Source organism: Triturus cristatus, chromosome 7, assembly GCF_964204655.1.
Source record: "Triturus cristatus chromosome 7, aTriCri1.1, whole genome shotgun sequence".
Classification (NCBI taxonomy): Eukaryota; Metazoa; Chordata; class Amphibia; order Caudata; family Salamandridae; genus Triturus; species Triturus cristatus.
This window is the reverse complement of record NC_140590.1, coordinates 1872291489-1872419214: the sequence shown is the minus strand read 5'-3', so window position 1 is coordinate 1872419214 and position 127726 is coordinate 1872291489. Positions and strand designations below refer to the sequence as shown.

The window sequence follows — 127726 nt, the reverse complement described above, 5'->3', positions numbered from 1 at the left end:
AACAGGAGAGCTGTTACATAACTCAAGGAAAACACGCCCTATAAAGGGAGGAACCGGGAGGCACAACGCTGTCGGATATTGTGTTTACACCGACGTACCTGCTTCGTGAAGAGCAGTGTTCCGGAGTGGTGCTCCAGTAAGGCAAGAACGGAGGTAGGTCGAGTCATTACTCCCTGGGCCGTGTCTTGCCCCATCGTCACCTGTGAAGGACCCGGAAGCTCTACCGGTCAACCATTGAGCTTCGCTTTTTGACTCGGCTGAGTCCAAGCGCAGTGGCACTTTTGCTGGTTGGAGTCGTAACTCCCAGCCCGACCAGAGACACAGGGACTGCCAGCTGTAACGCACACCAGGAGGTGTTTGCCGCGTTACAGACTCGGAAGTCCACAGGATCGATCGAGCGGCTGCTCTCGGTTCAGTCTTCTTGCTTTTGATTGGGGTATCGGTGACGCATCACCAGGAGGTGACTCCGCGTCCCGGTGCAGTCAGAGGAAGAGGTTGAGCGGCTGCTCCCTTCAGGTAGAGACCCCGGCTGGGTGTTTCCCTGACTCCTCGATTCTCCCCAACACTCTTCGTGCCCCTCACAGCCTACCGATTGGCATTGTCGGCCATTTCATTTCTGCCCTCTGTTGGCATACGCCGGGATCGGCGTATATGCAGAGGACGGTTAGGACCATCCGTGCTGTGGGCTGGTAACGTACTTAGCCTGGAGGATTCCAGTGACTATAACTTTTGTTTATTCCTTGTATTATATTTGCCTTCATTAAAATAACTAACCCTTCACAAGTGGTTGCGTCCTCATTGTCGTGTCTGTTAAACGATCCTGAGACGTTCAGGGCGTTACACCTGGGGAAACCACAGAAGGACCTAATAAAAATCGGCAGTGTCTAATGAGCAGCCCCCTATATCTCAACAGAAAAACCCTGCCACATGTGTTGCTGACAGTTCATTTCTTGCGAGAGGAGGAGAAAATGATGTCCAGAACACAAGGGGGCACAACTTCAGGCTTTTCAAGACCTGTCCTCAGTTACCCCAGCAAAACACAGAGTTAAAGCCAATCACACACTTTCTAAGAAGTGAAAATGAGAAGGGCTCCTGGGGGTCACTCCTGTTCTCTGCAGTCTCAAAGGGAGGGCCTACAGTTTGGGACTGCATCCCTGGAAAAGGCTTGGGTTCGACTGTACCTTTCCATGGACGGAACTAGTGGCTGCCCCTCCCCCTCAGACAGGTGGCCTCTGACTCCTGCCATGAACAATGTCACAAGGCCATGAGAAGTCACGGTGAAGGCACCCAGACGCAGCAGAGATTTGGTCTAGTACAGAAGGGGCGTTTCAAGACTCGAGGAGATCCAGCCAGCCGCAAGACATAGAACCACAGGGCACACAGTGAATACAGGAGCAGGAGGGCTGTGGGAGGCGCGAGAGGGGTGTTGACTTGGAGTGGGATTAGTTCCTCAGGAGGGACCAGGTTGTGGGATGGAAAAGACCCATACATGGCGACGGATGTCCTCCCCTGCCTTGAGTGTCCCAGCTATTTGTATATCTGGACCCCTTTTCATCATTTTGGCCATGGATGTACACGGATCATGCATGTGCACTGTGACCTAGACCAGTCTCATGGCGATATGCTCTTCTTAGAGCGGTATATGTGCACCAGTCGCTACCCTCTAAGAGCATTACAGGGCTACTGCCCTTAACTGGAGTTCAGTGACACAAGCCCGGTGGTGGCAGCATACCTGTTTTGTGTTTAGTAGATATCAGTAATGTGAGTATGCCTTTTTATCGGTCAGTGGAGTGGCGCATGCCGGTCCTTTCTCGTAAAGTTCAGTGGGTTTGAACTTAACTCATCCTTCGCCTACATGGATTGTGTGTTGAACAGCATGAGAATGCTTTGATGTATGTGTCTGATATAGTACATAACATGTATGTCTGAGAATCCATTTTGAAAGCTCAGGACCTGTAAAGGCTAGTCGGAGGTGAGAACTGCTACCCCCCCCCCCCCCCCACCTCTCCAGACGAGAGATGTGGATTGCTGGCATTCCTGAGGGCTGGGAACACACTCACTGCAGGAAGGGAAGCAGAGCATCCTCCATGTGCATCAAAGGCCTGTTTGATCCCAGGAAGAATTACTGGTCAGTGCTCATTGGCAGTCAGACCGTGGGACTGATAAGGTCAACACTGTGGACCAGGGGATCTTGATAGAGAGGAAGGCTTAGGCCTTGTAACCTTTGAGACATATTTCAAGGGAGGATGATAGCCAGGTGTGATCCCTGGTTACTCCCTTCCCCTGTGTTGTCCGTCAATAGGAATCGGAGCCACTCCTGTTGTGGTAGACTGTCCCTTTGTTATGTTATATGTACTTGGTATCACAAACGACTCAATCCCAAAGGAGTATGTCGGCGCTTGCACTGATCGGGCAGGTAATACTGTCTAAAACAACCATGTTTTCAGCATCATCCAGAAATTCATAAAATTGAGGCAGGTGCGAATATGGAGAGGACGGTTGTTTCAATGATGAGGAGCCAGATATGAGAACGCTCTACTGGTAAATTTGGCAGTACGAATATGTAAAACCTACAGAAAGGTTTTATCCAAAGATCTTAACTGTCTGGAAGGCAAGTAATAACTCAGTTGTGAACAGAGATACACAGGCTTAGACCGATAAAGGGCCTTATGAGTCAAGCAACAGAGCTTGAAGAGTGCCCCATTTTTATGGGCACCCAAAGTAATTTTTGTTAATGTAAGAGCCGAAGATGACTGAGCGGGTAAATTGCAAATCAATTGGGCAGCAGTGGTCTGAACGACCTGTAGTTTATCCAGCAAAGTGCCATTTGCTACAACTAACAATGCATCTCCATAGTCCAGGCGACTAATTATAAGTGCCTGGACCAGGGTTTTCCTAGAGGTGGAAGGTAACCAGGGAAATACTTTTTTTATTAGCCTCATCGTGGCATAACAAGTGCCACATGTGGCGTTATACTGGTCTCTGAAGGATAGTGTCCGAAAAACTTTCAATCCTAAATTTCTCACCACTTGTTTGGTAGTGGGAACTGGTCCAAGATCCGATCGCCACCAGTCACCCAACCAGAACTCATGCGCTTTGCCAAACAACACTATCTCTGATTTCTCACTGTTTATTTGGACAAAGTTATTTACCATCCAGTCAGCGATCTCCCGCATACAGTGCACAAATAGTTTTTTAACCATATCTGGGTCAGGCCCAAAAGAGATAAGAATTGTGTCACCCGCATATGACACAATCTCCACACCACAGGATCTCACTATATCTGCCAGAGGTGTAACATAGATGTTAAATAAAGTTAGGCTCAGGCACGAATCTGACCCAAAGTAGTGCTCGACCACAGAAACCTACTTCATGTAGTCTGCGACAGTCTTCGACAAAGGACAGGGCATCGGAGACAGCGCTTCAAAGGAGTCAAAACCCACAACCCAAATTTCAAAGGACTGTAAAGTGGGGGGGGGGGGGCTGAGCCTCACAGTTTCTTGTACAGCACCATCTCATCAGGGGAGGGAAGATTGCCAGGATGTCTTTCTGCAGGAATCAGGCCTGGAGATCAAGGTCGTCCAGACTCCCATCTGGGTGAGGGTCCATTATCCAGGAAGCCAAGAACACTTGCCCTGTTCCTGGAGCACCAAGCTTCTGCCTGCCGAGATCAGTGTGCCCTGTGAGGAGGAGAGAGCCTGGAGGGAACGAAGTCCAGAGGGGATCCTGGCGAACGGAGGGTGCTGCGCACGGTCCAGTTGGAACCAGTGTTGGCAAAGAGCTGTCTGCCTCCCTTGCAGAAGTCAGTAACCTCGCAGGGGCTGCTGAGAAGTTGTGGGTTGTCACCCGGTGTCACTGATCTTCCCTGTGTCGGTGACTCCCATATACCAGAAATTAGGATACTGAGACTGTTATGGCCATCAACTGGTACATCCAACCTGGTAGCGCTGTTGCCCATGACTCCCAGATGCCAGGAGGGAGCCACTAGGAGCTTTGGGGCCATTGCAGTGTTGGAAGAGTCTCTGTGGCCAGCCGAGGGCTTGGGAACAAAATCAAAAGCCACATTTCTCTGACACCTTACCGGCAGCAACCATGAAGAAGAAGCTGCTGCACTTGGAGGTAGTCGCCACCTGCCTCGGAGGTAGTCGCTGTAGGAAGGTGGATATCTGACTATGGTTACCCCCAACTGTTTGCCTAGTGTCTAGCTGGTTTTTCGACTTAGTTGGCCTGAGATCCTGCCATTCAGGGTCTCAGGCTGTCTGCTCTCTCCTTAAAATGGACTCCATGTACCCTAGGTACATAACCAATTGGTAAGGATCACCTTATTGGACCCTGTACAGTGTACCCTAGGTACCCAGGGCATAGGTGTACCCTAGGCCTCCCAGGGGCTGCAGCATGTATTATGCCACCCCTGGTCTGGCCTTCCAATCAGACACAACTGGCTGATCACTCAGCTGGGGCAAGGTCGTGTAATCACCCCTTGCTTAGGTGTAGTATTCCTATACCTACCTTATATATAGACACATGTGTACCTATCAGTCACTCCTATGGCAGGCCTTAACAATCCTGGAGGCAGAGTGCTTGGTAACATGTGAGATGGTGCTCTAGCATGAGCTGAGCCTGTCTGCAGCTTTCGGAACCATGTCCTTATAGCTGTTCTATGATATAGCCTACCATATACTCTTAAAGTGCCTTATAATCTTAAACGGTTATGGTAACTATGGTTTGGCTTTATCAAAACATGTCGTGTAAGGTGTCTAACACTCGGGAATAATACCCCCATGCCATTTCTGGACATGAGAATATTATTCCCCCCTTCTAGAGGGAAAGACATGTTAAAATCATACTTCAACTGTTAGCCTCTGACCAAAGCCTCAGCATCACAAAATGGATGCTGCTGCCACGACACAAGTCTGACCTCCTGCAGCTGGGAGTGATCCCAGCCAGGGAGGCCTGGACAATAGGTTTCCTGCTTGGGGAGGTGCTAGCACCTCCCCAGACAGCCTTTAGTGTATTGGGGCAGGGTGGGCTGAAAGGAATGAGACATGCCTGGGGCACACAAGGTGTTCCTTGCATAGTCCAGTTCAAACCGGCGCTGGGGCACTCCAGCCCCAGCTCTGGCGCGAAACTGGACAAAGGGAAGTGGGTGTAACCACCCCCTCCCAGGTCCCACCCATAAGGCGTGACCTAGCAGGTATCCCAGCCCCCCAGATTAGTATAAGAGTGGGAGTTGGGCCTCAAGACTTTAGATTATCCTGAACCTGCAAAACTGAACAGAAACTCTGGACCTTCGACATTCGACGAAAGAAGAAGACTGAAGAATCTCCCTTGTAGCCAAGGAGTGGCTACCCTGTGCAAACAGGCACCATCAAGAGACTACCCTTTGCTTTGTGAAACGTTCGACGAGGAACCGACTGCAGAGCCCGACCAGAGCCTTGATTTCCAGACTTCTCCGACCCTCATCCACATCTGCAGCAGAGCTGAGATCCGTGGAGGCGACGAGCGACGTGGGACCGGCTACCTGGGAAAAGTGGCTAGTAACTTACAGCGCAGCTTCTGAGGTACCCTCGAAGTTGTGCACCGGGGATTGAGAAGCCCCAACCCCAAGCACCATCTGCACCGAAGACCAGCCCCCCACACTCCACGAGTCCTGCGTGGGGCCCTTCAGCATTTTCCTGCTTGCCGCGTCTGTCCGGTTGCTTGCCCGCTGGCTAGTGGCCTTTGTGACGACGCTCCCTGAAATCTTCTGCGCTGGTTTGGCTCCTCCAGACTGGCTCCCGCTTCCCTGCAAAGAAGAAGCACCCCAGACCTTCCTGGTCTGCACCAGAAGCAAGTCCTTTGTTCTTCGTGGGTTCCGCTTGCCAAGGCTTGGTGAGTCCTAGTCCAACTTCGACGCCGCCGACAGCAAGAGCCTTCGTGGGACAGCTCGCCTCCTGGTCCTGGTCGTCCTCGACGCTTCCTGGTCCTCCTGGCTGCAGCGACAAGCTTCACCTTCACCTGCAACCCTTCACGACATCGCCTGGTTCCTTCCTGGTTCCACGTGGTCACTGGCTAGTGACCTTGACTCTGTCCCTTCTGCTTGCAGGTTTCTTCTCTTCTTGATCCCAGCCTTGGGATCCACCGGACACTCTCCCCTGACTGCCTGTCAGCATCTTTCTTCAGGCATCCATAGGAGTCGACGACGAAAACGACGCATCTTCACCCCTATGCACCCGCAGCCTGTGGGCTAGGTAACTTGGGTACTCCGGTGCTCATCAGGATAGTGACTATCCTAGTGTCTAGTTTTCAAGTCTCAACTTCCTAGCTACTCCGGAAGTGTCCTAAATCTATCTGTTTCTAAACTGTAACATTGCTATTGACTTTTACGCATTACGCGTGAGTGTTTCCACTCTGCACACGAATCCCGTGGGCCTCCCACTCCCTAACTAACGCTAGTGTAGTGTAGCCCCAGCGATTCCCTAGGCCTAGGCCTATTCTATTTCCGTGACAGTGGTTCTTATACCACTTATTTAGTATATGGTTTGCGTGGCCCCTAGGGCCTAACTGTATTACTTACCTGTGTGACTTACTGTATGCATTAATAAGACTGTGTTGTACTTACCTCTAAACTCATAAAGAGTGCTGAGGGTTTGCTTAGAATAAATACACTTTATTTTATATATATATCTGTTGTGGTGTCCTTTCATTTGGTATTCAAGGGATTATATATGGTATCACAGCTGGCTTCACATGCCATTCAGAGTTTAGCCTAAGACTGCTCTTGTCCATGCTACCACTAGGATAGCTGGTCTATAAGGTTGACTTTACAACCAATCACCATAAGGGTATTTGGACTGATATAAGGTGTACACTATAACTAGTGACATCATACATCAGGCCAACTTCTCACATTGGTGAGCAGCGGTTGGGATCTGAGCTTGCTGTTGTAATACCATTGTAATCTTGAGATACTAAATTGAAAGATCACACAGATACTGTCTAGGTACATATAACATAGTTTATAATACTTAAGTCCTACTGGACTTAGTAGTTGTAGGTTGAAGGGAGTAACACACCCTGACTACAACTACTAGAGAGGTTTAGTAGAAACAACTAGTGTAGGTAGGTGCACACACCACACCCTCACTAGATCATGCCTCTGGGAGGAGATCAAGTAGATGCTCTCTCAGGAGGGTCAGGTCTGCAGAAGACCCCCTCTAGGTATGATACCTTAACATTCCAGGAGATGAGACAATTGTGTACCTCCAGAGGAATAAAACAGGGTGCAAACCCTACCCTTAGACAGCTAGTGGAGCTTCTGGAGGCCTATGATGCTGAAAGAGCTGCCAGGGATGGTGCCATAGCTGTAGATAGGGGTCTACCCACCACAGATGAGTCAGATGGGACTTCAGAGGAAGAGGTAGACAGCCAGGGCCAAGTAGAAAGACTTAGCCAGGCTAACCTAAGCTTACATGGGAGTTTGCATGGGGTCCCCCCATACAGACCCCCAAGTAGGCTTTCACAGAGAAGCAGGAGGGACAGATCCCCTTCAAGGGAATCCATCCACTCCCATGTCTCTAGCATCTCTAATGCTTCCTCTCACAGGGGAATGACTTCACCTGAGAGAAAGGAGCATAAAGCCAGAATGAGGGAAGCTAATCTGAGGATTCAGAGGGAAGAAATTGCCCTTGCCAAAGAGAAGCTTGCTCTGGCTAGAGAGCAAAAATTGTGTGGGTCAGAACCCACTGGTGGCAGCAGCATTCCTAGAGATAGGGATAGGTCTTATGACCATAGAAACCTAAGCAAGATAGTCCCCCCATATCAGAATGGGGATGACATCCACAAATGGATGACTGCTTTGGAGAGGGCCTGCAAAGTACAGCAGGTACCCCAAAGTCAGTGGGCAGCTATCTTGTGGCTCTCCTTTTCTGACAAGGGTAGAGACAAGCTCCTCACAGTCAGTGATGAGGATGCAAACAATTACAAAGTCCTGAAGAGTGCTCTGATAGATGGGTTTGGCTTAACCACTGAGCAATATAGGTTGTTGTTCAGAGACACCCAGAAGACACAGACACAGGACTGGTCTGATTTTGTGGATTGTGCCACTAAGGCTTTGGAAGGTTGGTTAAATGGCAGCAAGGTGCAGGACTATACAGGATTGTACAACTTGATTATGAGGGAGCAGATCCTTAGTAATTGTCAGAACCAGCTTCTCCATCAACACCTGGTAGACTCTGATTTGACCTCTCCCCAAGAATTGGGAAAGAGGGCAGATAAATGGGTCAGGACCAGGATTAGGCCTAAAAATCTGGGTGGTGACCAAAAGAAAGATACCACCAAGCCTCAAGAGAAGGGTGGGGATAAAGCAAAAGAGAAATCTTCCTCAGGGCCCCAAAACTCCACACAGGGTGGTGGGTCCCAAGCTCCCTCCTCTACCACAGTTAAAAAGCCTTACTGCCATGTGTGTAAAACACCTGGGCATTGGAAAACTGACAGCAGTTGTCCACAGGCTAAAAACAAAACTGTTCCTCCAACTACTCCTGTCACACCACCTATTACTGTCAGCAGTAATCCCCCAGATGGTGGGAGTGCCCCCAAAAATTTGGTTGGGTTTTCTTGGGGAACACAGGGGGATCCTGGCTTAGCCAATTCCCCTGCAGCAGCTACTCTTGTCTGTGATGGTGGCATGGGGTTTGCCAACTTCACTGCCTGTCCCAACACTTTGGGTAGGTACAGACAGGAACCCTACATCAATGGTAGAAAAGCTGAGGCCTACAGAGACACTGGAGCTAGCATCACTATGGTGGCCCATAGGCTAGTTCCCTCTGAGCAGCTTTTGCCTGGTTTCTCATACCAGGTAACTAACATTGATGGCAAACAAAACAGTCATCCCATGGCAGAGGTATGTCTCAGCTGGGGAGGTGTCACTGGCCCTAAAAGGGTGGCAGTGTCTCCAACCTTGCCTGTGGACTGCTTACTGGGGAATGACTTAGAACTCTCAGCTTGGGCTGGAGTTGAACAAGACACCCATTCCAAAATGGTAGGCCTTTCCAAAAAGGGTAGTGGGGTTGTGCCAGTCACAACCCCTGTCCAAGTAGCTTTCCTCCCTGAAAAGGTTGGAAGGGCAGTGGTAGCCACAGCCCAGGCACAGACAGACTTCCCTGTAGAAATTGGCAGAGCTGTGACAATCACAGCTCAAACACAAACTGAGTGCCTTCCTGAAAAGGTTGGCAAGGCTGTAATGGTCTCAGCCCACACTCAGACTGATATAGGTGTAGTGAAGCCTGAAACTATGGATCACTCCACACAAACAGAGAGTAGTGGGGAGGAAGAAAAGTCTCCCTCTCCCCAGACATTAGGAAAAGGTCAGCCTCCTCAGGGATCTGACCTCACCCCTTGTGAAGGAACTGCCCCAGAGGTAGCCAGGCCTGGCCTGGCAGAGCCTCTGATGTCAGTGGCCCCTTCCAAGGTGGGACCCAGTCTGGTGCAGGTAGCCTGCCTCTCTCTACCCTGCCTCAGTCAGCCCAGGGCTGCAGAGGTCAGGGAGGCCAGTGGACCCCAAGAGGGCCCCTGTCCACAAGAACCCCCCCTTCAAAAGAATGAGGATTGCCTGGTTAGTTGCCCTAGCCAGGTGATGGGTAAAAACATTCCTGAGGGATCCCCTTCACAGGTAGTTAGGGACCTCCCCCAGAGGGATTCTGTTGGGCACAGGCAAACATGGGACCTTAGGGCCCCAAACCTGACCTGTCCCTCCAGTAAGCCCACAAAAGGGACCCAGCCTCCAGCTTTAGGTAGCCAGAGGCTGACCCTGAGAGCACAGTGCAACTCAGTTAGAGAAAGAAAGGCATCCATGGTGGAGGATGATTGGAGGAAGCTGAGGCCTCACTTTGAGGACACTCACTTCAGTACTCCATCTCAACACCAGCCTTTTACTTTGCAAAGACACACCAAAGGTAGAGATTCCCTATGGTGGAGACCCTATGATATCTTTAGGATGAGGGATTGCTTAGTGGACCATGAGACAGGGGGTAACCATGCCAGTGCTGGTTCTTCCTTATATGGCCACTCAGGCAATAGAGGCTTACCTTGTCAAGGCCAGCCTTATCTCCTTTCGTTTGGGGGGGGGGGTTGTGTAGGAAGGTGGATATCTGACTATGGTTACCCCCAACTTTTTGCCTAGTGTCTAGCTGGTTTTTCGACTTAGTTGGCCTGAGATCCTGCCATTCAGGGTCTCAGGCTGTCTGCTCTCTCCTTAAAATGGACTCCATGTACCCTAGGTACATAACCAATTGGTAAGGATCACCTTATTGGACCCTGTACAGTGTACCCTAGGTACCCAGGGCATAGGTGTACCCTAGGCCTCCCAGGGGCTGCAGCATGTATTATGCCACCCCTGGTCTGGCCTTCCAATCAGACACAACTGGCTGATCACTCAGCTGGGGCAAGGTCGTGTAATCACCCCTTGCTTAGGTGTAGTATTCCTATACCTACCTTATATATAGACACATGTGTACCTATCAGTCACTCCTATGGCAGGCCTTAACAATCCTGGAGGCAGAGTGCTTGGTAACACGTGAGATGGTGCTCTAGCATGAGCTGAGCCTGTCTGCAGCTTTCGGAACCATGTCCTTATAGCTGTTCTATGATATAGCCTACCATATACTCTTAAAGTGCCTTATAATCTTAAACGGTTATGGTAACTATGGTTTGGCTTTATCAAAACATGTCGTGTAAGGTGTCTAACACTCGGGAATAATACCCCCATGCCATTTCTGGACATGAGAATATTATTCCCCCCTTCTAGAGGGAAAGACATGTTAAAATCATACTTCAACTGTTAGCCTCTGACCAAAGCCTCAGCATCACAAAATGGATGCTGCTGCCACGACACAAGTCTGACCTCCTGCAGCTGGGAGTGATCCCAGCCAGGGAGGCCTGGACAATAGGTTTCCTGCTTGGGGAGGTGCTAGCACCTCCCCAGACAGCCTTTAGTGTATTGGGGCAGGGTGGGCTGAAAGGAATGAGACATGCCTGGGGCACACAAGGTGTTCCTTGCATAGTCCAGTTCAAACCGGCGCTGGGGCACTCCAGCCCCAGCTCTGGCGCGAAACTGGACAAAGGGAAGTGGGTGTAACCACCCCCTCCCAGGTCCCACCCATAAGGCGTGACCTAGCAGGTATCCCAGCCCCCCAGATTAGTATAAGAGTGGGAGTTGGGCCTCAAGACTTTAGATTATCCTGAACCTGCAAAACTGAACAGAAACTCTGGACCTTCGACATTCGACGAAAGAAGAAGACTGAAGAATCTCCCTTGTAGCCAAGGAGTGGCTACCCTGTGCAAACAGGCACCATCAAGAGACTACCCTTTGCTTTGTGAAACGTTCGACGAGGAACCGACTGCAGAGCCCGACCAGAGCCTTGATTTCCAGACTTCTCCGACCCTCATCCACATCTGCAGCAGAGCTGAGATCCGTGGAGGCGATGAGCGACGTGGGACCGGCTACCTGGGAAAAGTGGCTAGTAACTTACAGCGCAGCTTCTGAGGTACCCTCGAAGTTGTGCACCGGGGATTGAGAAGCCCCAACCCCAAGCACCATCTGCACCGAAGACCAGCCCCCCACACTCCACGAGTCCTGCGTGGGGCCCTTCAGCATTTTCCTGCTTGCCGCGTCTGTCCGGTTGCTTGCCCGCTGGCTAGTGGCCTTTGTGACGACGCTCCCTGAAATCTTCTGCGCTGGTTTGGCTCCTCCAGACTGGCTCCCGCTTCCCTGCAAAGAAGAAGCACCCCAGACCTTCCTGGTCTGCACCAGAAGCAAGTCCTTTGTTCTTCGTGGGTTCCGCTTGCCAAGGCTTGGTGAGTCCTAGTCCAACTTCGACGCCGCCGACAGCAAGAGCCTTCGTGGGACAGCTCGCCTCCTGGTCCTGGTCGTCCTCGACGCTTCCTGGTCCTCCTGGCTGCAGCGACAAGCTTCACCTTCACCTGCAACCCTTCACGACATCGCCTGGTTCCTTCCTGGTTCCACGTGGTCACTGGCTAGTGACCTTGACTCTGTCCCTTCTGCTTGCAGGTTTCTTCTCTTCTTGATCCCAGCCTTGGGATCCACCGGACACTCTCCCCTGACTGCCTGTCAGCATCTTTCTTCAGGCATCCATAGGAGTCGACGACGAAAACGACGCATCTTCACCCCTATGCACCCGCAGCCTGTGGGCTAGGTAACTTGGGTACTCCGGTGCTCATCAGGATAGTGACTATCCTAGTGTCTAGTTTTCAAGTCTCAACTTCCTAGCTACTCCGGAAGTGTCCTAAATCTATCTGTTTCTAAACTGTAACATTGCTATTGACTTTTACGCATTACGCGTGAGTGTTTCCACTCTGCACACGAATCCCGTGGGCCTCCCACTCCCTAACTAACGCTAGTGTAGTGTAGCCCCAGCGATTCCCTAGGCCTAGGCCTATTCTATTTCCGTGACAGTGGTTCTTATACCACTTATTTAGTATATGGTTTGCGTGGCCCCTAGGGCCTAACTGTATTACTTACCTGTGTGACTTACTGTATGCATTAATAAGACTGTGTTGTACTTACCTCTAAACTCATAAAGAGTGCTGAGGGTTTGCTTAGAATAAATACACTTTATTTTATATATATATCTGTTGTGGTGTCCTTTCATTTGGTATTCAAGGGATTATATATGGTATCACAGCTGGCTTCACATGCCATTCAGAGTTTAGCCTAAGACTGCTCTTGTCCATGCTACCACTAGGATAGCTGGTCTATAAGGTTGACTTTACAACCAATCACCATAAGGGTATTTGGACTGATATAAGGTGTACACTATAACTAGTGACATCATACATCAGGCCAACTTCTCACAGTCGCCACCTGCCACCACTTCAGTGCGCAGCCTCACCCACCACAAAAGAACGTTGTGTGAGCTGATAATAGCATGATTGCAGGATGATGCACCCTGGCTCCCAGACACTTCTGAAGGTCGCAGTTGGGTAAGACTGGAGGAGGGTCGCAGGTCCTTCTGAGACTTGCATGAGCTTGGCATATTAATGGCGGAAGAGAAAAAATGTCAAGGTCAAAGCCAGACTTTGATGTACACTCTAGTGCAGGCGGCACCTGTGGGCTGGCCACCCCAAATCCAGCAGGGACACGTGTTTATTGCGGAGGTGGAAAGGGGGGCGGGATCCCTGTGGTAGGAGAATAACCCCGACCAGTGCCAGGGAACTAGTCTTGAGAGACTGTGAACTGTTTGGTGTGCTGTATTTTCTGTGTATATTAAATACAGCTTCTTACCAAAAGTAGGTATTGGCTGCACAATCATATTAAGGGGCTCACTGTGGGTATTTTGAGCCTACACCTTCCTCCCCCTGAACACAGAGAGTCATTTGTTGAAGGGATGGTGCTTGGCCAGTTAGTCATGGCCCACAGTGAGTCGGGCACTGGGATAGCAAAGGTTTAGGCCTTAGCCCTCCACAGTTGGGACCTGCAGCCCCCTGGAGGAGGTTCTGACCCCAAGAGTAGGTGAATCACGTAGACCGGTCCCTGTAAACTCACTCTTCATTTACAGCTAGAGCCGAGCCAGCTGGAATCATTGTTGGGGTCTTAGTTCTAACACAGATTCCAGGAGGGTCTGTTCTTGTTTGACGAGGTTGATGGTTTTTGAATTTTTTGAGGTGTGGGGAGAGGGCAGGCGGGAGCTTTTACCATCCGAGTGGTTCAGTAAAATAAGCAATGGGAAATTTGTTCTGTTAACAAAACTGAGTGGGGGAAGGGGACAAGGGGTGAAGGGACACAGTGGGTCGTAAAATGACTCAAGGAGGTGGTCCTCAAGGGATGTGAATATTATTTTTTTTTAAACCTGACAAAATGTGGAGGCCCAAAGGTTCACAAAATGTTACTTGTAATGTCAGGGGCTTAAATAACCCTGTCAATAGGCCAAACGTTTGCCAGGTTCTTGAGGTAGGAGGGAATGATGAATGGTGAGGAGGTCCAGAGAGGCTAGATTCCTTAGCCTTTCATTATTGATTTTTCTCCTTTGCACAGAAGAAGTTCTCTGGTTTGGGGATCCTTCTTAAGGTCCCTAGGTCATTTGTTGAAAGGGGTGCAAAGGAAGACAGTAAGAGTCGCTGGATATTCGTCAATGGGCTTTGGGGTGGGCACCCGTTTATGATGGCTTTTAATAATGCACTCAGAGGCAGGAGCCATTTCTAGATAGAGCTATTTAAGACGTTCTAGTGTTTGTAAAGACACCTGTGATAACGGGCAGGGACTTGAACCTGATTATGAACCCAAAAGGAGACCAATCCCGGCAGAGGCATAGGGGGCAGCATCTCTTTCGACTGACAGCAAACAGTGGCTCCGCTACATGGGGCATCAGCACTCCATGTTGACTTTTACATTACCCTGCATTGCCTCAGATCTATGCTATGATAAACTATTGCTGGAGACCCGTCTGGTGTCTGAACTAGAGGGGGTGACGCAGGGAACCCTAACACATTGGGCCCAGGACGATTACGGGGGTCTTCCAGTGGTCACCCTCAGAGGGGAGAGAGGGAGGATGGATCCTGAATTTTCTATCTACATCATTTATAGAGCGCATGGCGACCCAAAGGCATCCAAGCGCTGAGTAAGACATAGCATCCCAACCGAGTTGACTGAGCCCCTCAAGGATTGAGCTATTTATAGAGCCAGGTTTTGATCGGTTTCCGGAAGCGTAGGTCGTTTTCTCTCATACAAATAGTTGGTGGTAAAGTGTTCCAAAGCTCTGCTACATTAAAGCTGAAGGAGCGACCACCTGTTCTCATTTTTTTGACAGTTGGGACGGAAGTCAGATGTAAATTTGCAAGCCGGATTGATCTATTTGGAGTATAGGGAGTGATCAGTTGTTGAAGCATACGCGGACCATGGCCTTGCAGAGCCCGGTGCACAATTATTTTATTTCCCATCTTTGGGTAAGGGGAAGCCAATGAGGGTCTCTGAGGCCCTGCCTTACTGACTGTGATCTAGGGATTCTAAGCAGTGTGCGTGCAGCCGTATTCTGCACCACCTGCAATTTCCTGATAGCTCCTTTTGGGGCCCGAAATATAAGGAGTTACCATTGTCCAAACGAGACAGTACCAAGGCTTGAATCACCACTCGGCTCATAGATGGTGGAGCAAGTGTATGATCTTGTTTTTGTGGCCTGGGCTTCCATGGTCAATGTATCTTCAATGAAGGTACAAAGGGTATGCAGTTCCTGTGGGGAAAGAAGGGGAAGGAGGGAGCAATGAAGGTACAAAGAGTATGCAGTTCCTGTGGGGAAAGAAGAGGAAGGGAGAGGGGATGGTGGGATCTAGGTGTATACAGCAGGGGGGTGCTCCTTTAGAAGCAAGGGTCCTCACACACCCCAGGGGGTGTCATGCTTCATCATCAGGCAGCTCCTCGTTGGGCCGGCACTGCAATGCCCAACGGGCCCCGCAGGGGGGCTCTTTGCTGGAGGTCTTCTCTTTTTGCCGATGTGAGTTGAGTGGAGCGGTGGGGCGTGTGGTAACAAACAGTCTGAATAGTAGTGGAGGGTGTGTGAAAGATTCTTTATTCACTGGGTTCTTATGGTATGGTTAAAAAACTAGAAAGTCACGGCGAAGGCAGGTTATGATGGAACTCTCAGACCCTAGTTAGTGCGTGTTAAAGAAGGAGTCAATCAATCAAACAACATTTGTAGAGCGCACTACAGATCCGTGAGGGTCTCAAGGTGCTGGGGGGCGCTATTGATCGAACAGCCAGGTCTTGAGTAGCCTCCTGAAGGTTAGCAGGTCATGGGTCTGTCGTAGGTTAAGTGGGAGGGTGTTCCAGGTCTTGGCGGCAAGGTGGGAGAAGGATCTCCCGCCGGTGGTTGTTCTTCGGACGCGCGGGGTGGTGGAGAGTGCGAGGTCGGCGGAGCGGAGCTGGCGGTTGGGAGTGTAGAAGGAAAGTCATTTGTTGAGGTAGGCTGGGCCGGTCTTGTGGAGTGTCTTGTGTGCGTGGGTGAGGAGCTTGAAGGTGATCCTCTTGTTGACGGGCAGCCAGTGCAGGTTTCTCAGGTGGGGGTGATGTGGCTGTGGCGTGGTACGTTGAGGATCAGTCGCGCCGAGGCGTTTTGGATGCGTTGTAGTCGTTTGACGTGTGCGAGCGGGGCCATGTAAATGTTGAACAGTGCCTATTACAGTCCAAAGGATCACGCCATTTTATCAGGACTGGGGGAGCCTTATCTACTCATATAGGGATGGTAGATGAGTGTAATAATATACCCTAGAACACTGCGATTTACAGTATAGTATACCTTCAGGGTAGACAACGGTTAGAGCTAATGGCCCCAGTCATTTAGGCCAGGACGGTCGCTCAGTGGCGTACCGGAGAACAATAGGCGGAGCTCCGTGTTCTTGCCGACCTACCCCTCATCCTGCCATAATGTATCTTTAAGCCACATCCCTAAGCTTTTTATGACAGATTTAGGGGTTGGCAGGGGACCAAGGCCGATTGACCAGCCAAGACCCTGTTGCATGTTGGAATTATTCGCAAGGATCATTAATTCGCTTTTTCATCCATTGAGTTTCAGGCAGGACTTGTTCATCCAGCTGGCCATCTGCTCCTGCCAGGGTCCAAGATTAGATATTAAAGTAGCCAAGTCTGGGGCAAGAGAAAGAACCAGCTGGGTGTCATATGCATATGAGACTATAGAGATTCCAAAGGTGGCTACAATATCTGTCAAAGCCGGAGGGTATATATTAAACTGCATGGGGCTAAGTGTGGACACTTTTGAGACCCCACATGCCACCGACAAGATGTCCGAGAAACAGTCTCTGTCAAAAGCCTGGAATGTTCGTTCCTATAGAAAGGAACCCACCCACTCTGGGGCTTTCTCTGTGATACCGGCACGATCCACTCTATCTAAAAGTATGTAGTGATCAACAGTATTAAAGGCCGTGCTGAGATCCAGGAGCACAATAGCCACTATTGCCCCCTGATCCAGTCCCTTTTTTGCCTCTTTGCCTCTTCCATGACTGCCAGAAGAGCGGTCTCTGTACTATGCTTGGAACAAAAGCCTGTTTGTGTCTGATGTGAGATTGAGTTATCTTCGAGAAACTTCAACAGACATCTATTCACAGACTTTTCCACCACTTTGCTTAAATCTGGAAGCAGGGATATAGGACGTAAATTATCCAGGCAGGACGGATCAAGATTGGTTTATTTAGGTCAGCTCTGACCATCACATATTTCCATGGTAGCGGCACTATGCCTGTTTCCAGGGAGATATCTACCGATTCTAACAAAATAGGGAAAATAAGTTCTGGCTCTAACGTGAGAATTCTCATCAGCAATGGGTCAAAAGGGTCCCAAAAAGGACCGTAAACTTCTCTAAAGAAAGAGGAGGGAATGGAGAAAGGCTGGACAAGAATCCATTCTCACTAATTTTGACTGGAGTGGAGTTCTTACTTTCACCTTCCTTTTGAAATGATTGGTAGATGTTTAAGATGTTAGAATTGAAATGCTCAGCCAAAGCATTACACCTATCAGTGGATGGTTCAGTTACATAGGCAACCCTAGTAGCCCCAACAAGGACTTAGCAATTTCTGAACAGTTCTCTTGGGGAATTCACTGCATTGTTGATTTCAGTTTCAAAGAAGGAAGCCTGTGCTTGCCGAATTTCAGTGTGGTAGTTCCTTACTTTTTCCCGGTACAATAAATGTTTATTTTCATCAAAATCCTTCTTCCATGCCCTTTCTACAATTTTGCACCCTTTTCTGCAGTGTTCAAGGTGCGGAGAGTTCCATGGAGCTCCTTTTCTGCAATGTTCGAGGTGCGGAGAGTTCCATGGAGCCTTTTCTGCAGTGTTCAAGGAGCGGAGAGTTCCATGGAGCTCCTTTTCTGCAGTGTTCGAGGTGCGGAGAGTTCCATGGAGCCTTTTCTGCAGTGTTCGAGGTGCGGAGAATACTATGGAGCCTTTTCTGCAGTGTTCAAGGAGCGGAGAGTTCCATGGAGCTCCTTTTCTGCAGTGTTCGAGGTGCAGAGAGTTCCATGGAGCCTTTTCTGCAGTGTTCGAGGTGCGGAGACTTCATTGGAGCCTTTTCTGCAGTGTTCGAGGTGCAGAGAGTTTCATGGAGCTCCTTTTCTGCAGTGTTCGAGGTGTGGAGAGTTCCATGGAGCTCCTTTTCTGCAGTGTTCGAGGTGCGGAGAGTTCCATGGAGCCTTTTCTGCAGTGTTCGAGGTGCGGAGAATACTGTGGAGCCTTTTCTGCAGTGTTCGAGGTGCGGAGAGTTCCATGGAGCCTTTTCTGCAGTGTTCGAGGTGCGGAGAATACTGTGGAGCCTTTTCTGCAGTGTTCGAGGTGCGGAGAGTTCCATGGAGCTCCGTTTCTGCAGTATTCGAGGTGCGGAGAATACTGTGGAGCTGATTTATTTTTAAAGTTTGGGGTTTTGATCTTCTTGGGTATAGTTTTAGCTAAAGATTCATTCAACCATTCCATAATCATATTATTCACATTTTGAGGATCTGAATTTAAACAAGGTGAGAATAAACTTAGAATGCTTCTCCAGCTATCCCAGTTTAACTTAGACCATAGCCGGTCCTTAACTCCTTTCCATCATTGAGGAGGGATAGGTCCAGGTACCTCAAGAATAATAGGGATAAGACAAAGATCTGTCCAAGAGAGTTGCACCGGGTCCAGACCTGTAATAGGCGATTGTTGGTAAATACAGGGTCCAAAAGATGGCCTCCTATATGCTTCGTGCCCTGCACCCTTTGCTCCAATTGGATCGCTGCTAAGTCACGCTTATTGCTTGGGCATCACTCGCTTCCTCTAAATGCAGGTTTAAATTCCCCAACATCGTCAAATGGCTATATTTAGTTGCCAGATTCCGGGAAAGAGTGAATGATTTGACCAGAAGGTCCTGGGGGCCGATAAACTAATATTCCTGTAAACGTAGATGTAAGAGACATTGAAAAAAGCAAACTCAAGACATTCACACACAGGGATTGCAGAAGATTCGGTTCAACATATAAAACTAGCCTTGAAAATGATGGCCTGACTGCCACCTTTTAATTTTCTCTATCCTTACGTATTATATAATAATTTTGGGGAGGGTTTGAACAATATCGGGCTTGATTTCCCCATGAAGCCAGGTCTCTGTACAGAAAAGTACATCTAGTTTAGCATCCTCCAAAAAAAACATATATCCAGCTTATGATATAGGAGAGACCTGCAATTTAGCAGATACAACTTCTTTCCAATTTAAATAAAGATTTACTGGCGGCACTTTAACAGAATTGGGCCAGATGTACAACAGTTTTTAGCAGTGATAAGTGGAAAATCAGTCCGTTTGTGACCGCTAAAAAGGGTTGCGGTATGGACAAACCCTATTTTGCAAGTCGGTGACTCGCATAATAGGGGTTGTGAGTCATTATTTGGAAGCGGCGTGCCAAGGGCGTCCCATCCTAATAGCGAGTCACACTGGTATTTAAGATTGTTTTGCAATTGCATTTGTGGTTGCAAAACACTCGCAGTTTACTATTTAGTTCAAGTAGGTTGTAAGCCACTCGCAAACAGGTAGGGTTCCCCAGGGGATCCATTCCCCTTTGTGAAAGTGTGCGAAAATATTTTTTAAGAGCAGGCAGTGGTACCTGTGTTTGTAGTCCATTCCAATAGGTCGCAAATTGCAACCTACAGGAAATTTGCAACCCCATTGGGTCTAACACACATTAGTGAACTTAGTTTTGAAAGTCGCAAAAATCCGCAATTTGCGACTCTCAAAACTGAATGGTCGTACAGCTGGCCTAAAAGGTAATCACAGTACTTCCATATGTTGTCCCCCTCAGACAAATCAATTACGTGACTACAGCCTTCTCTGGGGCTCCTCTTAACTTCATCAAAGAATCTCTGAAATATACTCTTATATTGGGCGCGGATGAGGCAGGGTCCCTGACCCCTGGTCCCGTTCGGGCGTTGACCAGGGGCCTTAAGGGCGAATAACTCTTGCTTTGAGACCCTGCAGTGATGGCCACAATTCATCTGCAAATCAAGAAACACATAGACCTCAATTACACAAGGGGAGTTATTTAACGTGTGTTCTGGGAGGCACTTCTTGAGGAGCACCTTTATCAAAGAGGTGGTCTGCTGGAAGGCGATGAGGGATGCTCTCTTGAGAACACTGCACAACAAATTGAGACCCTTCGAGGCTAAGCATAAAGAGACCTCGGCCAGGACAACAGGGCACACATTGACACGTACTTTAGAAAATGATGAAGCTCATAATCTAGCCCGTTTTGGGATGAAATACCAAAGATGGTAAAGTGTTAGCGAATAAGCTTAGAACCAGACAGACGTGTGTGTATATAGTGGAGGTGAACATGAAGCTGGAGTCACGATACGAATCTTAGGAGGCAAAGCTAATGGTCTTGCAATCATTTTATCAAGAGTTGTATAGGGCCTTCCAGACAGGTCCTCGAGCATGTTATGTGTCCTAAACTAAACAAAGCCACTGAAGAGTGGCCAAAGGGGTCAATTGTGAAGGGAGAGCACCTTGAAACAAGCAATAAGACCTTTAAGATAGAGGATATGACTGGGCGCTGATGGCTACAAGGCTGGCTCTGACAGGCTCCTTACCTCACTGTTCTCCTGTTAACAGAGGTTTTTCAGATCTTCATAAAAACTGAGGAACTTACCCTGGCCATGGCGTAGGTGATATAAGTGATTCAGATGACTGGTACGGAGACAGGACGTTAACTGCCACTATCGTTCAATATCCCAGTTAAAGCTATAGGTTAAGCTGTTTACTAAGGTTCTGGCTCACAGAATGGAGGATTCTTGGAACCAGCACTTTCAGGCTGGCTGAAGAGATGCCCCCCAGCCAGGCAGAAACTCTACCGCTCTCATCAAGGGCGGGTGATTACACTCGCTGTGTAACCTGTGCTCACCCTTAGCTATCGACACTGAGCAGTCAGGCTTTTCACAGAGGTAATGTGTAACGCTAAGACCCGGCAGTCACTCACGATAAATACACTGAGCGTAAAAAAACAACTTCACACAGGATGCATGTAAATAACGTTTGTATTCGCCACACGTGTACTTTTGGGCATAAAACACATTTGGAAATATTACTAGCTGTACTAGGCCCACAAGTATCGTTGTGATATCAACAGTATGCACACTGTGGACAATTTCAAATCAAACCCCCTCCCACCACCCACCTGAATGAGCACCCACCACCCATCTGAATGGGCCTGGGGTGGACATGCTGTCCACTCCAGGCCCACCCTAGCAATCCTGATAATACAACCCTAAACAGTTATAGGGTACACCCCCGGTCACAACGATATCAAAGATATGTACATACACGAAATTTGAATACTTTTTAGCAGTACCATGGGCCAGAGTCACGTGGGTAAACCTAGTGTCAAAAGTATTCTCCTCCTGGCATGAAATCAACGTACTGCACTGCTGGCAATCGCAGGCAGTCCGCATACTATCACTCCCACTCACACACACACACTCTGCTACATGGTGTGACAGGTATCAGCCCAGTCTGTACGAAACGCTCTTGCACACATACACACTCAGCACCCTAATGTGTGCCACTAGTACCCAGCAGGTCAATGGATAACACTTTCCAGACTCCATGGCCCCAGCCTCCCTCCATTCTCTAGTTCACCTCGATTGTCCTGTACCCCCGAATGGAAGATAACCAGCCTCATCCCCCCACCCCCGGATACTTGGCCGCACGCGACCTAAGTCGTACTTAGTCTGGGCCCTCAGGATGCAGGTGAGGATATGTAGCAGGTTTTAATTAGGAGGTAGATGTAAACAAGGGGATTTTAGCAGTCACTCACAAAGCTCACCCACAGCTCTCAAAACACAATTGAGTCACGCGGTCTCTTGACTGGCTTCCGAACTGTCTCGGAAGTGTTCCTTCAACTCAGTCAATCTCTCTCACTACTGCCTGGCGCCAATATGTCTTCAGGAGGGGCCAGGTGTGGAGAGGGCAGTTGGTCCACCGCAATGAGGGTCAAAGGGGAACAACCGATGAATGGGGAGTAACACAGGGGAGTGTCTCGGTAGGAGGAGGCACCCCAACTGGTACACAGTTATCGGGGTCGTGTCCAGGCATTCCGGGCACAGCATCTGGTGCACATTAGTAGGGGTCGCACAAGTCTTAAATCTGAAGAATTGCAAATTCCGTACCTCCCTGGAAATGAGGCACAATGACCGGTGCACCTTTATATTGGTTGCACCAGGCAATTCCGGTCACATACAGCAAAGAGTTGCAAATTCAGTACCTCCCTGGAAATGAGGCACCCCGTCCGATGCACAATGACACAAGTTGCATGGACCATTCCAGTCACATACACAAGCGCAAGTTCAGTAGAGCCACATGAGGTAGAAAGGGTGTACTATTACGTGTACACCCCCACATCCGAGCGCCGCACCCTGTGAATCGGACACTGCCCGCAATGAGCATGCGGTCAGCATGATGCACAAGAGAGATGCAGCATGATCGTCGAAATGGGCCACGCAGGGTCCTACATCCGGTGAATCTGCTCACCACTAACAAGACGCTTATGAGTGTGAGGGCCCCTACGGTACAAGAACCACTCCGCACTAGGCATTCTCCTCCATCTTGTGAGTTGCAGCCTACCTGTGCCCCAGATTGCAGTGAGCAGAGTCCAGGAAGTGGTAAAGAGGCAGACTAGTGCTGTCTCTTTCCTAAAAAAGTTAAAAAACGATTTTCCCTAGCTGTGATTACTGTCTTTGCCTGTGGTTGTTACAGTTTAAAATTGTGGTTTTAACCTGCCCGTGACTGCATATTTAATTACCTGTTTTGTGTTCAAACTTGTGGTTTTTCCTGCCTGTGATTGTTTCCAATTAACGTGTTGAATTGTGGGATTTGCAGTCCTAAATCTCTGTAGCTTTTCCCTCTCATTCCCGGTGACTATCAGTTTTCCCTCCAAATTTCCCCTTGTCTCTGTGCGAAGACCTGTATGTTAAGCAGGGCACCCCCAGCCACCATTTTGTGTTAACAAGTCAGTGAAACCAACCGCTCCCCTCCCCCCCCCCCCCCAACAGGGTTATCCTACATCAGAGTGTGCTCTGAGGCAGCAGTGATCTTCTGTGTGCCGTTTAACCCGTTGTATGCTCATGACGAGCCCAGCTCGTCATGAGGCACAGTGGAGCTGTGCTCATGACTAGCTGGGCTCGTTATAACGGTCGCGCCACTCCCACGCGTAATTGATTCCCCGCCTGTGCGGGAGAATCAATTAGTGGGCGGAGTCGTGACGTGCCCAGCTCGTCATGAGCACAGCTCCACTGTGCAGCATGACGAGCTGGGCTATTCACGAGCACAGCGCCGCCGCCGCTCTCCCCCCCGCACCGCTGGGGAATTACTCCCGCAGCGAAGGGGTTAAACTGTGTTTAATAGGGACTGTGCACTTCGTTTTTTGGCCAGGAGAGGGAGTAAAGTTTTATACAAACACTATTGTCAGTTGACAAGTTAGGCCCTTACCTGCAGAAGTCCAAAGTGTGGATTGAGCCTGTCTGTCTCCTAGGAGATTCTGAACAAGAGAAGCAGCTCCCAACTCCCTGGCCAGCAAACCTAGTCCGAGGTCGCTGGGACCTTATCTATAGTCTGCTAGGGGTTGGTACATGTATACACGGATTGGTGGTTGTATCTGATGTTTCTATTGGATTAGGGTTAGTGTCCTCATTGGTTGGGTATTTGAGGGTTCTGATTGGTTTCTGGTTCTGTGATTCAATCAATGTAGGGTTAGGACTAGGGCTAGGGTTTGGATTTCTAATGGAAGTAGGGACTAGAGCTTCCTGTGTTATTGGTTGTTGGGACTAGGGTGGGACTAGAGCTAGGGTTAGGCCTTTAACTGGAAGTAGCAATTAGGGCTTCTGGTGTGATTGGTTGCTGGACTAGGTGTGGTACTAAGAGTAGGGTTTGGCTTTCTATTGGAAGTAGGGATTAAGGCTTCCTGTGCCATTGGTTGCTTGGACTTGGGTTGGGACTACTGGTAGGCCTAGGGCCTCTATGGGACGTAGAGATCAGGGTTTTTGAAAGTTATTGGGTGCTTGGACTGGGGCTGAGATTGGTTGTAAGGTCCTGGTCTCGTACTGGTTCTAGATTTTAGGGCTTGTGTTGTGATTGGATAGGGTCAGGTTTAGGGTTCCCAATGGCTGAAGGGGTCACCTGATTACTAGGGCTATTAAAGGCCGAGGCTTAGGGCGTCTCAGCCTGGGCGTCGAGGCTAAGGTTGGAGAGGACACAGGCAATTACCTGTTTGAGCCTGTTCAAGACTGGTGGGGACTATGGCCATAAATGCTGCCCATGTTCACATTCAGTAACTGCAACCCCACACCATCCACAAACATAGTAACACATTCACACCAATTGTACACCACACACAACCTACTATACAACCAAATCCACTGCATGAAACAAATACACCAGCACCCCTTTTCACTACTCTTCAAAAACAAAACATATCACACACACCAGCACAACAAGATCTTCAAAGTGCAACACGTCAAAATACTTAACATCACAAAATACAAACATACACCCACCTTTCAAACCACACAAAGGAACAAACTCCAAGGCCAAGCTTCTTCTCTTCCACCACACCTAACACAGATACAGCAACACAGCAACTCTCTTCTAACCGCCTCTCACCCATTGGACAATTTAGAACCTTACTACATGACCCACATGCTGCACCACCACCTCGGACTCATACACCCTACGCCATAAACACACGCAAACAACATAAGCGACGTGCCACACCTCACAACTTTGCTTCCCCATGTCTACTGCACAACAGTGTTACACCACGAAAACAACACAGCACACCAACTCATTCTTAAACACCATCTCCACCACATACACACGCAGACCCATCAAAATGCCTTCTTAGGAACATGATACAGAACAGCTACACAATTGCTATCCTAATACAGCTAATGCCAGCACTAAAAACACACCTTCTACAAACACACACACTACTGTTCACTCTACTACAAAACAAAGTCTCACTATCGCCAAAGGCCATTCTCTAAACTGTCTACTAATAAATGCTTGATCCCTCTCTAAAAACAAACAGCACATCTACAACCTTCTCACAGATGCAAAACCAGACATACTATTCATAACTGAATCATGGTTGGGAGAGGATATGGCTCCAGTCCTGCATAAAGCCACCCTTCAAGGCTATCAAATGATCACCAAGAATTGTATAGGCAAAAAAGGAGGTGGTCTAGCTGTTGTGTTCAGGCAAACATTACATATCACCAAAGTTGACGACATCGCCATAAAGAATTGTGAGGCTCTTCTAACAAGATGCAATACTATACCGTCTTCATCCTGTAACTTCCTGATCCTTTACAGACCTCCACCTAGCAAAGCGACATTCTCAGACGCACTTCTAGACACAGTTTCAAAGCTGATAACAATGCACTCGAACTTATGCATTCTGGGTGACCTCAACATTTGGTTTGACAAACCCAATATGACCCTTCCAAAAACAATAATCACTGGCCTAGAGGCACTGCACCTGCATCAGATTGTCCACAAACCCACACACATCGCTGGACGTATCCTAGATGTCATTTTTGCTAACACTGAACTAGTTACCTTTCAAACTATAACTCAAGTCACATGGTCAGACCACTACTTGCTGGCTTTCCAACATAAAACAACACTAAGGGACTCACCTAAAACTAGCCTACATCTATCCACCTATCGGCCGTGGAACAAACTCAATTTGGAACACTTGGAAACACAACTAACATCAAGTACAAATCTGGAAACAACAACTTTGGTTCAAAATCTATATGAGTGGCTACAGGAAGCTTTTGACATCCTGATACCACTCAAAACCAACAACAGCACAAAAGAAAAAAAGCGCCTTGGAGAAACTTAGAAATAAAAGACATAAAACAACAAATTAGAAACCTGCAATGTACCTGGCTCAAAACAAACGCCAAACAAGACAAACTTCACCTACAGAAAATTAACAGATTATACAAGTCAGCTATCAAAAAACTAAGCAAAGGTACTATTCAGACAGAATTCAAAATGCTAAATGTGCAAATAAAGAATTCTATAAAATACTTCGCAAACCAAATTACCTAGAAGGAACTCATCCTGTTACTCACGATTTCACAGACAAACTGGCAAATCATTACACAGATAAAGCAGACACACTGGAATCATACTCCAAACAGAAACAAAGCACCAGCTCTAACCCCTGTACAAAACAACAATCCAAGAATACTCTAACCCATTTGGGATTTCCACACAAGGTCCATCTCTCTTGTTCCGTCCAAACTCGATTACGCCAATAGCCACTACCCCAGATCACCTTTAACGACCATGAAAAGACTACAACGGATTCAGAACTCGGCTGCCAGACTACTCTTGCATATCAAACCTCGAGACCACATTTCACCTGTCTTGAAAGTCCTGCATTGGTTACTGGTTGCCAGAAGATCCGTGTTCAAGCTGCTTTGTATCACCCACAAAGCGATAGATGGAATGGGACCGCTCTTCATCAGGAATAAAATCACCAAACACATTCAACAAAGGAACCTACGCTCTAAAGGGGCATCTCGCCTCAAAATCCCAAGATACAAAAAAAAACATGGGTGGCACATCCTTCTCTGTTCAAACAGCCAAACTATGGAAGTCTTTACCCCCCAACATAAGGTCCACCGACAACCACCTTATCTTCAGAAAACTACTCAAGAGTTGGCTCTTCCTTACATAAGCCCCATACGCAAACATACATTTACAGCATATTCCTCTGTATATAAGCATTTATTTTTACTATAGATAGGTACGTATCTTTGTATAAACATGTAAAATAATTATTTTTTTGTAAATAAATAAGTAAAAATCATCTTTGGTCTATATGTACTTACTTCCATTGTGCATCTATGTACCTCCATGTACTTGGATCTGTGTGTCTGTTACCTTTCTCCTGAAAAAGCATATCCGATGCACTACCCTATTTCTCATCCTGTGCCTCCATCAATATCTTTAATCTATATATACTTACCTCCTTGATGCATCTATATACTTTAAATGTACTTATGGATCTATATATTTATCACTTTCTTCTAATTTAGCATTTCAAATCCACTACCCTAATTTCTCAGCCTATACTTCTCTCAATATATCCTCTGGCCCAACTTTCTGACTCATCTCAAACTTCTTTCTACTACTCTTTCCAATGCACAACCCTATCTCTCACCCTATACATCTATCAATATATCCTCTACATCCACTCTCTCATTTATCCCAAACCCCATACCACTACTATGATCTCCAAAATAACCCTTTCTGGACTCTCTCCTACTCTACCCCTCCTTGCATCATCATCTGACACCTCTTTTTTACTATACCGATCCCCCAAAACAAACTCTCCCCTCTGACTCTTCCGTTCAAAAACCCCTTTTTACTCGTCCAAAAGCCTCTTGCTATGAACTCAAAGAAAGAATATCTCCCTCTTCTGTCCCTCCACTATCCTTTTCAATCAAAATAACAAACTAACATGTTCACTTCTCAATTTCCATATTCCACTATACTAATTCACCACTAATCCTTTATAGGTTCCAGAGTAGCGTGCTACTCGTCAATGAAGCGTTTCAACACCTCATCAGGGTTACCACTGCTATATAAATGCAAAACTTTTTCCCTTTTCTACCCCTCCCCAACCCTCCTCAATCCAAATAACTGACTAATATTCACCTCTCAAATTGCTTTCATGTTTCGCCATACTAATTCAACAGTAATCCTTATGGGTTCCAGAGTAGCATGCTGCTTGTCAATAAAGAGCTTCAAAACCCCATCAAGGGGTAGCAAGCCCTCTTCTATTTCGCAATCTACCCTTTTCTATCCAAATAACTGAATAACATATCCACCACTCAAATTACTTCATACTTCACTATACTAATTTTCAACACTAATCCTTTATGGGTACCGGAGTAGCGTCCTTCTCTCCAGAAAAGCGCTTCAACACCCATCAGGGGTAATAGGTGCTACATGAATGCAAACCTTTCTTCCCTTTTATCCCTCCGGTACCCTTCTCACTCCAAATAACTGACTAATATCCACCACTCAAATTACTTTTATATTTCACCATACTAATTCAGCACTAATCCTTTATGGGTTTACGGAGTAGCGTGCTTCAACACCCCATCAGGGGTAACACACGCTATATAAATACAAACCTTTTTTTTCCCTCTTCTATCCTTCCGCTATCCTTCCGAATCCAAATAATTGACTAACCTATCCACCACTTTAATTACTTTCATATTTTACTATACTAATTCAACACTAATCCTCTATGGGTACCGGAGTAGCGTGCTACTCGTCAAAAAGGCACTTTGACGCCTCGTCAGGGGTAGTAAGCACCATATAAATGCAATTACAATACAATACAGTACTCCAGGCACAAGTCTTAGTTCCACTCTCACACCGCGCTTCCCGTTGGGATTCAGTAGCCAGTGTGGGCACTTGAGAGGGCACCGCTCTCCAGATGTCACAGGTAGATTGTGTAGGTTCCTTGCTAGAGATCTTTCACACAGGTTTAAATAACACTGGTGTTCAGTGTGCACGCACAGAGTACAGGCCTGCGATGGCAGGCTGCACACGCAATCACAGGCAACATAGATGCATGGTTGCCCCCACCTTTTGCTGAATTGCTGATGTGCTTTGACTAAGTGTGCCCTGGGCACCTGCTAATCAGGTACCCAGGGCCTATGTTCTTTTTCCTAAAAAGTGCATTAATGCCTGTGAGAAGGTGGCCTGATATATGCGGTCCACTAGTTCTAGTGGGCACCTTGTATCAGTCTAAACAACCCTTTATGGTGATAGGTTAAAGACAACCTTTATTGAAAGCTATCCTAGTGGTAGCTATGGAGAGCAGCCTTCAGGCTAAGTCTTGAAGGAATGTAAAGCAGCCTGTTTTACCAGTCTATAATCTCTTGAATGATCAAATGAAAGGACAACCACACCAGGTATATATTTAAAATATATGTATTTAGGATAACACACACCCCTCTAGTCTCTTTATGAGACTGGAGTTCGAAGTGCTTAAGTTACAAGATAGCAATCATCAGTAAAAGCACAAATACACGTTTGGGCCCTAGGGGCATACCAAACCATATACCAAAAAAGTGGTATAAGAACCACGACTGGAACAGGCACTAGGCCTATTGCCTCTAGAATCGCTGGGACCCCAAGTAACCACCCAAGGTAGTGACACAGGGGACCCACGGGGACTGTATGCAGAGTGTAAACACAACCGCGGGTTCCTATTATCTTCTATGGGAAATGTCGCAGTTGGAAATTTAAAGATTAGGGACACTTCTAATCAAGTCTGGACCAAACCCTTTTGGACTTAAGAAGTTCTAGGGCTAGCACCCACAAGAGCACTGGAGTACACGAGTTACCTCATCCAGGGAAGCCGGGTGCATAGGTGTCTTTTGGTGTTAGGTCGCGTCGTCGATTTCAATGGAAGCCTGCAAAGAACTGCTGCTGCCATGAAGAGGAGAAGTGTCCGAAGAGATCCAAGCCTGGATCTAGGATGTAAGGAACCTGAAAGTAGAGGGGACAGAGTCTGGGTCACTAGCCAGTGACCGAGGGCAGGATGGACCAATGCCCACAGATGTCGGGTGCTTCAGGTGAGTTGATGGGTGTCTTGACTCTTCAGCCACGAGGTCCAGGAGGCTTCGACGAAGTCCACGAGCGGGATTCGAGCTGTCCCACAAAGTCTGTTGAGTGCTGCGGTGTCGGTGACCAGAATGGACCCAACAAGCCTTGACAATGGCAAGTCACTGGAATTCAGAGAAAGGACTGCGGTGCAGACCAGCAAGGTCTGAGGGACTCACCTAGCGAGGGGAAGTCGGGGCACGTCTGGAGCAACCAGGTAAGCCCAATCAGAAAAGGAGTCGCCTTCGTGGGGACCTGCTAGCCTCGAGCGGTCGCACTTGTAGCTGGCCCACGGGTCACTCGTAGAGTGGGAGCCAACAATCTTCGGTGCAGGAGGTGCTCAAGGCTGGGGCTACTCGGAGCCCAAAGCACAACTTCGAGGAGGACCAGGAAGATAGTGTTGCTGCAAAAGTTCACGGTGTCCAGGGGTCACGGTTCCATGTCACCCACGATAGCCACGGGCCTCTGCTTTGCTGTGGACTCAGGGTAGCCTCGGGGAAGTCTGGAAGTCCACCTTTGGGGATGCAGAGACTTCGGCGTCTGGCGGGAGCTTCAGAATTGCAGACCGGTCAGTTGCTTCATTGTCACTCCTTGACCCCAAGGGAGATTTCTTCAGTCTTCTAGTCAGGCTAGAATGTCGAAGGTCCAGGATATATGTAGTAGAGTTTCGTCCAGGGTTATCTAAAGTCCTAGGGACTGAATTCATATACTTATAGTAAGTTTAGGGGATGGACTAACTCTAAGGCCCCACCTATGGGTGGGCCAGGAAAGAGGGGTGGTTACACCCATTTCCTTTGTCCAGTTTCGCGCCAGAGCAGGGGCAGGTAGCCCCTGCAACCGGTTTGAACTGGAGTATGCACAGGGACACCAAGTGTGCCCCCAGTGCAGGACTTCAAAGCACCAGAGAGTGCTCCCACCCAGCCCCAATACACATCAGCCTGTCTGGGGAGGCGGGGACACCTCCCCTTGACAGGAAACCTATTGTCCAGGCCTCCCCTGCCGGAGTTTCGGTCAGCAGTAGGAGGCCTGACCCGTGTCTGCGGCAGAGGCATCCATTTTGTGATGCCAGGGCTCAGGAAAGTCCTACCAGGTTTAGCCAGTGTGAACATGTCTCTCCCCCTAGAAGGGTGGAATGCTACCCCTGCCGCCAGAATTGGAGGGGGGGGGGGGTAGTATTACAAAGCGTTTAACACCAAACACGACATGTTTTGATGCAGCCATCCCAAAGTTAGCATTTACCGCAAGGTTATAATGCACTTAATAGTATATGGTATGGCTGTATCACAGAACAGCCATAAGGAAGCATTTCCGAAAGCTGTAAAATGTACCCCGTTAATGGAATCTCATAAAAACAAAAAATGCCTTGCATCTCTCCATAAAATCACCACGTGGTATGGGGCACTAGTCAACTCGTGAGTGAACTATGGGTGCACTTTCCTGGCCTACTAGTATACCAAGTAATTTACTAGGGAGGTTGCAAGTGCCAGTAGCAGCACCAGTGGCCAGTGGAAAACAAAACACTCGTGAAAAACCCCCCAAAAAAAACACACACACTAGAAAGCCCTGTTGTCTGCTTAAAATATATTTCTCAGCACAAGCTCCAAGTTGGGGCTAGTGCTGAAAAATATATTTTAAGCAGACTTGCTGACCCCAACCTTTGTTCCAGTTACAGCCCCCAAGAGTCAAGCAGCACAGCACAGCGCCACCAAAGGGAGCACACGAGTCACAACATGTATCCTGCCTGCTGTCTCGGAATACAGCTATCTGAATTCAACACACAATTATTACCCATAATATTTGTTTCCAACGGGCTTGGATTGAATTTGAGTTAAACCCAGCTTCCATAGCCCAAGCATTGGTGGGCATCACAGATGTTGCTTTAACATTGCCCTTGCAAATTCAGGTTGTAAATTGTCTCTCCCGGTAGAGGACAGTTATCAGTGAAATCCTTTGGTATGCTACATTTGTTTACTTTTCCCTCGACTTGCAATTCTGTTTAGTAATTGACTTACAAAAGAGACCTTGCTAGTATATCTGTCTGCATCAACTTTCGTAATTTTTAAAACCGTTTCTCAGTTTACAACTCACTAACAGGCAAGATCGAAGGAAATTGATGCAAAAAAACTGCTTGGTATGCAGTGAAATGAAGCATACATCTGTTCCCATGGTCTCAGGTGTCTGGAACAGATCCAATATGTATGAACCTATTTCTCTGGGAAATAAAATGTTCACTTTATCAAAATGAACGTTATAGGACAGAACAATGCACGCAGTTGCCCATATGTCGTGTTCACAGAGCTCAGGTTTGTGTATGTAAGTTACGTAACAGAGCAAAAGGAGAATCCAGATCAGACTCTGATCTGGATTCTCCTTTTGCTCTGTTACGTAACTTACATACACAAAGCTGAGCTCGGTGAACACGACAATCAGAGAATACCAGGTCGATCCCTACTCGTTGACCCCACGCTCCTACTGCTGTGCATTATCTGATTGAAAATGCATTTAGCAAAAATGCAAAAACAACACTCGCCTGGCGGCGGGCGGCACTGGCAGACAGTCTGCAGCAGCCAGGGACACTGGGATAGGCAGGGGCTAGGGGGGGGCTATAAATAATTAAATTATGGGGTGGTGAGAGAGGGCCTCTCGTCGTCTCGTCAAGGTCTCAGTCTCAGCTGGGTTCTGGAACCTGGGGGGTCACACACACTTTTTATTGCGCGAGCCCCAATGCGCATGTGTCACCTCACCACCAACAGCCGCGCACGCCCCACCCCCCTAAGGTGGGTGAACTGCGAGTCTGCGACTAAGAGCAGGCCAAGCATACGTGGCGGTGGAGACTTCAGCGCGCCGCACTATTTATCCAGCACTGACCTGCAGTCAGAAGATTAAATAAATTCATAAATTGTGTTCATAAATTGTGCTTTTTTCCACACCGAGCGAGGGAGACGCAGTCACGCAGCAGATGCACAGAGCAAACAGTAAGTGAGTGTACAAAAAAAAAAAATCGGCCCCCGACCCATCCAGCAACAAAACCGTCCCCCGGCCAAAAAACCGCCCCCACCCCTGGCAGCCTACCGGGGGATTGCCCGGTGCCCGCCATTGCCAGTCCGGCCCTGCCTCAGAGCCATGTTTCCTATGGGCACTGAGTCATTGGAAGTCAAAAATGGATCAGAGCCTGCAGTCTTCACTTGGATAAAAATCAAAAACGTTGTGACTGCAGACAGGGAGAAACCACTGGGATGGGGAGCACGTTCTCCTGCATCAAGCAAGGGGCGTGTCCGGTTTACATAACCTCCAGTTTCATTACACACAGTCACTTTCATTTTTTGGGAGGAACACAGGTACGGGGAAATTAAGTGATTTGCACAGAATCACAGGATGTTGAGCTACAGCTGAGACTCAGACCTTGTTGATGTACCAGTGCCTTCAACCTTGACCGCCGATCGTCCCGTCCCGGACCAAAATATTTGCATGCGGAAGCCAAACCCCTCTGCTCTCAGAGGTAAAATACCTGTCACAATCAAGTCAGACGACCAGGTTACGACCATCATCCACATCATAGATCGTGAAGCAGACACCCTACTCAGCAGTCACACGGCAGAAGACCTGGGCCTGGTGTCTTTTGCTAGGAGTGTCCAAGCACATCAAGTTGAAGAGATACTCAACCAATTCCAAGAACTCTTCCAAGAACTTGGGTGCATTCAATATGACCCTATCAGGCTACACATCGACAAGTCCGTCACCCCCATCATGCTGTAACACCAGCGAGTCCCATTTCACCTGAGGCTTCTGGTGGAAAAGGAACTGGACGACCTTGAAAAACTAGGTGTAATTGAAAAGGTTTTGGGACCAACGCCCTGGGTATCCCCGATGGTCATCGCAGAAAAGTCCAAGCAGCCAGGGGCCACCCTACTCTGCATTGATAAATGGTTGCCCAACACGGCCATCAAAAGAGCGTCACATTACACAAACTATGAATGACATAATTGCGGATGTCAACGGGTCGAGATGGTTTTCAAAAATCGACCTGAACGCGAGGTACCACCAGCTTCCTTTAGCGGAAGGAAGCCGTTACATTACAACATTTAGCACCCACCTGGGGCTGCGTAGGTATAAACGACAACTTTGGAATATCTTCAGCTGTGGAGATATTCCAGAACATTATCCGTGAGATGCTATCCGGGCTGCAAAGAGTAATAAACGTCAGTGATGACATTTTGATCCACTCCGCCACCGCCGCTGACCATCACAGACACCTGAGGAGCAAAGTGTGCCGCCTCAGTGAACATGGCGCAGCACTTCACCGCGAGAAGTGTCTTTTCTTTCAACCTTCTCTAGAATTTTTCGGCTGCATGTTCAGCCAGGGAGGCATTCAAGTGAATCCGAAGAAATCACAAGCCATACGAAGAGCTCCAGCTCCAACCAAAGTGAGAAGTTTCCTTGGCATGACCACTTATTGCGGGAGGTTTATCCCTGATCTCGCAACCTGTGCTGAGCCGCTGAGGGCCCTAACGAAAACCGAAGTCAAATGGCAATGGGGAATGCGGGAAGAGGAAGCTTTTCAGAGCATCAAGGATGCACTACTGGGGGAATCCACTCTCGCCTACTTCAACCCGGCGAAGTGAACAGAAATTCTGGTAGACGCCAGTCCGGTGGGGCTGGGAGCGGTGCTTGCCCAAGAACAGGAGCCAGGTCAATGGGCAGCCTTATCGTTCGCCAGCAATTCGCTGACCCCCACTGAAGCAAGGTATGCCCAAATTGAGCGAGAGGCGCTTGCCATAAAGTAGGCATGTAACCACTTTCACCTGTACCTGACGGGCCAACCATTCACTGTAGTGACCGACCACCAACTTCTGGTTACCCTCTTTCAATGGGTCAGCCCCTCATCCACCTCCCCGGATTGAGCGATGGGCTGTGTAACTTCAGCCATATCAGGTGAACGTAGTGTATAGACCTGGGGCGAAAAACCCCGTTGATTTCTCGTCCCGACACCCAGCACCGAAGGCAGAGATGGATGATCTCGAAGGGTCAGAACAGTACATAAACATAATCTCAACCGTGGCGTGCCCTCAGGCGATGACACTCAAGGAAATCAAGGAAGGTGCCGGTCAAGACACCATATACACCCGGACTCTCCTAACGGTCCAAGAAGGGTCGTGGAGGTACTACCTTCAACAAACCAACACATGGGCACCGAAAGATCGAGAAGAGTTGACAAAGATATGGAGGGTGAGAAGCAAGCTAAGTGCCACGGCAGATGGAATACTCCTGAGAGGCTCGAGGCTGGTGATACCGCAAGCCCATGGTCTCTTATGCTCAAGGACCCATGGAGAGACCTGATCCCTACGTGTCTAGGGTGGACACCGTCGCCTCTAGATGTCCAAGAAACCCAAGCAAGGCGAGAACAACAGGTCAAATGTGTGACGTCATGCTGCACCCCTTTCACTCCGACCGGGTGCTACAGTCTTACTCAAAGACCGCCGGCTCGAGGGTAAGTTCCGAACCATGCATGAACCAGGCACCTGGACGGTCGTCACAAGCAATGGAACCATGGTGACCGCCAGAAAAGGGAGCATGAGAATATTGCGTAACATCTCTTGGTTCAAAGAAGTCCCGACAGAACCTTTGGAGTCTGACCCTCGCCCCCTGCTAAGCCTGAGCCGAAACATCCAGAGTCAAGAAGAAGATCAGGACAATTCATCGAAACTTGCCCCTCAAGGTGCATCGCCTTCCGATTCATCTCCAAGCCAGCCACTACGAAGTGAACCGCCACTACGAAGTTAACAACAGCGTTACAGTCTGCGGCCAAATCCTTGCCCCAGCCGACACCTCCAGGATTTTGCGCGTTAAGAATGTTGTAACTAGTTTGTCAGATTGTGTGTAGGGTCGCAGGAATTTTACGAAGTTTTGTTTTCAAGAATTGCGTTGGAAAGGGATGTAATAGTTGGCATTTCTGTGTTTCTGGGCAAACGGCAGGAAACTGTGTCCACGTCATCCGCAGGCCAGGCGTGGCCTGTGGGGTTAAATAAAAGGGGAGGGCCCGCATGTGGGCTATCTCCCGGCACTAGTAAATCAATGTGTGTGTGTCCCCTTCATCTCTCGTAGGCCCTACATAAAATATAATTAGACCTTACCCCAACAGTGTATCTTCTAAGAGGACTACGGGTGATATAAAGGAGTCAACTTGATATTTGTAGAAAACTTCAGTTTCATTACAGCAAAAGGAGCCCAGGCCCCGGGGCCTCTGGAGCTGGCAGCCTATGAGAAGGAGCCCAGGCCCCGCGGCCTCTGGAGCTGGCAGCCTATGAGAAGGAGCTCAGGCCCCGCGGCCTCTGGAGCTGGCAGCCTATGAGAAGGAGCCCAGGCCCCAGCGGCCTCTGGAGCTGGCAGTGCTGGAGCAGAGTTTTCTGTTGAAAATTTATTGAGTTTTAAGCTCCAGTTTTGTTTATATGTTATGATTAAAATTACTAATTAATAATCACTAATTATTGGTTTTGTTAAAAGTCTTGATTAACCAACATTACTAATGAGAGAAACTACACGTGGGAATGCATATATGTTGCTTAATAATATGTGCAATTTAATTAAATGAGTGTCGCAAAAGTGCTATTTGTTTTGAGTTTGCGCTTTTTAAATAACGTGTGCTAATGCTTCTTTGTGTTGCAGACGGCTAGGTAATTACATACACATAAGGGTATTAGTGGAGATTAACACTGTATAATCATTATGATGTGGTAACGTTGTTTTGTGTTTCTTTTAATTAAGATGGTCCGTTTTGGCCTAAACCAAGATGGCTGCTATTTACAGCCTGCGCTCGAGTGATTGAATTTTGACGAGAGGCCTTGCTGAACATGGTTGAAAGTCACCTGACCACAGCCTCTGTCTGATTTAAAACTTTCCGTGAGGACAGCAGCTCCGGGCATGCTTCCAATTGTCCTTGGAGAAGAATAAAGCCACAATGGACAAAGATAAACCTGCGGTGGCTCTGCTATGGTACCAAGGAAGAGCATTCATAAATGTATCGCTTGCAAACTCGAGTTTCCTTCTTCCGTGTATTTATTTTTGTGATTTTTCCTGAGCGGAGGTTTTCTAAATGTTACCAAGTGACATCCTTTCCTGCTCGCTCTGCTCAGCGGCTCAACGGACATTCAGAATTTGTTTGTTACTTTTATTTTGCTAGTTTTGTTATAAATATTACTAGACTAGAGAGGGTCTGTAGATTTTTGAGGTCACTTCTTCCTGAACCTATGTTCGTGAGGATCGATGCTGAAGTTGAGGACGGCAGCTCGGGAGACTTTACTGAGAGACCTGTCCTGACCCATTTAGCTAGAATAGGTAACTATGAGAATAATGATCGTGCTATTGATTGATTTTCATTTGAATTAATTTAGATAAACAACCATTTGTTTGAATTCCAGTGTCGGGTGGTTATTTCTTTGTCATTTATTGAGTTTCTAATGTTTCCTTATGTTTAAAATCATGACTCATGACAATATATTTATGGTCGCATTGACCTCGTTTTAGATGCAGATTGGTTTAGGTTTCTCTCATATATTCAATGTGGATAGAGTAATAGTATGAATTTCAGTGTGATGGGCCCTAGCGTATGATGAGTGTATGTGCGTGTGACTGTGGATTTACTCTGTCCGTGGAAGTAGGGAGAATTTATATGCGCCGATCTGCAGCAGCAGCCAATGAGAAGGAGCCCGGGCCCCGCGGCCTCTGGAGCTGGCAGCCAATGAGAAGGAGCCCAGGCCCTGCAGCTTCTGGAGCTGGCAGCCTATTTAAAGGAGCCCAGGCCCCGCGGCCTCTGGAGCTGGCAGCCTGAGAAGGAGCCCAGGCCCAGCGGCCTCTGGAGCTGGCAGCCTATGAGAAGGAGCCCAGGCCCCGCGGCCTCTGGAGCTGGCAGCCAATGAGAATAAGCCCAGGCCCCGCGGCCTCTGGAGCTGGCAGCCTATGAGAAGGAGCCCAGGCCCCGCGGCCTCTGGAGCTGGCAGCCAATGAGAATAAGCCCAGGCCCCGCGGCCTCTGGAGCTGGCAGCCTATGAGAAGGAGCCCAGGCCCCGCGGCCTCTGGAGCTGGCAGCCTATGAGAAGGAGCCCAGGCCCCGGCGGCCTCTGGAGCTGGCAGCCTATGAGAAGGAGCCCAGGCCCCGCGGCCTCTGGAGCTGGCAGCCAATGAGAATAAGCCCAGGCCCCGCGGCCTCTGGAGCTGGCAGCCTATGAGAAGGAGCAGAGAACCCGGGTGTAATTACAAACATAAATAGAGCGCGCATGCACGAGACGCAACAGTTAGAGACGCTCCTCCCAGCATCGCCTCATCGGCTCCCCCCACGGTTATAACTGGACCCGCCACCGCGAGCGTCTCAAGGCACGAACGGTTGCAATTTGTGACATTTAAATCTCTTCTTTGCTTCATTTTGCTCGCGAGAAAGTGTGGCGCAAAAGAACACTGAAACGATACAAGGTCTCTGCGAGGCCGAGCCGCGCCTGCTGTCCGCGCCGGGGCGCGGGTCAAACTGCGGCACATCCCGGATCCCCTGCTTCCGCGATGGCGCCTAGGCCTCGGCGCGCATGCGCAGCAATGCGCGTGCCTGTCGGAAAAGCAGAGCATGCGCAGAAATATCCACGGATTGCTCACTCAGACCATGCGCACAAGCCGGGACACTCGGGCTCTCTCCGCAGGTTGAGAGTTCTATCTGCTTTCTGCGCATGCGCTCAGTGCTCTCTTGAGCTCACACAAAACAAAGAGAGAGAGCTACCAGAAAGCTGTGTGTCTGCAGTGCACCTGGCTGTGTGTCTGTGCAGTGCACCTGGCTGTGTGTCTGTGCAGTGCACCGTGCTCTGTATCTCCAGTGCACCTGCCTGTGTGTCTCTGCAGTACACCTTGCTGTGTGTGTCTGTGCAGTACACTTGTCTGTGTGTCTGTGCAGTGCACCAGGCTGTGTGTGTCTGTGCATTGCACCAGGCTGTGTGTGTCTGTGCAGTACACCTGGCTGTGTGTCTGTGCAGTACACCTGGCTGTGTGTCTCTGCAGTGCATCTGCCTGTGTGTCTGTGCAGTACACCTGGCTGTGTGTCTGTGCAGTACACCCGGCTTTGTGTCTGTGCAGTGCACCAGGCTGTGTCTCTGCAGTGCATCTGCCTGTGTGTCTGTGCAGTGCATCTGCCTGTGTGTCTGTGCAGTACATCTGGCTGTGTGTCTGTGCAGTGCACCAGGCTGTGTGTCTGTGCAGTACACCAGGCTGTGTGTCTGTGCAGTGCACCTGTCTGTGTGCTGTATCTGTGCACCTGCTGCGATCGACCATGTCCAGGCAGGGACCTAGTCAGGTAAGTTATGTGCTGTACTGGAGGCTGCTGTGTGCACGAGAACTGCTGATTTATGCGGATGCCTATACAAAAGAAGGCTAACATTGCCCCTTCAAGCCTTACCATCTCATTGCTTCCACTTTTAGACAAACTGCTGGAAGGTCAAATAAACAAACAACTTACAGCCTACTTAGAGGACAACAAGATCCTGGACCCATGGCAATCATGGTTCAGATGCTCTCACAGCACGGACACTGCATTCGTTGTGGCCAGTGATTGTACAGGACTCTCTCTTGATGCCAGATTGCCATCCATGCTTGCCCTGCTGGATCTATCCGCAGCGTTTGACACTGTCCCATTCCAGTCTGCCCAAAATGCTGTATGAGGTTTAATTATCCAGGACAGCTCTACAGTGGTGCAGAGACTTTTAAAGAGACAGAACTCAAACTATTTCTTTGGGTGCTTTCAAGGCCAGTACCATGTTGATCGACTAGGGGTCCCTCATAATCCCTACTCTATTTAACGTATATGTGGCCCCCCCTAACTAAGATCGCCAAATACTTTAGATTTGATATTCTGTCCTATGCCGATGACACGTAGTTGGTCATCTCCTTTGACAAAGACCTGATCAAAGCTAAGGAACTGTTCTCCAAAGGGATGAAAGCTATCGCAGCTTGGATGACCAATAAATGCTTACAGTCTAATGCAGAAAAAAACAGAGATTATCCTGTTTGCTAAGGGCCAACAGCTCTGGTCTTCTGACTGGTGGCCTCCAAAACTAGGTACTGCCCCACACCCAGGCAGGTAGTCAAGACTCTGGGTGTCAGATTGGACCAAGCCCTGTGAAAGAGCAGGTTCAATCTACTACTGTAACCTGTTTCCATATGATGCTTCTTTCCTCCCTCTCTCGGCCAGAAAAACCATAGTTCAGGCACTCATTATCAGCAGATTAGACTATGGCAACGCCTTGGTAGCTTCCGCTAATGAGACACTATTGTCTAAACTACAGGTTGTTCAAAACACTGCAGCTCATCTCATTTGCAACCTCCCTCCTGGTTCTGCGTCCACACCTCTGTTGAAAACCTTACACTGGCTGCCTGTCAGGAATAGAATGATCATTAAAATCTGGTGTCTTACACACAAACCTTTAATTGGGAAAGGTCCCAGCTTTCTAAAGCAGAAGCTCAGACACTATTGCCAAGTCAGGACCCTGAGATCCTCAGATGAAGCCTTACTCACCATCCCTCGTATTCGACGGTCAAGATGTGGAGGAAGGTCCGTCTCTTCCCTGGCTCTCTCCTACTGGAACCATTTGCCACCCAACATCCGAATGTGTACTGACCATATCAAATTTAGGAAACTGCTTAAGACTGTGCTGTTTTAAGTTTGTATTTAATTTCTGCCTGTGTTTTTGCTTCCTGTGCTGAGACACCCCTCCTGGGGTGATTTGTGTGCGGTATCATATTAAGATAACATAACCTCATGAAATAACTACAGCAAAGGACGAACCAGTGAGTCGCTTTCTCCTTAATGTGCATGTTCTTGACAAACAGAAAAAGCAGACGTGTTGTGTGAGGAGAACTCTGTTTCTAATTCTATCTCCACCTTATCTTGCTGTGTAAAAATACAAACAAGTTGGGGAAACTGAAATAACTTTCTGTGCAGAGTTTCAAAGCACAGAGGTGTGTTGCTCACTGCTCCTGAGGTGTTCACAGCTGACCTCAGAGTGTAAGGGCACGCTGCTCTGTGTGCAGTGTGTAAAAGTACAGAGGTATGTACTGTGCAGTGTTCTTGAGGTGTTTACAATTAGCTCAACAGTAATGGCACACTGCTCTTTCATATACAGTACAACAGTTCTGTTTTCCGGGTGCATGCGGGTCTGCCCCGCTGTGTACTTTGTGAAACTTGTGCTTCTCTTGTTGCGTTTGATCAATCTGATATTAATCTTGCTCTTGTAGGCTCTGCACGCATTCAGTGATGTTGCTGCCTATTTCTCCGAAGAGGAGTGGAAGCTTTTCTACCTCTGGCAGGAGGAGATGTACAACATTGTGATGAAGGGGATTCAAGAGGCTGTCAACTCCCTGGGTGAAGTGTCTCCTTTTTTAATGTTTGAATAACCGTGGCTGATCCCAGCTCGAGCATCATATAAAGTGATGGATTTTTATTGTAATGTGTAAGGGCAGTTGTTTCAAGGTACCGGTCGCTTTCAGAGAGCAGTCGGAGAGAGTGTGATAATAGGGGGTATATTTAAGAAGATTTTTCACTGTGTTTCCATCTCAAAAGTGACACAAAATCTTTTTTTCCCCTATTTACTTTCCAGCACAAAAACTTCTTTTATCCTGAAAAATCACTCGAAAGTACGCAAAGTGGCGCATAGCACTGCTTTGCTTAACTTAGCACCAAGGGGCGTTCCCATGCAACCACCCAAGGTTTTTGAAGCAAAACTGTAATTACTAAAAACAAGTAGACAGAGTTTTGAGTCAAAAATAGCACCTATTTCAAAAAGACTCTGTCACAGAAAAAAGTTTTTATTTCTCCTTTCTTTTCTGACTTGGTATGTGTGCTGCACAATACAGCACACATACAAAGTGGCAAAGTATTACAATTAGTCTAAGCATAGTATTTTGTACTGGAAGGGCATCTTTCTAGTACAAAACCTATGCTAGACTCAGGCAGACACTCTTGCACTATGGTGCAAAGGTGTGTGCGTGGCACACATCTGTGTGATTGTGCGCTGGCACTAGGGAGATGGGAGGAGAGTGCCTTATCTCTGTAGATATGGCACGCTCCTGTTTTTGGCTGCTGCGCTGCGTTGTGTGAGAATTTAGTAAATCCAGGCATTGGCTTCACTCTCATTTTGTTGAGGTGGGAGGGATGAGAGGCTGAGCAGGAAGACTAGACCTCACTAAGCTCAGAATAGACATAGGTTTCTGCAGCCGATGCAGGAATCTGCTCAGTCTTAATAATGATTGCGTTGGTTATTTTGCTCTGTTTAAGGTTTATATGAAACACTATGAACTTCAGGCTAGAAATAAGAATAACTCGTAATGCACACCACATGGTGACACCATGGACATCTGGGACATGTATTACAGACCACATCAAATAGATATCATAGGATAGTGTCATTGAATATAGCACCCATCAAACGCATGACAGGACACAGGGCACTGGACAGAACACGAGGCGTTGTGTCCCACACTTTCGGCCGCAGACAGTAGCCATGACATGCTTTCAATAAAAGCTGTTATTATTAGCCAGTGTATTGAAGATGGAAATGACAAGGGGCTTCACTTCTATTTTTAGTGTATACAGTTAGCAGAGAAAGAGTTTGACTTCCAGGTCTCGGTATAATTAAATCTAAATTACTCCACAGCTGGATGAAAATATAAAATATTGCCAGATCATATCTTTGTCTCTGAATTAGATATTCCAGTTCTTTTTTCAGGATGTATGTATTAGAGACACACATTTTGTTTCTATTTAAAAGTCTTAGGGCCTTATGTAGGTAGCCTAACATTTACCACTTCATAAATACCGAATTTTACCGATTCGGTATTTATGAAGTGGTAAATGCTATGTAGGTAATCAGTCGGTAAAAATTACCGAATCGGAATTGGTCGGTAATTTAGAATCGGTATTTACCGATTCGGTAATGGTAACTGGCTTCCCATGGATTCCTATGGGCCAGGAGGCCCATAGGAATCAATGGGAAGCCAGTTACCATTACCGAATCGGTAAATACCGATTCGGTAATGGGGGGAGCGAAATCAAGGGTGGCAGGGTGTCACAGTGACACCCTGTTGCACCCCTGATTCCTGCATGTGTCCACATGTGGCACACATACATGCCCTAAGGGCATGTATGTCTGCCACATTGCACACTTCTAAGTGCCAAAAAATGCTTTTTCTAAGCCATTCGTCATTTACCACCAACTTTTAGTTGGTGATAAATAACGAATCCACACAACACCCACACACTCCCCCTACATCTCATTTCAGGATTCGGTATTTACCGAATCGGTAATTTTACCGATTCGGTAAATTACCGAATCCTGAAATGTCCCCCCTACATACCAAAAGCCTGAATACCGGTCGGTAACGGGATTTTTACCGAAAATCGGCCGTTACCGACCGGTAACGGCCCTTAGTAATTTCCACTACCAATAAGAAGATAAGAACAAATTATTATTTAAGTTTAGGAGACGTTGAGTGTCTTGTCAGGCAGAAGCCATTTGTGGTGGGTAAAGCACTACATAAAACACTGACATCTGTGAGGAGAATAAATGACATCCCCAGCAGCTTTCTAATACGAGCACACTTAGGGGGTTGTCCTAAAGCGACTGTCTCGGACTGTGGCTATCACTGTGTAACACTTCTCAGTGACCTAATAGTGGTCTGTGGAAGTGTCAGGCCAGTCCCAACTCAAGAAGATCTGTTGTAGTTGAAAGGAATACCATGGTAAATGATGTATGGCTAAGTTCTGGCCAGCAACCCTTGAACCATGGCAGAGGTGAAAAAACTAAGGAATTCTGAAGCTGTTGGCCTGCAATTATAAATGTGGTCTTTTTACTGCATGTATTTCCTCAGATAAATACTTCAGGGGCAGGTTTACTTTTTCATTAGTGTGTGGCTAAGATATTATTTTGAAGAATAGCAACGTAGGTCCTCTTCAGCTGTCAAAGTGCATGACAAAAAGTAGAACTGTGATGCGGTGCCCAATGGAGGCAGGGTGAGTAAGCGTGGGGGCGGGGGTCAAAGATGTGTCTAAAATCTGGAATATTCTGTAACTTTTGTCCGTCTTTCACCTTCAGGTATATACATATAAAATAACGCACATCTTAAATGTAAAATAAACATAAGTTAAGTTAATCAGTGGGAAATGCACGGTCATACATTATGAAACATCTATCAGTTAATGCACTGCAGAGGTTTGTGTCTGTAACCAGACAGCCACAGAATTGAAAACTAGTTGGAGCCGTGTAGAATAGTTAGGGGCGTAACACAGGTTCCTGCGGCGTGGGGGCCTATGGTACGCCCCTTTAAAAAGCACACACTTCAAAGCTCAGCTGGTAACTCCTTTCCAATACCAGTCAGAAAGAATAAATCTGTGTCATCAGGAAGTGTCAAGTGATTCCATTCATTAAAGACAATACCGTCTTCGGAGGTCCATTTTTTATTTGCAGATTGACCTGTTGTGATTTACATTTCTTTCAGGCAGCCACAACCTGGCTAGACGCTTGGTTTAGCGGCCTGTCCCTCCCTAAGAGTCAAAGCAAAGGACACTCCCCGCCTGGCACTGCAGCCGAAGCATTTCATCTCTCGGGATTAACCATTCTAGGACAGTTATCTTTTCATAAGAAGTAGCGGAACTGTTTTCCTTAAATTTAAAAAGTATGGGCAAGTTGTGCCCCTCTGATCCCACCCACTTTGGCCACTGGTCCTCTCACAAATTCATATGTAAGTGTTGTGTGCCCCTAGTGTGACTATGTGCATTGTGTGTGTTGAGAGTGAGAAGGACATACATGCAGAGTTTGTGCACAGTTTTCAAACATGCACAGTGAGAAGGAAATCTTTCTTGTTCAGAAGCTCAAGGCCACAAAGTACTGCCAATTGTATGTAGTGCCACAGGTGTGGAGTTTTATATTGTTGTTATCTACCTTCTGCCTCTGCCTTGTTTTCCCGCTGTTTTATATGACCGCAGTGCACTGTGGGTTGACTGAAGCAGTAGTCTTTTGCCAGGATACGTCTGGGTTTCGGAGGCCTTTGTCAATGCATGTAGGTATTTATGGAATTGTATTATGTATTTCTGCGGCGCTCACCCAGCCAAAAGTCAGCAGAGCAGTGTACATGGTCACAGCACGCATAAAGTCGATGATTAATAGGACAGGGCAGTGGGCTGTGGATGGTTAATGCATGTGATGTAGTGTTCTTTAAAGAGGCGAGCCTTCAAATCTTTCCTACATTGAAGTAGTGTTGGAGTGGTCCTGATAGACACGGGGTGTTGTTTCAGATTCTGGGGGCAGAGATGGAACATGCCTGATTCCTGTTTTTCCTTTTTTGTACTTCTTAGTCTGCAGCCTGATGGTGTCCTGGCTGCAGATGAGCTGGGAACCACCAGAGATGGTCACTGTGTCGGCTTGATAAGCAAGAGAACTCGTCATGGTGGCTTTGTAAATGATGCAGCTAGCTTTGAAGATGGGAAAGGCTGGCAACGGAAGTCAATGGAGTTCCTTCAGGATGTGGGTGATGTGATCATTTTTCATCAGGCCCTGTATGAGATGCGCTTCAGCGTGTAGGATGCCCCTATGGGGTGCCGGAGCGGAGGCTGTGGAGTAAGGCATTATCCTCATCCAGATGCAAGAGCACAAGGGTTTGCACAGCAGTTCAGAGGTCACTTTCGGGATGACGCAGTTTAACTTTCTTTAGAAGAGGGAGCTGGTTCAGGCTGTCTTTGTTTTTCTAGCAGAGTGTTCCTTCAGGGTGAGGTTGGTGTCCAGAGTGAATCTAAGTGACTTGGTATTCAGTGAAAGGTGGGGTTTGTAACCTTCAAGGTTCTTGTCATTCACAGAGGTTTGTACTGTGTCTTGTTAGTTGTTCTTGGCAAATAACAGGAATTCTGTCTTGGTTGGGTGGCACTTCCGGTCGGCACTGGACAGCCAGGTCTGGAAGATGTGCAAGAAGTGTTTGAGGCAAAGGAGACTTTTAAGTCCTTAAATGTTAGTAGAGCAGCAAGTGGCCCCATGTAACGGCTGAAGATGACAGGAGACTGTATTGAACCCTGGTGGGCCCCACACGTGATAGAGATGTTTGGTGACCCGAGGTGCCCATGTGAACAAGGTGGTGTTAGTTGGGCAGGTACGAGGAGAGCCAGTGAAGGACATTGCCTGTGAATTGCATTTGAGACTCCTGTGTGCATATCAGGATGGGATGGTTGCGTGTATTGAATGCAGATGAGGTCCCGCAGTATCAGGAAGCAGGGTCATCTTCATCCGTGGTCTAGAGGTCTTCTCTACGATGTGGAAGGTAGCGGTCTCCATCCTGTAGCTCGATCTAAAGCGTGACTGGTAGTCGCGCTGGAGACTGGTAGCACTCATGTGATCCTGAAATTGAACATAAACTGCTTTTCAATGGTCTTGCGGATGAATGGTAGGTGAGCCATGGGCCAGTAGTCGACGAGAGTATAGTGTATGTTTCTTTAGGAGTGGACAGCAGACTTCCATCACTTCTGGCGTCACTGCACCACCTAGTGGCAGATTGCCAATTCCATATCAGCAGCAGGTGCTTCTCTCATCCTTTAAGCTGAGCTGTCGCCGTAGTAACTTGCTGTGATACTATTTGCTTCATTTTACAACGGTTGCTGTTTTTTTACCCTTCTACAGTGTCTTGATTTAATATTGTCTTTTTTATGACAGGTCCTGTGATTGCCACAGCAATGTTTTCATTAAGACCTAAAGAAGAAGCAGGTCTGTGCTCTGTGGACTTTCAGGGCTTGGAGATGAAGGACAGAATTCACACAGCTCCAGGTGAGAAACGCAGGAAGGATCTCTCAATCCAACAGAAGTAGTTACTACGATTTGTTGTGGTCCACAGTGCTTTGCGCACAAGAACTGTGTAGTTAGGTGAAAATCTGGTATCATTGTGTATGGGGACATCTTTGGCTGCAACATGGATGCTTCTTTACGTGTAAATCTTATGTATTGGACATTACACAGCATAGACACAGTAGCATCAGTCGGCCATTCAACAAAGTTAGGCTTCTCAACCATTGAAGAAACGGGTACCTCACTGGAGTGGTAGGTATTCCACTGGAGGCCAGCTCACCTGAGGCTTCTCCAGCACAGTGGCAGCGAGATGAGCAGACCTCAGTCCTTAGGCTCCGCACCAAGGTCCCCTCAGAAGAGCTCAGCGCTCTACAAGACGTCTGACATCCCCGCCCCCCCCTCAGGGGACCAGGCCCATTTAACAAGTCCCTGAATGGGAAGGAAATCTTCATCCTGTGACTGTCAGGTAGAGCCCACCCCCTCCCAGGGCTGTCATTAACTGACTCTGGCGAACGGTAGGGATTAGCTCCTGTCCTCTTTCCATGATAATGAAGGCAACAGAGCATATAGCAAGGGACATGAAAATAGCGAGGCAGCAGCATGGAAGCATGTCATACCTGCATTCTGCCAGCAACCCCCCTTCAGAGTTTCCCTTCTCCAAGGGGACACTCAAGCAGGGCTCGAAAAGTCATAAAAATGTTACTAGACCTGCAGGTCTAGTAGCTTGAATATTCTACTCAACCTAACTGTAATGTACTTGACCTGTCCGTGAACTGGTCTCCAATTGTGTGATCCCAGGCAAATATTTTGTCTTATGGAGCCGCCTTTTTCTTTATTGTTACATAAGGGAGCACATTCAAATATGCAAATTCACTATTTCTTCTGTACAAAAAAACTTTTATTTACTAGACTAAATGTTTGCTCCATGTATACAAGAATCAAGCCCATATATAGGGTACACATGATCCCTGCTTTGCCTCTTTGGGCCAGATGTACGACCATTTTTTGCAATCAGAAATAGGAAATTGGCCTGTTTGCGACCTCAAAAAAGCGTAGTAGTATGTACAAAGGCTATTTTGCGAGTAGGTGACTTGCCAAATAGTGTTTGCGAGTTGCCATTAGGAAGGGGCGTCCCTTGCGAATAGCGAGTCAGAATGCTATGTATGATTGTTTTGTGGCAGCATTTGTGATCGCAAAACACTTGAAGTTTACCACCTACTTCAAGTAGGTGGTAAGCCACTCGCAAATAGGAAGGAGTCCCCACGGGACCTCTTCCCCTTTGCGAATGGGTGCGAAAATAGTTTTAAGAAGAAGCAGTGGTCCAAGGGACAACTGCTTGCCCTTAAAAAAGTAAAAAATTCATTTCTTTTAAACGTAGGCTTTATTCCTTTAGGGAAAACGGGCTGCATTTGAAAACAAAAGTTGCTTTATTGAAAAATCAAACACAGACTTCGTGCATTGGTCTGTCGATAGCCCCAACCTCTGTGCACATTTTCTACAAAAGACTCCAGCCTCCTCGCACTCTGCCCTGCAAGCTGCTGTTCTGTGAAACTACCTGAGGGCCCCTCGTGACTCCTGTGGCTCCGGCCTGGGGGTCCCTGTGAGGGTCAACATTGCTTTTCTTGCTCTTCTTGGGCTTCCCTGGTTGCTCCAGGCTTGCCCTGACTCCCCTGCAAATGGTGAGTCCCTCGGTCATTGCTGGGCTGAACTCGGACCTTACTCGACCTTGTAAATGTAAATTGATACTTGTATAGCGCACTACTCACCCGCAAGGGTCTCAAGGCGCTTGTACGAATACCGCTGTGGAACCCATCCTGGCTTTCCCTGTGAGGCGTCCACTCCTGGTCACCCCCAAGGTGGAGGCCAGGCATCCTTAGCGTTGTGGGGGCCGTTGTGGAGATTAAGCAAGCTATTGCCCAGAGTTGCAGAGTGGGACTCCATGATTGGAATGGCACCGAGGCGAGAATTATCAGGTCCGTGGAATTTTGAGCCCAAGACCCGCCGAGGCGGGGGATTGAACCCTGGTCCCGGGCTAGACCTCTGCATCAGGGTCTGCTGCTCTAATCATTGAGCCAAACTTCTTCGTGGGTTGTCGCTGCCAAGGCTTGTTGGTGCTCCAGCTGGACACTGACCCCTCAGCATTCAACATCCTTCGTGAGGCAGCACGTACCCGGCACCTGGTCGTTGTCAATGCTTTCTGGTCCTCATGGCTGAAGAGTCATGGTCTCCATCTTCTCACCTGAAGCATCCAGCATCGGTGGGCATTCGTCTACCGAGCCCCTGGTCCCTCCCAGTGACCCAGACTCTGTCCCCTAAGCTTTCAGGTTCCTTCCATCAAGAATCCATCCTTGGGTTCCACCGGACACATTTTTCCTTCCCAGCAGTGACTGTTGATTGAAGAGTACCATTGAGATCGACGGCGGTTTCCGACGCCACTTCAGGCCTATGCACCCCTCTTCCCTGGGATAGGTAACTCGGGTACTTCGGTATCCACAGGTGGGGTGGCTCTCCAACCTCCTAACTTCCACTGGTTTTTTTCCTATTCCTTCAGGAAGAGTCCTTAAACTTTAAAAGTGCAACTGCGACTCTCCCATTGAATTGTACGGCGTACGCGGTCGTGTACTCACACTGCCCCCGTCCTCCGTGGTGTCCCTACGTACTCACCTTGGTTGGTTCCTTGGGGTTCCAGCAATTCTACACCTTCTAGACTTGGTCTTGACTCGAGGCTTGGTTCTTATACCACTATTTTAGTATATGGTTTGGTCCCACTCTGGGCCCACTTTGTATTATTGCTACTTACAACTGTTTCCGTGCTTAAGTATTGTGTGCTATGTGTTGCATCCTCGTGTAGAGGATATTAGAGAGTGTTATATTAATAAATACATATTTTTATAACTACAGTGGGGTTCTCCTTTCATTTAATTAATACTAATAATAATAATATTCTGGTAAAACGAGCTGCTTTACTTTCCTTCAAGATTAAGCCTGAAGGCTGCTCTCCACAGCTACCACTAGGATAGCTTTCAATAAGGTTATCTTTGACCTCATACATCATAAGGGTCGTTTGGACTGGTGCAAGGTGCCTACTTTAATTAGTGGACAGCATATACCAGGCCAACTTCTCACAGTACCCATGTCAGCAGGGGTTCAAGCTCCTATTCCCAGAAGCAATGCATAGTCTAAGTTGAACCTTATACCTCCCTCCATAATGCATCCTTTATGTCTGAGGGTGAAACTGAATCAAGAGGGCTCCTAGTGCAAACTGATTATTTGCAATACAACTCGCTGCATCTCCTACCGTGAGCTATCTGCTAGTTGTAATCATTGATTTAATCTCAGTTACCAGGCCACTTCTCACCTCTCCAGGTTAGAAAGACATTTCTAGAACTCCCAGGGATGCCCTGAGCCATAGCCAGAGGGCAGAGAAGGGACTGGCACTGGGGCAGCAGCTGGCACAGGCTCTATGGTGTATACTGATGTGGTACAGGCTTGCACGGGCACTGTTGTGTGTCCTGCTGCGGTACCAGCTGGCACCAGCTCTGTTGTGTGTACTGCTGTGGTACCAGCCAGCACAGCCTCTGTTGTGTGTCCTGTTGTGGCACCAGCTGGTACAGGCTCTGTTGTGTGTCCTGCTGTGGCACCAGCTGGCACAGGCTCTGTTGTGTGTCCTATTGTGGCAGCAGCTGGCACAGGCTCTGTTGTATGTCCTGCTGTGGCACCAGCTGGCACAGGCTCTGTTGTGTGTTCTGCTGTGGCACCAACTGGCACAGGCTCTCTTGTGTGTCCTATTGTGGCACCGGCTGGCATAGGCTCTGTTGTGTGTCCTGCTGCGGTACCATCCCAGAAGCCTCCTGAGCATGCTCTGGGTTGTGGATCACTGGTGGTGCAGTTCACAGGGGTACAGATGCTTTTTCCTGATGTATTGTCCAACCTTCTTCACCAGAATCTGACTCCGCTGCTCCGGATGACCCACAGCATGAGATCTGGTTCTTCTTTGGGAGAGCTCTTCAATCTGCTGCAGGTCATTGGCTGCTTATGTGAAAATTATATTGGAAACTCAGTCAGTTGTCCATCCAGCAGTAGATTGTTCCTGAAACTCTGATGTCTGGTCTCCTTGCAGAGACGCCATGGGTTTCGCCCAGGAAGAGGCAAGAATACCAGCGACCCCCAGTATTGTTTGTGCATTCGGTACCAGGCTCAGGAACTGTACCTTGTCTCCTGGCGTGAGTTCCTCTGCCCTCGCCCTTTGTTTATAGAAATTTATGTTCTGAGCTGCACTGCACGCTGTAGATTGACACCAGTTCCACGACGTGCTACAGCTTGACATCAGTCCCGCTGCGCTGTAGCTTGACATCCGTTCCACTGCACGCTGTAGCTTGACATCAGTTCCACTGCACGCTGTAGCTTGACATCCGTTCCACTGCGTGCTGTAGCTTGACATCAGTCCCGCTGCGCTGTAGCTTGATATCAGTCCCACTGCGTGTTGTACCTTGACATCAGTTCCACTGCTCCCTGTACCTTGACATCAGTCACACTGCGTGCTGTAGCTTGATACCAATTACGCTGTGCGCTGTAGCTTGACACCAGTTCCATGGCGCGCTGTAGCTTGACATCAGTCCCGCTGCGCTGTAGCTTGACATCAGTCCCACTGCGTGTTGTACCTTGACATCAGTTCCAGTGCTCCCTGTACATTGACATCAGTCACACTGCGTGCTGTAGCTTGATACCAATTACGCTGTGCGCTGTAGCTTGACACCAGTTCCATGGCGCGCTGTAGCTTGACATCAGTCCCGCTGCGCTGTAGCTTGACATCAGTTCCACTGCTCCCTGTACCTTGACATCAGTCACACTGCGTGCTGTAGCTTGAAATCAGTTCCACCACGTGTTGTAGCTTGACATCAGTTCCATGGCGCGCTGTAGCTTGACATCAGTCCCGCTGCGCTGTAGCTTGATATCAGTCCCACTGCGTGTTGTACCTTGACATCAGTTCCACTGCTCCCTGTACCTTGACATCAGTACCGCTGCATTCTGTAGCTTGACACCAGTCCCACTGCATGCTGTAGCTTGATACCAATTACCAATTTTTCTTTACCTGCCCTAAAAATTATAGTGATGGCCATGGTGCTTTCGCGCCTCGATTATGGGAACATCATCTATAATGGCGCTCCAGCCTACGCCACTCGCCGTTTGCAGCTAGTGCAGAATCAGGCTGCCCGCCTGATCCACGGCCTGCCCAAATACCATAGAGCTACTCCCTTACTGCAGGCCTTGCACTGGCTGCCGGTGAAAGAGCGTGCTCTGTTCAAGCTTGGCTGCACTACTTTCCAGGCCATAACAGGCACTGCCCCGGAATTTATTTGTTCTGCCATCACCCCCTACATACCTGGACGTGAGCTTAGGTCTACTCATCAGGCTTTGTTAACCATCCCCCGCTTCAGCAAGAAAAAGACTGGCGGTACGAAATTCGCAGTGCTTGCTCCCGCTTTTTGGAACTCTCTCCCCCCGGAACTCCGTATGTCATCTTCCTATATTGAGTTCCGGAAGGGTCTTAAAACTTTTCTCTTCTCCCGTGCTTACAATGCTTAAATTCCCCTTTGCTCCTGCTTGCTTCTCGCAATCCAACAGCGCCAAGAAACCGCTTGGTAAAAGTGCGCTATAGAAATGTTTTTAAATTCAAATTCAAATTCAATTACGCTGTGCGCTGTAGCTTGACACCAGTTCCACTGCGTGGTGTAGCTTGATACCAAGTACTCTTGGATGATGAGAAGGAGCTAGAGCAATGTATTCTGCTGGGGGTTGCGCCTGAGCAAGCCCTCATTAAGGTTGCCAGGGCAAAATTGCTAGCAGAAGAGAGTGAGGCAGGTAGGGCTGCTAAGTTATACTTGGCAAATAAAGAGAGTTGTCATGAGTTCAGTGAGAGAGTGGGACGCACACTTGCCATTCGTACTAGGCAGAAGGTGGCTACAGGGGAAGTTAGGGAAATCAGGGATAATATGGGCACGCTACAGATAGACACAGAGGAGATTCGCGAAGTATTTAGGCAGTTTTATGCGAACCTATATGATGAGCAATGTGGTAAAGAGGAGCAGGCAATTGATACATATCTACGGGAGATACCAGCAACAACATTAAGTGAGGATGATGCTGAGATGCTAGAGATACCCATAGACAAAGTAGAAATGGACGGACGGATCCCTCGACCCCTCACAGTCCGGCTTCCGAGCCAAACACAGCACCGAGACCGCCCTCATCGCCGCCACCGATGACATCCGAGCCCTGATGGACAATGGAGAAACAGCGGCCCTCATCCTCCTAGACCTCTCCGCGGCATTCGACACGGTCTGCCACCGCACCCTGGTACGGCGCCTCAGCAACATCGGAATCCAGGACAAGGCGCTGGAATGGATCATCTCCTTCCTCGACGGAAGAACACAGCGAGTCCGCCTACCACCGTACAAGTCAGAGGCCTCCGAAGTCATCTGCGGCGTCCCCCAAGGATCATCCCTGAGCCCCACCCTCTTCAACGTCTACATGAGCCCCCTCGCGGCCATCGTACGCAAACACCACCTCAGCATCATCTCCTACGCCGACGACACCCAGCTGATCCTCTCCCTGACCAACAACCCCGCCGCCGCCAGAGCCAACCTACACGAAGGGATGAAAGAGGTAGCCGAGTGGATGACGACCAGCCGCCTGAAACTGAACTCGGACAAGACGGAGGTCCTCATCCTGGGCTCCTCTCCCTCCGCCTGGGACGACTCCTGGTGGCCTCCCGCCCTGGGCACCGCACCCAAACCGACAGACCATGCACGAAACCTGGGCTTCATCTTGGACTCCTCCCTCTCCATGACCAGGCAAGTCAGCAGCGTCTCCTCGGCGTGCTTCAACATCCTACGCATGCTACGGAAGATCTTCTGGTGGATCCCCACTGAGACCAGGAAGACCGTCACCCAGGCCCTCGTCACCAGCCGACTGGACTACGGCAACGCCCTCTACGCCGGGACCACCGCCAAGCTCCAGAAGAGACTCCAGCGGATCCAAAACGCCTCAGCCAGACTCATCCTCGACATCCCACGATCCAGCCACATCTCCGGACATCTGAGAGACCTTCACTGGCTCCCCATCAACAAGAGAATCACCTTCCGCCTCCTCACCCACGCACACAAAGCCCTACACGACCAAGGCCCGAGCTACCTCAACAGCCGAGTCAACTTCTACGCTCCCAAACGCCACCTCCGATCAGCCAACCACGCCCTCGCCGCCGTCCCCCGCATCCGAAGAGCGACTACAGGAGGAAGGTCCTTCTCCTACCTGGCCGCCAAGACCTGGAACTGCCTCCCGTCCGACCTGCGCCTGACCCAAGACCACCTCTCCTTCAGGAAGAAGCTGAAGACCTGGCTGTTCGAGCAGTAGCGGCACCCCCCCCCCCCCCAGCGCCTTGAGACCCTATGGGTATGTAGCGCGCTTTATAAGTGTCACTGATTGATTGATTGATTGAAATTCCAATCGCTATTCAGAATTTACCCTCTGGCAAAGCAGCGGGTCCGGATCAAATACCGATCGAATTCTATAAGGTATTTTGGAATGAGATATCTAGAGATCTTCTGGTTACATTACAGCAGGCGCAGGCAGGAATTTCTATACCGGCGTCATGGGGAGGAGCGGATATTGTGATAATTTTAAAGAAAGGGAAACCACCTACCGAACCAGGCTCGTATAGGCCGATAACCTTAATGAATGGGGATACGAAGATATACTCAAAGGTATTAGCTACGAGATTCGCTAGTATAATACATACCCTTGTTAGTAATAATCAACACGGCTTTATACCCGGTAGGGGTACTACCCATCATACGCGGAAGGTTATTACACTATTTGATGTTGGAGAAGTCACAGGAGAACCGATTGCGGTAATGCTTTTAGATGCAGAGAAAGCCTTCGATCGGGTCTTCTGGGACTATCTGTGGTACACTCTAAAGAGAGCAGGGCTTAGGGAAGGATACGTTAGGGCACTGCAGGCTTTGTATATAGCTCCGGTAGCCTCTATTAGAGTAAATGCTGGCTCCACTATTCCAGTGAAAATAAAACGGGGAACACGACAGGGATGCCCCTGTTCACCGCTATTGTTTGCGATGTACATGGATCCGCTAATACGTAGGCTGGAGATGAACGAAAGAATAGATCCACTAATTACACGTTTGGGACAGTGCAAGATATTAGCATATGCCGATGACGTTGCGGTTCTAACACCAAACCCAACAGAGGCAATAGAACAGATTGAGATCGAGGCAATTAAATTTGGACGGATATCGGGGTATGCGCTGAATAGCTCCAAAACACAAATAATTAAGAACCAGTATGTGCACTGCCTGGATCACAGAGTGGTGGACTCAGGTGTTTATTTGGGTGTAACTATCACCTCTGCCTTAGAGACTCTGGTGGAAAAAAATATAGCCCCAATAATAGTTAAGGTGAGGAAAGATCTAGATAGGCTACATAATTTACATCTTTCTATTATGGGTCGTACAAATATCATTAAAATGATGGTCCTCCCGAAATGTTTATATATATTTAGGGCAATTCCCCTAATGTTTGAGGATAAGTGGTTTAAAACCTTAGAGAACGTGATAAACAGATTTATTTGGGCCAAGGGCAAGACGAGGAGGGCATTGAGACATAGGGGGGGATGGGCGCTACCCGACCTAAAACTTTATTATTGGGCAGCTGCCCTGCAGTATACGGCAGGCCTAATTGGGGGGGGCAGAAATTGAAGGACAAGGGGCTTTTAGTACAATTGCTATATATGGGCTAGCATTAGGAGCAGCAGCAGAAAATGTTTTTTTGAAGCAGATGGATTCGAGTTATTTTAAAAGGACCAGATTTAAGACAGTTACGGCAGCATATCTGGAAAGCTTTCACAAAGAAATTTGGCCTTGGGAGGTATAACTGGTATACAAGAATGGGAGAGAACCCCTCCTTACCTCAAGATATCTTCTCTGACTTTGTGTTTAAAGAATGGGGAAGGAAGGGAATAAATAAGATTGGTGATATTTTGGATGAGCAGGGGATAATGCAGTTTTCGGAGATCCAACGTAAATATGGACTGGACTCAAGACATTTTTTTAAGTATTTACAGGTTAGAAGCTTTATGGTAACTAAGAAGGGAGGGCAGGCAGGATTTAAGAAAAATCCAATTATGGAGATTATTCAGGGAGGAACCGATTGTACAATTAAAAGATTCTATTCGGAATTGATAGAATCTAAGCAGGATGATTTAGAAAAAGGAGCGGAAAACTGGGCACAAAAATTGGATGTAGGGAAAGAATTCTTTTTTCTTTCATTAGAAATGGGGCAGACTATATTATGTTCCGCGGCACTCCAGGCACAACATTATAAAACTCTGTATAGATTATATTACACCCCTGCTAGAATAGCGCAATGGGGAGGGACAGCAGGTACTAATTGCCCAAGATGCGGAAGCTTAGAGGCAGATATAGTCCACATCTTTGCTACGTGCCCGCATATGCAAACAATACAAAAAGACATTGAGGTCTTCTTTTCTAGATCACTAGGATTAGAGATTAAATTAACATCGGTGATTATATTGTTAGGAGTCAACAATTGCGATAGGCAACTCGAATATGATTGTTTTATTTTTATTGCTATGGCAGTATTGAGATTGTGTATTGCTGCGGAATGGCTTGCACCCCTACCCCCGACCTTTCACCGTTGGTTAGCTAGACTAACAAAGATTTATAATTTGGAGATGGCAATTTATGCAAGGAAGGGAAAAAAGGGGAGAAGATTAGGCAGACAAATCTGGGAGCCCATAACTAAGTGGAAAGAGTGTCGTTTGAGCTAATATATTTTGTTAGATTATAATTAATTGATAGTATATTCTGTATATAATATATGATTGTTTATGAACTATTTAAGGTTTAAGAAAATGACAGTAGTGAACAGTGTGTATAAATTGTTGTTGTTTATGTAATGTGTCGAGCCCTGTGCAAATTATATGGGAAAAAACTCTTAAATAAAATGAAAAAAAAAAGAAACCAATTACGCTGTGTGCTGTGGCTTGACACTAGTTCTGCTGCATGCTGTACCGTGAAACCAATTACGCTGTGCGTTGTAGCTTGACACCAGTTCCTCTGCGTGCTGTAGCTTGACACCGGTTCCCGCTTTGTGCTGTAGCCTGACATCAATTTTGCTGCTCAATGTATCTTGACACCAGTTCCATTGTGCGGCGTAGATTGAATCCAATTCCACTGTGCGCTGTAGCTTGTCACCAGTTCAGTTTCATGCTGTAGCTTGACACCAGTTGCACTGCGCGCTGTAGCTTGACATCAGTTCCGCTGCGCACTGTAGCTTGACATCAGTTCCACTGCATGCTGTAGCTTGATATCAGTTCCACTGCATGCTGTAGCTTGATATCAGTTCCACTGCATGCTGTAGCTTGATATCAGTTCAGTTGCGCGCTGTAGCTTGACATCAGTCCCACTACGTGCTGCTTGACATCAGTCTCACTGCGTGCTGTAGCTTGATACCAGTCCCACTGTGTGCTGTAACTTGACATCAGTTCCGCTTTGGGCTGTAGCTTGAAATCATTTCCACTGTGTGCTGCAACTTGATATCAGTTCCACTGCACGCTGTAGCTTGATATCATTCATGCTGTAGCTTGACACCAGTTCTGCTGAGCACTGTAGCTTGACATCAGTTCCGCTGTGAGCTGTAGCTTGATATCAGTTCTGTCGCACGCTGTAGCTTGACACTAGTTGTGCCGCGTGCTGTAGCTTGACATCAGTTCCACTGCATGTTGTAGCTTGATATCAGTTCCACTGCTCGCTGTAGCTTGACACCAGTTTTGCTGCGTGCTGTAGCTTGACACCAATTTTGGTGCGTGATGGAGCTTGGCACCAGTTGCACGGCGCGCTGTAGCTTGACACCAGTTCCACTGTGTGCTGTAGCTTGTCACCAGTTCCACTGCGTGCTGTAGTTTGACACCAGTTGCACTGCATGCTGTAGCCTGACTTCAGTCCCACTGCACGTTGAAGCTTGACACCAGTTTTGCTGCGTGCTGTAGCTTGACACCAATTTTGCTGCGCGATGGAGCTTGACACCAGTTCCAGTGCACGCTGTAGCATGACACCAGTTCCACTGCGCGCTGTAGCATGACACCAGTTCCGCTTCGTGCTGTAGCTTGATACCAATTACGCAGCGCGCCGTAGCTTGACAACAGTTCCATTGCGTGCTGTAGCTTGAAACCAATTACGCTGTGCGCTGTAGCTTGACACCAGTTCCTCTGCATGCTGTAGCTTGACACCAGTTCTGCTGCGTGCTATAGCTTGACACCAGTTCCACTGTGGCCTTAGATTGACCCCAATTCCACTGTGTGCTGTAGCTTGACACCAGCTCTGTTGCGTGCTGTAGCTTGACACCAGTTCCTCTGCGTGCTGTAGCTTGACACCAGTTCTGCTGCATGCTGTAGCTTGACACCAGTTCTGCTGCGTGCTGTAGCTTGAAACCAATTACGCCGTGCGCTGTAGCTTGACACCACTTCCTGCTGCGTGCTGTAGCTTGACACCAGTCCCGCTGTTTGCTGTAGCTTGACACCAGTTGCCTCTGCGTGCTGTAGCTTGACACCAGTCCCGCTGTGCACTGTAGATTTACACCAGTTCCCGCTGCCTGCTGTAGCTTGACAACAGTTCCACTGTGGCCTTAGATTGACCCCAATTCCACAGTGTGCTGTAGCTTGACACCAGTTCTGCTGCGTGATGGAGCTTGACACCAGATGCACTGCGTGCTGTAGCTTGACACCAGTACCACTGCATGCTGTAGCTTGATACCAGTTCAGCTGTGTGCTGTATCTTGACACCAGTCCCACTGTTCGATGTAGCTTCACACCAGTTCTGCTGCGCGCCATAGCTTGACACACGTTCCCGCTGTGTGCTGTAGCTTGACACCAATTCTGCTGCGTCCTGTAGCTTGATACCAGTTTCAATACGCGCTGTAGTTTGACATCAATTCCAATGTGCGCTGTAGCTTGACACCAGTTCTGCTGCGTGCCATGGCTTGACACCAGTTCCACTGCGTGCTGTAGCTTGACACCAGTTCCCGCTGCGTGCTGTAGCTTGACACAGGTTCCCGCTGCGTTCTGTAGCTAGACACCAATTCCACTGTGTGCTGCAGCTTGACACCAGTTCAGCTTCATGCTGTAACTTGACACCAGTTGCACTACGCGCTGTAGCTTGACACCAGTTCCGCTGCATGCTGTAGCTTGACACCAGTTCTGATGCATGCTGTAGCTTGACACCAGTTCTGCTGCGTGCTGTAGCTTGACACCAGTTCCCGCTGTGTGTTGTAGCTTGATATCAATTCTGCTGCACGCTGTAGCTTGAAACCAGTTCCACTGCACGCTGTAGCTTGACACCAGTTACACTGCGCACTGTAGCTTGACACCAATTCCACTGCGCTCTGTAGCTCGACACCAGTTCCTCTGCGCATTGTATATTGACGCCAGTTCCGCTGCACACTGTAGCTTGACACCAGTTCCCCTGCGTGCTGTAACCTGGCACCAGTTCCGCTGCATGCTGTATCTTGATACCAATTACGCTGCATGCTGTAGTTTGACACCAGTTCTGATGCATGCTGTAGCTTGACACCAGTTCTGCTGCGTGCTGTAGCTTGACACCAGTTCCCGCTGTGTGTTGTAGCTTGATATCAATTCTGCTGCACGCTGTAGCTTGAAACCAGTTCCACTGCGCGCTGTAGCTTGACACCAATTCCACTGCGCTCTGTAGCTCGACACCAGTTCCTCTGCGCATTGTATCTTGACGCCAGTTCCGCTGCACACTGTAGCTTGACACCAGTTCCCCTGCGCGCTGTAACTTGGCACCAGTTCCGCTGCATGCTGTATCTTGATACCAATTACGCTGCATGCTGTAGCTTGACACCAGTTCCCGCTTTGTGCTGCAGCTTGACACCAATTTTGCTGCTCGCTGTATCTTGACACCAATTCCACTGTGCGCCGTAGCTTGACACCAGTTCAACTTCATGCTGTAGCTTGGCACCAGTTCCACTGCGCGATGGGGTTAGACACCAGTTGCACTTTGCGCTGTAGCTTGACACCAGTACCATTGCACACTGCAGCTTGACACCAGTACCACTGCATTCTGTAGCTTGACATCAGTTCCGCTGCACACTGTAGCTTGCAATCAGTTCCACTGCATGTTGTAGCTTGATATCAGTTCCACTGCTCGCTGTAGCTTGACACCAGTTTTGCTGCGTGCTGTAGCTTGACACCAATTTTGCTGCGCGATGGAGCTTGACACCAGTTCCAGTGCACGCTGTAGCATGACACCAGTTCCACTGCGCGCTGTAGCATGACACCAGTTCCGCTTCGTGCTGTAGCTTGATACCAATTACGCAGCGCGCCGTAGCTTGACAACAGTTCCATTGCGTGCTGTAGCTTGAAACCAATTACGCTGTGCGCTGTAGCTTGACACCAGTTCCTCTGCATGCTGTAGCTTGACACCAGTTCTGCTGCGTGCTATAGCTTGACACCAGTTCCACTGTGGCCTTAGATTGACCCCAATTCCACTGCGTGCTGTAGCTTGACACCAGTTCCCGCTGCGTGCTGTAGCTTGACACAGGTTCCCGCTGCGTTCTGTAGCTAGACACCAATTCTGCTGCACGCTGTAGCTTGACACCAGTTCCGCTGCAGGATGGAGCTTGACACCAGTTGCACTGCACACTGTAGCTTGACACCAGTTGCACTGCACACTGTAGCTTCACAACAGTCTCACTGCGCCCTGTAGTTTAACACCAGTCTCACTGCGTGCTGTAGCTTGACACCAGTCTCACTGCGTGGTGTAGCTTAACACCAGTCTCACTGCGCACTGTAGCTTGACACCAGCTGCACTGCGCACTGTAGGTTGACAACAGTCTCACTGCACGCTGTAGCTTGACATCAGTCTCACTGCGCGCTGTAGCTTGACACCAGTCTCACTGCGCGCTGTAGCTTGACACCAGTCACATTGCGTGCTGTAGCTTGACACCAGTCTCACTGCACGCTGTAGCTTGACACCAGTCTCACTGCACGCTGTAGCTACACACCAGTCTCACTGCGCGCTGTAGCTTTACACCAGTTCCACTGCACGCTGTAGCTTGACACCAGTTCCAGTGCGTGCTGTAGCTTGATACCAATTACGCAGCGCGCTGTTGCTTGATACCAGTTCCGTTGCGAGCTGTAGCTTGAAACCACTTACGCTGTGCGCTGTAGCTTAATACCAGTTCCTCTGCGTGCTGTAGCTTGTCACCAGTTCCCGCTGCATGCTGTAGCGTGACACCAATTCTGCTGCGTCCTGTAGCTTGACACCAGTTCCACTACGTGCTGTAGTTTAACATCAATTCCCCTGTGCGCTGTAGCTTGACACCAGTTCATCTTCATGCGGTAGCTTGCTACCAGCTGCACTGCTCGCTGTAGCTTGACACCAGCTGCATTGCTCGCTGTAGCTTGACACCAGTTGCACTGCATGCTGTAGCTTGACACCAGTCTCACTACGCGCTGTAGCTTGACACCAGTCTCACTGCGCGCTGTAGCTTGACACCAGTCTCACTGCGCGCTGTAGCTTGACACCAGTCTCACTGCGCGCTGTAGCTTGACACCAGTCTCACTACGCGCTGTAGCTTGACACCAGTCTCACTGCGCGCTGTAGCTTGACACCAGTCTCACTGTGCGCTGTAGCTTGACACCAGTCTCACTGCGTGCTGTAGCATGACACCAGCTGCACTGCTCGCTGTACCTTGATACCAGTTGTACTGCTCGCTGTATCTTGACACCAGTTGCACTGCGCAATATAGCTTGACAACAGTCTCACTGCGCGCTGTAGCTTGACACCAGTCTCACTGCACGCTGTAGCTTGACACCAATCTCACTGCTTGCTGTAGCTTGACACCAGTCTCACTGCGCGCTGTAGCTTGACACCAGTCTCACTGCGCGCTGTAGCTTGACACCAGTTCCACTGCGCGCTGTAGCTTGACACCAGTTCCACTGCGTGCTGTAGCTTGATACCAATTACGCAGTGCGCTGTTGCTTGACACCAGTTTCTTTGCGTGCTGTAGCTTGAAACCATTTACACTGTGCGCTGTAGCTTGACACCAGTTCCTATGCGTGCTGTAGCTTGACACCAGTTCCGTTGCGTGCTGTAGCTTGAAACCAATTACACTGTGCGCTGTAGCTTGACACCAGTTCCCGTTGTGTGCTGTAGCTTGACACCAGTCCCGCTGTGTGCAGTAGCTTGACACCAGTCCCGCTGTGCGCTGTAGCTTGACACCAGTTCCTGCTGCGAGCTGTAGCTTGACATCAATGTTTCTGCATGCTGTAGCTTGACACCAGTTCCACTGCGGCTGTAGATTTACCCCAATTCCACTGTGTGCTGTAGCTTGACACCAGTTGCATTGCGTGCTGTAGCTTGACACCAGTTCCCGCTTTGTGCTGTAGCTTGACACCAATTTTGCTGCTCGCTGTATCTTCACACCAGTTCTACTGTGCGCTGTAGCTTGACACCTGTTCAGCTTTATGCTGTAGCTTAACACCAGTACCACTGTGCGATGGAGCTTGACACCAGATGGACTGCGCGCGGTAGCTTGACACCAGTTCCACTGTGCGCTGTAGCTTGACACCAGTCCTGCTGTTCGATGTAGTTTAACACCAGTTCTGCTGCGTGCTGTAGCTTGACACCAATTCTGCTGCATCCTGTAGCTTGACACCAGTTCCACTACGGTCTGTAGTTTGACATCAAGTCCACTGTGCGCTGTAGCTTGACACCAGTTCAGCTTCATGCGGTAGCTTGACACCAGTTTCACTGCGTGCTGTAGCTTGACACCAGTTTCCGCTGCGTGCTGTAGCTTGACACCAGTTCCCGCTGCGTGCTGTAGCTTGACACCAGTTCCCGCTGCGTGCTGTAGCTTGACACCAGTTCCCGCTGCGTGCTGTAGCTTGACACCAGTTCCCGCTGCGTGCTGTAGCTTGACACCAGTTCCCGCTGCACGCTGTAGCTTGACACCAGTTCCCGCTGCACGCTGTAGCTTGACACCAGTTCCGCTGCACGATGGAGCTTGACACCAGTTGCACTGCGCACTGTAGCTTGACAGCAGTCTCACTGCGCCTTGTAGCTTGACACCAGTCTCACTGCGCACAGTAGCTTGACACAAGTCTCACTGCGCGCTGTAGCTTGACACCAGTCTCCCTGCGCGCTGTAGCTTGACATCATTTGCTATGTCCCGTACAGTGACTTCTTAAAGTTCTTCACAAGCGCAAGGACATCTCTGCCCAGGGGCATCGCTGTTGGCCCCCCGAACAGTGTCTATGACCCGGAACCACAAGGTAGCCGTGTTTTTTAGGAATGACGAGAAATGCCCCCACCCCATGCCATAGCGCTGCTCCAGAAAGGGGAGACCCACTGGTCTGTGGCATGTTTCATCACAGGGACACCTTCGGTACCTCTGAGTGGCTCAGCCTCGTCCAGGGAGATCTTGCATTATTTAAGGATCAAGGTATATAACATTTTATGTTCTTTATTACATGTTTCATAACTTTGTCTGTGTGTTTTCAAGGGTCCACGTGAGTACACAGACATATTCCGCTGTGCATGGATTCAGCAATGTAAGTACTAACATTTGGAAGCATTAATCATTGTTTTTATTCTCTTTTAACAGCATATGCGAGTACTGAACATGATGCTGTCTTCAGTGGACACCAGTACTGGAGTGGTAACGTGGGCATGGATGAAAGTGAAACCCACAATGGTACCAGCTCAGGTCAGCAAACATTAAAGGGAAGTCTTTGTAAGGTTTACAGCAAAAATGGCCATGCAAATCATGACATGTTTTGAAAAAGAAGCAGGAATCTTATTTAAGAAGAAAAAGCACAGAGGCCTCGATTGGGAGATTCCAACACTCATTCAACCATTGTTTTCACAGGGGTCTGATTTATGAGTTTGTCAGTAAAACCTTACAATCAAAGTCTCCCGCCAATACATGTCAGCTGGTCAAACCTGCTAAAATGCACTGGATGAAAAACACCAGGTTATACCAGGTCATCTGAATGTGGTGCTGTAGCAAGCCTGTTATCACTCAGTCAAACGGCGAACCTGGTAATCGGCATTCGTTATTACATCGATAAGTATTGATCTCCGGGATTTCATGATTTATCAATTGCCATAACTAACACCCAAGTCCCGAGGCGCTCCTCGCCAGGCCCTTGTCGCGTGAACTTGCGATGATGTGTTATTCTCTGTGAACCTTCAGGAGTTTATTGATGATCTTGTCTTTCCCAGTCACAAGGACCCCGAGGTCACAGTTGTGTCCCCGCACACCCAGCATAGCCCGGTAGATCGTGTTGCAGTCATCCAGGCCAGGCCAAGCTCTCGATGGACTTGCGCATTCTGGAAATGTGGCCACCAGAGCCTCCATGAACCTTCATTAGTCTGTCTACGGAGCTGGGGAATAGGTTGGGGCTCAGCACAGGACAGGCTTACGCACCCGAGTACCAATGGTGCCCACCTTCCTGGCGAAAGCCTCCGCCTTCATCTGCTGGCCTTGAGCTGGGTGGCTTTGTTAAACTGTGGAAGATGGGTGGCCTGCCCAGTCTGATGTACAGGCAGTGTTGCTGTGTTACAGGGGTGCAATGCAGCCCCATGTGAGCCCCCACCCTTCAGTGGCTCCCCATACAGTCTACAGCCAATGGATAGTGGTGAGCTGTGAGAGTTTTGGGGGTCCATCGTTTTGTGTCTCACCACTGTGTGGGAAAGGTACCCTGGAACTCAGTGGTCTCCGCCTGGATTCTGAAGTGTTGGTCTAGGGTGATGACAACAATTCCTCTCTCTTGTGGCCTGAGGGATGGGATCCCTCTTCCTCATCCTTGACCCTCTGGAAACCTACTGAAGGTGCCAGTCACACCTCATCAACTAACAACTAGCTCTGGAGGTGTGAACCTCCTCTCACTTCACAGAAAAGCAATAATAAACGTCACTTTTACATTATGAAACAATAGCGGGTGGAGGGTTCAGTGAAGGCAGCACTTGAGTTTAATATACATAAATCTAGTACGGATACACAAACATTCTTATAGGGAGCACGTCTTACAATGCCTTTTATAAAGCATTATTTATTATGCTTATGACAACATATTAAAAAAAGGAACTCTGGCCGACACGTTTACGGCATGACGCCTTCAGCTGAGCCTATTTTGCTATCCATAATCACATGTTAAATCAACAATAGTCCTACCACCATTTCGATAACATTTGCAACACTAGACCGTATAACCTACAATATATGGGGCAAAAACCACCACCATAGCATTTCACATTGTAATGTAACTAATCCTGAACTCATAAACGTTTACAAGTAAAATGAAGGCCATTACAATTCTGAAATAGGGACAGTGTAAACCAGAATCAATATAGGAGCTATTTTATCTGTGAACGACTCTCGTACGATATTTCCAACAGTGTAGCAGTTTCATTTTCAATGTTCCAAAACTATTTTTTTTTTACATATATAGTGCAGAAGTGATACAGTGTAAAATCATCTCACACATTATAGCACCCCACATTTATATGTTTCCAAAATTTGGCCCCCATAAGGATGGCGGGCGGATCGCCACCGCCGACCCAGCTGTGGCGATCCGCCCGCCAGATGGCCCCGTATCACCTCCCGCCATATTAGGATGGCGAGGGGCTCCGCGGCGGGGATGGCGAGGGGATCCGCGGCGGACAGAAAGACTGTCTGCCGCTTTTCCACCGGTCAGAATCGCGACTGGGCGGAAAAGGCCCTTGATATGGTTGTGGTGCCTTGCACCGCCATCCATATTAGTATGTGGCATAAACAATGCCTTTCCATGGCGGAGACTCCGCCATGGAAAGGCATGCGGATTTCGCTGCGGGGGCCCATTGCGGGCCCCCAGGGGTGTGGGGGGCTGCACTTGGGGGGTACCTTTGGTACCCCCTAACATTGACATGGACAAGGTGGCAGGCACCGCACGGTTCCTGTCACGTTGTGCATGCCAATGCACACCATGCATAAATGACATTGCGGCGGGTGCTGCTTACAGCACCGCCCGCCGCTATGTTAATAATGCGGGACACGACCGCCAGGGTGGCGTTCGCATCCTGATTGCCATGGCGGGACCACCGCACCTCTTGCGGGCGGTCCCGTTTGCCGTTGCCGTGGCGGGTGGACTGTCTGCCATCGTAATGGACCTCTAAGTGTCAATTCACGTATTATGGTAACCAATTTACATATCCCCTCAATGCACCAGAAAATCTCTGAAGTGAGTAGAACACATGTAAATGTAAAAAGGCAAAACCATATATGTAGATGCACTTTGAACCTGATGTGGAGTGAGGCAGGCTGTGAGCCATCAGCGCATCCTGTATCAGGGGGAAACAACAGTTATGTAACTGACAGGACTTGATGAACTTTGAAACTAATATTAATAATTTACCAAAGACTGAACAAGTGTATCCAAATATGGTTTATATAAGGAAAGTAAATGAATGACTTACGTAGAACACATAGAAATGGACACCACGTGGTAAAACGATAAAGAGATATTGAGCAAAGGAAATGCCAAGCGAGAGCACATGGAGAAAGGGGCCCTAACAATGCATCTTTGGGCACTACTGATCCTGTGACCATGTGTGTGATGCCAATAAGGTTCTGTGATTATACATCGTGTACAAGGTGCCCGGCATCTCCTCATCATTATACCACGTGGCTCCACTCCAACTCTCACATCCTCAATCCTCACACCACAGGCTACATTCCAGCTCCCCCCATACATTTCTCCCACTTACAGCAACATGTCGTCTGCTGCAGTTCGGCCCATTACTATGTGTCAGACACCTCCCCTGCCATCCTAACCTTTAGTCAGTCAGGCGATTTGACCCGGTCACTTCAAACCATCAGCCGCACTGGTCTTTCCTCCATAGGTGCCCGCCCCTCCCTGCTCCTGCCGTCCCCTCTTGTCTCCTTGTGGTTTTATTAGTTCCGAACCAATTAGCGACAGTTTAGTTCCTGCCTCCCTTCTTGTTAGATGTTAGGAAAATGACCATTACCAAGATCCCTAGTAGGACGAGGCCCCCCAAGACCTCTTGTACTACCCCTCGTGTATCCTTCCTTCATCCTCCCCACCCCATGTGGACGCAACGTGATCTTTCGATGAATCCTCTCCGTTTAACCACTATATTGTGCATTGTAGAAAGAAATCCTAGAATAATGAATCCCAATGTTATGCACAAAATCGTACTTTTCTTGCTGTCAAGTGCGCTTCACCAAGACTTTAGGACAGCCATCCCAAACGAACCCCCTGCAGCATAAAGTATGTAGTAATGTCTGTCACAAAACCCACCCAGACATTTGGATAAGTACTCCGCCGTGAGAACAGTTAATCTTTCCTTCTCATTCAACTAGGAAGTAATAAAATCAACCGCGCCTTTTCCCACAGTTTGCTTTGTGTAACCAATCTATCCTCCTCGCATCTACTGACTAGTAACATCCTAAGGCGCTTCTTACAGTCAGAACACCCCTCGAGCCCAATATAAGCTTAGTGTCCCACACTGCTCACAGAAAGGCCCCAATTTATGTTTAGTCTGTGTTTGGCCATTCATGCACCAACTGTGTCACATTTTCGCTCACACGGTTCATTGGTACACATTTTTCTCATCATACCAACACACCATTAACTACTGACAGTTCCTTAGGGTTTGAAAAAACATCTGAACCAAATTATATAAGATATACTTCTTAATATATACTTCCAACGTGCACACGGCCTCAAACACAGCCTCAACCTGTTTAATTATGTCCAGCCGCTCTTTTATTCATCTACTTCCCTTTCAGTGTACGGCACATGGTCACCGACACAGCAGCTCCGTGCTTTCCCTCAAACCCATTGTTCACTTTTTCAGTTCTGTCTTTCCATTTCAATATATGGCACGCGGTCACTCACACTGCAGATCCACTCTTCCCTTCAAGCCCATTGTTCACTCTTTCCGTTTTGTCTTCTCCTTCCAGTGTACGGCACGAGGTCATCCACACTGCAGCTCCACACTTCCCCTCATACCCATTGTTTGCTCTTTCAGTTGTCTCTTCTCATTCCAGTGTACGGCACAAGGTCACCCACATTGCAGCTCCATGCTTCCCCACAAAACCATTGTTTTCTCTTTCAGTTGTGTCTTCTCATTTCAGTGTACGGCACAAGGTCACCTACACTGCAGATCCACACTCCCTCTCAAGCCCATTGTTCGCACTTTCAGTTGTGTCTCCTCATTTCAGTGTATCGCATGCTGTCCCCCACACTGCAGCTCCACGCTTCCCCTCAAGCCCATTGTTTACTCTTTCTGTTGTGTCTTCTTATTCCAGTGTATGGCACACGGTCACCCACACTGCAGATTCATGCTTCCTCTCAAGGCCGTTGTCTGCTCTTTCAGTTGTATCTTCTCATTCCAGAGTATGATACGCGGTCACCTATACTGCAGCTCCACACTTCCTCTAAAGCCCATTGTTTGCGCTTTAAGTTGTGTCTTCTCATTTCAGTGTACGGCACAAGGTCACCTATACTGCAGCTCCACACTTCCCCTCAAGCCCATTGGACGCACTTTCAGTTGTGTCTTCTCATTTCACTGTATCGCATGCGGTCCCCCACACTGCAGCTCCACGCTTCCCCTCAAGCCCATTGGACGCTGTTTCTGTTGTGTCTTCTTATTCCAGTGTACGGCGCACGGTCACCTACACTGCAGCTCCACGCTTGCTCTCAAGCCCATTGTTTACTCTTTGTTGCATTTTCTCACTCCAGTGTATGGCACACGGTCACCCACACTGCAGCTCCACACTTCCTCTAAAGCCCATTGTTCGCTCTTTCAGTTGTGTCTTCTCATTCCAGTGTACGGCATGCAGTCATCCACTCTGCAGCTCCACTCTTCCCCTCATACCCATTGTTTGCTCTTTCAGTTGTATCTTCTCATTCCTGTGTACGGCCCAAGGTCACCCACACTGCAGCTGTAGGCTTCCTCTCAAGCCTGTTGTTCGCTCTTTCATTTGGGTCTTCTCATTCCAGTGTACGGTTTGCAGTCATCCACACTGCAGCTCCACGCTTTCGCTTAAGCCCATTGTTCGCTCTTTCATTTGTGTCTTCTCATTTCAGTGTACAGCACAGGATCACCCACACTGCAGCTCCACGCTTCCCCTCAAGCCCCTTGTTCGCACTTTCAGTTGTGTCTTCTCATTCCAGTGTACGGCACAAGGTCATCCACACTGCAGCTCCACATTTCCTCTGAAGCCCATTGTTTGCTCTTTCAGTTGTGTCTCCTCATTCCAGTGTACGGCATGCAGTCATCCACACTGCAGCTCAACGCTTCCCCTCATACCCATTGTTTGCTTTTTCAGTTGGGTCTTCTCATTTCAGTGTACGGCACAAGGTTGATCACACTGCAGCTCCACGCTTCCCCTCAAGCCCATTGTTCGCACTTTCAGTTGTATCTTCTCATTCCAGTGTATCACATGCGATCTCCCACACTGCAGCACCACTCTTCCCTTCAAGTTCATTGTCTGCTCTTTCAGTTGTGTCTTCTCATTCCAGTGTACAGCACGAGGTCATCCACACTGCAGCTCCACGCTTCCCCTCATACCCATTGTTTGCTCTTTCAGTTGTGTCTTCTCATTCCAGTGTACGGCATTAGGTCACCTACACTGCAGCTCCATGCTTCCTCTTAAGCCCATTGTTTATTCCTTCAGTTGTGTCTTCTCATTTCAGTGTATCGTATGCGGTCTCCCACACTGCAGCTCCACGCTTCCCCTCAAGCCCATTGTTTACTCTATCAGTTGTGTCTCCTCATTCCAGTGTACGATATGCAGTCATCCACACTGCGGCTCCACGCTTCCTCTTAAGCCCATTGTTCGCTCTGTCATTTGTGTCTTCTCAGTTCAGTGAACGGCACGTGGTCACCCACACTGCAGATCCACGTTTCCCCTCAAGCCCATTGTTTGCTCTTTCACTTGTGTCTTTTCATTCCAATGCACGACACGAGGTCACCCACACTGCAGCTCCACTCTTTCCCTCAAGTTTATTGTCTGCTCTTTCAATTCGTGTCTTCTTATTTCAGTGTACGGCACACAGTCTCCCACACTGCAGCTCAACGCTTCCTCTCATACCCATTGTTTGCTTTTTCAGTTGTGTCTTCTCATTCCAGTGTACGGCATGCAGTCATCCACACTGCAGCTCCACATTTCCTCTGAAGCCCATTGTTCGCTCTTTCAGTTGTGTCTCCTCATTTCAGTGTATCGCATGCAGTCCCTCACACTACAGCTCCACGCTTCCCCTCAAGCCCATTGTTTACTCTTTCTGTTGTGTCTTCTTATTCCAGTGTATGGCACACGGTCACCCACACTGCAGATTCATGCTTCCTCTCAAGGCCGTTGTCTGCTCTTTCAGTTGTATCTTCTCATTCCAGAGTATGATACGCGGTCACCTATACTGCAGCTCCACACTTCCTCTAAAGCCCATTGTTTGCGCTTTAAGTTGTGTCTTCTCATTTCAGTGTACGGCACAAGGTCACCTATACTGCAGCTCCACACTTCCCCTCAAGCCCATTGGACGCACTTTCAGTTGTGTCTTCTCATTTCACTGTATCGCATGCGGTCCCCCACACTGCAGCTCCACGCTTCCCCTCAAGCCCATTGGACGCTCTTTCTGTTGTGTCTTCTTATTCCAGTGTACGGCACACTGTCACCTACACTGCAGCTCCACGCTTGCTCTCAAGCCCATTGTTTACTCTTTGTTGCATTTTCTCACTCCAGTGTATGGCACACGGTCACCCACACTGCAGCTCCACACTGCCTCTAAAGCCCATTGTTCGCTCTTTCAGTTGTGTCTTCTCATTCCAGTGTACGGCATGCAGTCATCCACTCTGCAGCTCCACTCTTCCCCCTCATACCCATTGTTTGCTCTTTAAGTTGTATCTTCTCATTCCTGTGTACGGCGCAAGGTCACGCACACTGCAGCTGTAGGCTTCCTCTCAAGCCTGTTGTTCGCTTTTTCATTTGGGTCTTCTCATTCCAGTGTACGGTTTGCAGTCATCCACACTGCAGCTCCATGCTTCCTCTTAAGCCCATTGTTTATTCTTTCAGTTGTGTCTTCTCATTTCAGTGTATCGCATGCGGTCTCCCACACTGCAGCTCCACGCTTCCCCTCAAGCCCATTGTTTACTGTTTCAGTTGTGTCTTCTCATTCCAGTGTACGATATGCAGTCATCCACACTGCGGCTCCACGCTTCCTCTTAAGCCCATTGTTCGCTCTTTCATTTGTGTCTTCTCAGTTCAGTGAACGGCACGTGGTCACCCACACTGCAGATCTATGCTTCCCCTCAAGCCCATTGTTTGCTCTTTCACTTGTGTCTTTTCATTCCAATGCACGACACGAGGTCACCCACACTGCAGCTCTACTCTTTCCCTCAAGTTTATTGTCTGCTCTTTCAATTCGTGTCTTCTTATTTCAGTGTACGGCACACAGTCTCCCACACTACAGCTCCACGCTTCCCCTCAAGACCATTGTTCGCTTTCAGTTGTGTCTTTTCATTTCAGTGTATGGTGCAAGGTCACCCACACTGCAGTTCCACGCTTCTCCTCAACACCATTGTTAGCTCTTTCAGTTGAGTCTTCTCATTCCAGTGTACGGCATGCAGTCATCCACACTGCAGCTCAACGCTTCCCCTCATACCCATTATTTTCTTTTTCAGTTGTGTCTTCTCATTTCAGTGTACGGCATGCAATCATCCACTCTGCAGCTCCATGCTTCCCCTCAAGCCCATTGTTCACTCTTTCATTTGTGTCTTCTCATTCCAGTGTATGGCATGCATTCACCCGCACTGCAGCTCCACTCTTTCCTTCAAGTTCATTATCCGCTCTTTCAATTTGTGTCTTCTCATTTCAGGATACAGCACACGGTCTCCCAAACTACAGCTCCACGCTTTCCCTCAAGCCCATTACCTCCCGGTCCCTCCAGTCCTCATCCCATTCCTTAACAACGTGAAGATGACCATCTCCATGACAAAAAAAAAAGAAAAAAAAGTACAGGAGAATGCTGGGACACCTAACCCCACCCCCTCCCTCTGGGAGCACATACGCTGTACCAACCCAGCATTCCGCCTGTTCTTTTTTTTCTGTCTTCCCACAGAATGGATCTTGGATTATTGCTGGTTCTTATCTGTTTGCAGTCTTCGTTGGATGTCTTCGTCGCGCTGCTGGGCTGTCCTCGACGTCCTTCTGTGCTTTCTCCTGGCCTGCCGGGCTTGCTGGGAGCCTCGTTGGTTGGCAGCCGGCCCTTTGCGGCTGGGGTGCCGTTCCTCCCGGTCTCTTCCGGGTTGGTGGACGCGTCTTCCTGTGGCTTGGCCGGTCTGAAAGACATGCTGCTGCAGCTGCTTTGGATTTTCCCGGGGCCGGTGTTGGTGCTGTTCTTCGTTGTGGAGCGGGGCGTGCCTGTCTATGGCCTCAGAGTGCCGGTTGCTGCAGTCTTCTCCCTTCTACGTGGAGCTGGTTTGCTGGAGGGCGCCTAGGCTGCCTGGTGGGGGTAGTGGATGTGTGGTGCTGTCTCCCTGCCCCTGTGGTGAGTACCATGTAGCGGTTTCTTTGCCAGTCCTGTTTTGCCTGCATTCATTTATCCTTGTGTCACTGTAGCCTAGTAGTTCTGGTTGCAGGCTCTTCCTCCACAGGTTATGTGCTCGTCTTCTGGTGTTTGGCAGGTGGTGCATTCTCTGATGATTTTTTTTGTATTTTTGGCCTACGGCCATACCACACTGGAAGCGCCTTATCTCGTCTTATCTCAGACGTTCAGCAGGGTGAGCTTTGTTGGTACCTGGATGGGATTCAGCCTGGGTATTCCAGGTGCTTTGGGCTTTAATAGAGCACTGAAGCCCATTACGATGGCGGGCGGACAAAGTCTGACTGGTAGGGGGTTGGGTGCCGTGTTGTGGTTTCCTTCTCCCCTCTTGTGTTCTTTTGCGGTGGGCATGGGTCGCTTTTGGGGGTCTTCTGGCTCTCTTCTGCTGGTTCATTTGCCGTCCTTCGCTTCGGCCTCTTGGCTCCTTGGTTTCTCCCATGTCGCTTCTGCCTCTCTTTTTTGGGGTGTTGGTGAGTGGCCGGTTCGGTCTGGTGAGCGCCTGCCCTGGGGTGTATGCCGGATTGCGGCTTTCCCTTCCGCTCCTGCTTGGAGGACCTGTGCTGTGTCTTTTTCTGCGGCCTGACTTTGCCTGTGCCCTGGTGTGCCTTGTTGCTGTCGGGCCGCGTTTGTAGGATGGTGATGGGTTGGTTTGGTTCTGTCGCTTTTCCCTTGGGGCTGGTCGTTTGGGCCTGGTCCTTTGGGTCTCTGTTGCAGGGCTCCTTTTCTGCCTGTGGTGTCTCTGGTCCCTGTGCTTTTGTTGGTTCTATGGTTGCAGGGTCTGCTGGGGTTCGGTTTCTTCCTTGGCCTCTTCTGGTCCTTCTCCCTTCGGTGGGTGGTGCACCTCTGGGTTCTCCTGGTGTGTCCCTCCTTGGGTTGTGGTGTGACTTTGGGTCTGTGGTGGGGCCTGGGCTTTGCACTTGTCAGTCTTGGCCTTGCTGTCCCTGTGTTTAGCCCCTCATTGGTCTCTGTCGGGGGGGGGGGGGGGTGCTTTCCTGCTAGGTTGTGTCCGGCTCTGGCTGTGGGGGCCCTGGTTCATTGGGGGGGGGGGGTCATCTTTGGGTGTCTGCCTTCTGCTCGCTCTGGTCTCGGCCCGCCTCTCCTTTTCAGGTTGTCGCTGGGCCTGCCGGTGCCCACGTGACTGCACCTGTCCTCTGTCCTGACGTTGCGATGGTGTCGGTCGGGGGTTGAGCGCCCAGCTCCATGCCCTCCCTGTCTGCTTTGTTTGGGTGTGGGTCTTTTGGCCTGGTGTTGCTGGGGCCCGGGCTGGCCTTCTGTTCTTCTCCTCTGGGCTCTATTCTGTGCCTCCCTGGTGAGGGCTGGGCCTTGGCATTGGCTGGCCTGTGTGGGCTGTTTGGCTACCTCCCTGTCTTCCTGTCGCTTCGGGTGCCCTGGGTGGCCTGGCTGTGGATGGGTCCTGTGTCTTTCCCTGATGCCCCTGGTGGTTTGGGGTTTGGGCGGTTGTCCCTGTGCCTCTCCTCCCAGGCCCGTGGGGTTCCGTGTTGGTGGCCTCCTATTTGCTGGCGTGTCTGTTGCTCAGTCTGCTGGGTTCTTGTGGGAGCGTCTGCAGGGTTGGGCCTTGGGCCTCTCTATTTTTCTCTTCTGTTTTGCCCATTTGCGGCTGCTCTTGGTTCGGCTGCTGGTTCGTTTGGGGATTTTCCTCTTCCCTGTTCTGGGTTCTTGGTCGGTGCCTGGTGGCTTTGTCTTCCCCGGTCCTGTGTTTCCCCCCCTGTGGTTGGCCCTCTGCTTTTTGGTTGGGGGTGTCACCCTTGCTAGGGGTTTTTGTCTTCGTCCCGGTTATCCCTGTTTGTTCTTTGGGTTCCCCTGGTCTTGTGGCCTTCGTTTTTTGCCTCTCCCCTTTCTTCAGGTTGTGCCTGGTCTGGTTCCGGGTTTTCTGGGGTCCGTCCCTGGCTTTCCCTGTGCGGGGAGCTGTTGTTGGCCTTGTTTTGCGGGGGCGCCTCTGGCCTCCCCCTTGCCGCGGGTTGCTGGGTTTATGTCCCAGTGTCTCCTGCTTGCCGGGCGGTTGCCTCAGACCTGGCCTGTTGGCCTGTCCCTGTGCCCTGGGTTCTTCTCTGGGTCTGGGGCCTTTCTGCAGCTGTCTGCACTGGTGTTGGCTGCTGGCCATTCTTTCCCCGTGGCCTGGGCCACCTCTTGGTGTTTCTGTGGCTGGTTCCTCTGGGGCCGCTGTTGCCGGTGCTGTTGAGTTGGGGGCCTTGCTGGTGGTCGCTGCTCCCTTCCTTCTTGGTTTGGGCCTGCTCTTGATTGGTCCTCTGGGTCGGTGTCTTGGTTCTTTCGTCTGGCACAATCCTCTTCTATCTCTGCCACTCTGCTGGGGGCTTCCCCTGGTATGTTGGGGTTGGTCCTGTGGTTGGTCGTGTTGTTCCTTTGTCTCCTACTTTGAGTGGGGCCTGTTCGGTCCCTCCTTCCTTCCCCTCTGCTTTTTGGTGTGGTTGTTGTGGGTTCTTTCAGCAATGTGTGGCATTCTTCCCTTGTCTGACGGGAGTCGCTCTCTATTGTTTTTGCTGCTGGGTTCCGGAGGCCAGGTGGTGTTCCGGTCCTTGGCTGTCTTCTCGCTGGTCTGGTGCCCTTCCTGGCTTTTTTGTGTCCTGTGGGTGCTTCTGCTTCTTCTGGGCCCCCTTCTGCTGATGGTTCTGGGGGTGGGTGTCTGGTTGTTGTTTCTTCGGGCGTGGCTCTGGGTGCTTGGCCTCCTTTCTGGCATTGACTTGGGTCTTGTGTTCCTCTCGGTGTGGCCCTCGATCCTTGCTGTGTCCGGTTGTTCTGGGTCTTCTTTTGTGGTCGCCTCGTCACTGTCGTTCTGGTGGGGTCAGTCTCTAGTCCTTTCTTGTTGGGTTCTCCTCCTCAGTGATTGGTTTGGAGGTTCCTGGTGTCCGTTGTCTGCCCTTTGGGTGGCGGCATCTTGGTTTGGCTCTTTGTTTTGGGTTTTTCTGGTCGTCCCCTGCTTGTTTGGGGTTTTTCTGGTCATCCCCTGCTTGTTTTGGGTTTTGGCTGTGTTTTGTTTGGTTGGGGGGCTTTGGGATTGGGCGCTCCTGCCTTTATTTTTTCTTGTGGATCTCCCATTTGCTTCTTTGGGGTGCTGCTTTTGGTGTGCTTTCCGTGGTGTTTGTGGGCGTTCGGAAGGCCGGGTTGTTTGCTTTGGTATTCTCCACTTTGTTAAGGAATGGGACGAGGACAACGGGACCAGGAGTAATGAAGATTACTGGTAAGTAATAGGGCATTGTTCTCTTTCAGTTGTATCTTCTCATTTCAGTGTACGTAACACGGTCACCCACACTGCAGCTTCATGCTTCCTCTTAAGCCCATTGTTCGGTCTTTAAAGTGTGTCGTCTTATTTCCATGGTTGTACAATAATCTGTTGACCTTTTTTTTTCCGCCCAGGAGCACACTGGCATTCTTGCACTCCAGCAGTCAAGATTAGCAGCCCTGCAGATCCCTTCACAGCCACTCTCCCTGGTTTTAAGACTCCAAACCGTACTTTATGAGCGATGCATAAAATAAAAGATCGCCCTCACACATAGGTCCTAGAATATTCCGCTGTCCGTAGTGTTCGAAGTAAGAGAGGTGAAAGCCGCATAGAGTTCCTCAGATGTATGCTTCTGATAGAGAGTCGCCTCTCACATAAGAGCTTGTATCTGCAATACAGCACATCTGTCTGGTGACCGAAGATGTGTTCCTTGGTTATAAAAACAGCTCATCTTTGACCCCAGATTACATCTGGTTTGATGATATGCAGATGTTCAATCCATCGTGGAAAAGAATAACCCCATCGAGCAGCAACACACACAGATTTAGACTCTAGATCCACAACAAACCACCCGCCTTTCATCTGCTCTCCACCCACATCCTCTCTGAAGAGTCAGCATCCACTCCATCATCTCAGAACCACCCCTGGTGCGGATCCCAACACCACTGGAATTTGCCAAACCTCCTGTGGCCTCTTGATACCTCGGACTCAGTGTAAAAGGTTTGTCTTTTCATATCAATAGGCACAATGTTCAGAAAATGTCTCATTAGTCCATTTACATTTTCCCAAAACACATCTGAGATGACTTCTCCTTCGACATGAACAACTGTTGCCAAATCCTTAAAACGTGTTGTCTTTGTGAGTCTGAGCCACTCAGTGCCAGCATTTGTTTCCTAGGGGCACCGGAGGGTGGACCACCCACATCCTCAATGGGGCACCGGAGGGTGGGCCACCCACATCCTCAATCTCGATTTAAAAAGCGCAAAGCACTTCTTCCCAAGGAAAAGGGAGCTCCTCCGGCCGTGCAGGAAGGACAGTGGAGGCGCCCTGGCAGGAAGGTGAAGAAATAGTAGACAATGACAGTGGAGCCAATGAGTAGCCTGTGTACTGACTGAGTACAGACTGAGTACCACCCATCCACTGCACGTGGCCTTCTGCAGTGCACTGCAGGCCCTTTAACCTCAACTGTGTTCTTATAGCCTCGACCAATGAAGCATTTGGGTGGGGGGAGGCGTTAATGTTGCGGGCATGACCTTTATCCGAAGCCTAGCTCACACCCTAGTGCCTCCAGAGGCGCTCAGCCGGCCCTTCGTCCATGCACCCCAGCCACTGGGGGTACGGTGTGGTCCCCCCCTCGAGTCACACAAAGTACTGGAGGCAGCCGGGACCGGTGCAGTGTTCCCTTGGCACAGGCCTTGCATGTAGCCCTTGTGAGCATTAATCCGCTGCTTCCGGTTTCTGGCCATGCACCGCGAACACTGGGTACAGGGTCTGAGCTTCAGACATGTCTCAGTCCTTGTTTCCCCAATGCCACCGTGCAGGTTGTCTGACCCTGCTGAGTGCCCGGTCCTAGAACACCTTAACTACATCTGACGTTCCACCCACTTATGCGCCCCCAAAACCGTTGTGCCCCCCCCTTACATCCCCTAACCAGTGTGCATGGCCTGCGCCTGTGAGGGCCAGGTGCGGTGGGCACGGTGCTGCCAGTAGGGACCGCGGTGTGTGGCATCCGGCCCTGTTCCGCAGCCCCAGCAAAGCTCATCCGTTTGCTGTGCCCTTTGTGTGTGCACCCTCAGCTCTGAGCCCACACGTGCAACGCGGTATATTTAAGGACACAATTGTTGTGGCCAACCCGCAGTGATGTAAACGTGGTCCCAGACGCCCTGGTGTGTCTGCAGGTGGCTGGCCCGTCTTCTAGATTGGATCCAATGTGAGCTTTCATGTCGGGAACCTGCACTCTTTCAAGAACTCGTATCCATCCGCTGCTGCCTGCGTCTCATGAGGAACAGGCTCCAGGGCATGTCCTGTCCTTTTCAGTTTACCCACAGAGCACAGTCAGAATGTACCTTTGGGAACCAAGGACCCGTAGGGAAAGAGGCGCTCCTTCTGACACTCAGTCAGAGCCTCAGTTTAAATGTAGCATCATTTGTCAGCCTTCACCCAATTTCAATGGACGCTCAATCCAGCACATTCATCATCATATAAGGCTTGGTTAATGGAAACATTGATGTTTCCCACTTAATATTTTAAAATAAATATTTCTAGAATAGATGGATAACATGCCGGTTTTGTAATTCTCACTACATTTTATATTCCTATCCTTGTGTTTCTATTTTTAGGTCTCGCCTAGCGAACGCAGCGCATGCACCGCTTTGCCTTGGTGAGACTATTGTTGTCTGTTTGGTGCGCGAAGGGAGACAAACCATGTGCGCGCACGGACAGGCGATGTGCATGCACATGGCGTCTGCTCTCTGCCTCAAACGCTCCCACCGCTCACTCCCATGCTCCCACTGCGCGCTTGATTCAGCTTTTAGTTTCACTGCGCACTGCAACTATACAAGGCAGACACGCGCTTGTTCTTTGACTTTTACAGCGACTCCCTTGCTGTACCGCAAGAGATAACAACGCTGCTCCGGAGGACATTACCCAGCCGTCAGCCAATGCATCTTTCATACATAGTCTTACCTTTTAACTTAATTTCGGCAAATTAAAAAATAGGTATCTGCGTACAGCACCGCTGCCAATTTCGGTTGCACTGCAAGGTGTCATTAACATTTAAATATTGCCTCTTAATATTGTGATGGGGAGTGTTTTCTTTTGTTCAGGTATTTTAGGGCACATCATGCATGCAAATAAACTGAAACAAGAAAGATCAGTCGGGGAAAAAATGAAATATACATGCAGCAGCAATGTCTGAGGCAGATAATTTACTAATTTACCTTTCTGTCACTTGGTGGTATTTTTGTCTGCATTCAGAGACTTTGGCCTTTATCACTCATCATATTACATAGTTTATCAATTAAACAGCTCAACAGGGCACCTTCAGGGCACACCTGGCATCTTATTATGGATATTATAAAGGAATTCAGTGGTGAAATAAGTGCGCTGACACACCGGTATACTAAACTGTAACCACCTTGCTGCAGGGATATTGTCCATAAATGATGCTTTCTCCTTTACAATAGCCTGATTTTAAACAATATTTTCACACACACATAAAATATTTTTGGGGGAATTGTCAGCCATTTACCTTTGATTCCGATTACTGCAACACCAAACATATTTGAGCCCAACTGTTGTATCATTTCAGCTCTGTATTACTGGACTGAAAATATATTTTTCCTAAAGCCTCGTTTAAGGCAGTAGTTCATTTATCTGTCTTTGCCTTTCACCGCTTGGCATATCGACTGCTGCCTCACAAGTGTTTTATGTGCTCCACAAATGATTTGTGGGCCCTGTCATCACCATTATCTCTCTTATCAGCTAATCTGAACAGTTTTCAGTGGGAAATGCAGAGACATGGAATGTGCTGGATGCCTGTCTTACGTTAAGCACGTTGCTCTTCTGCTCAGCTACGCCTAAAAGGAACAAAAGCACTGGAAAAAAAACGTTCGCAAATGCAATTCTTGGATTTATGCAAGAGTGCTAAACAATTATAAAAAAAATAATCACAGCCATAAAAATGCCATTATTGTATCTCTCACATAAGCAGAGACGAAATATTCAATGTCAACAAAGTCATAAGTGGTCATCATTTCCAGAAACGAGTACAGCTGTGTAAGTGGCAGGACGCCACTCTGGTATCAAGAGGAGAAGGAAATTGACATTAATATGTGGAATCAGGGACACTTAAGAAATATGGAGTAAATATGGTTGGACAGTTATAGATAGTTCCTTCTACAAAATGCTGGGCTATGGTAGCTTGTAAAGGTTGTTTTATGGGAGATATTAAATCCAACCCTGAAATGGTTGGGATTTGCCAACTATTTTGATGAGCCCGCGACACTTACGCCTCGAGTTAAGGGTGTTATAAAATCTGAATTTCTTCGGCGCTTAGCCTGTGAAAGGGAGGATAGCGAACTTCTGAAAGTCTCAGTGAGAGGCCACCTGTTAACAAAATCATTACCGGGTCTGGAACCCTACCTGGCGTATATTTATAACAAAAATGATAGATTTTTAATGACTAGATTCAGATTGAATCTTTTGCATCATATTTTATCTGTTCCTGCAGGGCACACAACAGACGTTGACATAAAGGGTCCTTGCGGCTGCGATCTGAGATCTCCGCAGGATACTCTTCATTTTGTCTTTTTTTGTTCTTTATAGGAGTACCCGAGGGTTTTATTTCTAAAATCCATTTTAAGAAATAATACATTTGCCCAGGTTAAGGTGGCACTCTTGTTTTTGAAACTTTCCTCTGACCGCCTTACGTTGTTCTGCACTGTGAACTTTTTAAGATTAGCTGTAAAACTTAGGAAGACTAGAAATGAGGTGTAGCTACCCTGATTTCAGAGGTTAGGGATGGGTGGGACGCATAAACGTAGCCATGGTTCCTTGTTTTTTGGTAGTTGTTTTTATGCAGTTCTTATGCATTTTTCTTAACATTTTACCATCCAAGGACCCATTTACTAATATGTATGGGCTGGCTTACTGTTATAATAGTGTATTATGTTGTTTACAGAGGCCTGGCCCACGTTATGGTATCCCGTTTTAAATTTGCCAAACTCTTGTACTTTATCACTTTATATCATGCTGCTATGTTCGGGGTCTTTTTTACCTAGTGGCCCTACAATCCCCATGTTCCTGTTATTTGAGCGCTGTTGCTCTAGCCAACTCCCGTTGATGTGAAGTATTTTAAATGTTTTTTAACCATGCATAACGTGTTTTAATCATGAAATGTCTTATTTTGTATGTGTCATGTTCTTTTGTGGGTATCTTTATATCCGAATAAAGATTAATTGACTGACTGACAACCCGATTAGCATGCTTTTGTTACCTGTGAGTTACCATCATTGATACAAGATTACATCCCCAAACTTCACCCCCAACCTCGGTCTTCATACAGCAACCATACATTAAAAAATAATAGACAGTGTCCCTGTTACTGGGAGATAAAGTGTACAGACAATGCCCTGCAGTAACAGACTCACAGGAGGCAATCCGAATAGCCATGCTCAGTATGGGGAACTTAAGTCGCATAGCTAACTGTGGAATGGCCACATGCTGCTAGGTAAGAAGACGGCGGATTTGTCATACATACTTACACCAATGAATGCGAATGAAAACAGACACATAATGCATTTCAAAATAGCTCTTTTATTATGATAAAGAATCATCTTGTGCTGCGATCAGTAAAACTTAATTTGCTTTACCTATCAGGGCTCAGTACAGTCAGACTTTTGTCATCATACTTTTAATGTCAACGCAGCCCTTCATTTCCCTTGTGCTTGGCCTCTGACAGCACAATCTAAAAATGGAGCCACATTGTGACAGACTCAGGGGCGGAGGTGGCATGTGAACGTGTACCCAAATTAATTTCACCACAACACAAATACACCCAAAAATACCACCCCACACAATTCCACAACTAACAATTCCAAATCCAACCCACATAATTCCACTCCACACCTCATACACCCTCAGCACTCCAAACAATAAGACATGGGTAAAAGACATTATCATTTACAACGCCAATAGCTCTAACTCCCACAAATGCGAGACCTATTGCATTGCAAATGCTTGTTATATTTTTTCATTATCTTTCAAAATGGTCTTTTGTTTGCTTATCAAAGTTGGCTTCGAGAAGATATGAATGCTCCTCTTGAATGTTTTACCAGGACATGCAGATTTCGGCTCACTGGCGCCATTTAAAATTAAAAATGAAGGAGGGCCGTGTCCAGTAGCTGATATCAACCCCGAGAGAAGAGAGACCATCGCATCCTCTGCAAGTGAGTAAAGAGCGTTTAGCAGAACAAATGTCATTAACGCATTAAATCAGGAGATATCAGTCCTCAATGGGATATGCATCCAGTTTCCTATCAATCAACATTTGTAGAGCACCGCACTGTCACCCTTGGGGTATCTGGGCGCTGGGGTGTGAGGTCTCCGTTGTGCCAGCTCTCCCTGTGACAGGTCTTGAAGAAACGGCGGGAAGAGGGAGGAAAGCAGCAAAAGGCAAAGCAGAGGGCAGAAAACCAAGCAGAACAGGCGAAACAGAGGGCAGACAAACGAGCAGTGAAGGAAAAACAGAGGGCAGAAAAACAAGCAGAAAAAGGCAAAGCAGAGGGCAGAAAAACAAGCAGAACAGGTGAAAGAGAGGGCAGAAAACCAAGCAGAACAGGCAGAACAGAGGGCAGAAAAACTAGCAGAACAGGCGAAACAGAGGGCAGACAAACGAGCAGTGAAGGAAAAACAGAGGGCAGAAAAACGAGCAGTGAGGGCAAAACAGAGGGTAGAAAAAAGAACAGAAAAGGCAAAACAGGGCAGAAAAACGAGCAGTGAGGGCTAAACAAAAGGCAGAAAAATGAACTGAAAAGGCAAAACAGAGGGTAGAAAAATTAGCAGAAAATGAAAAACAGAGGGCAGAAAAACTAGCAGAACAGGCGAAACAGAGGGCAGAAAAACTAGCAGAACAGGCTAAACAGAGGGCAGAAAAACAAGCAGTGAGGGCAAAACATAGGGCAGAAAAACTAGCAGAAAAGGCAAAAGAGAGGGTAGAAAAATTAGCAGAAAATGCAAAACAGGGGGCAGAAAAAAGAGCAGTGAGAGCAAAACAGAGGGTAGAAAAACGAGCAGGAAAGAAAACAGTGGGCAGAAAAGCAAGCAGTAAAGGCAAAAAAACTAGCAGAGGAGGTGCATACAGAGGGCAGAAAGTAGGCAGCAGAGGGTAGCAGACTGCAGGCACGCTGGACAGGAGACCTGTCGCAGAGAGGCCTGGCACGAGGACCGGCTTTAACATTAAAGATCCTGTTGTCCTGTTAATGAGTTTTCATTTCCTGCTGACATCTTTTGGGCGGCCTTGTACACCTCCAACTTCGCTTCAGCTGCTATACTTTTTACCAGTTCTGCCTTGCAGGTTACTTTGCTTGGGTGTTTATAACTTTACTTCCACAGAATGTACTTCCTCGCTCTCCCTACTTCGTTAGAATATATCGTACATCTGTAAGCATTTACTCGCGCTCCATCTATACTACACGGAAACAGCATTTACAATGCTGTCTCCACAATGCGGTTCCTTTACAACACGGTCTTTACAACGTCCGCGTTGTTACCACGCGTAGCATTACATCGCAAGTCGTCTCAGCGACTTGCTGTAGGGGGTGCGCTGGTGTTGAATTGACAATCCAACACCTTCCCTGCTGTTGCACAAACTGGAGTAGGAATAGTAAATGATACTATTCCTAAGTCCAGCGCGCCCCCTACAGCAAGTCGTTAAAACGACTTGCGATGTAATGGTTCACGTGGTTACTACGCGGTCGTTATAACAACTGCGATGTAATGGAATGCTTGGACAACGCGTTTGCTGTAAAGAGTCATATTCTACTACACGCTCCATCTTACTACTGTTGTGTTTCGATTTAGATGCCCGTACATAGGTTTCCCTGAATCATGTCCTTATATAGGCACAATTTGCATTGCCGTTATTTAGGCATAGAATCCCAGTCCTTATTTAGGCATTAGCCATGCTATCCAAATACAGGCATGGTCACCTACATCCGTCCATCTCCACGTCACAACGAGTTCTTAGAAACCAGACCCTTAAGCCATCGGGACTTTCCCTAGCTAGGATTATTGATTTCTCCTAGAACTCATCTATTATGCATGAACTACTATTCCTTAGGGGTTCATTCATGACGTCTTCCTCTGCCCGACTTTACATCAATGCTAGCATTCCTAAGCACCTTCCAGGTATAAATATACCTTCCCTTACCATGGCAAGCATGGCACGGCTCGGCTCAACTCGCCTACACAGCTCGATACGGCTCGCCACGGCAAGTTCGGAAGGAATTCGAGTTCCCGCCTGACCCACTGACCAGACGCTGTCACCCCTGCTCGCAGAGAATCCAGCTTCCAGTGTTCTGACTCCCTTCGCGGGGTGTTAGAGTTTTAGACCCGGAAAGAGATTCCCACTTCTCTCATTATAAGGTATGGAGTTGACGAGAACCTAGAGGGACTCTTGGCATATAAACTTAGTATATACCATGCTATAGACAACAGCACCTACTTCTTACCTTGTACTACACTTAGGTTAGGTACACTGTGGTAAAACTATTTTAGAAACATCAGACGGGTATCCACTTTTTAGCCTGTGTTATTTATGTATGTATATACGAATATATGTCATAGCTAAAGGACAATGCTATTGCAGTATTATTTCTTCTTACTGCTTATGCTGTGCGTATTGTATCTTGCTTACTGTCTAATGATTGTAACAGCTCATATCTCTTACACGAGAAACAAGACTGTTCAATAAACCCTTTTATTGAAACGCCCGCCTAACTTTTTCTGTGTAACTCTGGAGAAACTAAGCATGCACGATTGACTGAGTGAAACTGTTATCTGTTGTTTCCACAAATCTGAGACATGTTCCGATTCTAAGGGAAACAAAGTTGTCATGTTTATGCGGTTGTCAGAAACTAATCCCTTCTTGTTTATTCGAGAAGTTTCTAGTGACCTCTGAGTTAGCTGGCACACAAAGTAATTACGTTTAATGTACTCGATAGAGGCATACTGACCTCCGTCCTATGCCAAAACTATAGTGTATATTATTCCAATGCGCAGAGCCTATAAGGGAAATAGGAACTACACTACACTACCAAACTTCTCCAGTGTGTCTTGTTTAGGGAAGAACGTCTGCCTCGATCACCGGGCCATTTTTAGGTCTCGCGCCTAGCGTTGCAGTGTGCAGCATTGCTTGCGCAGCGAGAGACCTCATGCAGGGGGTTTGAAAACAGACCTAGGAATCGCACACACTCGTGCGTGTGCTTTTCCTTTTGGCCCACGCTATTGGGCTTTGCGTGCGTCTTTTTATCAAAGACAGCACGCAATTGGCTAAAAGTGGGCGCATTGCTCCGCCCATGGCCTATTGGTGTCTATTACGTGCACCGCTGCCATGTGGTTTCAATTATCGTGCCCAGACACGGGCTCAATAATTGAAACCACATGGCTTGCTGTGGCGCGCGCGCACCACTCGTTTATCCAGCTCCCGCCTTTCTTTAACTGACCAACGCCTGCTTTTCGTTAGCCCTCCCTGCCATTATTTTTTTTAAAGCACCGCAATGTTGTGCTTTAACATTAAATATAATAATTATTTTCAATACGCCACATGGCGCTGCATAAATCAACTTTTGAAATGATGTCTATTTTCACAAAAGTGGCTAAATGCTGCGCTTTAACTTTAGCAGTGGCGCCCCTGCGCCTATTGTCAGCAGTTCGGCATGACCGCTTTCCCTTTCGTGACCTCGCTGGTGTGTTTCATAACGGACGGCGGCCAAAGGTTTGTTTACTTTTGATGATTCTTCATCCAAACCTCTCTCCGAAAGCTTGTTGCTCTTGGAGTGGCTCTTGTTTGAGGGTCTTGTGACCGCGTGCAGGAAAGAATAACGGAGTCAGTTTGCATTGGGCCCCGCAGATTGGGGCCGGAATCCCAGCTTAATGAAACGATGCGCATTCACTTACCACGCTAGTCATTGTTTTCTAGTGAACTGTATATTTTCTACTACTAAATGGAGCGCAGTGTCGAAAATGTATCTGTTCTGTGTCTAGTGAAGGCCTGATAACTCTTTGCCTGTCGTCGGTCCTCTTGGGGCAATTCATTGTTTCCTGTTTTGCTTACTGTCAATAGATGCGTCCTTTTTAGCAGACAAACACCGCTTCTCTCGGCCGCTTGGTAAATAACACGATGTGCTTAACCCTTTGTTGTGGTGATGAAGCAGAGATAACGTGGCATTACTGCTTGCTCAGAAAATGCACTCGCGTTTTTCAAATGCTCCATTTACCCGGTTCAAAGAGTTCAAATAACGAGCAGACGTCTACTGACTGAAAACAGTTCTGGCCGAATATATTGGATGCTGGCAAAACTGGGTGGGTAGGGCAGTTCTGCGTTAAGAAATTTTTTATGGGCGTTTAAAAACAAAGGTTATTTTTTTTAATGAAATATTGTCATTTGCGATATATCCTGCTGTACCTTGTATGTTAGTGGTTTATGCTGTAAATTGGTGGTTTAGTGTACATGTGTCCCATAGAATTGCCGCCATATATTACTTAACCCCTGTTCCCTCCGTTAAGCCTCCATTTTCTCTGCAGTTCCCTAAATACTGGGCAGGTCTGTCCTGTCCCTATACGGGGCCTCTGGAGTTATGAGCTCTCGTGACCGCAGCGTTTCTGCTCTAATTGTGTATTTGCCGCAAGGCAGCGCGTTAGCTTTAATGCTTTTTTCACTGCGCTGTTGTGATGCCTGGAGGATGGAGGTACTCTTTCTTCTGCCCCTCCTGTGCCCCCTGCCCCCTTTGCCAACGCGCCAGCATTGGTAAATGCTTCTTATGGGTGAACTAACTAGAAGGTCAGGAGCGCAAACTATTTTCATAGTCTTAGCTCCTGTATTTTCTCTTGTAATTTCTTTAGAATATGATCTGACAGTAAATGACGGCTACCTTTATCGAAGCCATTATACCCCTCCCCCCCCCCCCGCAAAAACGGAACCATTTCATTGAGGGTTTCCGTTGTATACATTGTAGCATAAGCTGCACCTAGCGATGCTTTATTGTGTTGTATTCATGCCGGTTTGAGGGATTTTAAAAGGCTCCCAGCTGCGGCGCCCTTTGCCGCTTTACTTTGCTGCATCGAAGGAGTTTCTTCGAGTTGATGAAAGTGCCAGTCTCTCTTTATTATGTATCTCGAAGAAGCTTTGCATGTTTCCTTTATTGCATGTTCATGTTTACACCTTTTAAACACACAAACTAGTAACTCTAAACTAGTAACACAGAAGGCTTCGTTTTCCAATTTTTTTATTACAATCATAGTCGTCCTATAACAAAATCCGCGCTGCGGACGGGGTCATTTCAGTAAAGTCTGCTTCGGATACCGTCCTATGATGTATGTCAGGGCATGACGTGTGCGCCATATGAATGTCTGTCGGGATCTCACCCCTTCCATGGCATTCACTACAGGCCCGGATACATCCCTCTCTTTCTAGTAAACAATTCTCTCTATATCGATCCTTCTCTGCCATGTCCCTCTTCTGTCTCCTTTCCCTCCTTTCATCTTCCAGCAGTAGCATCGATTCACAGGAAGTGACCCCCCCAATCCCAAAGTGCAGGATGTGTACTTTCACTTTCGTAAATGCTTTCAAATGAACGAAAAGAAATTCACAAAATAAAAATGTGCCGTGTTTGTGTTTCAATTATGGCTTCCCGCGTTTAAAAAAAGATACATGGTTCCGTTTCTAGATTTATTTTAGCAATAATAAATAGAAAAGTATCTTCACAGTGCGCCTCGCAGTCTGCTTGTAACAATTTACAAAGCAGTATCGGTAGTTTGACTGTTCGTGTGAAACAACTTCCAGTGATCCAGACTCCAGGGCGCACTTCCTGTTATGTCATGTTCTGGGCTGCTGCCTGGATTAAAGGTGGTGCTAGAAATAAGGAAATACCCTAATGATCGGCCCCAGTGCAGAATGACAGGGTCCGTGGAAGCGGCAAGGGGGGGCCCGTGGTGTTTGCCAAGAGCTCCGAGCAGCTGAACTCAACCGACACCTCCAGGCAAAATCCTAGGGGCGGAGGCGACGCAGCCATTACTGCCAAGATGTCTTGTTTGCGTCATAATTGGCCTCTGCCGAGGTCCTTGCATGCAGTGCTATCGTCGAAACTTACCCCTCACCGAGCCTCTGCCTGCTCATCACATGCACCTCTAGTAAACCCCACGCAACCAGAGGTTTCATTACTTCCCCATAGCGCGCTCAGGACAGATCCATGTGTGTGCCAAACACGTCTATCTCCTGCTGTGCCACAAACCCGTCATCTCTTCCCACACACCACTGCCACTCTCATCTCTCCCTCACACTCCCACTACCACGCTCACCTCTCCCTCACACTCCCACTGCCACTCTCACCTCTCCCTCACACTCCCACTGCCCCTCTCACCTCTCCCTCACACTCCCACTGCCCCTCTCACCTCTCCCTCACACTCCCACTGCCCCTCTCATCTCTTCCTCCCACTCCCACTGCCACTCTCATCTCTCCCCACACACCACTGCCACTCTTACCTCTCCCTCACACTCCCACTGCCCCTCTCATCTAGCTGTCTCTCTGTCCCCTCTAATCCCTCCCTCACAATCTGTCTTTTCTCTCTACTGCCTGCTCACAAATGCTACCGTGCTGTACCTCCTCACTCTGTCCACTGCTCCCCCCTGCCCCTGGTGCTCCCCCACTCGTCCCTCCGTCTCTCTCGCTCTCTCTCTCTCGTACTGTCACCTCTCTCTCGCTGTCTGACACACTGTTTCTGCCTCTCTCATGTAATTTACCTAATGTCTTCAAGCACATTTTCTTTCTTGTGCATTTTCAAGGTTTGTGTCCCTCAAACCCATGCTCTCCTCCTCTTCTTAGGGTGTCTTCTGTGTACATAAGCGCTCCCTCTTTATGCATCTGTACCCTGCTCTCCCGTTCTTTCTATCGCACTTTCTAAACAAACTACCTATCCCTCTCAGGCTTCCTTTCAAACTATTCTGTGCGGGTGTCGCCCCTATCTATTCACCATACCACATAATTCCATTACACAAATACACAGCCCACCATACAATCCCACACCACACAATTCCCCAACAAACAATTCCAATGCAACGCACAAAATTCCACCTCACATACATCCACTACATTCCAACCAAAACACATACGTAAAGAGCATTGTCATTTACAATGCCAATGGCTCACAAATGCAAGACCTATTGCATTGCAAATGCTTGTTTATTTTATGTTGGTAAAAAGTGAAGTGAACTCAGGCTTTTCGTGGTGTAGATGTAATGTCCATGATCTTAAGGCAGCAAATCATCTTCTTGTTAAGGACAGTTCTTCACTTTATCAAGCTGTTTCCCACGTTAAATATTTCTATCAATTATTTCCCGGGTTAAGGAGCGGTTGTGAAGGGCAGCTCAGATTTGGATATTGCTGGTTTAATTTGTGAGTCAGGATCTTGAAAAGAAAAATATACTAATCTACAATGATAAAATAGTTTGAGATGCGTATTAATTAGGAAAATATTACATTTTAAATATTTGATATCTTCATTGTTCTTAAGAAGGCGGGATCAAAGCATGATCGTCACTGGTTCTTTCCTTATAAACTGATTGCTGGAATTGATAGATTAAAAGTGGATCAGTAACTGCCACTGCTTGAACCATCTGAGGACTGTGTTCATAGACGCATCATTTTAATTGCTTCAGAGAAGGTTCTTTCTTCTGTGTTGTGGTTGTGCACTTCAGAGATGCTCCCTACAGATTTCCCTTCCATTGGAATGTCCTGGCTGCGCGCAACAGGTACTTTGATCCCTCCAGCCGCTTAGGCCCTTTGTGGGGTTTCTACTTTCAGTCTGGTGGGCAGCATATTTTACAATGAATAGCTTTTTAGAATGCTATAGTTTAAGTGATACACACATCACCAGAATGTACTGTTGAGCAGACACTTCTATCTCATATCATTGTTTTTGCAGGGCTTGCAGACATTGCCCCAGTTGTATCAGTCAAAATTAAAAATGAAGGAAAGGCGTGTTTGGTCGTCGACCTGACTCCAGAGGGAGCAGAAAGCTTCACGTCTTCCACAAGTGAGTGCCACAAGAGTGAGTCTCATCGCCCACGAACCCTAAGAGTGTCCGGGATGAGGGATGTTGGCTCAACAGTCCTCGGTGAGTCACTTCTTCCTTCTATGCTGTTTCCTACCTCACTCAACTTCTCGCCGCTGTGATAACGGGGTGTCTTTTTCTGAAAACATTTGTAAAGTCTGGGTTGCTTGTACTGTGAGACGAAGGGAGGGTAAAGGTGACTAGTTTAGCATCATTAACATGTGACGCAGAGTTATGTATTGATATTACATTTACAAATGACCCTTCAGCTGTCGCAGTCTGCATCTTGTCACCTTCTCCTTCCTGCAACAGCACGTGTCTCCTCATACCTCACCCCTGTTCATCGCACCCTACTGTGCAATGCTTGTTTTCCTTTGAAGCCAGGTTCATGCTCCACGTTCATCAACACACATTTCTAAGGGCAATCTTTAAATACATCTCCTTGGATGGGTCCAGCGTTGAGTCCAAGCCCACGCTCAACAAGTCAGTCTTGTTTTGCCGACTCCCCTCCCAGGCCTCCCTTTAAGTGTTCTCTTTAGTTTATTAATTCCTCAAAGGTCTCTTACTTATTTGACTCCCTACTTCTGAAAAATAACAACTATTTGAGAGTATTAGGGGAGAACGATCCACTACTAATGCACCAGCTATTGCTCCACACATGTATCAAAAATAGTGACATTCCGCTTAGTAAAAGAGCTGTCTCGTATTCTTAAACCTTTCATATGTTAAAGGACTTTACTGCAAATCTTATAAATATTTTTCGTACAACATAAACGTCTTTCTGAAAGATCTAACAAAAATGAGAACTAAAGTTCAAACTGAAATAAAACTACTAAAACCAGATCTAAGAATGACCAAGCCAAGAAGCCCTGGACACATTTATAGCTACTAGGGAAGTGCAGTTGTGGTCTCCTGAGGGATGGTCACCACATCTGGTCTCCTGAGGGGTGGCCACCACATCTGGTCTCCTGAGAGATGGTCACCTCATCTGGTCTCCTAAGGGATGGTCACCACATCTGGTCTCCTGAGGGATGGTTGGGGATGGTCACCACATCTGGTCTCCTGAGGGATGGTCACCACATCTGGTCTCCTGAGGGGTGGTCACCACATCTGGGGGCTCAGATTCATCTGTTCTAAAACTTATCCTAGCTGATGTTCCTGAAAAGAAGCCCAACGAAGGAGGTTACAGATAAACTCCTAACGAGATTGTTTCTGATTGACCTGCAAACAGCGAGGCACGTGTAATGTGGGGAGGGGGAGGTTGGAGGAGACAAGTTGCCTGCACCAGCCTCTGCCGCGGTAATGCTGGCAGCTGCGTTATTACTAAGAAGGCCGGCGTTTGTTCCAACGAACCTGAGCGACAAAAGGGGAGCTGGGGTTTGCCCTCCTCAAGAAAATTTTGAAAAAAGTAGCAAATGGTCCAATTTAAAGCGAATTTAAGAAAGTAAGAGGATTATTAAAGTAATTGGAAACGTGCATATTTGAAATAATTAAACACATTAAAAACTGTCCCTCATCTTACTGCATTCCTGCCTCATCCCATTGCTTCCAGTTTGCTGCCTGCAATATTTAAAAGCTGCAGGGTTGGAAATCATCTCCCAGTGGAGGTCACCCCAGATTCAGCAATGCAGTGGGTCCTGCTAATGGTGCACGGTAAAGAGGGGTAACTCTGGAAGGCCACTGGCGCTCCCTGTAAACAAAGCAACCGCCAACATCCAAGGGGTCTACCTTGGGTCGGAAGGAACCCCCCTTCCCCACCCCCGGGCCCTTCGCAGCTCAGCAGGGTTACTGGGAGCAGGGGGCTCAGTCCCAGGACCCCAGAGCAAGCGCTGCAGCCAGTTCGCAGGTATTTATGTACATGTCTGTAGCTTTAAAACTCGCTCGTGATCGCGTCTCTTTAGTTGATCCAGATGCTGCTCTCATACTGTTCATATTAGAAAGACCATATGACAGAAGCATCAGGATTGGCTGGATCAGGCAGAGCCAGCGCCCCCTAGGAGTCCGGGGAGCTGCGTCTCTGATCTTTCGCTCACTAATGGAAGTCAGCGAGAAGAGCCCTCAAGTGCGCATGTCAGGTTGGTCGAAGAAAAACAGACGCCCAACCCGACCGCGCACTGACACTGCACTCGGGTTCAGACCCAGCCAGCCTGTCTGCTGTCAGTCATCAAGCCCCACCACTGCCCGCATAATGCAATCTCATGAGTGGAATGCATCCGCCTGCAGAGTGCACCCGACCCGGCGCACAGCAGCACCGCTGGAATAAAATATTGGCCAGGGGGAAAACACTTCAAATCGGGGGAAACCAATACAGGCAGGTGACGCTCTTACGCCCTCTTACAGGAACCGCCCACGTGTTAAGGAAGATCATACTTCAAGACCCTGTCCCTATAATCCGGGATACCTCTCTGAAATCCTTCACTAACGCAAGACGCTCAAGGCTGGCCTCCCACAATTGGCTGACTGTGGACAGTTTCGGGAACGGTCCCATATGCGGCCAGTCCCTCCTTTAGTCCTTTCTTTATCACTTAGGACTCGAGGGTATTTATCATGCAGATTGAAAGATGTTTGAAATGCCCCAAAATTCCCTCGCTTCGCTGTATCCTAATGACAGACTCTTCCCCTGGAACACAGAACTCATGTCCCGCCCCGGAACACATCTCAACCCTATCAGTGTAAGCCTTGCTGACAGAACCATGCTGTGACCGTCCTAGTATTAAAAGTAAACTCAGTACACCATCGCCAGAACAAGTGCTAAACAATTCAGGTGAAACGGCGAGACCGGTGACCAGTGACCAGTGACGTGTTCTATAGTGTACGAGAGGGTCGTAAGGCTGCATATACAATATTCTGAATAGAAAATAGGGCGCATCAGAAAACCAGTAAACTGAGAGACCGCTATTAAGGGCGCCACATTTGGTTTTTTAAACCCTTGGAGACGTGTACTGACGCCGGTGTTTCCGCAGCAGGGCCTGAAGGGAAAACCCCAGAAGCGTCAGTCGGCATCAGTGAAGCAGGCGAGACCTATGCCATCGACATCCAGCAGCGTCCAAAGCAAGCCGGAGCGGAGGCTTCTGGTGAGTAAACAACATCACCCTTTGCAGAAGCTCAAAGAAATAAAGAGCCCTGGGGAACTTGCCCTTGATTTGTGGAGTGTGTGGTAGGAGGGTCCTCTGAGCCTGTCCTTTAATTGTCATTTATTGCAGGTCACTGCTCCATTTTCCGATTCGACCCTAAGGAAGGCCTTGTTTAGGGGAAGCCCTGTTATATTTAGGTGCAGGGCTGGGGTTATTGCAGCTCGTGCAGACGCATGTAATGTTTAGGTGCAAAACTAGGGTTATTGCAGCTTGCACAGATGCAGGTTATGTTTAGGTGAAGGCCTGGGTTTATTGCAGCTTGCACAGACGCATGTTATGTTGAAGTGCAGGCCTATGGTTATTTCAGCTCGTGCAGACGTATGTTATGTTTAGGTGAAGGCCAAGGTTTATTGCAGCTTGCGCAGATGCAGGTTTTGTTTAGGTGCAGGGATAGGGTAACTGCTTCTCGCACAGACGCATGTTATATTTAGGTGAAGGCCTGGGGTTATTGCAGCTCACACAGACGCATGTTATGTTTAGGTGCAGGGCTAGGGTTATTGCATCTCGCACAGACGCATGTTATGTTGAGGTGACGGCCTAGGGTTATTATAGCTCGCGCAGACGCATGTTATGTTTAGGTGAAGGCCGAGGTTTATTGCAGCTCGCACAGACACATGTTATGCTGAGGTGCAGGCCTAGGGTTATTGCAGCTCGTGCAGACAGACGCATGTTATGTTTAGGTGCAGGGATAGGGTAACTGCTGCTCGCACAGACACATGTTATGTTTAGGTGCAGGCCAAGGGTTATTCCAGTTCGCTCAGACGCATGTTATGTTGAGGTGACGGCCCACAGTTATTGCAGCTTGCGCAGACGCATGTTATGTTTAGGTGAAGTTCTAGGGTAATTGCAGCTCGCATAAGTGCATGTTATGTTGAGGTGAAGGCCTAGGGTTATTACAGCTTGCGCAGATGCATGTTATGTTTAGGTGCAGCTCTAGGGTTATTGCAGCTCGCGCAAATGCATGTTATGTTTAGGGGAATGCCTAGGGTTATTACAGCTTGCACAGACGCATGTTATGTTGAGGTGCAGGCCTAGGGTTATTGCAGCTCGTGCAGATGCATGTTATATTTAGGTGAAGTTATCATACAAAAAGAAGAAAACTATGGTCTCTAAAAACACATATCTAAGTCAGCTCGAAAATACACAGTAGAATGAAAAGTTTTAGGAAAACAACGGAGTCCCATCACCCACCGACGTGGCTTGCTTCATCATTTGGGATATCCACTCCACTGCGCGCCCTTATTGAATCAAGAGGCTGCAGACTTCTCAAAAGTAGAAGGGAGTTTTGAAAAAGGTTTCCATCAGTGCGATATCAAAAAATGAGGAGCTCGTAAGAATATTGGAAAGGGTGATGGTTGCAGTGCTTGTAATGTGATAACGTGAAAAACACAAGTGATGTTAAAATTGGCAGCAGGATACTGACCAACTTTAATTAATGATACCCTGATGCCAAAACTAAACACAGTGCAAAATACAGTTTCAAAGAATAACTGTCGTAAATCCATAAGGAGAAGGTCTACATGTTTCAGCCCTCAGATCAATTGATCCAGGCTTTCGTCAGGACCTATAGAGATGAATAATGCTACTGCAAAACAGTGAATCAACAAAAAATTCGTAAGTCTCAATCTCAAGCTGTAGGTTCTATACAACCTGCCACATCCTGTGAATCCCAAATGTAGTAAATAACAGGAAGAATGGACTCATACCTAAAATAAAATGAAACAGAAACAATATTCCTGCTTAGCATATCTCATAATCAAAATGTATAACTGCTGACAAAGAATAACAACATAGCTCGTCCACGTTGGTAATTATTAGAAATCATTACCTCAAGGTATATGTTTATGAACAATTGTATAAAGAAGATTTATAGAAAAATGTTTTTATTTGCACTTACCCGTGTATTTACGGGTGTGCACCTCACCTCACCGTGCATCCGCTCAGGGAAGGAGGCCCCGCTCTATTGTAAGGGTACAAAATGTGAAAAACACCTATTAAGGTCAAAAATACTTAAAGAGTGGAGTACCTAACCGAAAACAACTAACTACAGGGTTCAGCCAGACTGAGCTGGTGTCTAACAATGTGTCACCATATGTTACAACAAGTGGTTATGTCACCAGGGAACTACTCCACATAAAAGATTCACACACAAGTTGCCTCAAAAAGATTTTCAACCAAATATCAACTGTTTGAACATAATGCCTTTTTTTTATATATAATGGTGAATATAGAACATGTAAAAATAATCCTGTGCAGACATAGGAGTTCCAATGCATGGATGCAACATGATACAACAAATGAAAATTGGAAAGAACTGAAGTAGAGCTGTGTATTCTTTATTCTGTCAAAGAGACGCAACCAGCCTGGACTGAGCCGGAAGGGGCGGTAACCGCACGGACAGGAAGGGCTGATGAAGTCATTTCCTGAGCCAATGCCCGTCTCCGCGCACAATCTGCAGCACCTGTGTGTGTGCGTCAAACACGAGCGCTGACCCCTTGGGCGAGATAAGTGTGCTTAATAATTGAGCTGTGCAATGACCAATAATGGCCATGAGATGGCGACAGTGAATCAAAATCAATGGCAGGAAACTAAGGCTCGAGAATAAAATAAAATAAACATCAGAAAACAGACCTTAGGGTTTGGAACAGAACCAATTGAAAATCTGCAGCAAAGAATGACAAGCCGCCTCTAAGCACTTGTATCAACAGCGCTGCCGCCCACAGCAAGGCGCGAAAGAGTGTGCGAGCGTGTGTATACACACCGCATCGCAGCCCAAGGCACATCGCACTGCGCGTTCTTTTACAAATCTAAATAGTACACACAGGAGCCACTGGCGAATTGATCTTTGTGATGTGTAATACACATTAGAACAAGGGCGTGAGCCAAAAGTCACACAACTTGCTGTAATACTAGAGACATAGGTCTAACTCGATATATCAAGAGTGGGTCCTGAGATCCATTTCCCAAAACCCATCTTCTGTACATAGTATCGGTCAGTGTAATATGTGACCCTTGTTTGAACCGAAGCGCGGTTAAACAAGTAAAGTAAAAAAACACTCTGTAATACTGTGAGCATTGGCCAAACACGAATTTGCAAGAGTTTTAGCCAAACAGGGTTTTTCAAGAATGGATGCTGAGGTCAAAACAAGATCTTACACTTACTGTGAATCTCTTGCAAAAAGTGTGCGGATAAGGGACCAATCAAATGGGCAGGTGTCACTACGAAAATCGTTTGTCTTCCGTGTCTAAATCTAAAGGTACTTATAGTGTAACCCAAGGTATATCATCGTTAAACCCCTGGGTATCACTTTTAAGTTTGAAAATCCATTTTTGTTCTCTGATAAATAAAAATCTTGAAACATCACTAACATGAAGTGGAATATAAGGTTGTTCCAAAACAGTCCATCTCAGATCCTCAGCCTTATGCTTGGGTTCAAGGAAATGGTTGGTCAATCTTGTCGCTTGTTCATTGCACCTGATGGTGCTTTTGTGTTCATTGATACGCAGTTTAACTTTCCTCGTGGTCATACCAACGTATCGCAGAGAACACGGGCAGGTAACCAAATAGATGACCTTGTCGGTGTTACAATTAGTGTGTTTTCTTAGTACCCAAGGTTGGTCAGTGCCAATGTCAATCATCTTAGTCTGTTGGGTCTGGGGACACGCGGTGCATGATCCACACGGGAAATGCCCTTGAACTGCGGGCAGGTCCCACAAGGTATGTACAACCGAGGGTGGTTTGTCTTTTGGTCTTGTATGCACCAAACTATCCTTCAGACTAGGCCCTCGTTTAAATGAAAACAAAGGAGCTTGAATGGGTTCATTTGCTATGTTAAGAACGCGCCAATGTCTGCTCACTGTGCTTTTCGCTTGATTCGAGACTGTATTGAAAGTGTTTACAAAAGTCAGTCTAGACAGCTGCGGTTTGGCTAGTCGTGGTTCCAGGAGGGCATCACGATCATTGTTAGATGCCCTTTTCCATGCCCGTTTAACCAAACGCTTGGGATATAGTCTCTCATCGAGTTGTTCAGACAGTGCCTTAGCATGGCGTTGGAAGTTATCTTTATCAGAGCAAGTCCTCCAGATACGTAAGAACTGTCCTCCTGGTAGGTTCTCACGGAGGGCTCTCAAAGCTGTCAAAGGGTAGCAAAGAGTTCTTAGCCAAGGGCTTTCTATACAACTCACTTCCCAATCTGCCCTGTGACGGATAAATAAGGATGTCAGGAAAAGGAAGACTGGCTTTGTTGTATTCAACAGTGAATTTAAGGAATCTGTTCTGTGTGTTGAGCCATGTGTGGAAATCTAGAAGCATGCCAGACGTTCCTCGCCAGACGACTAAAATATCGTCAATGTATCGTTTCCACAGCAAAGTCTGATCGAAGAAGGCATTGCTGTGATTCAGTACGCAGTCCTGTTCAAATGAATGGACATAGAGATTGGCCAGACTCGGCGCAAAAATACTGCCCATGGATGTTCCAGAGACTTGAAGGTAAATAGTCTCTTCAAACTGTAAATAGTTTTCGGTCATGGCATATCTAGCACATTCCATTATAAAATGTACTGGTGTGATCGTATTCAAATCTTTAGCTTCTAGTAAGCCTCTTATGGCATCAAGAGTCTCTTCCTGTGGAATGGAAGTGTACAATAATTCCACATCGAAGCTGACAATGAAGTCAGTTTCAATATTGAAATCAAATTCTGGTAGAATCCTTAACACATCTCTGGTGTCTTGTAAGTAGGTAGGCATGTCTTTTACAAGTGGTCTTAAAAAAAATAATCCACAAAAGTGGAGAAAGGTTCCAGCAAAGACCCAATACCAGATAAAATCGGACGCCCAGGTGGGGGCTCTGGGTCTTGTGGATTTGGGGTAAAATGGAGAAGTAAGGCATCAAGTGATCAGGAAGCTAGCTTCCTGTGTCGTGATCCATCCTTCCGATTTAGCCTCCTCTACAAGATCCCTAATCACTGCAGTCAATCTAGGCCTAGGGTCTACCGTAAGTGGACGATATGACCTGGTGTCTGTAAGTTGTCTGAGACAGTCAGTACGATATGTCTCTGTGTCTAGGACCACAGTAGCTCCGCCTTTGTCAGCAGGTTTTATTGTTATCGAGGTCTCATTGGCCAGTTTGCGTAAAGCTTGTCTCTCTACCGTTGACAGGTTCTGGTAGGTATTAGTCTTGGTGGCACATAATGTCATAATGTCATGGGTCACAGCTTTTTCAAATACCAAAACTTGATCAGGTACCTGATGTATGGCTGGATTGAAAGTAGAAGGTGTTTTAAGGCCTGTATTCATGTCACTTGATTCTATAGGCGTCAGTCCTGACTCAGATTCTCTAGATTTAAAAAAGAAGTGTAGACGTATCTTTCTGAAGAATTTAGCCAGCTCACATCTCAGTAGGAAAGGATCACTAGGTGTAGTAGGCACGAAACCCAGACCTTTGTTGAGTACTTGTTGTTCCACTGACGTTAAAAGGCGGGAACTAAGATTGACTACTAAATTGTCATGTCCGTACTCTGACCTGCTTGTTGTTGACCTTTCTTGCTCTGAGTGTTCGGGAGCGACTGTTCTGTTTCCCAATGTACCTGTGGCTGACCTCTTCTCCTGCCTCGATTGCGTCCTCGGCCCTGTCCTAACAAAGGCTGTTGACCGAATAATTGAGGTTGTGGTGGGAAATTGGGCACAAACTGCTGTTGGAACTGTGGATGTGGGTAAACCCATTGTGTGGGAGGCCACCATGGTCCCTGTTGTTGATAAGGGCCTTGTATTCCTCGCCTACGATTGAATCTATTCCGTTGTCCCCTTCCCACATTCTGTGGAACATTAGAAACAGGGGTATCAGAGTCACTCGAAAGGGAATCAGAGCCCCATGAAGAATAAGTGGAACCATATCTTCGTCCTTTTCTTTTGAACTCAGGTGGTATATATTTCTCACTAGTGTAGGGATATATCTCTCTAGAAAGGATATATCCCTACACTAGTGAGAAATATATACCACCTGTTTTCAAAAGAAAAGGACGAAGATATGGTTCCACTTATTCTTCATGGGGCTCTGATTCCCTTTCGAGTGACTCTGATACCCCTGTTTCTAATGTTCCACAGAATGTGGGAAGGGGACAACGGAATAGATTCAATCGTAGGAGAGGGATACAAGGCCCTTATCATTTGGGATTCACAGGATGTGGCAGGTTGTATAGAACCTACAGCTTGAGATTGAGACTTACGCATTTTTTGTTGATTCACTATTTTGCAGTAGCATTATTCATCTCTATAGGTCCTGACGAAAGCCTGAATCAATTGATCTGAGGGCTGAAACATGTAGACCTTCTCCTTATGGATTTACGACAGTTATTCTTTGAAACTGTATTTTGCACTGTGTTTAGTTTTGGCATCAGGGTATCATTAATTAAAGTTGGTCAGTATCCTGCTGCCAATTTTAACATCACTTTTTTTTTCACGTTATCACATTACAAGCACTGCAACCATCACCCTTTCCAATATTCTTACGAGCTCCTCATTTTTTGATATCGCACTGATGGAAACCTTTTTCAAAATTCCCTTCTACTTTTGAGAAGTCTGCAGCCTCTTGATTCAATAAGGGCGCGCAGTGGAGTGGATATCCCAAATGATGAAGCAAGCCACGTCGGTGGGTGATGGGATTCCGTTGTTTTCCTAAAACTTTTCATTCTACTGTGTATTTTCGAGCTGACTTGGATATGTGTTTTTAGAGACCATAGTTTTCTTCTTTTTGTATGATAATTTGTTAAGGGGAACAGAATACTATTTGGTCTATAAATAATTTCTCCCTGAGACCCTCTTTTTAAATGTTTTAGAGTATATGTTTAGGTGAAGACCTAGAGTTAGTGCAGTTCGCGCAGGCGCATGTTATGTTTAGGTGAAGCCTACGGTTATTACAGCTTGCGCAGACGCATGTTATGTTTATGTGCAGAGCTAGGGTTATTGCAGCTCGTACAGACGCATGTTATGTTTAGGTGCAGGCGAGGGTTATTGCAGCTCGCGCATACGCATGTTATGTTGAGGTGATGGCCTAGGGTTATTGCAGCTTGCGCAGATGCATGTTATGTTTACGTATCGGCCTAGGGTTATTGCAGCTTGCACAGATGCATGTTATGTTTAGGTGAAGGCCTAGGGTTATTGCAGGTCGCATAGACACATGATCTATTTAGGTGAAGACAGAGGTTTATTGCAGCTCGCACAGATGCATGTTATGTGTAGGTGAAGGCCTAGGGTTATTGCAGCTCTCACAGATGTAGGTCTCCCTGGCTGCTGTTTGTGTGCCGGCGCAGGGGAGAAGGACAGGAATGCGCCGTATCTTGCATTCTGACACATTGCAGCGCATCAGAAAGGCTTGCTGTGCTGCCATGCATCAAAATGTAGCGAATGACGCCCCCAGAGCTCAGCATTTTTGTGTGGTGGCAGCGGTGCACTGTAGACATGGGTAGGAAAGCACACACCTGTCCTCGAGAAGACAGCTGTTCTGGGGCAGACACCTGTCCAAGGGAAGACACATGTCCTGGGGCAAACACCTGTCCAGGGGCAGACACCTGTCCTGGAAGGACACCTGTCCTGGGCAGACACATGTCACGGGCAGACACCTGTCCTAGGGCAGAGTGGGCGGTGAGGGTAGAGTGGACTGGTGTCAGTCCAGAGGCGTCAATAAGATATCGTTTGAAGAGGAGCTTCTCTTAGAAATAAAGTAGGGCTGGGACCTGCTGGTTCTCCGCTGGGGTGTTCTTTCACTTACTACCCTCCCTAACAAGGCTACAATGTAAATAATGTTTATTACTGTCTCGCCACATCTCTACAGCTCTCTTTTCTGTTTGTCATGTAACAACGTGTTTCGGCTTACATCTTATATCCAGAGCCAGCGGCAGGTTGTGTTCTTGAAGGCATCCTGGGCACATATGAAGCTACGCAGGTGTGCTTGTTTGATCCAAATATACTGATTGTAGGGACCTCTTCATGTTTTATTGTAGAAAAACTGGACCCTCTGTGTTAGGTCGTGCGGTGAAGACTGTTTCCTCAACCACTACACTACAAGTCTGGAATCTACTCAACTAATACATTCACCCGCCCAAAGTGTTTATCCATGTCGACCAACCCCATACTAGTGTTACCTTCTGTCACTAACACAAGTGAGCTTCAGTGTGACCAGAGTGCCTCGACTGGGCGCCTAGCCTAGATTTACTGGTCTGTCGGGTTGGGCGCTAGCAGGCTTGTGCATGCCCTCAACAACATGGCACACACAGCATGCCCATTCCTTTACATAATCCAGACTACTCACCATTGTTTCAAGGTATGTGTAGTTTATAGATACGTCACTCAGTTTGTGTTCCCTTCTTTCATCCTACTTAATGGGACGATGATCTCTTTAACGACTATTTTTTAGTGTTTTCAGTATTTGACCACTGCACTCTTTTTAAGTTTGAGGATATTACTGGGGGCTTCAAACATCCGGGGTTCACTTCTCCGGGGCTCGTGGCTCCGCTTTTCAGCAGCTGGTGGTCATGTGGACAGAGCCGATAGTTTGTCTGCCAAGGGCTGCTTTGTAGGTCGAGCATCAGCGCGCATGCTTTGTCTGCAAGACCTGTGGTAATCAATGATCGGAGTGCAATTCCGCCTGCTGGTTATAACTGGCTCACTCCTGCTGTCTGTCTTTGGTGTTTCCGCATTTGCTGGTGCTCCTGATACATCACTTCCTTTTTTTCAATCGGGAGCACTGACTGAGTACAGTTTCCTTATGCTGTACATGTTCTTTAGTGCATTTAGGGATTACTTCAACAAAACAAACCTGTTCATTTTGAAGCTTCGGAATGGCGATCCTGATATTGGGACACCACCATGCCCATTAATTGACCTAACTCACTTTACCGCATAGTTAGGAAACTATCCCCCTTGCAGGTTGTCAGGAGAGCGGCGTTGGGAGAATTGGCTGGAAGACGCTGCCAATAAAGGTGATTTTTGCCACGCCACAAGTTTAGGGAGCCATGCCTTTACTTTCTTTGGCGCCGCTAGCTAAACTTGGGTAACCTGTCTGCAACCTTCATTGGACCTCCGAGTTCTTTTTAAAATGTGTTACTCATGTCTGTGTTATTAGATAATATTACTTTGAAGCTCAGTGTTATTGTTTTCGTATTAAACCTGAGCTTGGTTCCCGCCACATCTCTAGTACCTTGCAGCTACCACAGTTTTTTGTGTGCGCAATGTAATTTGTTTTGTTTATTTACTAGATTGGTGTCTTAACGATCTTCCTGAGCTCAGCTGGGGAACTCTTTTTCACTTTAGGATCATCCACTAAACTTATCTGTAACTCGGTTACTTTCCCACCCTTCCGAGAGTGCTGTAACAACCTTGCTCAGCCGTTTTGTCAAACATGAACAAGTTGCTTACCTTTGGTAACGCTCTTTCTGGTGAATACTCTATCTAACAAACGTCAGTTTCTCGTCTTCTCCCTCAGAGTTACTTGGACCCAGCTGTCCGTTGTCAATCCCCTGAGTGGGCAATGTCCTAAGTAGAGTTCAGGCCTTCAGAGGCGGACGAGTAATGTAGGAATCAGTCATAAGACAGCCGTAGAAGCGTGGATGAATGAGGTCCGAGGGTAAACACGATAACCGCAGTCCTGATAAGGCAGAAGGGATCTGACCAGTGTTCTGGTGGGTTTGTTAATAGATCTTGTGGCATAGCTGCGTAGGATCCTATTAAAGGCTGTAGTGACTAAATGGTTTCATGGGGTAAGCACACGTGAAATACACGGAACCCACCATTAAAAAGAAATGTTGCATCAGAAAAGCTGATCAAGTGAGAAATACGTTCAGTGATTGGACGTGGCTCGAGCCTTCGGAACTGGGACATCAGTGAGTACGGGTACAAAACCAGGGCAGGACACAATGGAATGGCGAAAGGTCATAAAACATGTTGTGATTGTTCCAATCATAGAGAACTAAGGGACAGATTTACAAGCCCCGGAACCTGCTGCCTGATATTTACAAGCACACGAAAAGCCACCATGCGTGGCTTTACCTGTGCTTGTAAATATCGCCCCTTTGAATGCAACACTTTGCGTGTTAGGGGAGTGACATGGGTGTTGCTGTGGGTGTTCACACGCAACACCCATGTCCACTGATGTATTTCCACAGTTACGAGGAATTTTAAGTCTGGAAATGCGTCTGAATGCTACGCCACCCTAGGGGTGGCGTAGCGAGGTACAACGAGGAAAATGTTTTCATTTCTCCCCGTTTTTTCCTCTTTCAATGCGTGCTGCATTCTAGAGCACACATTGGAAGAGGAAATCACCTCAATTGATTGTTTTTGTGCATTAAGGGGCACCTTGCTGCACAAAAGCAATCTCCCCACGACGGAGACATCCTTGCACCATGGGGCATTAGTGCCTGCGACAGCGCATGGCAGCAGTGTGTGCGCCAGCACAGGGGGAAGCACAGAGATGCAACATATTGTTGTAAATATGTTCAACCTCTGTGCTTCGAAACTAACGGAGCGCGGTGCAGCAAAATGACTTGCGGCACCGCCCTGCGTTAGTCTCATGTAAATCTGCCCCTGAGTATAGACCCAAAATGCAGACTGCACAATTACTGGTCTTCATACTAAAAGGAAAGAGAAAAACTGTCTCAGAAAATGAGTGTCTGCCCTTGTGATGGTTTATCAGGAGAAACGAACCAAAACATTCTTTCACATTCTGGTTTGTAATCTCCAAATAACAATTTCCATTTGGTGAGGGATGAGGAGTAATATCAGACTCCATTCAAGGGGCGATGGGGCATGCCGTGCTACCTGGCCTCAAACGTGGGGGCCGAGGTTGTTTGCCTCGGATTTCCCGTGATCTGTCTTTCTATGTCTTTGCAAACCTTGCCAAGTACAACCCTTTCCGCCCTTGACTCTTGAGTAGCGAAGTCTCAACACTCAGCAATGAACAACACAATAAAGTGAATGTCCAGCCCAATGCTTTGTCTTTTCAAACACCAAAAATACTTTATTTCACAGTTGTGCGTTATACTTAGGCTATCCCGTTTTAGGTTTGAGCCTATAATAACTGATAAAACTCCACAAAAAGGGAAACAGCCCACATCTGTGTAAACATATAAACACTGATAAAAACCGCAACAGCCATACACTAAAACACCATTAAAGAAAGGAAAGGGAGAGTGAATGTGTCATTTTTATTCATTTCTGAAGGGGTCAACAGAATTTAACTTTGTTAAACATGGTAGCAGCAACACAGTCTGGTCCAAGATTATTCTACTCGAGTTTTGTTGTTTAGCTATACCACTAAAAGTTTTTTCTTCATTTTGTTTCCTCTAGTTTTGTGTGTCTGGATTAAGGGTGCAGGTTTTTAAAGCACGATTTAGGCCAGATCTCATTACTGTATACATTCTGGAGAATCTGGGACTATTATTATCATATTTGAATAATGTTAACAACAAACTCAAAATGTCAAGTACAGAATACAATGTTATTTCTGTTAAAAGGGCAGGTCTGACTTAATGTGAGACATTTACCATGGAGATACTTGGCAGCTCTGGATGTCCACACGACAGCAGCACCACCCTAAGAGAGTCAGGCAGTGATTGCAGAAAACTCATGGCAAGCATGCTTACAACATCAGGTTTCAGGTGACGTAGAATGCAAGGCTACAAATTCAACTGGTGTAATTAAAACCTTTGAAGGTTCCTCAATGTTCTATGATGTTGGCAGGGTTGACCACCCCTACAATGTCATAATATTCAGTAAGGTTTAGGTGAATGACCCACTGACTGTATCCAGAAATGTGTTCATTAAAACATTTGAATATAGAACTTAAAAAAAAAATCCATGAATAGTTCTGTAAACCAAACAGAGTCCGGTCAATGAGTGTGAGAGTTAATGAGATATGAATGACAGTGCAATACACAGACTTTTTATGCCTAAAATAGAGTAATATATGTCCATTGGACACACAGCCAGTGGGAAGACACTACATACACTGCATTACTTCTTTAAATTAAATATTTATATTAATATTTACATTAAATATGTGCTTTATAATAATCAGTGCAAAAAACAACTCGTTTGGTAAACACTGGAAAACGCAGTTTTTGTCTATTTTGAGGATTAGGAATCTGAATAAACACTGATAAGCACTGAAAAGGCTTTGAAAATACTGAGAGATGTCACTGAAATCCACAAAAAAATAAACACTGAAAACAGGACAGCCTAGCAATACTACACAGCACTAGCAGCTGAAACCAGTAAGTGTCTCTGGGCGCTCTCCTGGCACATGCTGTGCACACCCTGCAGCCTTAATGTCCAAATGGTACCCGGGCTCCCTCCCTGGCACTAGATGGTCCCCTTTATTCCTAAGGGAGAACCGGAGAAGAGTGAATCTAGCCCAAGTGCAGTTTAAATCACGCACAAAACAGTATGTGCGGGTCATGCTTGCACACTCCGATGAGTGTTGGCATGCTGGTAAGTAGTCCATGATTGACTTCCTCCTTGGCCATTGAGCTGTGTTTGGTGGTTTACAACCTGTGGCTCTTCTTTCTTGTGGGAGGTGGCACTCCCGATAGTTGTCTGGTGTCTCTGGGCCTGGTGGTGGTCCCAGGCCAGAGGCTGGATGGTCCCTAGACAAAGCTTCAGACAGGGCCCTGGACAATGAGCAGTTCCAGCCCCCACGTGGGCTGATCACGTATTCCCCTGATGCCACCCCGCACAAGCCAGTCACACCTTCCTCAGTTGCATCCCCACATGGACCAGTCATAACTTCAGCAGTACCAGCCCTGCATTAATCGGTCACATCTCCAGCAGTTGTAGCCCTTCAGGTGCTGGGTAGCAACAAGCTATTGCAGCCCTGACTGGGCATCAGCAGTTGCGTTTTTACAGGTTCACTTTTCCTGCCTGGAGAGTCTGGGGAGTTCTGATGCCAAGATCCTCTCGAATCGCTGCCTAGCATTCTGTCCGCTGGGTGCCTCACAGCCATCAGCGATGCACTGAACCTCGCTCCTTCCTGCCACTTCCTCCACTTGCAGGCTAGTGAGGCTCCTTACCTCCCTCAGCAAACAGGAAGGCTTCTATGTGTTAAACACGGATAAACAGCTTCTCCAGCAAGATATTCAGATTTCCTGTGTTGTCCCCTCACCTCTGCGAGACTTCTGTCAGGCAGACACCAGCCGTGGTTGCATGGCAGTTCTATGAGTACTCTGCTGAGCATTCCCTATACTTGGCTTGGTACTGTAACAACAACTCAGGTAGTGGGGTCTCACTTTTATTTAAAACTTGCTGACAGGAGAACTGTCTCAAACTGTAGAACTGGTCCGGAACGCTTATTCTATCAAGTGTCCTTTCCAGGCTGCTCTACAGACACATCCTCTTTGTAGAGTGATGCTTCTCACAGCAGGTAGCACTGGGGACCCTCGCTGACATCAGCCCGACTGAAGGGGTGATCAGGGGCAGGCCTCACCTGAAGGTTTCCTCATGTTTCACAACAATCTTGACCCCCATCATCCACAATGTTGCAATGTTCAGGGGGACTGTAGGCGAGTAGGATCTGCTTCACATGGGTATCCCCACCTTTTGCTGGTGTTTCACTGTTCTTCAACCTTAGTCTGGCTGTGGCCCTGCTAATCGGGACCACCGCCTAGCTGCTTCCTCTCTAAAATGGTTTGCATGTACATTAGGTATATATCTAATTGGATTATGGAGTGCCTTATAAGCCCCTAGTATATGGTATACTATGTACCTAGGGCATAGGTACCTCAGAGGCCTACCAGGGGCTGCAGCATATATTATGCCACCCCTGGGAAGCACTCCAAAATGGCACCACAGGTCTGCAACTGCAGCCTGGGTAAGGGTGTGCTTGCACCCCTTACAGTGGTATAGGCTACCTATATCCACACATATATACAGACACATATAAACCTATACGCCACTCCTATGGCAGGCCTTGACAATCCTGAATGCAGAGTGCTTGGTTTTATGTGAGAGGATGCCCAAGCATGAGCTGAGCCCCAGACATGTTCACACTAGCTAAACCCGGTAGGACTTTCCTGAGCCCTGTCATTACAAAATGGATGCCTCTGCCACAGACACGGGTCTGGCCTCCTGCTGCTGACCGAAACTCCGGCAGGGGAGGCCTGGAAAATAGGTTTTCTGTCGAAGGGAGGTGTGACCACCTCCCAGACAGGCAGATGTGTATTGGGGTGGGGCGGGAGCACTCTCTGGTGCTTTGAAGTCCTGCAATGGGGGCACGTTTGCTGTCCCTGTGCATAGCCCAGTTCAAACCGGTTGCAGGGGCTACCTGCCCCTGCTCTGGTGCGAAACTGGACAAAGGAAATGGGTGTAACCACCCCTCTTTCCAGGCCCACCCATAGGTGGGTCCTTAGAGTTAGTCCATCCCCTAAACTTACTGTAAGTATAGGAATCCAGTCCCTAGGACTTTAGATCACCCTGGACGAAACTCTGCAACATATATCCTGGACCTTCGACATTCTACTTTAACTAGAAGACGGAAGAAATCTCCCTTGGGGTCAAGGAGTGACTCCCCTGCTTGGCAGGCACCAACGAAGCAACTGACTGGTCTTCATCGCTGAAGCTCCTGCCGGACGCCGAAGTCTTTGCATCACCAGAGGTGGATTTCCAGACTTCCCCGAGGCTACCCTGAGTCCACAGCAAAGCTGAGGTCCATGGCTATCGTGGGTGACGTGGAACCATGACCCCTGGATACCGTGAACTTTTGCAGCAACACTATCTTCCTGGTCCTCCTCGTAGTTGTGCTTTGGGCTCCGAGTAGCCCCAGCCTTGTGCACCTCCTGCACCGAAGATTGTTGGCCTCCACTCCACGAGTGACCCGTGGGCCAGCTTCAAGTGTGACCGCTTGAGGCTCCTTCGCGATCACTAGCCCATTGACTAGCAGGTCCCCACGGAGGCAACTCCTTTTCTGCTTGGGCTTTCCTGGTTGCTCCAGACGTGCCCTGACTTACCCTCGCTGGGTGAGTTCCTCAGACCTTGCTGGTCTGCACCGCAGTCCTTTCTCTGAATTCCAGTGACTTGCCGTTGCCAAGGCTTGTTGGGTCCATCCTGGTCGCCGACACTGCAGCACTCGACAGACTTCGTGGAACAGCTTGAATCTGGCTCGTGGACTTCGTCGACGCCTCCTGGACCTCGTGGCTGAAGAGTCAAGACACCCATCAACTCACCTGAAGCACCCAACATCTGTGGGCATTGGTCCATCCTGCCCTCGGTCGCTGGCAAGTGACCCAGACTCTGTCCCCTCTGCTTTCAGGTTCCTTACATCCTAGATCCAGGCTTGGATCTCTTCAGACATTTCTCCTCTTCACGGCAGCAGCAGTTCTTTGCAGGCTCCCCTTGAAATCGACGACGCGACCCGACACCAAAAGACACCTATGCACCCGGCTTCCCTGGGTGAGGTAACTTGAGTACTCCGGTGCTCCCATGGGTGCTAGCCCTAGAACTTCTTAAGTCCAAAAGGGTTTGGTCCTGACTCGATTAGAAGTGTCCCTAATTTTTAACTTTCCAACCACAACATTGCCCATAGAAGGTAACGAAAGCCCGCGGTTCTATTTACACAATGCATACAGTCCCCGTGGGTCCCCTGTGTCACTACCTTTGGTGGTTCCTTGGGGTCCCAGCGATTCTAGAGGCTATAGGCCTAGTGTCTATCCCAGTCGTGGTTCTTATACCACTTTTTTGGTATCTGGTTTGGTACGCCCCTTGGGCCCAAACGTGTATTTGTGCTATTACTGATTTCTGCTAACTTGTAAACTAAGTACTTCGAACTCCAGTCTCATAAAGAGACTAGAGGGGTGTGTTTTAACCTAAATACATATATTTTGAATATATACCTGGTGTGGTTGTCCTTTCATTTGATCATTCAAGAGATTATAGACTGGTAAAACAAGCTGCTTTACATTCCTTCAAGACTTAGACTGAAGGCTGCTCTCCATAGCTACCACTAGGATAGCTTTCAATAAAGGTTGTCTTTAACCATGCACCATGAGGGGTTGTTTGGACTGATACAGGGTGCCCACTAGAACTAGTGGACAGCATATATCAGGCCACCTTCTCACAGGAACTAAGTAATTAGCAGCTCGTTACTAGTCAAAAGGTCTCACAGAATGTCTCGAGGATCCCTGTCTCTACTCCCCTCACTTCAGTGTTTGGATCTCTTTCCTCCAGCAATGTATGACTTTAGCGCCGACAGATACGTCAGGATCACAGACATGTCTGTCATTGATTGCGACATGGTGCACCAAACAGCAAATACGGCGTATCCATGGAATCGCAAAGAGGGCGCAGTGAAAAGTGTTGCATTGCTGTTTTACCGCAGTGATGCAGCACTTCATAAAGGAGGTCCAGAATGTTTCGAGGAGCCCTGTCTCTACTCCCCTCACTTCAGTGTCTGTGTCTCTTCCCTTCAGCACCAGGAACTTGAGCAGTACACCTTGACTGTGCACAATTCACACCCTCACTCCTGTGTACAGCCAAACGAGGGGCATCCAGAACAGATTCCACTGGCCCATATTACTCTGGCTCAATTACACACTGCATGCATGTGCCACACAGACAGTACACATCACCATTCTTAGCACACACAGGGGCATATTCTCAAGGAGCTATCGCCGAGTTAACGGCACTTTAGCGCAGCCAAAGTCACGATATATCCATCGCCCCATTCACAAGCAAGTGCAAACTGCTGATACCACAGTTTCCCTGCAATAGCAACCTCAGAAAACATCGCCACGGATGACCCCGGCAACTATCGCTAATGAGATGCAGAGTAGGCGTTCCCGAGCAAAAAGCCGCGACAATACCACTCCACAACATTCTCAACGACCAGCCCGATCTGTGATAAGAACACAAAACGGGCGATAAGGCGTGTTAGCAGCAGGAAATGAACACCTGCTCTGACCTAGTGCAAAGTCGGATGACAACCGGCTGCAGCCAAGGGAGCACAGCTCATAGCCAAACATGAAGAACAACAGATGCCCCCGAGCAACTGAACATGCAGCCCGCAGCACCAAGAGGGCAGCAACACATACCTCCACCCCCACCCTGGACCCCCCTACTGCCCCCTCCCTCCTGACAAGGAGAATACACATCAACCCCACGAAACCGTGACCCAAACAAATCGCCTGAAGTCGCACAACCACAACACCTAACAGACCGGCGTGGCCACAAAAATTGAAACACACAACCCAAACAAAACCTTTATTACAGATGCAACAAATAAAAACAATCATGAAGAGGCACTGCGTGTCTTCTCTGGGCAGTCCATAAGTCACAGACTGCAAGACTGAAAGACAGATAAGAAGGTGTGTCATGCGCCCATCAAAGGACAGAGAGGGAGAGCGACAAAGAGAGGGAGATAGAAAGAGAGAAAGAGAAGGAGAGGGAAAGAGAGAGATTAAGAGAGAGAGGGAGAGAGAGGAAGAGAGAAAGAGAGAGGGAGAGAGAAAGAGAGAGGGAGGAAGAAAGAGAGGGATGAAGAAAGAGAGAGGGAGAGAGAAAGAGAGTGCCGACACTGTGGACCCAGGCCTCACTGCTCACCTGCTGCCACCGGTGGGTCTCCAACCACATGCCGGCACACACTGCAGTCCCCCAGGTTACTCATCTGAAACAGTTGCCAGAGACATGAATGGCACACAGGCTGCTGCACCCCAGCCCCTCCTGCCGCCCAGTGGAGACTGCCCAACCCTGCGCGACCAGGCCTCACTGCTCACCTTCCGCCACCTTTGTGTCTCCAAGAGGGCCCACCACATGCCGGTTGGATCTCTAAGCCCATGGCCCATGACCATGGCACCCTCCACATCATGCAGCCATGCCCTGCAGGCCACCAGGTCACACACATGATTCTGGGTCTTGATTTTGCGATGGCAGAGAACACATCAGTGCACAGGGCATCATCGCAGGCTGCACACCCGCTCAGCCCAATAGGTGACACTAACTCTGTGAACTGTGAGGTGTCAAGAATTCCTGTCATACAAGGGAAACACGCCCTTATGTAAACAGGAGAGCTGTTACATAACTCAAGGGAAACACGCCCTTATGTAAACAGGAGAGCTGTTACATAACTCAAGGGAAACACGCCCTTATGTAAACAGGAGAGCTGTTACATAACTCAAGGGAAACACGCCCTATAAAGGGAGGAACCGGGAGGTACAAGGCTGTCGGATATTGTGTTTACACCGACGTACCTGCTTCGTGAAGAGCAGTGTTCCGGAGTGGTGCTCCAGTAAGGCAAGAACGGTGGTAGGTCGAGTCGTTACTCCCTGGGCCGTGTCTTGCCCCATCGTCACCTGTGAAGGACCCGGAAGCTCTACCAGTCAACCATTGAGCTTCGCTTTTTGACTCGGCTGAGTCCAAGCGCAGTGGCACTTTTGCTGGTTGGAGTCGTAACTCCCAGCCCGACCAGAGACACAGGGACTGCCAGCTGTAACGCACACCAGGAGGTGTTTGCCGCGTTACAGACTCGGAAGTCCACAGGATCGATCGAGCGGCTGCTCTCGGTTCAGTCTTCTTGCTTGTGATTGGGGTATCGGTGACGCATCACCAGGAGGTGACTCCGCGTCCCGGTGCAGTCTGAGGAAGAGGTTGAGCGGCTGCTCCCTTCAGGTAGAGACCCCGGCTGGGTGTTTCCCTGACTCCTCGATTCTCCCCAACACTCTTCGTGCCCCTCACAGCCTACCGATTGGCATTGTCGGCCATTTCATTTCTGCCCTCTGTTGGCATACACCGGGATCGGCGTACATGCAGAGGACGGTTAGGACCATCCGTGCTGTGGGCTGGTAACGTACTTAGCCTGGAGGATTCCAGTGACTATAACTTTTGTTTGTTCTTTGTATTTTATTTGCCTTCATTAAAAGAACTAACCCTTCACAAGTGGTTGCGTCCTCATTGTCGTGTCTGTTAAACGATCCTGAGACGTTCAGGGCGTTACATGAGGTGACGCCACGTGGCGGGAGGCACGCACTGCCCGCTGGCTCAGGCCTACACTGCGGTCCAGCAGGGCTCACACCAATGCCACCATTCCGGAACGCCCGGTTGGCGCATCATCGCAGGCTGCATACCAGCTCAGCACAGAAGGTGCCCCTACCTCAGTGCACCGAAAGACACCGTCCCGTGGTGGTGTGCCTGTGCCTGCCGCAGTGCATCCAGTGCCACAAAGTCTGTGCACCCCTAGCCATGGACCCTTTATGAATGAGTCCCGTGGTGCAGACGCCATCATGTCACCCCCGGCACTGGGCGATGTGACGTGGCAGGGCCCTAGGCCCTCATGCATAAATGATACCCATATGGAGACATCCAGTCGGAGAGTGGACATGGCGTCCAGCACGTGCGCCAGGCCCTTATTGGCACGGTCACATGTTCTGTGACGCCGGTGCCGAATGGGTGTGAACAAGTCATGAGGGAGTGCCCGTGGCATGCGGACAACTAGACCTGTGAGCAGCAGATCCCCACCGGGAAGACTTGGGACATGTAGCGTTGTTGTCCCCCCCTGTGAGCGTGAGCGGAGTGGGCTGGCCAGGGTGTGAACAATGACCCCGGGGCTGTGTGCGTGCTTCCGTTCTGGCCTGGACAAGGAAGTAACAAATGCATGTTTCCCCGTTCTAGTGTCGGCGCCACCCGGCACGCAATCGGCAATGTGTCACCCTGTGACCTAAGTCCCACAACATGAGCAACATGGACATAAGGTGCAATCATTGACCCTACATGCATTCATGCCTCCACACTTGCAAGATCATAGACATGGCACATCGTTGTGAAAATGAATGTTTAATGCACATTCAATGGAGTGTTGTATGCGGAGCAGTACAGGGCCATGCAAAGCCCACCTTGCAGCATCGGCCCGTGGCGGGCCAGCCAGAGTCCTTCTGTGAATTACATGTTCCTCAGTAGTGGAGGAGTTCAGTCCACAGTCTGCTATCTGTGTCATGGGCAAGCAAACAGAATATGGCAGTCGAGGTCTATGGTGAGTGTCGCAGAATGCATCGGGGGACAGTGGAAGGGGATGATGCTGAGGGCAGAACCAAGCAGTAAGAGGCCATATGGCGGACATGGATGCTACTGCTTCCTTATGACCACGAGGCCAGATTCATCCGCATCTTCGTCCTCTGCCGTTTCAGGTGCCTCACATGTGGGTGGTGGTGTTCTATCTCCAGCACTGTGTGGCAGTGACACCACAGGGGCCAGAGGTGGAATATCTGCCGCACTGCGTGGCACTGACACATCAGTGGCCGGAGATGTGGATGGAGTGGTAGCAGCAGCATGCATGGGCGCCAGGCCTTGTGGCAGCAATGCCATGAGGATGGTCTTTATGGCATTGAGGGACCCAGCCAACTCTCGCTGGTGTGCAGCCGTGTCAGCCGCTGTTTCCGCATGGTTACGCTCCCTGTCCTCCATGAGCCTCCACATGAATCCCAACTCCCGGGCGAGCTTGCTGGAGCCACTATGACTGGCCAGTCGTTCTTGCCTCTGAGTCAGGATCCTGGCGATGTCGGCCATGGTTCGTTGGAGAGCATGGAGCGGACTGTGCATGTCCGTTAAGGACAGTGAGTAATCCCTGATAGGACTTAGACACTCACGTATGGCGTCTAGTTTGTCTGCCAAGCGGTCGAACCCCACCTGCACCTATTCGGCCAGCTTCTCCTGGCACCCCAACACACGGAGTTGGAAGGCCATGTGTTGGTCGTGGGGGTCCTGTGAGGCAGCCGTGGTGGTGGGTGCCGCCTGCTGTGTGTACTGTGCAGGGAGTGGGTTCTCCTCGTAGCAGCTGGGCTGCCCTGCTCCTGGCAGTGGGCTCGGGAGGCTCTCCACGAGCTGTAGTAGGGCGTCGGAGTTAGAGGTCTGGTTGTCCTCTTCGTCATCAGAGAAGAGAGGTTGGGACTGCTCTGCAGGAGGTGTTGAATTTCCCTCTGCAATGTGAAGGGGAGATGCAGTTTAACATTGTGTTCACATGTATGTTGATGCATTGAACATGTTTACATGCAGACTGAATGACATTGTACATTCTGACTGTTTGTGGGGAGCTGCCTATGTGATGTGGGATAGTGGACATTTCGACCACTTCACTGATGTGTGTTTGTACTTGTACATTGTCAACTCACATTTCCCGGCAATGCCATATGTGATCGTCCAGTTACTGCACACACAAGCGGGACCAGTTGTGTCCCCTGTTCTATTGTAGACATGTTGCGGATTGTGCCACATCGTTGTCAATCTTGTTGTGCTCTGCATGTGATGTGTGTGCCGCTTTTTGGGGGAGTCACCCCTGCAGCTCTGATTTTGCTGCCCCTTATCCCTTACATGCGGTGTGCCCTTGACTTCTGTGCTCATACAGTGCTGACATGTTGCATACTTGGGTACATAGTTCTCTTGGTGGGAGTTGGGGTCTGGGGCATGATTTGTCCGCAGCTGTGCTGAGCTCAATTGTGCATGTGTGCCATTGTGCCCATCACCCCCATCCCCCCAGTCCCTGGTCGTTACTCACCCTGGTGCTGTTGTGTCCGGTCATGTTGAGCAGTGTCCGGTCCTCCAACTCCTGCCACTGTCTCCCCACTGATGACTGTGGACACAATTTCCTCCATCTCGTCCAGCTCCTCCTGTGGCGCAGGACTCCCACCTTCAGTCTGCATTGCTGCCTTCTGGTTGTTGGCGAGTTTCAGCTTGGTTTTTCGCTTGACGTCATTCCAGCACCTCTTTACCTCGTCCATTGTCCTCTTCAGCACTCCCACTGCATTCACCTTGTCCACGATGGACTGACATAGTCCAATATATTGTCGCCAATGACACAGTGGAGGTGACGAACAGTAGTTGATGGTGTTCTACCACCTCCGTTATCAGGATCCTGTTTTCCTGCGGACAGAAGTGCTTCTTCCTACTCTTCCTCTCCTTGCCCTTCCCTGACCCCGAGGTCCCAGGCTGGTCCTCCAGGGGGCTTGTGGGGTTCTGGTTGTCCCCTGGACTTTCTCCGGCTGACTCCATTGTGCTTCGCTGTTGTTTGGCTTTTGTGTTTGCTTTTTTTCACCTTTTGTAGTGTATTTTCCCGCATGTCGCGTGGGGATTGCAGGCCTGTGGCTGGTTTTCACGTATTTTTGTATCGCGATTGTTGTCATCGCTGCTTTTTTCGCGTTGGTGTTTTGCATTTTAGCGGCGTTGCATTGGTTTTAACGCGTTGGTTTGACGCGTTGTCGTGGGACTATCGCATGTTGCCGCCGGCTTGGGAATACCACGTTGACTCAGAGTTATTTTCCCGCGATGGACTGCGATGTGGTGAGTTGCGATAACCTACTCTTGCGGTAGTTACCACACGTTCTTGAGAATATGTCCCACAGTATGTTAGCGCTAAGGACTGGGTAAGGGCAGAGACGCAGAACTCTGCATGGCTGGGCCCAGTAGGCCTCCACTGCAATTACTCCTATAACAATACACTATTCGTTTTTAAAACACAGCGTGCTGCCAACACAACTCGACATGCCAAATCCACATAGGGGCAGTAGTACAGTGTCAACAAGGGAGGACACACTTGGTGCCCCCTCCAGATCAGAGGACACGTCCAGAACCACACATGCCAAGGGCTGGGCTTAGGCCTATGCACACACACCAGACACAGAGCGATTGTTTTCACAGCAGGGTCGTCTCCGTCCTGGAGCCCCCATAAGAGAGGTGTGAGGATTCTGCACGTGGGTAAACTGAATGAGTCATCAGGGTAAAACAAAAGGGCAGGCCGCGCCTAAACATTGCTAACCTTGCATAACAAAGTGTGCAGCTCTGCCCCTCACCCCTACCATCCACCCAATGGCAGTATTAAGGTCTGTTGCTAAGCATAGGGTGTGATTGAATCTCTGGAAGAGACCTGTCCCCTCAGTGTCCAGCTCTCCTCCCTGCAGCTTCAGGAATGCCAGCAATGCCCTCCCGCTGTCGGGGACACAACCTTCACTTCCATCTTGGTGATGGTTGGCTGGGTCAGGGGTATCTAAAGGGATTTCACTGGCTTTCATTACTGGGGTTCACCCACTCACCATGCTTATATGACCCATGCTACACACCGACACACCAGACAACCACTCAGGATGTCAGTGCTAGGTCAGTGCACAGAAGTGACACTTCACCCAGGTGGGTAGGTCTCAACCTGAGTGACCTACATAAATCAAATCAAATTCAAATAATCTTTATTCGGTTATTAAAAAAATAGCCATAAAAGATACATGTTATACAATCGGGCCTTCTAGAACACAGTATTCCATACATTAATAAATAATTCATATTAAAACAAGCAACTTTAAAAGCTAACAATCCATGTCGTCCTTGTGCGGGAGAGCTATACACTTGTACTCTATTCCTTTCTTAATTTTAGTTCTTTTGTTACTGCTCATTTTCGATACGGTCGACCCCATTACTCCTCTCCCCAAGTTTTTCTCAGCTTGACTGCCAGACGCAAGAAATGTACCATGCTGAACAATGTAAAAGGATCAGCAGCAAGCTTAAGAAATAAAAGGGCCACTTTGGCCTGTCCAATATTAGCACGTTTGAGTAATGTTTTTAAAAACAATGAACGTAGGTAAGAAAAGTAGGGACACAGTAAAACAAAATGCAGGGTGTCTTGCGGAGATCTAAGATCGCAGCCGCAGCACCCTTTTAAGCTTATGTCATGTACAAAACCTGCTGGGACGGCCAGAATATGGTGCAGCAAGTCTAATCTAAATCTAGACATTAAATATCTATCATGTCTATTGTACATGTTGGCCAAATAGAATTCCATGCCCGGCTGAGTTTTGATGAGCTGGTGTAATCTCACTATACTTTTAGACCCCTCTGTTGCCTCTCTGGTCCTAGCCAAGTACTGCCTATAGGCTTTCTTTATGCTGCCCTTATCTCTAATGGCCAGCGTGCTTGGGTCGTTAAAGAACTTTTCGTGACCCAGCCTGGTCAGAGCATCCCCTACATATCTTAACCATGGTATTCTAAGCCACTTATCCCCTTTCATGCAATCCTGTATGATTAATCTACTCAGGGTGGCCTCTGGATTAGTCCATATTTTTACCCAACAAGAAATTGGGTTCGAGGCAGCTTTATCGGTAAGATAATCTATGCCCAATTCCTCGTGGGCAACATACGAAGAGACGCTTATGGGGACCTGCAGAAGCCTTTTTAGAAATTTGTCTTCTTCTTTTTGAATGTTCTCCATATCACGAAAGCCCCATACCTCGCTTCCATAGAGGGTCTTTGAGCAGCAAACTGAACTATATAATTGGATAATTTCGTGCGGGGACCAACGACCCAATCTTGTTGCGAAATTCATGATGGATCCCACAGCACTCGGAAATTGACTACATTTCAGGCTTACTAGGGGTTTAAAACTGAGATCTTGGTCAAAAACAATCCCCAGGTAATTAAAAGTTTTTACTTTTTCCATTATATGGGTACCTATTGAGAAGCTATAGTTCTTAGCCGGTTTTTTGCCTACTTCCATGACATAAGACTTGGATAAATTAGGCACTAGATCTAGGTCCGCCATGAACCTGACAAACCCATTAATAAGCAACTGCAGGCTCCTTCCTGTGACCTACATAAAAAGATCTGATCACCCTGCTGATTGTTTAAAGACAGTACGCTGCACATGTGATCTGTGCTACATCCACGCACGGACAGTAGTGTACCATCAACAATGAGGGCCCGCTTGTTGCTGAGCTCCAGAACAGGACACTTCCAGGATCTCCCTCAGCCAGGGGCAGGCCTCGGGCTCTGCATGCATGCTTAGATTAATTGAAGCGGGGACACAAGCAAAAGCCACGATATGCAGACGGTCACAGAGGATCGAGGAGCATAACCCTACACCATGCAGGGCACGGTCCCGTCCCAACAAGGAGGAACTGTTCCTTCAGGTGGGACTTATGAAAGCTGCAAAGACAACTGTTGCAGAACATGAGCTGAGCTGTAGAGGTGATCTTCACTCACCCTTTGTAGTGTCTGAACTCAGTGGATTGCAGAACATGAGCTGAGCTGTAGAGGTGATCTTCACTCACCCTTTGTAGTGTCTGAACTCAGTGGATTGCAGAACATGAGCTGAGCTGTAGAGGTGATCTACACTCACCCTTTGTAGTGTCTGAACTCAGTGGGTTGCAGAACATGAGCTGAGCAGTAGAGGTGATCTTCATTCACCCTTTGTAGTGTCTGAACTCAGTGGGTTGCAGAACATGAGCTGAGCTGTAGAGGTGATCTTCACTCACCCTTTGTAGTGTCTGAACTCAGTGGATTGCAGAACATGAGCTGAGCTGTAGAGGTGATCTTCACTCACCCTTTGTAGTGTCTGAACTCAGTGGGTTGCAGAACATGAGCTGAGCTGTAGAGGTGATCTTCATTCACCCTTTGTAGTGTCTGAACTCAGTGGGTTGCAGAACATGAGCTGAGCTGTAGAGGTGATCTTCACTTACCCTTTGTAGTATCTGAACTCAGTGGATTGTAGAACATGAGCTGAGGATGTGATCTTCACTCACCCTTTGGTGTCTGAACTCAGTGGATTGTAGAACATGAGCTGAGCTGTAGATGTGATCTTCACTTATTCTTTGTAGTGTCTGAACTCAGTGGATTGCAGAACATGAGCTGAGCTGTAGATGTGATCTTCACTTACCCGTTGCTGTCTGAACTCAGTGGATTGCAGAACATGAGCTGAGCTGTAGAGGTGATCTTCACTCACCCTTTGTAGTGTCTGAACTCAGTGGATTGCAGAACATGAGCTGAGCTGTAGATGTGATCTTCACTTACCCTTTGATGTCTGAACTCAGTGGATTGCAGAACATGAGCTGAGCTGTAGATGTGATCGTCACTTACCCTTTGTAGTGTCTGAACTCAGTGGATTGCAGAACATGAGCTGAGCTGTAGAGGTGATCTTCACTTACCCTTTGTAGTGTCTGAACTCAGTGGATTGCAGAACGTGAGCTGAGCTGTAGATGTGATCTTCACTCACCCTTTGGTGTTTGAACTCAGTGGATTGCAGAACATGAGCTGAGCTGTAGATGTGATCGTCACTTACCCTTTGTAGTGTCTGAACTCAGTGGATTGCAGAACATGCGCTGAGCTGTAGATGTGATCGTGTCAAGACTTCCTGTCATGCGAGGGGAGGAAAACGGTAACCAGCGAAAACGGACTACATCTCCCAGGATGCTTAGCGGTTGAGAGGTTATGTAAACAGGAGAGCTGTTACATAACCCAAGGAAAACACGCCCTTATGTAAACAGGAGAGCTGTTACATAACTCAAGGAAAACACGCCCTATAAAGGGAGGAACCGGGAGGTACAACGCTGTCGGATATTGTGTTCACACCGACGTACCTGCTTAGTGAAGAGCAGTGTTCCGGAGTGGTGCTCCAGTAAGGCAAGAACGGAGGTAGGTCGAGTCGTTACTCCCTGGGCCGTGTCTTGCCCCATCGTCACCTGTGAAGGACCCGGAAGCTCTACCGGATAACCATTGAGCTTCGCTTTTTGACTCGGCTGAGTCAAAGCGCAGTGGCGCTTTTGCTGGTTGGAGTCGTAACTCCCAGCCCGACCAGAGATACAGGGACTGCCAGCTGTAACGCACACCAGGAGGTGTTTGCCGCGTTACAGACTCGGAAGTCCACAGGATCGATCGAGCAGCTGCTCTCGGTTCAGTCTTCATTGCTTGTGATTGGGGTATCGGTGACGCATCACCAGGAGGTGACTCCGCGTCCCGGTGCAGTCTGAGGAAGAGGTTGAGCGGCTGCTCCCTTCAGGTAGAGACCCCGGCTGGGTGTTTCCCTGACTCCTCGATTCTCCCCAACACTCTTCGTGCCCCTCACAGCCTACCGATTGGCATTGTCGGCCATTTCATTTCTGCCCTCTGTTGGCATACGCCGGGATCGGCGTATATGCAGAGGACGGCTAGGACCATCCGTGCTGTGGGCTGGTAACGTACTTAGCCTGGAGGATTCCAGTGACTATAACCTTTGTTTATTCCTTGTATTAATTTTGCCTTCATTAAAATAACTAAACCTTCACAAGTGGTTGCGTTCTCATTATCGTGTCTGTTAAACGATCCTGAGACGTTCAGGGCGTTACAAAATATCCGACCTTAATAACACTAACTGTCTCCCGGTCGATAACAGACATGGCAACACTTGATGATGTGCTGGCTGCTTTAGCGACCGTGCAAATTGAATTGGCTGCCTCCAGGCAAGAAACAGCCGATGTAAAAGCCAGACTGGATGCTATCCAATTGGACCCGCTCACGCCCAGCACCTCCCTCACGAACCAAACCCCTGCGGTAGTAGTGGAAATGCCGGTAGCCGTCCCCTTGGCAACACCAGAGAGGTACAGTGGGGATCCTAACACAGTGCAGGTATTCCTCACACAAGTGGCGCTACATTTATCGTGCAAACCAAGGGCGTTCCCCACGAGTCAGGCTCGTGTGGCTTTCCTTATATCCTATTTGGCTGGAAACGCGGCACAATGGGCCGTACCTCTGGTGAGCAGGGACGACCCCATCTTATGTGATTGGGGTGCTTTTCGCGAGGAATTCCTGAAAGTCTTCGACAGAAGGGCGGACTCGTACACGGCGGACCGTGAAATGCTTGAGTTGAGACAGGGATCCAACGACCTGGTGCAGTATCTCAACGCGTTCCGAAGGCTGGTTGCGGAAACTAAGTGGCCTGTTGCTAAACAGACAGCGCTCTTCCATCACGGGCTGTGCGATGAGCTCAAGGACGCCGTGGCTCATATTGACCCACAACCCAAGACATGTGAGGGCCTTATCAACCTGGTATTACGGCTGGAACATAGGCTAAGTGAAAGAAAGGGGGTTCATGGGAGAAAAGGAAACTCCCTTCCATCCTATGTGACAGTGGGAAGTCCTGAAACTACCACCGCATCCAAGGGAGAACCCATGGACATCGGCGCAATACGAGCGAGCCTCACAGCTACGGAGAAAGTCACGCCGTAAACAAGGATTGTGCCTATATTGTGGCAAAAAAGGCCACTACGTACGTGAATGCCCTGCCAAACCGAAGACGTCACGTTATCGGGCCAACCGGTCGGTAACAGCCGTGGTGGACGTACCGGCGGAAAACTAGAGGACTCCCAGACCAAAGAAGGGGCATCTCGGAGTCACTCATCCATCCCTTCACTTTCCAACTCGGTCACTAAGGGACAACGACACCCGTTTCTCACGGTGCACGTGGGAGTGCATGACCAGTGGATACCCGTTGTGGCCATGGTGGATTCTGGGGCCACTGGCATGTTTATGGACCACAACGAGGCATGCAGGCTAGGGCTAGTGCTTCTTCCCAAAGCTGTACCCGAAGACGTCTATGCTGTAGACGGAAGGCGATTGGTGACGGGGCCCATCGGACAGCACACGGGGGTCCTTCCGATGAGATGTGGGAGGAACCATTTGGAACAAATCGATTTTAACATCATCCGAGCGCCCCAATATGGCGTCATATTGGGATTGCCGTGGCTACAGAAACACAACCCCTCTGTGGATTGGCCAACACATCGCATCGAACTGACGTCACCGTATTGCATCCTGCATTGTGGAATAAGAACGGAATCCCTTGACGCAGATGAGAGCGGGAGTCAGACGGTGGCTACAGCGGCAGAAAAAGATGTGGCTCTCCCCCAGGCTTATCACAGTTTTGAGGATGTATTTGATGAGGTGAAGGCGGAAGTGCTACCACCACATAGACAGTTTGACTGCCAGATCGACCTGGTGCCAGGGGCCAGCGTTCCCAGCGGCAGGCTGTATGCCCTGACGGAGCCTGAAAACGTGCATCTCCGGGGGTACCTGGATAAACTCCTCAAGCTAGGATTCATCCGCCCGTCCAAGTCTCCGGCCGCCTCGCCACTCTTCTTCATCCCGAAAGCTAATGGGGAGCTGAGAGCCTGTGTGGACTTTAGGGCATTGAATGCGATAACCGTAAAGAATCGGTACCCCTTCCCTCTCATCAGTGTACTTCTGGAACAGGTCAAGAAAGCTCGTATCTACACCAAGTTGGATTTGAAAGGGGCATACCATCTGGTGCGCATGAGGGACGGAGACGAGTGGAAGACCGCCTTTAAGACCAGGTTTGGCCTTTTTGAGTACCTCGTCATGCCGTTCGGTCTGTGCAACACCCCGGCAGCCTTTCAGTACTTGAATGAGGTATTCAGAGAGGAGATGGATATCTACGTGGTCGTATATATCGACGACATCCTCATCTATTCGTCCAGTGTGGAGGAGCACGTACACCACGTCAAAGCTGTGCTCCAAAAGCTGAGGGAAAACATGCTGTTTTGTAAACTCAGCAAGTGTGACTTCCACGTCACATCCGTGGAATTCCTCGGAGTGATGCTGAGTCCAGAGGGACAGGAGATGGCAGAACGAAAGATCAAGGCGGTGAAAGAATGGCCGGTGCCCCAAAGCGTGAAGGACGTCCAAAGTTTCATTGGCTTCGCCAACTTTTACAGGCGGTTTATAGATGGATTTTCAGGATTGGTGGCCCCAATCACACAGCTACTGAGGAAGTCCAAGGAGTTTGTCTGGTCCCCTGAAGCGAACAAAGCCTTTGAGGCCCTGAAAAGCGCCTTTGGTAAGGCGCCGGTGTTGGCTCACCCCGATCCGGATCTCCCCTACGTGGTGGAAGCGGACGCATCGGATGTGGCGCTGGGGGCTATCTTGTCCCAACGCAACCACGACACAGGGGTGCTTCATCCCGTTGCGTACATGTCCCGCAAACTCAACGACGCCGAACGCAACTACCATATTGCGGAGAAGGAGCTTCTCGCAATCAAGGACGCCTTCACCGAATGGAGGCATTGGTTGATGGGGGCAAGACATGTGGTATCGGTGTACACGGACCATCGGAACCTACAGTTCATGACGGCCACAAGACACCTTTCTCCCAGACAGCTGCGGTGGATGATCTTCTTTGCGGGGTTCAACTTCCGCATCACATATCGGCCAGGGACGGAAAACCGGAAGGCGGACGCCCTGTCCCGTCAATCTGCAGTTAAGGAACCATTGCCTGCGACCGAGCATTCCATCATTTCCCCGAGGAGGGTATTGGGGGTTATCCAACCGGATACTTTCCTGAGGGGAATAAAGAGAGGGATCAGGTCATTCGCATGGCGGAGGTGGCTCCTCAGTCACAGAGAATGGCAGCTGAAGGACGGGATACCCCTGAAGGGCAGGTGCCTATTGATACCCACGCCTAGGCTAAGGAAACAAGCATTCATCTGGTGCCATGACTCTCCATGCGCAGATCATTTGGGCTTTGAAAAAACGGTGGCTAGCATGGGACGGCATTTCTGGTGGCCAACCATGAGAGTGGATGTCAGGAGGTGGGGACAGGAGTGTCCTACGTGTGCTACCATGAAGGCCGACCATGGCCGAACCCAAGGGCTCTTACATCCACTTCCGACCCCGGATAGACCATGGGATAGCATATCACTGGACTTCGTGGTGGGCCTACCGGTAGACCAGGGGATGACGGCAATACTGATGGTGGTGGATTACTTGACGAAAATGGGGCACTTCATCCCCTGCAAGAGAGTCCCTACGGCCGGGGAATTGGCGTCACTACTCCTAAAGAATGTGGTACGACTGCATGGATTACCTGGGGTGATCGTGTCGGACCGGGGGTCGCAGTTTACTGCGCAATTCTGGAAGACTTGGTGCACTGCGCTGCATGTTAAGACCGCCCTGTCCACCAGCTACCACCCTCAAACGGACGGCCAAACCGAGCGCCTGAACCAAACGCTCAAACAGTATCTGCGATGTTTTGTGGACCAGGGCAGGGAAGAATGGGTCGACTTGCTATGGGTTGCGGAGATAGCCTATAACAACGCCACTCACAGCTCCACACAGGCATCTCCGTTCTATAGCAACTATGGCCAACATCCCAGGTTCTTGCCATTTCTACATCCGTTCAGAGAGGACAGGATTCCCGCCACAGCGGACAGGGTGGCACACATAAAAGACACGTTGATGCGCTCAAGGGCTGTCCTAATAGAGGCCAAGAGAAGATACAAGGCTGCGGCAGACAGGAAGAGAAGGCCCGGGCCACTGTACCGCACTGGAGACTACGTCTGGATATCCACAAGAAACATGAGGTTTCGAAAGAACAGTGTGTTCCATCCCAAGTACATGGGCCCCTATCGAATTACCAAGTGTATGGGTCCCGTGAACGTGAAGGTGTGCTTGCCCCAGTCATTGCGGATACACCCTGTCTTTCATGTATCATTGCTCAAACCAGCGCCCTCCAAGCCGTCTGGGACACCTAGGCCGGTATGCGTGGAGTCGGAGGTGGAGTATGAAGTGTCGGGCATACGGGCGTCCAAATGGCGCAGGGGGAAGCTGTGGTACCTGGTTGCATGGAAAGGCTATGGCCCGGAGGAGCAGTCATGGGAACCGGCTGAAGGGGTTCATGCTCCGCGCTTGGTCTCCTTGTTCCATCGGCGTTTTCCTGCCAGCGCTGGACCCGTGGGGCGCCGCTGAGAGGGAGGATGTACTGTCAAGACTTCCTGTCATGCGAGGGGAGGAAAACGGTAACCAGCGAAAACGGACTACATCTCCCAGGATGCTTAGCGGTTGAGAGGTTATGTAAACAGGAGAGCTGTTACATAACCCAAGGAAAACACGCCCTTATGTAAACAGGAGAGCTGTTACATAACTCAAGGAAAACACGCCCTTATGTAAACAGGAGAGCTGTTACATAACTCAAGGAAAACACGCCCTATAAAGGGAGGAACCGGGAGGTACAACGCTGTCGGATATTGTGTTCACACCGACGTACCTGCTTAGTGAAGAGCAGTGTTCCGGAGTGGTGCTCCAGTAAGGCAAGGTCGAGTCGTTACTCCCTGGGCCGTGTCTTGCCCCATCGTCACCTGTGAAGGACCCGGAAGCTCTACCGGATAACCATTGAGCTTCGCTTTTTGACTCGGCTGAGTCAAAGCGCAGTGGCGCTTTTGCTGGTTGGAGTCGTAACTCCCAGCCCGACCAGAGATACAGGGACTGCCAGCTGTAACGCACACCAGGAGGTGTTTGCCGCGTTACAGACTCGGAAGTCCACAGGATCGATCGAGCGGCTGATCTCGGTTCAGTCTTCATTGCTTGTGATTGGGGTATCGGTGACGCATCACCAGGAGGTGACTCCGCGTCCCGGTGCAGTCTGAGGAAGAGGTTGAGCGGCTGCTCCCTTCAGGTAGAGACCCCGGCTGGGTGTTTCCCTGACTCCTCGATTCTCCCCAACACTCTTCGTGCCCCTCACAGCCTACCGATTGGCATTGTCGGCCATTTCATTTCTGCCCTCTGTTGGCATACGCCGGGATCGGCGTATATGCAGAGGACGGCTAGGACCATCCGAGGTGTGGGCTGGTAACGTACTTAGCCTGGAGGATTCCAGTGACTATAACCTTTGTTTATTCCTTGTATTAATTTTGCCTTCATTAAAATAACTAAACCTTCACAAGTGGTTGCGTTCTCATTATTGTGTCTGTTAAACGATCCTGAGACGTTCAGGGCGTTACTGATCGTCACTTACCCTTTGTAGTGTCTGAACTCAGTGGATTGCAGAATGTTATTTTTTTCATATAAGTAAAATAGTTCTTTTAGTGGATGGAATGACGGACCCTAGTACAGAATGTTCCTTACCGCTGCTCAGAAGGGTCTGGTTTCGATCTCAGGGGACGGGTGACTGTCGCAGCTGTGACCTATATCCCAATATAAATCCCATAAGATCCTGTGGGATTTCTATTTCGGCGACGGCACATCCGTCACCGTTGTAACGAGTAACCTGTCCTCTGAGATCTAAATCCGCCCTCTGTTGTTTTGAAATTGAAATGCTGTAATGTGTAAAAGAGATGCAAAGACATTGTGGTTGAGACCCTCACGGGTGAGTAGTCACGCTGGATAAACCTTGATTGACTGATACTAAGTGTTTGCTTCACTTGTCATCTAACAGGGGATGGAAGCACGAAGAGACAGAACCTGATGGATAAACCAGCCCTGCGCGAACCTACGGCCGAACAGCTCACAGCGACCCTGGTCGACAGCGTTAAAGAGTCGATAAGCCAAATGTGGTCATCGAGTGATCAGCAACCTCGAGGCGAGGGACCCGCCTGTTCGCAAAGCGAGTGCAATCGACAAAAGCTTTCCAGTGTCCTTCTGATGACACCTATGGAGTACATACCAGAAACAGACAGCAGGCGTGAGAGGGATGTGGGAAGGTACCACACAATTCCACACAAACAAAGCCCCGCACAGGGGTTCAGATCACAGCTCTACCAGAAGAGAAGCCACGCAGGACTCCAGCAAGAACGCAAAGATGAAGGCGGATACAAATGCACTGTGTGCGGAAAAGTCTTTTCGGCAATGCCAAACCTTATTAGACATACTCGAATACACACAGGAGAGAGACCCTATCACTGCACTACCTGTGGAAAAAGTTTCAATCAAAAAGAAATACTTTTTAGACACCAACAAATTCATACAGGTGAACGGCCGTACCAGTGCAGCATTTGTGGAAAAAGCTTCAAGCGAACAGACCATCTGCTTGATCACCAGAGGATACACAAGAATCACGCAACACGACTGTGAAACGCATCTGTTGGCAAATGTATGTCTGTGGTGTTTGTACAGTGCAAACTTAGCCAAAGGGCAGTGGAGGGAGCACAGTGCAGGGTCAAAGGCAAGCATGCGTCAACGAGTGATGCGGGAGAGCTGCGTCAGCTCTAAATGACTTCAGGACCCGTGAAAGACGAAGTCCAAGAGCCACACAGGACATCCAGAAATCAGGTGTAACTATGGTTACACTGCCATGAATATTATAATGTTCTGTCGGATTTCACGCAGTGGGGGTATGGTAGGCCACATTAGCCGGCATGGTCTAGTGTCTTTTTGCTGGAGGGTGCATATCTGTGGAATTTCACGCAATGGGGGTATGGTATGCCATGTTAGCTGGCATGGTCTACTGTCTTTTTGCTGAAGGTGTGCCTCGCACAGGACTGCTTTGGAGTCCAGTGTTTCTTCTACCTCTTGGGTACCTCAAAGTTCAGACTTTCAAGAGAAATAAAGTGAGAGATAATATTTTAGAATGTGCGACAAAGAGGGTAACAAGCATTGACAAAGCCATTAGGTCTTGCATCAACACTTTAATCAGTTTCAACTAGTAGGGATGTTGCTTTCTGGGGCCTATAGTTTCCCTTTTGACATTGCATGTATTGGCTAAAAAAATCACAGGATACCAAATGATGTTGGCTAAGCATCCAGAACTGAGTTAGGGCGACACCTGACATAGCCACATGGTCCCTATGAGACGCCCTCCTCTCTGCCAAGTACACTTTGCTGGTCCTAAATTACAATTCCTCTGCAGTCTCAATACAAGTCGAAAAGCGCTCTCAGTTGATCCAGTACTGTAAAAGAAGTCTAGGTTTATGCTATTGCACTCAGTGGAACGGATCACGAGGATGTTTGATGAATCTGATGGCTGAACACAATTTCAGCAGACTGTACTTTTATGCGAGACACCCCAAGGCTATGCTTTCTGTTGGCCTGTATTCAGGTCACTTAAGAAGTGGAGCGTCTCACATGACCTTTCTCGCTATGAGCATTTTATTAAGTAAAGAGTGTACATTTATAGAAAGGATTTCACCATCTTTTTTAGAAGTATTAAACTAATGATTGCATTTTCTAATTCTTTAATTAGTCTTCAGTAACCCTACCAGTGAATTGACAGCTCTGGGGCGGTGCTACGATCTGTCCACCAAGGTCCAGCTCCCAATCAGCGAGTGTTTTGGGAGTAATGGTTTCTTGTTTTGCCTCTTTTGGGTCCTAGAGAAGCCTGCGAGACAGAGTTTGTGTGTAGTTCTGTGATGGAAGCAATTACTCTACGGGCCATTTGAATTTGTAAATGTTCATGATTTTCCAAGCCATAAATGGCGCGCGACCACGAAAGCGTCGTCAGAATACCCACCACTTCGTTCATATTTAAATAACTTGACGATCGGAATCATGGGGCAGAGCTACAAGAAACTAACGCAGCGCGGTGCTGCAAGTCATTTGGCTGCGCCGCGCTGCGTTCGTTTCGGAGCACAGGGATGCAGCATATTTACAAGAATATGTCTCGTCTCTGTGCTTCCACCTGCGCTGGCGCACAAACTGCTGTCATGCGCTGGCGCGGGCACTCTTGCACCATGCTGCAAGGATGCCTGC

General features: G+C 48.4%; 1 protein-coding gene across 6 annotated transcripts; it reads left to right on the top strand.

The window, feature by feature from the left end:
• The first annotated feature begins 38370 nt into the window (after positions 1-38370).
• Positions 38371-127204, top strand: LOC146813555 (uncharacterized). 6 transcript variants are annotated; one of them, XM_085620331.1, is made up of 8 exons: positions 38371-38387; positions 40969-41095; positions 46425-46535; positions 63273-63374; positions 81370-81480; positions 89234-89425; positions 92326-92436; positions 125478-127204. In XM_085620331.1, exons 2-8 carry the CDS (start codon positions 41047-41049, stop codon positions 126110-126112), a joined length of 1311 nt encoding a protein of 436 aa, XP_085476457.1. In that variant the 5' UTR covers positions 38371-38387; positions 40969-41046; the 3' UTR covers positions 126113-127204. The 6 variants fall into 6 exon arrangements, with proteins under 6 accessions (XP_085476457.1, XP_085476456.1, XP_085476455.1 ...); XM_085620330.1 differs by lacking the exon at positions 38371-38387 and adding an exon at positions 38435-39031 and having other exon boundaries at positions 92329-92436; XM_085620329.1 differs by lacking the exon at positions 38371-38387 and adding an exon at positions 38435-39031.
• The last annotated feature ends 522 nt before the right edge of the window (positions 127205-127726 follow it).

Excerpts from the sequence above, each read along its gene's own strand:
- LOC146813555 (XM_085620329.1), top strand. The coding sequence starts at position 39,008 with ATGTCCAGGCAGGGACCTAGTCAG. Across the intron at positions 39,032-40,968 it reads CCAGGCAGGGACCTAGTCAG|GCTCTGCACGCATTCAGTGA; the intron begins GTAAGTTATGTG and ends TTGCTCTTGTAG. Across the intron at positions 89,426-92,325 it reads TGTTGGCTCAACAGTCCTCG|CAGGGCCTGAAGGGAAAACC; the intron begins GTGAGTCACTTC and ends GTGTTTCCGCAG.